We start from the raw sequence: 144,179 nt of genomic DNA on the forward strand, positions 1-144,179 counted from the left end.
ATGGCACATCTCTTTCCAATTATAATTTTGTATTCAGAATTGTTACCCTTTCTCTTTGAAAGTGGTCTTGTAACACCCATCCCTCCTAGTACTTATTTATATCCAAATTGGAAAAATATCAAGAATTCATGCAATCATCACTCTGGAGATTTTAGTCATTCTACAGAAAATTGCATAATGCTGAAATTAAAAGTCCAAGACCTTATGGCAGGAGGGTTGTTATGTTTTGAAGGTAGGAAATCAAAGTTGTTTGGAAAAGAGAAATTTTCAAGTCATCGTATCTCTCAAGATGATTGTCAAAAGTCAGGCATTCAAAGAAAACGTTTTCAAGAAGGCAATAGTAAAGAAACTGAGCTCAATTGCCAGTCAGGAAAGATAATGATAGGATTTGACCAAGAAATAGCTCAGGAAAAAACTAAAATTTTTGTACCTAAAAGCTCATCAAAAGAAGATACCCAAGAAATGATTAAGAAATGAGGGGCAAATATTGACAAAGATCATGGTCTGATTATACACCCGACATCCAAGGAATAATGAGGCAGTGGAAGTTGTTATCTACCACTATTGTACCTTTCATTTTGTAACATCATGTTTGAATATATTTTGTTTCTTTCTATGCCTTTTGTAATAAAAATGTGTTACTTTTAAGGTTATGAGCATTGAATCAATTTCATAATCTTGAAGTTTTTTTAGTATTATTAAATTAAAAAAAATCTCTTTACAATTAGAGTTATACATTCTTGACAAAGTATCAAGATTGAATACCAGAAAAAAAGGAACCTTGACCTTACCTCAGAAGAAATGTATCACAAATATTTCCACAAATATGAGAGAACCTTCTCCAATGCAAGGAATTAGACAAAAGGCTTAGTATTGATATTTAGAAGCATACAACATAAGACATCTTTCATGAAATTGTGAAGCTGACTAGATTACTCTTCTATTAATGAGATTCGATGATTAAACTTTTCTAATCTGAGTTAGTTGCTCTGAATTGAAATTTGGTAATGAGATTTTCTGAATTTCACCTGACACATAGACTATAATGTTACTTATAAAAAAGGGTAAGAGTCATATATACAATAAAGTTATCCCTCTAAAGCAATTAGTTAATATCTCTGGCTTTATGGATAAATGTTAATTAGCCCAATGAAGGTTAATTTCAATAAAGTTGAATTCAACTAGCCAAAATGGCAAAAGAAGTTATTGTAAAAAGTGAAAAATGCCAAGTTAAGAAAGTGAGGCATATGAAAATGTTCACAAGAGCGCAAGAGAGGAGTGATATCTTCACTAAGATTAAATAATAGAAAATAGGGAAAGCCAAACTGAAACTAACTTCTCAATCTTGATACTTGTCAAAGAACTATAACTCTGAAATAGTAAAAGTTATTAATTCTTGTGATATTCTTTGAAATCATGCTTATGATATGATTCTATTATGAACCTGTAAGGTGTAGCATTTTACAAAAAAATTCTTTCATTCTTTGATAAGAAAGGAAGAAGAACTTTTTCAAGCAGGATAGTCTAAAATAATAAAGGATCCTGAAGCAAATTGATGAGTAAGGCCAGAATGAGGAAGCATTTCACATTCTTGATAGGGAGTGGCCTGAGAAATCAAAAGTATGAGGAATTGAACTTAAAACATTCCTTTGTGACAACCTGTCAAGAAAAAATGATTACCTCATTTGGAAGAGGAATGAGAGCATTCAAGATCAAGAGATTTGACACCAAGAGAGCTACGAGTACCCATGATAGGGAAGTATTAAAGTTGGACCTTGTGAATAGCATGATATTCAGATCAAATAAACTTTGAGAGTGAACCTTACGACTCAGCAAAGGCTGGGGCATACTGAAGGCCCATTTCAGTCAGAAATAAAATGTGGGGCATGATAATGGCCTATTTCAGAAAAAAATTATTCAAACGGGTATTTTGAACAATCACATCTGTAGCATTAGTATTAGTAAAATGCTAGGGCATGCTGGACCCTTATCATCCTATGGAAAGGTCATCGAGTGGAGCAAATATTTCCCTAAGATAAAAAGTAGCTATAAGAAAGGATGGATGTGTTGTTAAACATTCCTTGATATGATATGGAATATCATTGTGACATCATACAAAAGCTTTGAACATCATACAAAGAGTTCCCTGGTTGAGAAATCTAGACAAAAACCACATGAAATGATGAATGTGTTGTCAAATGTTTTACGAACCAGTAATTATGGTGTTAAACTAATGATGCGATCATGTGATTGACATAAGATAAATTTTGTCTTCACACTCCAAGAATCGGAAATAAGAAATGGTGAAGATTTCTTTCCACAAATAAACGTTGGAACTTTAACAACAAGAAACTAGTGGAGCTAACTAAGATTGAACAATGGATTGTTGTTAAACATCTTGACATGATATGGTTTAAACAACCTTATTCGAGATCTGATTAAATATGGAGACATGAAAGGAATTAGGATAAATCCTTCTTGTAATGTGTTTCCAAAGTCAAATTAGAACAAACATGGCTAATATCCTGATTGATCTCTGTTGAGTTTTATATATATATCTCTTTTCAAATATGACAGATTCTATTTTCAAAGATGAAAGCTTTATCAGATTTCTAAACAAGTTCAGATAAAGACAACTGGTGTTATCAAGAAAAGTGGGGCAACAAGGTCATAGTTCTGAGTATGGAAAGAATCTCATAAATGAAACAGTTATTCTAAAGATAAAAGAAGACACCAAAGTACAATTTGATTAGATGATTCTTCAGAAATGTCAGTTTTATAGCATAAGTTGCTATGTTGTTTAAAGAAAACCCTGAAAAAAGAAGAAGATCAATACTTCAGAGTTAAACGAAGATAGATACATTCATTCATATGAACATCATTTGCATTCATTATGCATTACATTGATACATTTGATTGCATTTACATGAAGATGCAGGAACAAAACACCTTATAAATGTAAGGTAGAATCTGAAACCCAAATACAGGAAGCACGTTTGAAGAAGCAAACATTTAAAGAATAGATAGATGCAGTTCACATAGGAAGCATTAATTTTGGGGCATGCCTAACCAATAATTTATTTTGAAAAATGAGAACACGATTTTCAACGTTTCTCATTTAATATTTACTAAAAATAAAATTTTTGAAAAGTGAGAAAGTTTCTTACCTAGTAAATTATTTTCCACAAATTTGTAAAACATGTGGTTTATTTGTAAAACCTTTGGTTCATTTATAAAGCCTTCGGGTCATTTGTAAAGCCTTCGAGTAATTTGTAAATCTTTTGGGTCATCTGTCAGTCTCTTATGCAAGATGGTTCTTTTCAAAACAAATCGAACTCCACAGAAGAGTAGTGGAACGGATTTTTCAGCAAAGTATCAAACTCCACGGGAGAGTAGTGGATGGAAATTCAATCATAAATATGAACTCCACGAAAGAGTAGTGGAATGGATTTTTCAGCAATATATCAAACTCCATGGAAAAGTTATGAAATCAAATTCAATCATAAATCTGAACTCCACGGAAGAGTAGTGGAATGAATTTTTCAGCAAAGTATCAAACTTCACGGAAGAGTAGTGAAGCAAAAGCAATAACCGGAACAAAATTCGAACTCCACATAAGAGTAGTGGAATGGTTTTTTCAGCAAAGTATGAAGCCTTAATGAAAGAGTAATGAAGCCATGCAAATTCAGCCTTCATGGAAGAGTAGTAAAGCAAATCATTTGCAAGTCACAATTATTATATATATACGATAATATATAATAATATTATATTATAAATATTATTATAAAGCCCAAAGGCCCGGTTACAAAGTAAGGCACACAAGCCCATTTACAAGAGGGTAGACCGATTACAAGGCACACAGGCCCGATTACAACCAAGCTCGAGCCTGAGTCAATGCAATCCCAAACTCATCCAGGCCCAGATCCAATAAGCCCACGTGAGAAGCCCCACCAGCAGTCAGGGTTTCCATCAACTGTTCCAGCGCCGTACAACTCTCCACCTCAAGATCAGATGGAGATCCAATGGTCTAAAATCCATCTAGTAGAAACCCTAGGGTATCATTGCAACCCTAGGGTCTATTCCGGCCATCGCCTCCAGCATAACCAACCGAAGATTGCCACGATAGTTGTCGCCTCTCCAGATCTCACCAGAGCACTCCAGAAGGCTCCAGAAAACGAACACATACCGCACCACCGTAGGTCTGGTGACTCACGGGATCTTGTTATCATTACACTAAATCTTTGAGGACTATATAAGGCGTTCCTGCAAATAACACAATAACAACAGCAAGAGAAACAAAGAGTAAGAACCCATAAATCGGAGAGACGACGAGACCAAACAACATCAACAACGTCGAAAGTAAGAAAAAGAAAGGAGAGTGAAACTTACCCAACCGTCGAAGTCCAAACGACATCGAAGATGATATTTTTCCGAAGGTAAAAAATTTAGATCTAGGATGATTCGGGGGTTTTTAGGAAAAAGTAAGCCCGAATTTAGAACGAGGGGTTCAAATCTTTAATTTGGGTTTGTTTGGTGTATTCCAGCCACCGTGGGTGGTGGCCGATGGTGATGGTTGATGGCAGCATTCAAAAGTCGGCCGGTGATCAATCTCGTTGGAAAATTGGCAAATATTCTAGAAGTCTCTAATCAATAAATAAAACCCAATAGAACACACTAGGGTTTCAAACCCTTATCATCTTCAGTGGCTGCTCAAAGTCCCCATCTTTCTCAAAGGTATGTTCTTTCCTTCTCTTGAAAGTAAACCCTTTATTTATTATTTTACTTACAAAAAAATGGTTTTGAGTTGAAAGTCGTTTGTTTCCTGGGAAAATTTCAATGCAGCAATGGCTACATCTTAGCTGACGCATCATCAATGACAATATCAGCGAGGAGCTTCTTCTTTGAAGGGCTAAGGCCTTCAATTGAGTTATCTTCTTTTGGAACTTTAAAGCCTAGGTCTTTGTCTCAAAGGTCCTTTAAGGGTCTTTTTGTAAAAGCAGCCTCCATTATTGCACCTAAGGTAGTTCTTGTCACAGTTTCATTTTTGTTGTTGTTTTGTTGTTGATGGTTAGATTTGGCTTCTTTGAACTTGAAAAGAATTGGATTTGAGTGGAATTTTTGTTAGATTGAGTGAAAAGAAATGAGAAGAGTGAAGAGTGAAGGCCTAGGGCTAGTTATTATGCATTATACCCTTCCTCGATTTATATTTTGTATTTATATGGGTAAATTATATATCCCTATCTTTGTAATATATAGGTTAATTATGTTTTATGTTTAATATTTATATTTTATTATTATATTATAATTATAAATTATAATATAATATAATTATAATAGTATTTTGAATCAGTAATTAATTTATATATTTAATTACTATTTATTAATTATAGGATTAATTATTATTTTTTAAATTAATATAATTTATAATTGTAATATGTTATATTGTAAGATAGTAATATTTATGTTAAATATTATTTAGTAGTCAGCTATATTAATCTATTGTAAATTAAATTAAATATAAGTTTTTCATTTACTGCAAATACATTTAATTAATAAATAACGGTACTAATTTGGGCGTTATGGGAATGCTAATCCTTTCCCATGCGTAACCGACTCCTGAATTCATTTTCTGGTAAGTTAACCCGAGTTGTATTATTTTAATATTATTCTTAGGAATTTTTATTAAAAATATGACATTTTGGTGACCAATCTCACCAAACAAAAAGATTGGTGGTGACTCTATAATTTGGTGTTAATCTGATTCAAGGAAGATAAACACTTACTTTTCGAGACTAGTTACACCGTTTGAGGTGTACTATTTGCACTCTCCTTTGCCAGGACAGAGAAACGTCTTGACAGATAACTAACGAAATCGTAGTTAGATACCAAATGATATGATTCCAGTTGTGATGTTACCGAATCATATGTAATGTTTTCTCGATCGTGATTTTAGTAAATGTTTGGTACTGCACGCTTTGAATCCAAAAAATATACTTAAGATGATAAAGAAAGATAAGAATGTAAATGGTGTTGAAGGATTGATAATGAGATAGTTATTGTGATTATGATAAAGTATGGATGGTGATAGAAGTTGTAATTTTATGGAAAGGAAAGATTATGAAGCTAATGGGTCTTATTAGAGTGGAAAGTGTATAAATGGAAGAGTATATATTATGAGACACTAGTTATATAAAACTAGGAACCAACAATATAATAAGATGGAATCGATAGAACTGGTTGGGATGGAACGTGACGCTCTAGATAACAAGAACTAGGGACTAATGTTTAATATTATGGAATGGATTGAACAAACACAAGAACAAACTTGAAACTGATAAAGTTCTTAGAGAACTACAAAGAAAGCACTCTACAATGAAAGTATGATGCCTATTTATAGTGTTCATAGACTGAAAATTAAGAGTAACAAAAGATAAATGAATTCTTTATCTTAATGGTGACAAATACTCATTAAGGACTTATCTTTTTCTTCTCCTTAGTGGCCAAATAGTTCATGAAGCCTATGATTAATGTGGACATTTTCTAGGCTGAATTTAGACTCTTATGCATCCAAGGGAAAACTCTTGCACTTTCATGGCTTGCTTTCTTATGAGGGAGTCGATGATGAATCCAAGGGATAGTGACCATTGATATTTCATGCCAATCTTCATGCCCTTTGTCCTTCTCGAAAGCCTTCATGGTATGAATAAATAAGTCCTTCAATGTTTGTCTCCTTTTACAATTATAATAGTCTCTTCTTGATTCAAACACTTCTTTGCATACTTGTTCAGTAATGAAATTCTAGAATGCACTTCTTTAGTAAAATGATAATATCTCAAGCTCCCGATATCAAATTGATGTGATTTAAAAGGCATTAGAAAGATAAGATATAGAAGAATAATATCCAATTGACTTAAAGACCCAAACACATATGTATCGTATCCTAAAATGGAAAAAATTGACTTGTAATTTTGCATTTAATTTGGTTGTTCATCTCCCTTCATGCACCTAGAAAAAATAAAAGCAAATCTTAATGCTTGAATAAAATTAAGAAATAAATATGATGTGTATAATTTAAAAGATATAGTTTAAGTAATGAACCAATTTAAATGAATGAACTAGTTTAGTTAACGAACTAGCCTTGTTTAAGGATCAAGCATACTTAAATGAAGTATATTTCTTAATGAACTGCATGCTTTAATGAACTAAATGTTAATGATGTACATAATTTAAAAGACATAGCATGCTTATTTATTCATGAAAATTTATGATATGTAAACTATTAATACTCGTCAAAATTCATACATAAGTAAAGGATGGTAATCCTCCCTCAAACTTCTGGTTTGTTCTTCACGTCCCAACCTTGAAAAAATAAGCATTCCAAGTATTATTAGAATTTGCATTCCCTAGCGCGTGTAATGGGTCCACTAGGGAATTCCTCTAATTCATTGTCATTGGGGAATATATCAATAACATTGTAAAGCCTTAACTTATCCAATCTGTTACATTCAAATATGAACGTTTAATTATTTTTGTAATGTATTAACTTATGCAGGTTATTACATTCAAAAATAGAAGTTTGGATAACGTTGTAATGTTTAACTTATCGAAGTTGTTACGTTCAAAGATGAATGCTTAAATAGTGTTGTAGAGTTAACTTGTGCAATTTGTTTATTCAAAGATGGAAGTTGAAACTTTGTAATGATTAAATTATCCAAGTGTTACATTGAAAAATGAAAAATTTTAAAAAGTTATAATGTCTTAACAAAATAGTTTATTTTTATAAACTAAAGAGTTGAACTAATCCAAGTGTTGTATTGAAAGACATAAATTTGAATAGATTTGTATGTTTAACATATACAGGTTGTTACATTCAAGGATAGAAGTTTGAATAGCTTTTTATGCTTACAAACTATAGAGTTTAACTTATCCAAGTTGTACATTCGAAGATGGGAGTTGAAAAATGTTGTAATGTTTACCTTTCAAAGTTGTTACTTCCGAAGATGTAAGTTTGAATAACGATGTAGTGTTAAACTTATGAGTTTTTACATTCAAAGATGAAAGTTTGAATAGTGTAGTATTTACACTGTCCAAGTTGTTACACTCAAAGATATAATTTGAATAGTGTGTGATGTTTAACATATTCAAGTTGCTATATTCAAAGATGAAAGCTTGAAAAACATTGTAATGTCTAACTAGTCAGTGTTACATTCAAATATAGAAGTTTGATACATTGTAATGTTAACAGTCCAAGTTGTTACATTCAAATATAGAAGTTTTAATAGCGTTGTAGAGTTTAACTTATCCAAGTTGTTTCATTAAAAAATGGAAGTTGGAATAATGTTGTAATGTCTTAACTTAGCGAACTTGTTACATTTAAAGATGGAAGTTTGAAATAGCATTTAATATCTTGACTTATCCAAGTTTTACATTCAAAGATGAAAGTTTGAATAGCATTGTAAAATTTAACTTGTCCAGGTTATTAATTCAAAGGTAGAAGTTTGAATAAAGTTATAATGTTTACCTTATCCAAGTTGTTACACTGAAATATGGAAGTTCGAAAATGATAAAGTTTATAAAACATTGTAAAATTTAACTTATCCAGGTTGTTACATTCAAATAGAAGTTTGAATAACTATAATGTTTACTTATCCAAGTTGTTATATAAAGGATGAATATGAATAGTCTATCCTTAACAAAACACTTTGGTTTATAAATACAAAGTTTGAATAATGTAGTGTTAACTTATCCAAGTTGTTACATCATGATGAAATTGAATAACATTAATGTTAAATTTATGTTTATAAAAGATGCAAGTTTGAATAGTTACTAATATTTATTCTCCAAGTTGTTAGAGTCATATGAAGTTTTAATAGTTAATGTTAAATTTTATGTTTTACATTAAAGATGGGAAGTTAATAGCATGCTAACTTATTCAAGTTGTTACATCAAAGATGGAAGTTTGAATAACTTTGTAATGTTTAAATCATGTTTACATTCAATGATGAAGTTAATAGCATGTTAACTTATCAAGTTGTTACATTAAAGATGGAATTTTTAATAACTGTAATTTTAACAGTAAAGTTGTACATTCAATATGGTTTTAATAGCGTTGTAAATTTAACTTATCCAAGTTGTTACATTAAAGATGAATTTTATAGTGTAATTCTTAAGTTATAAGTTGTTACATCAAAATAGGTAATAGCGTGATATTTAATTATCTAAGTTTTACATTCAAAGATAAAAGTCTAAAAACATTGTAATGATAACTATCAAGTTATTTATTCAATTATGAAGTTAAAGCGTTGTAAGTTACTTATCCAAGTTGTTAATTCAATATGGAAGTTTGATTAACTTTGTAATGTCTTAACTTATCCAATATATTACATTCAAAGATGGAAGTTCGAATAATGTCATAATATCTTAACAAAATATATTGACACTTACAAACAAAAGAGTTTAACTCATCCAAGTTTTTACATTCAATGATGAGATTTTGAATAGCATTTAAACTTCTTAACAAAATACTTTGATGTTTATAAAAAAAGGTTTTAACTTATCCAAGTTGTTACATTCAATGATAGAAGTTTTAATAGCTTTGTAATGTCCTAGCAAAACACTTTTGTGTTTACAAACTAAAGAGTTTAACTTGTCTAAGTTCTTACATTCAAATATGGATGTTTGAATATTGTTGTAATGTTTAACTTATCCATTTGTTAAGTTCAAAGATGGAGGTTTGAATAATGTTGTAATGTTTAACTTATCCAAGTTGTTACATTTAAAGTTGAAAATTTGAATAGCGTTGTAATGTCTTAACAAAGCACTTTGATGTATAATGATTAGCTTATCCAAGTTGTTACATTCAAAGATTGAATTTTGAATAATTTTGTAATGTTTAACTTAACATTTTGATGTTTACGAACTAAGGAGTAAAACTTATCAGTGTTGTTACATTCAAAGATGGAAGTTTGAATAACATTGTAATGTCTTAACAAAACACTTTTATGTTTATAAACTAAGGATTTTAACTTATCCAAGTTTCTAAATTCAAAGATGAAAGTTTTAATAATGTTTTAATGTTTAACTTATCCAAGTTGTTACAATCAAAGATGGAAATTTGAATAGCATTGTAATGTCTTAACATAACAATTTGAATTACGTTGTTATATTAAAAGATAAAACTTTGAATAACATGTAATGTGTTAGCAAAACATTTTGATGTTTATAAAGAAAAGTTTTTAACTTATCTGAGCTGTTACATTCAATGATTGAAGTTTTAATAGTGTTGTATTGTTAACTTATCTAAGTTGTTACATTAAGAGATGGAAGTTTAAATAGTATTGTAATGTCTTAACTTATCTAATTTGTTGCATTCAATTATGGATGTTTGGATAGATTGTAATGTCTAAACAAAAAACTTTGATGTTTATAAACTAAAGAGTTTAACTTATCGAAGTTGTTACATTCAAAGATAGAAACTTGAGTAGCATTGTAATGTCTTAAAGTTTCCAAGTTGTTATATTTAAATATGGATGTTTCAAGAGCATTGTAAAGTCTTAACTTATCTAAGTTGTTACATCCAAAGATGGATGGTTGATTAGCATTATAATATCTTAACCAAGCTCTTTGGTGATAAAATCAAATATGGAAGTTTCAATAGCATTGTAATGTCTTCACAAAACTCATTAATGTTTACAAACTAAGGATTTACACTTATCAAAGTTGTTACATTCAAAGATGATAGTTTGTATAGCGTTGTAAAGTTTAACATATCCAGGTTGTTACATTCAAAGATGGAAGTTTGAATAACAATGTAATGTTTTAACAAAACACTTTGATGTTTCCAAACTAAAGTGTTTAAGTTATTCAAGTTGTTACAATAGAAGATGAAAATTTGAATAACGTTGTAATGTCATAACTTATCTTAGTTGTTACATTAAAAGATGGAAGTTTGAATAGAATTGTAAAGTTTAACTTATTTGAGTTGTTACAATCAAAGATGGAAGTTTGAATAATATCAGAATGTTTAACTTATCCTAGTTGTTACATTCAAAGATGTAATTTTGAATAACGTTGTGATGTTTAACTTATACAAGTTGTTACATTAAAAGGTGCTAGTTTTAACAATTTTGTAATGTTTAACTTATCCAAATTTTTACATTCAAAGATGGAAGTTTGAATAACGTTGTAATGTGTTAACAAAACAGTTTGAATGTAACAACTTGGATAAGTTAAACGCTTTAGCTCGTAAACATCATTTTATTTTCTTAAGTCATTACAAAGTTATTTAAACATCGATCTTTGAATGTAACAACTTGCATATATCAAACTGTAATGCCCTAAATATTGAATTAAGGACTATATTGAAAGGAATTAAAAATTTAGAGGACTAATTAAGTAATTGGTAAAGTATAAGAAATGACTTAAGTAAGACCAATTTGTAAGAGATAGTTTATTGAAAGGGCATTTTGGTCTTTTAGGTGAAATGAATTTAAAACCCATTTAAATTAGAGATTTAAGAAAAAGAGGAAAGTGAACAACTTATTTCTCTTCTTCTTTTCGTGGGTGAGAGTGTCGTTCCACAACTTAATGTAAGCTTCATCTAGCTCATGTTTTCGGTTGATTTTGGTTGGTTATTGTAACCTTAAGTATTAGGTAAGTTAAAGGAAAGGTTTTATGAGATTAAAACTATGAAATAGAGGAAATATTCAAAATTTCAGAAAATGGGTTTTAGAATGATATGTTCATATATTTGTGTTTATTGGTAGAATTGAATTGTCAAAGAGGTAAATAAAAGATTAGAAGCATTGGATGAGTTTAAAAACAAGTTAGAAATTTTGGTGTGATTCTTATAATCAATTGCTCTTGAGGGATACTAGATGTTTTAAGTATCTAAATGAAGGAAAGTTAGTATGGATAAGTAGAGAAGTGTTACATAGTATTGTTAGGGGTAAACATGTGGAAAAGTGACCAATTTTGGGTATGTATCGGGTTACAAATAAGAAAATCTGGGCATGGGTATCAGTACGCATAGAACATACCGATACTATAGGCTAAAATGGGATGAATCTGAGTAGATCGATACTTATTCAATCATTATCGATACCGAAGGGGGAGTATCGATACCAGAGGGAAGGTATCGATATCATTCAAAACAGAATGCAAAAATGGTATCAATACCATAGTAGGGTATTTGTACCATAGTATGTTAGTATAGATACCATGGTAGGGGTAGCGATACCGAGGAGTCAAAAATTGTAAGATATGTTGATATTGATGTAGAAAAGTTATTAATAGGTACGCTTGATAAATGTTTAAGTATAATTGTTATGAAATGTACTAATAATTGATATTATACATGTATTTAATGAATATGGAATATATCAAAACCAAGCTCCCGATTCGAGCAGAGCAAAAGCCAAAGGCCATGTTCCGGAGTAGTCAGTTTAACCTTTGGATACCAAAGCGAGGCAAGTCAGGTGAGTTCATTTAATTATGTACGTATATGCTATTATAGTTATAGTTTTATGAATTATTGATGTATGTATGGTGATTACCAAATGGTATTAAGTGTGCAAAAAGTTATGAATTCATACTAAGTGTATGATTTTCCGTATTGGGCACTTTGTGTGTAAAAAGTTAAGAAATTCATACTAAGTTCATGAGTTTCCGTACTTGGCACTTTGTGTGCAAAAAGTTAAGAAATTCATACTAAATCTATGAATTTTCTTACTAGGCACTTTGAGTGCAAAAAGTTAAGAAATTCATACAAAGTGTATGAATTTCCGTATTGGGAACTTTGTGTACAAAAAGTTAAGAAATTCATACTAAGTGTATGAATTTCCGTATTGGACACTTTGTGTACAAAAAATTAAGAAATTCATACTAAGTGTATGAATTTACGTATTGGGCACTTTGTGTGCAAAAAGTCAAGAAATTCATACTGAGTGTATGAATTTTCGTATTGAGCACTTTGTGTACAAATAGTTAAGAGATTCATACTAAGTGTATGAATTTCCCTATAGGAAATATGTGTCTAGACACAAGAAATTTATAATAAGGAGGTGGATTTTTATATTGGTAATGGGTATGCAAACCATATATATTATAGTATAGTAATGGTTGAGAAATGACGGTGTTAGCACTACCGATGTAAACCATAGAGTGTGTAATGATTTGAAACAATCCCTTGAATAGTAAAATAAATTGTGTTTAGAAGTTTACTTATGATTGTTTATGGCTCACTAAGAAATCTCTTATCGTATGTTAATTTCACGCGTAGGTTTTACTAGTACTGGAGTAAGGAGATCTTTGGACATCATCAAGCAAGTGTAACCTCATCAGTAACAGTATGACATTCATGTCTACTTTTGATGTATTTAGCTGGCATGTATTAGATTCAGTAAACATGCTCTGAAAAGCCTTTTATTTAAACTAATGCATAATGATGAACTGTGAACATTTCTTTTTATTATGTAATTAAATTTAATGCATGTTTTGTATTAGTTTTAACTAAAATGTTTTATAAAAGGAAACAAATTTTTACGGATTTTCAAAGAAAATTTGTTTTAAAGGTGATGTGACATCTATATCTCATGTACATAAAGGTATAAGGGAGATAGGTGTTACATTTATTTGTATTAGAGCTATAGGTTTAGCCAATTCTCGACCGAAATCGAGTGTAATTTGATGTAAAAAGAGTTTACATACCGCTAAGATGTCAAGTTACTGATAGAGTATAGATAGAAATATGATAGATATTTCTCCTTGCTAACTTAAGTACTATTTTATGAATGTTGTACTAGATGTCAGATTCTACGAATTCGAGAAGAGCGATTGGGTGAGATAGTAGAGATGGATCGTGAAGTGAAAGTTACGAGGAAAATAACGAACATTTGATTCCATCAAATAATTCAAGTGCAGCAGCGCCTCGGAGTATGCCTGTTCAAGAGTTCGCAGCTTTTATGTGAGCTCTAGATGCTATCTTGACAAGGTTTCAATCTCCTCCGCCTCCCTCTGCTCCTTCAGTACCGCGAATGTTAATCCCAAAGGAGTTAAGAAGTTTGGGAGCTCCTGAGTTCAGGGGAGAAGAAAGTGAAGATCCGATGGACGTGGATTTATGGTTGAATGATGTTAAGGAAATGTTGGAAAGTTTGCAGTGTTCGGATCATGAAAAGTTTAACGGAGAGGTATCATTGCTCCGAGGATCATCTCGAGCGTGGTGGACAAATACGATAATGTATACATCACCGAAAGTTTGCAAATTTTCGAAGATGAGTTCAAGAACAAGTATATTGGGGAACAGTTTATGAGATCCATGATGTTGAAATTTCTGGACTTGAAGCAAGGTGATCAAGTAGTGCATGAGTATGAGGCTGAATACAAAAAACTTAGTCGTTATGCTACCGACGTAGTTCTTAATGAAAAAAGCTCATTGGGATTGGTTTATTGAGGGTTTGAGGCCTAAGTTGCAAGAAATGATGTTAGCCTTAAACTTTTATATTCTACAAGAAGTTATAAACATAGCGAAGGCAATTGAAAGAAATCAAGAGGATACGTTAGCAGTGGAACAGAGTATTCAGACGGGAAAAAGGATTGAAACGTCTTTATCTACACATTATACAAAAAGGAGCAAGGGCTCATGTACTCGATTCACTATCAGAGCTGATTATTCTTCTATTTCACAAAAACTAAGCAGTCTTCTTCCTATGCTGCTAGCTCTGGTAGAGCTCCTCGAGAGAAACCTCTATGTCAGACATGGGGCAAGTCACACGGGGGAGTATGTAGGTTACTTTCTGGTGCTTATCTCCATTGAGGTGAATCTAGTTACTTTGTTCGAAGTTGCCTAAGGAAATCAGGAGACAGATCAGCATAATCAGAGAGATCAGTTGCAGCACCAAGTAGAAGTATAGAAAGAGGAAGATCAAGTGGTCAATATGAGCTAGCCAGAGACAAGAGACTCGGGGTGTGGGTTTAGTTTATAATATAAAGACCAGTGGAAATAGGGATAATCTAAATATCATAACAGGTACATTTCACCTTTTTGATGAGATTATTTTTTGATATAGTTGACCCAGGTTCTACACATTTGTATATTAGTACCAAGTTGATTAGAACTAGAGGAATTCATTTAGAACCAATTTCTAGTGAAATGATAGCGATAAATCCTATGGGTCAAAATGCAAGGGTGGCTTGGTGTGTAGAAAATTTCCAATTAAGATTCAAGAGGTTGAATTCTTGGCAAACTCGATGGAGTTGCCCTTTGATGAGTTTGGAATCATTTTTGGCATAGATTGATTGTCTCCACGTTATGGATAGGTAGATTATTGACGAAAACGATTATTATTAAAGTATGTGGAAGACTCTCAAATTGTGGTGATAGGTGAAAAGGCGAAATCCCTATCCATTTTGATATCGACCATGACTCCAAAGAAAATGATGTCAAACAAATGTGTAGCTTTTATAGCTAATGTGATAGACATCGAGTGCTGGAAGTGCGATTACATGATATCCCCACAATTAGGGAGTTTCCAAAAGTTTTTATTGGAGAGTTACCGGGTTTACCTCCATATCGAGAAGTATAATTTATAATTAAGGTTTATCCTGGTACCGAACTTATTTTTATGGCTCCGTATCAGATGGATTCAACGGACTTAAGGGAATTAAAGGCTCAGATGCAAGAACTACTCGGCGAAGGATTTATTAGACCAAGTGTTTCTCCTTGGGAAGTGTTGTACTATTTGTGAAAAAGAGGGACGTGTCTATGCGGTTATGTATTGACTATCGTCAACTAAATAAGGTAACAAATGAACAGAGTATTCCAACCGTATTTGGATCAGTTCGTGGTAGTGTTTATAGATGATATCCTGGTATATTCCAAGTCAAAGGAGGATCATGATGCTCATCTTTGAGTGGTCCTTGAGATACTATGCGATAAGAAGTTGTACGTGAAATTGTCCAAATGCGAACTTTGGTTATCTGAGATTTCTTTCCTTTGTCAAATAGTTTTGGCAGAAGGCAATAGAGTGGATCCCAAGAAGATTCAAGCCATAGTAGATTGGCAATCCCCAAAGAATATTATATAAGTTCGGAGTTTCTTGGGGCTTGTTGATTATTATAGGCGATTTGTGAAGAACTTTTCAATTTTAGCTTTACCGCTAATTAAGGTATTGTGAAAGGATGTGCCTTTTTTGGACAGAAAAGTGGCAAGAAAGTTTCGAAATACTAAAGATAATTGTAACTGAGGCTACAGTGCTCGTGCAACTGAGTCTGGTAAAGAATATGTCATTTACAGTGATGCATCCCATAATGGGTTTGGATGTGTGTTGATGCAAGAAGAGAAAGTTGTGGCTTATACCTCAAGACAATTGAAGAATCATGAAAGAAATTACCCGATGCATGATTTAGAATTGTTCGCAGTGGTGTTTCCTTTAAAAATCTGGCGCCATTATTTGTACGGTGAGCGTTGCCATGTTTATACTGATCATAAAAGTCTAAAGTATTTGTTGACTCAAAAAAGATGGACTTAAGGAAAAGGAGATAGATTGAGCTTTTGAAAGATTATGATTTGGTTATTGACTATCATCTGGGAAGGGCTAATGTGGTAGCAGATGCACTCAGTTGAAAGATTTTACAGCTTTAAGGGCTTTAGATGTACGTATGTGTTTGAATGAAGATGGTGCTTTGATTGCTAAATTAAAGTTGAAACCGATACTTTTGGATCGTATAAAAGAGCTGCAAGGTCGAGATAAGAAATGTTTGATGAGATTTGCACAGGTTGAAAAAATAGATCAAAGATTTTTAAATAAGGGATAATGGATGTTTATATTACCGTGGAAGGCTTTGCATTCCCGATGAGGATGATTTGAGGAAGGATTCTTTACAAAATCCATTATAACCCTTTGACTATGCACCCAGGTGAGAATAAGATGTATCAAGACTTGAAAAGTCTTGATTGGTGGCCTGACATGAAAAGAGTTGTAACAGAGTTTGTTGTTAAATGTTTGACATGTCAGCAAGTGAAAGGTGAACATCAAGTGTCATCCAGGTTGCTGCAGCCAATATCAATTCTTGAGTGGAAGTGGGAGTAAGTCATAATGGATTTTGTTTAGGGTTTACCGTTGTCACTGGGTAAAAAGGACTCGATTTGGATAATAGTAGATAGATTGACTAAGATGGCTCATTTTATCTCGGTTCTAGTAGACTACTCGATGAATAAGTTTGCGGAGTTGTATATAAAAGAAATAGTGAGACTGCATGGAGTATCGATATCGATAGTGTCCGATCGAGACCCAATGTTTACTTCAAGATTCTGGAAGTCTTTGCTTGAGTTATTCGGTACTCGATTGAACTTCAGTACAACTTTTCATCAGCAAACATATGGGCAATCAGAACGAACTATTCAGATATTGAAAGATTTGTTAAGGGCATGTGTGATGGAATTTAAAGGATCATGGGATAAGTATTTTCCTTTAGCAAAATTCACGTATAATAATAGTTATCAATCCAGTATTAAGATGACCCCGTATGAAGCTTTGTATGGGAGGAATTGCAGGACCCCATTAAATTGGTTTGAACTAAAAGATCGAGACCTGGTCGGCCCGGATTTGGTGAAAGATATGGAGGATAAAGTGAAAATTATCCAGAGCAATCTAAAGATAGCCTCAGATCGCCAGAAGTCATATACAGATTTGAAAAGAAAAGAAATAGAATATCAAGAGAGAGACAAAATATTTTTGAAAGTATCATCTTGGAAGAAGGTATTACGTTTTGGGTGAAAAAAAAATTGAGCCTGAGATTTATTGGACCCTATAATATATTAAAAAAGGTTATACCAGTATCTTATCAGTTAGCTTTGCCTCAGGACAAGGACAAGATCCACAATGTTTTCACATATCGATGCTTAGGAGGTATAGATCAGATCCATCTCATATTATTACTCAGGAATAAATAAAGATCTGATCAGATTTAACTTATGAGGAGGAACTAGTGTGGATCTTGGCTAAAGAAACCAAGGAATTACGTAACAAAAGGGTTCTATTGGTTAAAGTGCTTTGGCAGAATCATAAGGATGTGGAAGCTACTTGGGAACGAGAGGAGGATATGAGAAAGCAGTTTCCACACCTCTTTGTTTTAGGTACTTCTTTTAAATTCGAGGATGTATTTTCTAAACGGGGAGAATTATTATACCCCAAATATTGAATTAAGGACTATATTAAAAGGAATTAAAAATTTGGAGGACTAAATTGAGTAATTTGTAAAAGTATAAGAAATGACTTAAGTAGGAACAAGTTGTAAGAGATAGTTTATTAAAAGGGCAATTTGGTTTTTTATGTGAAATGAATTTAAAGCCCATTTAAATTAGGGATTTAAGAAAAAGAGGAAAGTGAAAAACTTATTTCTCTTATTATTCTTCTTCTTTCTGTGGATGAGAGTGTCCCTCCATAACTTAAGGTAAGCTTCATCTAGCTCATGTTCTCGGTTGATTTTGGTCGGTTATTGTAACCTTAAGTAATAGGTAAGCTTAAGGAGATGTTATATGAGATTAAAACTATAAAATAGAGGAAATATTAGAAATACTAGAAAATGGGTTTTAGAATGATATGTTAATATATGAGTGTTTATTGATGTTTATTGGTAGAATTGAATAAAATATTAGAAGCATTGGATGAGTTTAAAAACAAGTTAGAAATTTTGGTGTGATTCTTAGAATTAAATGCTCTTGAGGAATATTAGATGTTTTAAGTATCTAAATGAAGGAAAGTTAGCATGTATAAGTAGAGAAGAGATACATAGTATTATTAGGGGTAAACATGAGGAAAATTGACCAAATTTAGGTATGTCTTGGGTTAAAATATAGAAAATATTGGCACATGTATCGGTATTGATAGAACAGTACCGATACTATAGGCTAAAATGGGATGAATCAGCTGAGTAGTATCAATACTTATTCTATAAGTATCGATACCAAAGGGGGAGTATCGATACCAGATGGAAGGTATCGATACCATTCAAAACAGAATGCAAAAATAGTATTAATACCATAGTAGGGTTTCAGTACCATAGTATGGTAGTATTGATACCATGGTAGGGTATCGATACTGAGGAGCCATAAATTGTAAAATATATTGATATTGATGTAGAAACGTTAATAATAGGTACATTTGATAAATGTTAGTTTAATTGTTAGGAAATATACTAACAATTGATATTACACCTGTATTTAATGAATATGGAATAGATCGAAATCAAGCTCCCAAGTTGATCAAAACAAAAGGCAAAGGCCAAGTTCCGGAGTAGTTAGCTTTACCTTTGGATACCAAAGAAAGGCAAGTTAGGTGAGTGCATTTAATTATCTATGTATATGCTATGACAGACATAGTTGTAGGAATTAGTGATGTATGTATGGTGATTACCAAATGGCACTAAGGGTGCAAAAAGTTTATAAATTCATACTAAGTGTATGAATTTTCGTATTGGGTACTTTGTGTGTAAAAAGTTAAGAAATTCATACTAAGTGTATGAATTTCCGTATTAGGCACTTTGTGTGCAAAAAGTTAATAAATTCTTACTAAGTGTATGAATTTTCGTATTAGGCTTTTTGTGTGAAAAAAGTTAAGAAATACATAATAAGTGTATGAATTTCTGTATTGGGCATTTTGTGTTCAAAAAGTTAAGAAATGCATACTAAGTGTATGAATTTCCGTATTGGGCACTTTGTGTGCAAAAAGTTAAGAGATTCATACTAAGTGTATGAATTTCCGTATAGGAAATATGTGTATAGACATAAGAAATTTATAAATTTTTATATTGGTATTAGTATGCAAACCATATATATTATAGTAATGGTTGAGAAATGACGGTGTTAGCACTACCGATGTAAACCATAGAGTGTGTAATGATTTGAAACAATCCCTTGAAATAGGAATTGTAGTAAAATAAATTGTGTTTAGAAGTTTACTTATGATTGTTTATGGTTCACTAAGAAATATCTTAACGTATGTTAATTTCACTCGTAGGTTTTACTAGTACTGGAGTAAGGAGATCTTTAGACATCATCAAACAAGTGTCGCCTCATCAGTAACAATATGACATTCTTGTCTATTTTTGGTTTATTTAGCTGGCATGTATTAGATTCAGTAAACACGCTCTGAAAAGCCTTTTATTTAAACTAATGCACAATGATGAAGTAAAAACATTTCTTTTTATTATGTAATTAAATTTAATGCATGTTTTATATTAGTTTATATTAAAATGTTTTATAAAAAGAAACATTTTTTACTGATATTCAAAGGAATAATTGTTTTAAAGGTGATGTGACATCTATATATTGTGTACATAAAGGTATAAGGGAGATGGGTGTTTTACAAACATTACGAGCCTATCTAAACAACTTGTATAAGTTAAACACTACAACACTATTCAAACTTCCATCTTTGAATGAAGTAAATTGGATATGTTAAACATTACAACGTTATTCAATTCTTTATTTGAATGTAACAACTTGGATAAGTTAAAACATTACAACGCTATTCAAACTTTTTTATTTGAATGTAACAATTTGGATAAATTAAACATTAAAACATTATTCAAACTTCCATCTCTGAATGTAACAACTGAATAAGTTAAATATTACAACACTATTCAAACATCCATCTTTGAATGTAACAACTTGGATAAGTTAAACTATTTTGTTCGTAATCATCAAAGTGTTCTGTTAACAAATTACAATGTTATTTGAATTTCCATCTTTGAATATAAACATCAAAACTGTTTTGTTAAGAAATTACAACGCTATTCAATCTTCCATATTTGAATGTAACAAATTAGATAACTTAGACTCTTTAGTTTGTAAACATAAAATTGTTTTGTTGAGACATGAAATGTTATTTAACCTTCCATTTTTGAATGTAACATCTTTGATAGGTTAAAAAATTATAACTTTATGCAAACTTTCATCTTTTAATGTAACAACATGGATAAGTTAAGCATCACATCATTATTAAAACTTCTATCTTTAAATGTAACAACCTGGAGAAGTTAAACTCTACAATGCTATTCAAACTTGTTAAAGTTTGAGATAAGTAATTCTTCTTTTAACAAGTAAATGATTCTCGAACTTGTTAGTGTCAAAGTGAACTTATAACACTATACTAATCTCATTAATCCTCTAAAGTCCTCGATAAATCAAAAAATATTATATATATAACATATAAAGGGACAAATACCTCAGGATTTTGGTAATTTCTTTAACAGGATGAGCCGACATCTTTCATAGAAGATTGTTATTCTTTCTAACTTATGTAGGTGATTTCATCTGGTTTATCAATTGAACAGAGCTATGAAATCATTAAGAAGTTTTGTTTAAGCTCAACCTCAAAATAGAATTAGGTGAATTTTTAAAGTTCATTTAATAATGAATCAACCAACTTTGGGATAAGAATTCATTAAGAATAAAAACTCAACCTCTTTCTAGGTAAAGTTAATAAATTCTTCTCAAATAGGATCACCCAAACTCTTGGGATTGAATTCATTAAGAGTTAAGAAACTCATCCTTTCAAGCAGTAAGTCCATTCATTCATTCTCAATAGGCTATAGACTCACAGACAATATTTATTCAACCATAGTGGTAAATTCCTCAAGTCTTTCTCACTAAGACCACAAAAAAATTGGTTTGTGAATTTATTAAGAGCAAAATAGCTCAATATTCTGCATGTACATATTCGTCATAGAGATAAGAATTTATGAACACTATAAGTCTTTCCATGATTTTGTTTGGCCACGCTGAACTTTGTTAAATTAATTTGGGTATCCACCATGATTTCCTCATCCAATGAGCTTTAGGACTATTTCCCTCGATGAATCTTGAAAGAACTTCTTCTACTCTAAAGAGATACTCTACTCTTTATTAAATGTTTCACTGGTTCACGCCTTTTGTGAATGTCTTTTCTTACGATTGCAATTTTGATTACGAGCGACATATATCATTTCTTGAGAGTCACATAATAAATATACTTAAGGAGTTAGTCTACTACATAGACTACATGAGATTGCATCTTCACCGAATGTAAAAATATACCCACTTATGAAGCTTAATTCATTATTATTGGCCACCCAATTTGTATCACAAAATCCTTTCTTAGTTGTAAAATAGCTAGCAATATTAATTTTCTAATCCATTATACATCTAAGGAACTTAAGTAAGAAATTTAGTGCAATCTAGTGTTTACTACTAGGATTATGGGTAAATCTACCTGGTCTGCTAAAAACATAGGCAATATCTTATCAAGTATAGTTCATTAAGAACATTAGGCTTCTAATTATTTTAGCATACTCTGTTTGAGAAACATTGTTTTCTTTAATTTTAAAAAGAGTTATGCTAGAGTCATAAGGAGTTCTCACAAGGACGACATCAAAATTATAAATTTTTTTAACACTTTCTTTATATAGTTTGATTGGTTTAAAGAAAATCTTTTTTATTAATTTTTTTGGAAACTTTGACTCCTATGATAACATATACCTCTCCTAAATAAGTTATTTCAAATTTGGTAGACAATAAGTTTCTAGTATTGTTAATGGTTTCAATGTTGGTGATCAATATTAACATGTCATCCACATATAAACTAATAATAACATAATCAAGACCAAACATTTTAGAGTATACACACACATATACACCATTACATACAAAAACAAAAATAAGAATAGTTTTATGAAACTTCTCACACCATTGTTTTGGAGCTTTCTTAATGCCATAGAGATACTTCTTGAGTCTGCACACTTTGCCTTCTATATCGGGAGACAAATCATGCTGGTTGCTCCATGTAGATCTCTTCATCTAGATCTCCATTAAAGAATGCAATCTTTACGTCGATTTGATGAACATATAATATGTGAATTGATGCCAACGTAAACAAAACATAAATTATTGAGATCTTAGTCTAAAGATAATATGCATTAAAGAAACCAATTCCAAATTTGTATGTAAATCCTTTTACTACTAGTCTGAACTTATACCTCTAGATTGATCTATCTGGTTTAAGTTTCTTCTTAAAGATCAACTTTTTACTGATGGGCCTAGATCCTACAGGCAAGTCTACTAGCACCCAAGTGTAATTAGAATTGTTTATTCTAGTTAACTGTTAATGCCATTTCTCCAAAAACTAGCATCCATTGATCTTATAGCTTCCTTACATGATTTAAGATCTTTAACTGTCAAAAAAGTGTGAGCTATAGGATACATTATTAACTCTAATTCACTTATTTCAGTGATAAATGAAGTTTAGAAGTCTAGTCTAAAAGTAGTAATTGTCCTTTGTCTTTTGCTTTTTCTAGGCTTTATTTTCGTATCTATAGTATCCATAGTAGGTATGCTAGAAGAAGGTGAGACATGATCTCTAAGTGAGTTTCAACATTCTAGTTAGGTTTCTTAAGAGGAAAGATATTTTCAAAGAAAACAACATCTCTGGATGCACAAATAGAATACTGATGAAAAGATAAGAATCTATATGAAACATTGTTATTAGCATATCCAATAAACATAAAGTCAAATGTTTTAGAACCAACGATAATTTTCTTAAATGTGGATAAGGCTACTTTAGCAAGACTCCCCACTACGCTTTCAAATATTTGAGGTTAGAAGCATAACCTTTCCATATTTCAAAAGGGGTACATTCTAATTTCTTATGAGGTGCTCAACTCAACATGTGATTAGTAGAAAGAATGGCTTCCCTCACATATTATCAGACAACCCCAAATTTAATAAAATAAAATTCATCATATCTTTTACAGTTCTATTTTCCTTTCAATTATGCCATTTTGTTATGGGAAATAAGGAGTAGAGTATTCATGGATTATGACATTCTTTTTACATAAATTCTTAAGAAAGTTATAACCATATTCACCATCGTATCAGACTTAACATTTTTTATTCTCCTATCAAAGTGATTCTTACTTATATAAGACAAGAAAGTAATTTTTAAGTTCATCTTTTTATATTAGGAGATGAACCTTGTATATCTAGAGAAATCTGTTAGAGTATGCCCAAATATCAGTCATATGATGATTGTATTGACATATTTCTTTGTTGTATTTATTATGGGAAATAAGGAGTAGAGTATTCATGGATTATGACATTCTTTTTACATAAATTCTTAAGAAAGTTATAACCATATTCACCATCGTATCAGACTTAACATTTTTTATTCTCCTATCAAAGTGATTCTCTACTTTATTTATATAGACAAGAAAGTAATTTTTAAGTTCATCTTTTTATATTAGGAGATGAACCCTTGTATATCTAGAGAAATCTGTTAGAGTATGCCCAAATATCAGTCATATGATGATTGTATTGACATATTTTCTTTGTTGTATTTATTGAATAAAGGCATTACCGTTATTTACTTTTGTTATGTTTTTATGCATTAAATAAACTAAAAGATAATATTGTTCATATAATAATATGATTATTATTAAAAGACTTTTAGTCGTGCATTATTATGAGAATGTATAATAATAATAATATGACTAAGATTAACATGTTATTAATTAATGACAATGAGTTGTCATTGACATAGAAATGTCATATTTGATACATGAATATGTTGTTAGAGAATAATGTATTGGATTGACACGCTATGAGAATATGTCTTGAATTATTATGTAACGATCACCATATTGCTCATGGTAACAACTACATGTATGATCCTTATACTTGAGATCATTACTATCTCAACATATATTATTGTATGTTTTGATACAGTTAAACATACTACGTAAATGGTTGCATTATAAAGACTGAAATTGAACATTTTATGATATATGTAGTGGGGTAGGGAATGATCGAGATAGGATTTGTTCGTCCTGTATAATAGGGAATATACCACAGGCCACTTGATTGAGTAAGACTAGAAATCCATGGCCATGCTCGAATACGTTGATATGATATATCACAAATTATTCATTTATTATAGTCTACTCTAGATATCAATAAATATACAAGTGTGACTATTACAAGATTTGTGGCTAATCTATATATAAAGGACAAAATGATAAAATAAATTAAAAGAGTTAGTCTATAACATGTTATGTTGAATCATGACTTCCTGTAACTTAGGTAACAATAATTTATTGTTAGATGACACACATTTTTTGTAATATTAGGATGGTTCTAATTATTATTACTAACTTTGCAGGAACCTACAGGGTCGCACCTAATGGTTGAAAAAAATAATTTATAAATGTGTTACATATGTACAATTTTATTGTACATGAATAAAATGTGTAGATAATATTAATATATATATATGTGTGTGTGTGATATATATACATGTGTAATTTTAATTACACATTAAATATCAAATTTAATTAAAAGAATATAATTAGGGTAATTATATTCTTTATTAAATTCAGATTGAAATCCTAATAGCTAGGGAACCACATATAAAAGGGGTGCATTGGTCTAGCAGTCGTTGACATTTCTAAAAAAGTTTGAAATTCCTTAAAATTGTTTTGAGAAAGAAATTGCTTTCAACTACTTTTCAACCAGGTGAACTAAGTAGAGGTCGAGACAATTTTTTTGTGGAGTCTAAAATTTGAATCATTCTTGAGATCGTGAACCGTTGTTGTATTGTTGCTATTCAAGGAACCCAATGTTAGAAACTGTATCTATTTCTTCTAATTTCATTTTTATCGTACATAGATTGCAGGTGAGACCATCGAGTTTGATTCCGCTGCACCATAGGGCGCTAACGGTCCCAACATAGATTTAAGGCCCATATTAGTAATTATTACCAAATTTGTAATTAAATATATATGATATATTTTATTTGCATGATATTTGACAAGCATGGTTATAGGCCTTTTATTTGTAGTGGTTGTATATTTTAAATACAGCCTTCATGTGGTACCTTTCTACACTTCTATTGTATTTCTCTTCTCATTTTACTCCCTCATATGTAAAATAAGTTTCTAAAAATGTAATCCTATTAAGATTTAAAGGAGCGGGAGAATGGATTGACCTTAAATGTGATAAGATGTTTGAGAAGCAGTCTTAAGTTTTAGCATTCTTGGTTATCCCTTTGGCTTGGGATGGCCCACCTTAGTTTTTTTTTTTGCACTATAATCATTGCATCTTATTTACTGCTTATATTTATCACGTATGTGACGTGATAAACGATATGTTAGCATGCTAATGTTATAATCAACATTGATGAGATCAATAAGGGTCTAATATTAAAATGAACATTGATGAGATAATTATGAAATCCCTCTAAATAATCTAAGTTAATTTTAATCATCCAATATTTACCCTCGTTAAGCCTTCGATCGATATTATATGGGTTTTGCCAAAGCAATCGAACATGAGTCTATCTTAGTTTAACACGAAGAATAAGAAAATGATATTCACCTATTCAAATATTGGTAGTAACTTAGTTAGGTTATTCTAATAGGATTAGAAACCTAGAGGTTAATTATTTGGATGAATCATGAGATGATTTAAACAAGAGTTGTTAACCAAATGGAGTAGTTACATGAGATGTAATTAGTAAGATGTTACTTACCTAAATAACCATTCCCCTAAATGAAAAGTCAAAGTTGATTTAAGAAGAGGGTGAAATATGGATCCTCACTTACTGGAAAAAGTTTCGAGATGTTTTTCCAAAATTAAAACAAAAGGGTTTTTAATTTTGAATTAAATAATGGGAGTATTTTGTAAATAAGGATATATTTATAAAATTTAAATTCGGTAAATTTACTTACATTAATATTTCCATTTTTGTATATTTAATGGAAAACAACTCTTTATCATTACGATCACTCTTTGATAAGGAGAAGCTTAATCGCATAAACTTCTTTGACTGATTCCGTAATTTGATTTTGTTATCAAACAGAAAAGGAAATAATATGTCATTGAAGAACTTGTTCTTGATGAATTGGTATCTAATGCTTCTATAACTGACAAAGACATATTTAAGAAACATATGGATGATATGTTAGACCTAGGATGTTTGATGCTTGCCACCATGACTCCTAAGCTTCAGAAGCAATATGAGGACATGGTTTCTTATGAGATGATCCAAAACCTCAAGGAATTATATGAGGTACAAGCACATCAAGAGAGTTATGAGACCTCTAAATCTCTATTTCAATGCAAAATGAGCAAGGGATATCATGTAGGAGCTCATGTCATCAAGATGATGGACTATATCCAATCGTTGGAGAAACTAGGAATTCCACTCAAGGATGAACTGGTTGCTGATGTCATCCTACAATCGTTGTTGGATACCTTCAATTAGTGTTTCCTTAATTTCAATATGAATGAAATTAAAAAGGCTTTGCCACAGTTACTTGGCATGTTACGAACTAATGAGAGTAACATGAAAAAGGTTGGACCTAAGCCCATTCTGATGGTATGTAAGGACAAATGAAAGGGAAATAACAAAACAATGGCAAAGCCTAAAGGTAATGGCAAGCCAATCCCCAAAGGAAATGATGTATTAAAACCAAAAGGGGGAGTTAGAAAGGAAAAAAAATGTTTCCGTTACGGAAAGACTCGACACTGGAAAAAAAACTACCCTATTTACCTTGAAGTGGTCAAAAAGGAGAAAACAAATGGAATGTTTGTTTGCGGTATTTATGTTATTGATGTTAATTTGTCAACATCTACTTCTTGGGTATTAGATACCAGTTTTGGTTCATATATTTATACTTCTGTACAAGGGTTGAAAAATATAATGAATTTGGCTAAAGGAGGCGTGGATCTGCGAGTAGGAAATGGAGAAAGAATTGTTTCATTAGCTATAGAAACATATGTTTTATCTTTTCCTAATGAATGATGAGTGTTACGATTAGATAATATTTGCTCGTTAATTCTTCGATCTTATGGATTTATAGTTTATTTTTGTGCAGGGTTTTACTCTTCAGAAGTAGTAGTAAAACTGGCGCATTCTGCAATTTTTATTATTGGGTCACAACTGAAGACATGGGCACGACTCTGGCCATGGCACGGCTTGACGTGACAGTTTCTAGAAGGTCTAGTCAGCGCTTCTAGAAGAACGAATAGATCAGCCGCACGTTTCTACAATTCGAATTTGAATTAAACTCAAGTTTTATGATATTATTTTAATTTTATCTTTAGGAATTTAGTTTAAATAGGTTTAAGTATTTTAATTAGGATTTAGGATATTATTTTTATTATATTTTATCTTATCTTTGTTTTAGGATTTTTAGTTTAAATAGTTTTAACTGTTTCAATTATGATTTAAGATATTATTTTAGGAATTATCATTAGCTTGTTTTTAGGATTTTAAAGGCTATAAATACCCTCTCAGGGTAAGCCTAGAAACACATCTCTCACATCTGAGAATTAAATCTTCTTTTTCTATATGTCTTTCTCTATTTTTTCCTTCAAGCTCTGTGCATACTTCTTCTATTTTCTTTTAAAATTTTGTTTTCAAATATGCTAAGTATGACTTTGGTCATGCTTAGCTAATTTTTTTAGCCGAAGGCTAAAGTGAAGGCTCAAATCCAAACGTGAGAATTGTAAGGCACTTAAATTGCTTTAGATTTTTCTCCCTGTTTTTTGGGCTTACTTTTCAAATCAAAATGATTTTCAAAACCAAAAGTCGACATTGGTCTGGATGTTGTTATGGTTAATGTGGGAAGAAATATTGACTTATTGAAGCATATTCGAGTTCCTGTGAACACACTTATCAAAGTTGTTTGCTAAGAGGAAACTGAGATCAGAATCAATTATTGTTGAAACAACATAATCCGAGTCGGAAGCTTTTCAATCTTCAACGTTTTAAAGATCTACAACATTGTTGTTGCTTAGATCATCCCACAAACCGAAATTTAAGAGTGCACTTGGATATTTGGTGTATAAAGCATAGTCACAAGGATTTGTCCTTGTAGACAGGTAGCCGACATGAATCTTGAAGTAAAAATCTTTTTCGATGATCCAAGGAATTCAAGGCTTATATGAAGTCTGAGACTGTTTTTACCACAAGTTTTCTTTATCTCGATATATTTTATTTATTTAATTATTTATTTAATCTTTATCTTTTTTATTTCTTTAAATAATTTGAAAACCCCTTTTATCTTTAGCATTATCTTTATTTATTATTTTATTCTTATTTCCCCCTTTTTATAATTATTTATTTTATTTTATTCTATCTACTCATCTTTATCTGGAATTCTATCTTCTTCAAAATCAAGAAAGAGTTTCACTAAATCAGAAACACCACAGTCCCTATGGATCGACCCTACTTCTCTATATTATTTTCCCATTCTATTTATTGAAGAAGTCGAAATTATTTTGACAGCAAAATGACAGTTATCAAATTGGTGCCGTTGTCGGGGACTAACTACAACTACTTATTTATTTTGCTTGTTTTTTATTTATGACTAGAAGAAACACTTGTGAATTAGCATATCTAGAACCAGAGATCGAATCACGAGCACGAAGAATCCATGCACAAATGCTTCAAGAAAAAAGAAAACGACAAGAAGAACAAGAGCATAGTTCAGAAATATAATCAAACCTGGAGACAAACTCTAAAGAATGCACATACAATGAAGATCAAATTCCAATGGTAGAAAAAGAACAAACGATCCAAGAGCTAGCCACAACTCATGTCACTCATATGCCATTGTGAATCAATTTTCCTAATGGCGGGACTCGATTTCAATTAAAGACGTGACTTATTCATATTCTTCCCACTTTCCACGGCCTTCCCACAGAAGATTTGCACAAACACTTGTTTGAGTTCTACGTGGATTGCACTATCATGAAACCATAGGAGTTACCGATGATCAAATTAAATTAAGAGTTTTCCCTTTAGCCGACTTGGCTAAAGTTTGGTTATTTTATTTACCTCTGAATTCAGTTAATTCATGGGTTGACATGAGTTGAATTATTCTTGACAGGTTCTTCTAAACGGCTAAATTAAGCAAGATATGAAGGAGAATTCTTTCCATTCAGCAAATGAGTGAAGAAAGTCTTTATAACTATTGGGAACGATTTAAAAAGCTTTGTGCACGTTGTTCGCAACACGGATTAAGTGAGCAAACGTTAATTCAATACTTTTATAAAGGCCTTTTACCAATGGAAATGAAAATGGTAGATGCCTCCACTGGAAGAGCATTAGTCAACATTACCCAACAACAACAAGGGAATTGATTTCAACGATGGCAGCCAACTCTCAAAAGTTTTCAAGTGAACCCAACTGACGGGATCACGAGATAAGTACCTTTTTCCCTTGAAAATAAGTTAGAAAAATTAACTAAAGTAGTTAATTCACTTGTTGCATGAAAATCTAGAGCAACAAGAGCATATGGGATATGCACGAAGCTACACCATCCGACAGACTGCTACCCGATGATACAAAATGAAGGCAATGAAAAATTAATGTCGTATGAAACTTTCAAGGTTATCAACAAAGACAATACAACCCATACAACAATACTTATAAATAGGATGACAAGACCACCCAAACTTCAGCTATGCAGAAAATCAAAGGCCAACTTATCAAACAAGACCTCATCTTCAAGAGTAAACGTAAAAGCCATCATTGGGAAAAATCATAGGAAATTTAGCAATTTCATAAGAAAAGCTGATTATGTCCTAAGAAAATCTAGTTACGTCCCAGGAAAAGCTAATTGCATCACAGGAAAAATTCCAAAGCCGAACCGAGATACATCTTCAAGAGTTGGTTAACCAAGTGAGCCGACCAGCACAAATTATTGGGAAATTGGAATCACAAGGAAGACTATATTCTCAAACGGAGTTAAATCTGAGAGAAAATGTTAGTGCCAGCACGCTCTGATGTGGAACAGTCATCTCACCCAAAGTTTCAGTAGAAAAAGCCGCACATCAGGAAGAACAAGAAGAAATGCCACCTCCAAAAATACAAGGTACATCTAACACACATCATTCTCCTTCTTCTTATGAAATCATGCCCCACCCTTTCCATCAAGGTTGGTAAAACATGATAAAAGAGCTGAAGAAAGGGATATCTTAGAGGTGTTCCAAAAAATTTCAAGTTAACATACCTCTTCTTGAAGTAATTCGACAAGTACCAAGGTATGCTAGATTTTTAAAAGAACTTTGTACTACTAAAAGGAAATTAATGGGGCATGAAAAGGTAAACTTTGGAGAACATGTTTCTGTAATTTTTCAACAAAGCTCCCACCAAAGATGAAGGATAAAATTATGTTCGTTATACCTTGTAAAATATGTAATTTTAAAATTAAAAGTGCAATGTGTGACTTAGGGGCTTCAATCAACGTTATGTCATTTTTTATTTATAAAATGATTACTAACAAGCCTTTGAATGATATAGGAATAACCAAACAGTTGATTGATCGATATGTGATCTATCCAGTAGGAATAATGAAAAATGTCTTAGTAAAGGTCGATGTATTATTTTTTCCTACAGATTTCTATGTCATTGACATGAAACATGACAAGTCGGATACTTATTCCGAAGTACTCTTAGGTCGACCCTTCCTAAGCACCATACATACAAAGATCGATGTTAGAAGTGGTATACTGACAATGGAATTTGATAGTGAGATCGTTGAATTTGATGTTTACAAAGCAATGAAATACTCAGATTGTGTTGAAAGAATTAATTATGTCGATGTTATAGATCCTTTAATTGAAGAATATATTGAATCTAATTTTTCTTATAATATTTTTAAGATCCTTAACTTTGCCACGAAGAGAAAGAAAGGGAGTTTGAAAATATTAATTCAATCAATTATGATTCATCTCTACATTCCTATAAAACTAAAATTTTAGCTTCTGCTTTACAGGCACCTGAGATAGAATTGAAGTAAATATTGGAATATTTAAAATATGTCTTTTTAGGATAAAATGGAACATTATCGGTGATAATCTCAAGTAAATTATCCGAAGGAGAAAAGGAAGCTTTGGTAACAGTGTTGCGCTCCCACAAAGAAGCCATAGAATGGACCATTTCCAAGATTAAAGGATTAAGTCCTCGACTTGCATGTACAAGATTAAAGTCGAAGAAGGAGCAAAGCCATCACGAGAAAGACAACACCAATTAAATCCGCATATGATGGAAGTAGTAAAAAAGGAAATTCAGAAACTCCTTAATGCTAACGTAATCTATCCGATATCGGATAGTAATTGGGTAAGTTCGATTCATGTGGTTCCTAAAAAAAGGGAATCACAATGGTCGAAAATCAAGAAGGGTAGTTAGTGCCAACAAGAGTTCAAAATGGATGGCGAGTTTGTATTGATTACAAGAAGTTGAACTCTCTTACTCAAAACTATCATTTTCCTCTTCCCTTTATAGACCAAATGATTGAAAGATTAGTTGGGAAAACTCATTACTATTGCCTTGATGGTTTTTCAGGTTTTTTCCAAATCCAATAGTGCTAGAGGATCAAGAAAAAATGACTTTTACTTGTCCCTTGGTACATTGACTTCACGATTTATAGTAATTCTTTTAATGAATGTCTTGATAATTTAACTAATATACTTAAAAGATGCCTATAATATAACCTTGTTTTAAACTATAAAAATTTCATTTTATGGTTGATAAAGGGATAATTTTAGGTCATATTATTTCCTCTAAAGGGAATGCGGTTGATAAAGCTGAAACAGATATTATACGATTTCTTACCCCACAACTGTGAGGGAAATTCATTCTTTCTTGGCCATGCAGGATTTTACCGCAAGTTTATTAAATACCTTTTGAAGATAACAAAACCTTTATGCAATCTTCTCCTAAAGGATCAAGATTTTAATTTTGATTCAAAATGCTAGGAGTCTTTCGATTCATTAAAGGAAAAGTATATTTCAGCTCCAATTGTTTAGTCGCTAGATTGGAATTACCCCTTTAAACTTATGTGTGACTTATTAGATACTAGATTTGGAGCCATTATCAGGCAAAAAATAGGGAAAGAGCCACATGTCATAGTCTATGCATCCTGAACTTTGGACTCGGCTCAAAAAATTATTTAACTAAGAAAAAAGAATTTTTGCCTATAATTTTTGCTTTGGAAAATTTAGATCTTATTTGCTAAAATTACTGTTTTTCTGATCATGCATTTTTAAGGTATTTGATGAGCAAAAAGAAAGCAAAACCGAGGCTTATCCAATGTATCTTGCTTTTACAAGAATTTAACTTGGAAATCAAAGACAAAAAGGGATGCGAAAATATGGTACTGGATCACTTGAGCATAATTCCCCTTTCCACATCTGACCCTCCACTTAGAGAAGAAATTCTTGAAGAAAAATTGATGGTGGCGCAAAGCATAACTCCATGGTTTGCGAATATGGTCAATTATTTGGCCACAGGTAAGTTACCATTATATTTATCGAGAGCTGAAATCAATCGAATAAAGTGTGAATCTCGATACTATATATGGGACGGTCCTTATTTATGGAATCACTGCTGAGATCAGGTAATTCGACGAAGTATTGCCGAAAGTGAGATAAATTCAATTTTACAAATTTGTCATTCTTACTCTTGCGGTGGTCATTTTGGGCCAAAACGTACAGCTCAAAAAACTCTTGAATGTGGTTCCTTTTGTTTTAATATCTTTTGAGACTCATATCTATTTTGTAAAACTTATGAAAGATGTCAACGTATAGGTAATTTAAGCCGTAGGAATGAAATGTCGCTTAATTCTATACAAGTTTGTGAAATTTTTTATGTTTGGGAAATTGATTATATGGGTCCTTTTATTTCGTCATTTAGAAATACCTATATTACTTTAGCTTTAGATTATATTTCTAAATGGGTGGAAGCTAAGGCCACTCGGAATAATGATTCTAAAACTACAGTTAATTTTTTAAAAAATACTATTTTTTTTCAGGTTTGGTACGCCACGAGCTATAATAAACGATATAGGAACTCATTTCATCAATCGAGTAATCGAATCGCTAATGAAGAAATTTGGAGTAAGTCAAAGAATTTCTACCACTTACCATCCACAAAAAAATGGACAAGCTGAAATATCAAATAGAGAAATTAAAACAATTCTTGAAAAAATGTTAAACGAGACCAAAAAGATTGGAGTTTAAAATTAATTTATGAACTTTGGGCATATCGAACAGCTTATAAAGGTCTCATTGGGATGCCACCAAACTTACTTCTTTTCGGTAAACCATGCCATTTACCGGTTGAGTTAGAACATCGGGCTTATTAGGCTGTTAAACAATGTAACATGGACAAGGATATGATTGGTGAAGCTCAGAAATTACACATTCAAGAACTTGATGAAATCTGGAAAAAATGCCTATGACAATGCTTGGATATTTAAAGAAAAAACAAAATAATTTCAAGATCGTAGAATTTATTTTAAAACTTTTTCTGTTGGTCAAAAGGTTTTGTTATTTTACTCAAAATTTAATCTTCTTGCAGGAAAACTCATATCAAAATGGCTTGGACCGTTTACAGTAACTCAAGTATTTCCTCATGGTGCTATTGAAGTTGAAGATAACTATGGAGTTCGATTTAAAGTTAACTGTAAAAGGTTGAAGCCGTATTATGAAAATCCTCTGGTTGGTCTAATTGAAGAAATCAATTTAGAGGAACCCACAGTTTGAAAAAATCATGTCGTCGAGATAACGACATTAAACAAAGGTGCATGATGGGAGGCAACCCATTTCGTTTTATTTTCATTTTAATTTCGCTTTCTTTTAGTAAAATTTATTTCATTCCTTTTATTTTATTTTATCATATGCTTAATTTTATTTTATTTTTCTTTGAATAGATTTGAATTCCGATCGAATATTTCTTACCATCTCTTGGGCTCGTCTCAATATGACCTTGATCGCGGTCACCACTAGATTGGAGAGTATTCCTTTTCCCTTTTTTTTTAAATTCGATATATGTTTTAGGACAAAACGTATTAAGTGAGGGGGGGAAGGATAAGCATGTCGTCAAATTTTTCCTTGACTTGTTTGATTGTTTGAAATTGAGTTATTCTGATATTGATGTGTTGGGATCATTGGTTACTAGTCTTGAATTTCACTTTATACTATTGCTTCCTTATGGATTGTGATCATGTTTTGATCGAATTTAATTTGCATGGTTGGTGATTGGTATAGTTGGTGAATTTTTTGTTGAGTATTGATATTTCATATTTTTGTCGATAGAGATGAACTTTACTCAGTGCATATAAACTTTTCTTGTGAGATTTGAGCCTAACGAGCATTCATTTTCTTTATTTCTCATTATTTGACTTGTGTGAGCTAGATTAATTAGGATGTTTTAGAACTTGTAATCACAATGCATATCCAGACTACTTGTTGAATTTAATATTTTAATGTGATAGGGGCACCTAGGTTAAACCCACTTTTCCCAAAAAGCCTACTCGTTTATATATCCACTAGTGAACCATATTTGAGACTGTTTCCCTTTCTTTGTTTTACAACTCATAATTAAACCCGAAGCCTTTTTTTATTTTTCCCCTCTTTTCACACCCTTATCGAGACTTGAGATCTTGTATCACTCTTGTTCCACACAAAAATCAATATTGCGAAAAAAATTGAATAAAAAAGATGTTCACTGTTTTGAACAACAGAAAAAAAGAGAAAACCAGACCCTTCGTTTGATAAAAATGAAGGAAAAATTTATCGTTTCAATTGCCTTTCATCTATCTTTTTTCTTGTTTTGTTTTTCATTGTGCTTCATGTTAATTCGTTGATTGTTCATAATTATTTTGATCTCTTGTTTTGGTATTTTAAACCTTTCTTTTTGGCCTTTTCCATACCCTAACCTAAGCCAGTTATTATTACATTATGTTAATTTTTCGTAATGGAGAATTGATTGGTTTCCAAGCCTATGGTAATATTTTGGTTAGTTTTGGTTTGAGCGATTTCACTTACCCTAAACACTTTGAACGGAAATGTGTGAATCCTTGTGAGGTATTGAGTCATGTTTCATTGAAGTTGGCAATTAATTATGATATCTTGCTTCCTTTAAATTTTCTTAGTTATGTCTTTGCTTGTTTGTAACTTAAATTCGGTAAATGTCATGGACTTAGTTCGATTAGAAGTTTGGGAAATAAATTGAAATTGGAGATTGCAACTTCTGATTTTGATATGTTAGTTTATGAATGCTTGAGGACAAGAATTAAATAAGTGAGGGGGAATTTGATGAGTGTTCTGAATCGGTAATATTTTCTCGTTAATTCTTTGATCTTATGGATTTATTGCTGCTTATTTGGTTGTGTTATGCTTATTTTCGTTCAGGGTCTTACTCTCCAGAATTAGCAGTAAAACGAGGCGCATTCTGTAATTTTTATTATTTGGTCACAGTTGGAGGCATGGGCATTACTTTGGGCATGACACGGTTTAACGTGACAGATTCTAGAAGGTCCAATCAACACTTCTAGAAGAACGAATAGATCAGCCGCACATTTCTGCAATTTGGATTTGAATTAAACTCATGTTTTAGGATATTATTTTAATTTTATCTTTAGTAATTTTTTTTTAAATAGTTTTAAGTATTTTAATTAGGATTTAGGATATTATTTTTATTATATTTTATCTTATCTTTGTTTTATGAATTTTAGTTTAAATAGTTTTAAGTGTTTTAATTAGGATTTAAGATATTATTTTAGGATTTATCTATAGCTTGTTTTCAGGAATTTGAAGGCTATAAATACATTCTCAGGATAAGCCTAGAAACACATCTCTTGCATCTGAGAATTAAATCTTCTTTTTTTTTCTATGGCTTTCTCTCTATTTTCCTTCAAGCTTTGCGCATACTTCTTCTATTTTCTTTTAAAATTTTGTTTTCAAATATGCTAAGTATGACTTTGGTCATGCATAGCTAATTTTCTTTTAAGGCGAAGGCTCAATTCCAAACGTGAGAATTGTAAGGCACTTAAATCACTTCGGATTTTCTCTTTGTTTTATGGGCTTACTTTTCAAATCAAAATGAGTTTCAAAAGAAAGTCGACGTTGGTCTGGATGTTGTTATGGTTAACGTGGGTGTAGACACATAATTTTGTCCAACTCGGTTTATATTATTTTCATATATTTATATTATATATTTATATTATACAGTATTGTACATATATTTATACTATATATTTATTATATGTATCAGGTCCAATTACAAACAGTGTCAGGCCCAAAGACCAACACTCAAACCCAGCAGTACACCCAAGCCCAACAGTAGCAGACAAGGACCTTAGAGTCACCCGAACCAGCCCAAGCTGTAACTTTCAGTTAGGGTTTCAAAACCCTAACCTATCACCCTTGTTTCATCAACTCCGAGAAGCCAAAAATGCGAGGGAGTACCCTCCGGTCAAACCGAGAACTCTTGGAGAGCCCTCATGCCAACGGCAACAAGGCCACCATCTCTGAGATTCTCGGTGTACGACCAAGCTAAAAATAGAAAAACATATTAGTATTTGAGTCCTAAAAAGAGTCTAAATCAAATGAAAAACAGATACTATAAATACATGTAAATTGTTCTAAGAATGATCACCAGAAAAACAAGAAAATAAAAAAGAGAAATACGAGAAAATATGAGCACTTGTAATTTTCGAAAGGAAATACGAAAACTGTATCTTTTTTACCTTTCTCGGTTCTTGATGTGTGGTTAGCCTCGGTTTTTTGGGCTTCTTGTTTCATTTTTATTCTTTTTTGTTCGAAAGGTCGATGAACAAGGGGGAGGTTTTTCGAAAGATCTTTCTTAGATCTAGTCCTCACCGAGGTGATTTTGTAAAACCAAGTTGATTTTTTAAAAGGAGTAAATAGCTTTTGAAAAAACTAATTTTTTTGGGAGCACCGCCGATGAATGACGATCGGTGTCGATCTACTGACACCAGCGAGGTGGTGGTTAGCCGAAAACTGGGTTTGAGGCTCGTGTTCTTCATTTGTTGAAAAACATGATAAACAAGGGAGAAAATTTGATGATTGTAGTTTTAATCGGTTTTGGCAAAGGAAGTAAAAATGAAATGTGTTTATGAATTATTAGTTTTTATACTAAACACTATTGACCCGATAACCCGACTGGATCCCCTAGTTTTTCCAAAAAATGGGTAAATTACAATGGCAATCCCTGAACTGTTTTACAAGCTTGTTTTGCAGCTCGAATTATATTTTACTCCTGATTTTCTTCTTCAATTTGTCACCTATTTTATATTTCCTTTAATTTAGTCCTTTCTTAATTTAATTTATGTTTTAATTATTTTTTAATTTAATTTTATTTATTTTTCTTGTTTAAATTGTTTTTTAATATTTTATTTTATTTTTTTCTTCTTTAAATTATTTTTAATTTTTTAATTTTATTTCTCCTTTTTAATTTTTTAATTTAATTTCATTTATTATAATTTTTTAATAGCTCTTTATTTAATTTAATTTCTTTTTATTTTTAATTTTTCTTATTTTTGAATTGTTTCTTCTTTTTATTTATTTTTTTTATTTTTAGATAACTTTTTCAGTCTATTTTTTATTATTTCATTTATTTCTTTTTTTTAATTTAGCATTTTTTTATTATTTTATTTTCAATTTAATTAATATTTTTACCTTTAATTCAATATACCTTTTTATTTGATGTGTATTATTAATAGGCAATTTGTTTTTCTTTTTATTTCTTTTAATTCCTTAGCATGCATTTTTTTTATTTAAAGCATCATAATTTAACCTTTATGTTTTCCTTTTGATTTTTCATTTTACTTTATCTAACATTGTTTTTGACTTTTTAAGGGTATGCTTTTAAATTCATTAAAGGTAAGTAATTTGGATCAAATTTTTACTTTTTAATTTAACTTGCAATTTTCTCAATTAAGACAACTGGAAATTAGATTAGTATCGAAAGGCTAGTTCAAGAGTGCTAATCCTTCCTTGACTGTAACCGACTCCCGAATCTGACATATATTTGGTAAAATGCAGATCAGGTAAGAAACCAAGGTATCAGATCAACCCGTTTTTGTTCTTAAAATAAATTATCGGTAGCGACTCTAACCCACTTATTTAAGTCGATCCCAATTTTGGGCTCACCCGAAAGACGAATACGATAGCTTGGTAACTTTGCTGGGAAAAAGTAAGTGAGTCAGGCTAAGGTTAATTTCCAGTTGTCTTCTTATGTGATAAGTGTAAGTTTAAAATTTAAGTTAATTTTTCGATCCTTATTAATTACCTTTGATTATCCTTTCAAATAAATAGTTGTGCTAACGTTTTCTTTCAATGGTTTCAACTTATTAAACTTTTTTCCATCTAAGGCTCTATACTCGAGCTTCGAACCCTTTTTTAAGTGGGGGTGAAAACGACGCTTTTGTGAGAATTTATTCTCCGTATGGGCCTAGAAAATAACCTTCGGGATTTATATATCTTATGTCTTCATGTGAATTTATTCTTCGTATAGGCAAAAAGAAATGTATCCTATCGATAACTTAGTCCACATAAGCTTTTAATGGGATTAGGACTAAGGGTCTGGCAAGCCCGAGGGGGTATCGATAATGAGAACTAAGGTACCTTCTTTAGAATCTAAATCGGGAGACTAGAGAGAATTAGAGCCTACCCCAAAACTCCATTTAAAAGCCTAGGATGTTCTTACCTTAATCATGCAGTTTGTTACTTTTGTTTTTACTTTCATCATTATTATTTTTATCTTACTAACTAATTTTTCCTTCATGTTTGTCTCTTTATCATTTGCATCATAAAAAGAGGTCATTGATCCATAAAAAGATGTTCGTTACACACAAATAATCTGCATTAATGGATAAAGGGGTTGTAATGCAATAGGTGAAAAATGTCGAGTTATGACTATAGTCCGAAAAGACTCAGAAAGAAAAGGGAGACAGTCTACAAGGAAGCTATGTGTCAGAACTGGTTAGTTATGCTTCTGTCAGCCTAAAGCAGAATGATGTTCAAGAGCTATGGAGTATTTTGGACAGTTGAAAAAGTGACCAGAAGTAGAAGTTCAGCCAGCGGTATGGAGATATCGCACTCCTACTCTATGTCAAGACATATGAGCCCTTAATCAGAGCCTTGGTACAATTATGGAATCCGGGGTACAGTTGTTTCACCTTTAACCAGGAGGACATGGTGCCCACAATCAAAGAGTATACCACATTGATGCATTGCAAGGGAATCAGAATGGATCGAGTCTACATCAAGAACATCAAAAGTCCTCCTTTTAAGAATGGGTTGGCAGAAGTTGTGGGAGTAGATGTGAAATGGGTAATTGTTCGGATTCAACACAAAGGTAACGGGGAAGGAATTCCTTGGACCGATATCAAGCAACTGATAAAGAATCACCCAGATAAATGGAAGGCAGTAGACCTTTTCGCACTGGGCATTTATTGTTTGGTTATCTTCCTGAAAACTTTAGGGTACAATGAGGCAGTTGTGGTAGAATTTTTCGAACAACTGCCTAAACGAGTAAATCCAACACCAACAATGTCAGCTGAAACCTTTCACTCTCTCAACCACTGTAAATAAACTGGCAGAGAAAGATTCGTAGGGTGTGTCTAGCTTCTCCAAATTTGGATCTATAGTCATTTCTGGAAGACCAATGGGATTGCATACCGCCGATTCAGCACCACTTATTCTCTTTTAGGGGAGTTTCTTACAATGAAAAAGAAAGAAGGTGCATCAAATTAAAAGTGGATGAAAGTATTCACACATATTCAGGATAGGGATATTGCTTGGAGAGCTCCTTGGTTAACCCACAGTGACATTCTCTTTCGATGTGGGGATTCATATACTATGACATTACTTGGATTATGGGGAGGAGTTGGATATTCTCACTTTTGGTACTTTGATAGTATGGGGCATTCCAATTTGTCCCAGTAACACACGGAATATCTAGATCAGAATTTGCATACAATTGGGACAACTACAAGAAAAGGTCAAGGAAGTAGTTGAGTCATGGAAGAAAGTGTTCCGAATAGAGGTCGTGGCTGCCAAGGACATGCTTACTTCAGACTATTTGGAATGGCGGAGGTTAAGGAAAAATGACAACATCCCCGTGCCGGATCATGAGGACACCCGGACCATGGAAGAACATCTTAGGCCTGTTCCTTCTGAGCTAGAGATAGCAAGGAAAAAATTTGAATCTCTAAAGAACGAGCTGAAACAGAGTTTAAGGGAACTTAATCTAAAAGGTTCCAGTGGAAATTAGATGTCGATACTCAGAAGGATCAGGCAGACAAGATAGAGAAGGAATAAAAGAAAATTTGCTTTGAGCTCGAAGACTTGAGAAATAGATATCAAGAACAAGTTCAAAGTAATTCCAACATGAAAAGGTATTCTAAGTACTAGAAAGGCAAAGCTAGCAGCTTGAAAATGAAGTTTAAAGGGCATGATGAAAGAGAGAGTTTGAAAGACCAACTAAAGACTTCTCAGAGGCATTTGATAGACCCCCAACACCAGAACAATCATTTGAGAATCCAGGTAGCTGATTTAGAGAAGTCTTTTTAGAAACAACAAGAACAAGATGGCAAAACCATAGTTGAGTTAGAAGCCATTGTTGACGGATTCAAGAAACAAGCAAGCGAGCTTCAGATAGTACCCTTTGATGAAGGGTTACAATGGCGCTTTCGTTGGGAACAGGCTCAACAAAGGGTAAAAGCTAGAGATGCAGTCATCCGAGATTTCTTGGAGCAAGTACAAAAGGCAGCTCGTCATTTGCATGGTTTAGAAAGAGAAGCCGGAGTGGTTCGACAATGTATTCAACCAGTGACAGTTGAAGGAAAAAGACTTGTCAACCAGTTAGAAGTTGTTCGGGGTCTAGAGGATTTAATCTGGATATACCTTTAAAATATTTTTTGTTTCTTGAAAGATAAAACACTTTTGTCTCAATAAGGATTGTTTATAATAACAAACATATTTCTAGATCAATGCTTCTAATTCTCATACATAATGCATTTCATACTTTGCATTTTCATTTTCCAAGTTTATTTTCTATTTTTCATTTTTTTACATTCACATTAACTAACATAAAATGTCTTATCAGAAGAAAGAACAAACATCGAGTTTACCTCCACAAGCTCTGGACACGCATCATCCTCACAACACTCATACAAAGAAAAGACAAATATAAGTCAAAATTGTTCACCTTGAGGAGAACATGTTGAAGTTACAGAGGGAGTTAAAAGAGAAGATAAACCATAACAATCAAAGTACTATGGATACAATCACTAAGAGTCTTTGGTCGATTAGATTATATCCAAGTTATCTGGCTTACATCAAGCAATGTGTAGCTATGCCACCCACCCCGCATGTGGTTATATCACCTCGAATCTTACCATGACTGCAAGGGGACTGATCCACTGTAAAGACAAAAACCTCATCTTCTGTAAAGATACAAACTTCTGTATCTAACCCTTAAAATAATCCGAATGATTACCACATGCCGAATTTTAATGAGAAAGACAAGGCGAAAACGATGGAAGAGAAAACCAAGCTGGTGGAAGACCAAATGAATGTGGTCAAAGGGGATCATGATTACTATAGAGTTGATGTATTGGAACTAAGCCTGGTCTTAGATTTGGTGCTTCCACCAAAATTCAAAGTCCCTGAGTTCGAGAAATTCGATGGAAATAGTTACCCCTCAGCTCATATCACCATGTTCTGTCAGAAATGACAGGATATGTAGGAAATGACCAACTCCTAATTCATTTCTTCCAGAGAGCTTGTCTAGTTCAGCCATCCGATGGTACAATCAGCTAAATCGATCTTATATCAAGACCTGAAAAGATCTAGCCAAGTCTTTCTTCGAATAGTACAAGCACATAAATGACATGAGACCCGATCGAGTTATACTTCAAAGAATGGAGAAAAATCATAATGAAAGTTTCAGACAGTATGCATAGAGATGGAGGGATTTAGTTGTACAAGTTCATCCACCCTTGGATGAAAAGGAAACTAGGAAGCTCTTTGTGCAGACTCTAAAGGCTCCTTACTTCGGGAACCTGGTTGTAATCATCTCAGGAAATTTCTCAGATTTAATTATGGCTGGAGAGATGATTGAAATGGTCATAAATCATGGCAAGATCAAGAGAAGGGAATCAAGCAAAAAACCTCCTATGAAGAATAAAGATAGAGAGATTAACAACATTAACACCTATAATTCCAATAAGGGTGTTACAATCTCAAACACAAAAACAACTACAGTTGTACCGTCAGGTACTTCTAGACAAAGTCCGAGGGAACCTAGGAAAGAAAGAAAGAATGAGTAATTCGATCATATTCTCATATCATACAAGGAATTATATCAACAAATTTTTGACACTCATGTAATGTCACCATACCCTATGGAACCGATGAAGCCCCCATACCCCATATGGTATGACGAAGCCCCCATACCCCATATGGTAGGATGAGAACGCTCACTGTTAATACTATAGTGGTGTGTCCGGGTAAACAATTGAAAATTATCTCGCATTCATAAGGATCGTACAAAGAATGCACAACAAGAATTGGATCCACTTTAACTCAGAAGCACCAAATGTTGTACAAAATCCTTTTCCTAATCATCAGGAGACTGGGATTAATGAAATCACTACAGAGAAAGGCGGGAAAATTAAAACTGGTGTTTCTAAAATAAAGTCTCCTTTGGCTTAGGTATGGTGAAAGAAGGGTTTCTCGTACCACAATCAGATACATCAAGAAGTGGAGATGGTAATCATTGTTGATACCACAATGAAGAGGGGCATGAGGTACAAGATTGCCCAGAATTTAAATCTTTGATTCAGCTCATGATGGATAGAAGGGAGTTGGAATTCTATGAAGAAGTCTGAGATTCTTCTGAAGCATATGTTTGCGCTACCGGAGAGTCATTTAAAGGAAGATACAATAGGGGTAATCCTTTGATAATTGCCCATAAGGTAAAAATGGCGGAAAAGACACAAGAAAGAGTGGTGATCACAACACCCCGACCTTTTTCCTACAAGGACAACCGACAAGTGCCATGGAAATATGAATGTCAATTGAGCACCCTGAAGGAAGATGACAATGAATTGGGGTATCCTGTGGGGAAACGCTACTACTTCCAAGAGGCTAAGTCCCCTAGAGACCAGTTGAACCCTTCAAGGAAGATGTCCTGGTAATCAACGAGCCCATAAAGGAGGAATAAGCCAGAGAGTTTCTAAAATTTTTAAAACACAGAGAACACAGCATCGTAGAATAACTACATAGCTTGTCTACACGCCTTTCAATGTTGGCACTGCTGCTAAGCTCGGAGGTACTTTTGAAGATCCTAAATCATACGTTTGTGCCACATGACATACCAGTCAGCAAGATGGATCGACTGGTAAACAACATTCAAGCTGATAATCTCATCTTATTTTCAGATGATGAGATTCCATCTGGAGGAAGAGGTCGAGCTAAGGCATTACACATCACCACTCACTGTAAGGGGCACGCCTTACCGAGTGTGTTAATCGATAACGGTTCAGCCCTTAATGTGATTCCTTTAGTTACGTTGAAAAGGCTTCCAATGGACACCTCTCACATGAGAACCTGCTAGAGCATGGTCTGAGAATTTGATGGGACCAAGAGGGAGGTAATCGACAAGATTGAGGTGCCTTTAAGCATCAGACTGACCACTTACAACATTGAATTTTTAATTATGAACATCATGTCTTTCTACAACTGCCTTTTGGGATGGCCTTTGATTCATCAAGCTGGTGCAATACCATCCACGTTGCACCAAAAAATCAAGTTTATCATGGATGGAGCTCTGGCAATTATTATTGTCGAAGAAGACATTGTGGCGAGTATGACCACAAATGCTCCATACATTGAAGTAGATGAGGAGACGGTAGAATGTTCATTACACTCTTTAGAATTTGTCACCGTCATATTTTTGGCTGAAGGAAGAAAGATTTCCAACCCCCACTTTTGAGTGCACTAAGATGGAGATCAAGCAGACCTTCGTAATAGGTGCTAAGATGGGAAGATGATTTGGGAATTTGCTATAAGGAATGATTGATCCCGTCCTTATTATAAAAAAGTTAGATTAATTTGGGTTTGGTTTTCAGCACAGTCGGTAGTAAAAAGATGAGGGAAATTCAAAAGAGCCGGACAAAAGATTAGCCAAATTAAGTGGAAATGAATTTCAATGGGAACCCATGATATTCCCACCACTTTAAGATACATTTAAGTTAGGTGGTTATGTATTTGAAACCACCTTACCAAATTTGGAAACGGCTCTAAAAGACTTTAGTATCAATGTCGTAATCATAGAGAATGTTAAAGATACGGATAGATCTAGAATCTACCCACTACCACCTGGGTCTATGCTTAGCAATTGGTCGGCGGAAGAACTGCCTGTGATTTTCAAATTTCTTTCAGAGTAATATTCAAACTATCCATATTTGCCTATACCAGGGGAAATAGGTGATATTTTGTAAGGGTGAATAAACATTTTGTTTTAAATTCAATAAATATGCAATTTTTTCCTGACAAACATTTTTATTATTTCTTTTCTTTTGAATTCAATTTTCTTTCATACAGTACTTCGTTTCTTTCTCTTTTTTTTGAACTAAAGTTTTTATCATTCCGTGTGGGATATTTTACTCTCACGCATACACATTTCTTTATCCTTCAGGTCCCAAGATAAGGATAATGTAGGCACTGATGACCCTGACTCGGAGGTGGATTTCAAATCATCCAAGTGTCTCGGGGAAATTGATGAATGTGACATTGAAGATGAGTGCAAAAGAAAATCAAAGTCTTTAATCTGGGCACCGAAGAGGAGAAAAAGGAGGTCAAAATTGGTATAACTCTTTCGGCTGAAGCAAGACAAAACTTGATAGTCTTACTTCAAGAATATAGAGATGTGTTTTCATGGTCGTAACAAGACATGTCGGGGCTAGACACATACATGATAGTCCAAAAACTGCCTATCAAACTAAAATGCAAACCCGTACATCAAAAACTAAGGAGAATGCGACCTAAAATACTCCTTAAGATCAAAGAAAAGGTCAAGAAGCAATTCGATGTTGGTTTCCTTCATGTGGCCAAGTATCCGGAATGGTTGGCCAACATAGTGTCGGTTCCAAAGAAAGATGGGAAAGTGCGCATGTGTGTTGATTACCAGGACCTTAACAAGGCAAGCCCCAAAGACAATTTTTCTCTACCGCACATATACACTTTGGTGGATAATACAACATGTGACATTTTCTTCTCGTTCATGGATGGATTTTCAGGATATAATCAGATTGAGATGCATCCTGAAGACATGGAAAAAAACACATTCATCACAATGTGGGGAACGTTCTGCTACAAGGTGATGCTCTTCGGATTGAATAATGCTGGGGCAACATATCAACGAGCTATGGTAACCTTGTTTCATGATATGATGCACAAAGAAATCAAAGTTTATGTCGAAGACATGATTGTCAAGGCATAAACCAAGAATGAACATGTCGAGAATTTGAGAAAGCTCTTTTAGAGATTAAGAAAGTTCCACTCAAGACTTAACTCTAGCAAGTGCTCCTTCGAAGTAACCTCTGGAAGTTGTTAGGCTTCGTGGTCAGCAGGAAAGGTATCGAAGTCGATCCCGATAAAGTTAAGGCCATCCAGAATTTACCTCCCCCATAAATATAAAAAGAGGTTTGAGGTTTTCTGGGAAGACTAAATTACATAGCACTTTTCATATCTCAGCTAACCGATAAGTGCGACCCAATCTTTCACCTTCTTCGAAAGAACAACTCTGGAACATGGGATGAGAATTGCCAAACTGCAATCGAGAAAAATAAAGGAGTACTTATCTCACACTCCAATCTTAATGTCCCCCATCCCGGGAAAGCCTCTATTCTTGTATTTATCCATATTTGAGAATTCAATGGGGTGTGTCCTGGGTCAACGTGATGAATCCGGGAGGAAGGAAAGGGCCATCTACTACTTGAACAAGAAGTTCACTGATTTCGAGGTCAGATATCCTCCCATCAAAAAGGTTTGTTGTGCTTTAGTATGGGCTACGCAAAGGCTCAAACAACACATGTTATCTCTAAATTGTTTTACAAGCTTGTTTTACGCCTCGAGTTCTATTTTACTCCTGAGTTTCTTCTTAACCTATTTTATTTTTCTTTTAATTTAGTCATTTCTTAATTTAATTTACGTTTTAATTATTTTTTAATTTAATTTTATTTCTTTTTCTTCTTTATATTTCTTTTTAATTTTATATTTTTTTATATTATTTCTTTTCCTTCTTTTAATTATTTTTTATTTTATTTTATTTTTATTTCTTTTTCTTCTTTTAGTTATTTTTAATTTTATTTTTTAATTGCTTTTTTATGTAATTTTATTTTTCTTTATTTTTATTTCTTTTTCTTCTTTTTGAATTGTTTCTTCTTTTTTTCTTTTTATTTATTTTTTATTTTTAGGTAACTTTTTGGTCTGTTTTTATTATTTCATTTATTTCTTTTTTCTAATTTAGCTTTTTATTTATTATTTATTTTCTTTTTAATTTAATTAATATTTTTTTACCTTTAAGTCAATACACATTTTTATTTGTTGTGTATTATTAATAGGTAATTTGTTTTGTTTTTATTTCTTTTAATTCATCAGCATGCATATATTTTTTACTTAAAGCATTATAATTTAACCTTTATGTTTTCCTTTTGATTCTGCATTTTACTTTATCTAACATTTTTTGACTTTTTAAGGGTATGTTTTTAAATCCATTAAAGGTAAGTAATTTGGATCAAATTTTTACTTTTTAATTTAACTTGCAATTTCTCAATTAAGATAACTGGAAATTAGATCAGTACCAAATGAGCAGTTCAAGGGTGCTACTCCTTCCTTGACAGTAACCGACTCCCGAATCTGACATATCTTTGGTGAGATGCATACCAGGTAAGAAATCAAGGCATCCGATCAACCCGTTTTTGTTCTTAAAATAAATGATCGATGGCGACTCTAACCCACTTATTTAAGTCAATCCCAATTTCAGGCCCACCCGAAAGATGGCTACGACAGTGGGAAGAAGGATTTACTTATTGAACCATATTCGACTTCTTGTGAACACACTTAGCAAAGTTGATTGCTAAGAGAAACTAAGATTGAATCAGTTATTGTTGAAACAACATAATCCGAGTCAGCAGGTTTTCAATCTTAAACATTTTAAAAATCTACAACATTGTTGTTGCTTAGATCGTCTCACAAACCGAAATTTAAGACTGCACTTGGATATTCAGTGTACAAAGTATAGTCACAAGGATTTGTCCTTGTAGACAAGTAGCCGACGTGAATCTTGAAGTAAAAATCTGTTTTGATGATCCAAGGAATTTGAGGCAAAGCTGAAATCTGAGGTTTCTTTTACCATAAGTTTTCTTTAGCTCGATTTATTTTATTTACATAATTATTTATTTAATCTTTATTTTTTATTTCTTTAAACAATTTGAAACCCCCTTTTTATCTTTAGCATTATCCTTATTTATTATTTTATTATCATTTTTCCTTTTTATAATTATTTATTTTATTTTATTCTATCTTCTCAACTTTATTTGGAATTTTATCTTCTTCTAAATCAAGAAAGAGTTTCACTAAATCAGAAACGCCACAGTCTCTGTGGATCGACCCTGCTTCTCTATACTACTTTCCCTTTATATTTATTAAATAAGCCGAAATTATTTTGATAGCAAAACGACAGTTATCAGTGGACTTGATTTACATTTAGGGGATTATTATTTTATACCTAATTTGACTATGAACTTTATTTATATTTCTTGTTTGGACAAGATTGGTTTTGAGATTATTATTAATAATAATGGTTGTTCTTTTAATCTCAATAATGTTTTTATAGTTCCTCACAACTGGTTAATGGTCTCTATATCTTAGATCAATAAAATATCATTTATAACATAAATACTAAATGATCAAAAACAAATGACTCAAATAAAATATATCTTTGGCACTATCGTTTAGGCCATATAAATGAGAAACATGTATCAAAGCTCTATAAATATGGATTCTTAGATTCATTTGTTTTCAAACAATTTGATGTATGTGAATCTTTCTTATTGGGAAAAATTACTAAGGTTCCCTTTAATAGTGAAGGTGAATGAACAAGTGATTTATTAGAATTAATACATAGTGATGTATGTAGGCCAATGAATACTTAAGCCAGAGATAGATTCAAATACTTCACTACATTCACTGATGATTTCAGTCGGTATGGGTACAATTAACTCATGTACCATAAATATGAAGCCTTTAACAACTTCGAGGAATTTAAAAATGAAGTACAAAACCAATTACGTAAGAGTATTAAGGCACATCGATCAGATCGATGTGGAGAATACTTGAGCACAGAGTTTGATGAACTCTTGAAAGAGTGTGTGATTGTCTCATAGCTTAGACCACCTGGTACACAACAGTGGAATGGAGTTTTTAAGAGAAGAAATAGAACAATAATAGACATGGTTCGATCGATGATGAGTTATAGTGATCTTGTAACTTTTTTGGGGGGACATGCACTTGCAACAACCCTTTTCAAACTAAATCGTGTTCCATGTAAATTGGTTCAAAAGGAACCATATGAGATATGGACTAGGAAGCGTCCTAGTATGTCTTTTATGAAGATTTGGGATTGTGAAGCTTATGCCAAACAATAAATTTCTACAAAGCTCGAACCTAAATCTCATACATGTATATTTGTTGGATATACTAAAGAAACTAAAGGATATTATTTCTTCAACCATAACGAGAACAAAGTGTTAATTGCCCGAATACGAGTCTTTATCGAAAGAGAATTTCTCTCAAAGAAATGTAAAGGTAGAAATATTGAACTTGGAGAAGTTCAAGAACAACAGATCAATGAACTAGAGGTTGAGCATGTTTCATAAGTTATTGAGGAACAATTAACAAATTTAGAAACACAACCATTGTGAAGATCCATAAGAGAATTACACATACCTAAAAGATATGGATTTCTCGTTACCACACATGGAGACATTCTTCTTATGGATAAATATGAGGCCAGAACTTATCTAGAGGTAGTATCAAGCCTAGACTCTGAGAAATGGCTTCAAGCCATAAGATTTAAGATTGATTCCATGTCAATAAATCAAGTGTGAACTTTAGTTAAACCACATGAAATGGTAAAACCTATAGGGTGTAAATGGGTTTCCAAGAAGAAAACTGACATGGATGGTAATGTGTAAACATACAAGGGGTGATTAGTCGCTAAAGATTTCCAAAAAGTTCATGGTATAGACTATGACAAAACCTTCTCCCCTATTGCTATGTTTAAATCCATCTAAATTTTGCTTGCAATAGTTGCATTCCTTGATTATGAAATCTAGAAAATAGACATCAAAATCTCTTTGCTTAATGGAAAACTCAAAGATGATGTATATATGACACAACCAGAAGGTTTCATCGCGCCAGAAAATGTTAGAAAGATTTGTAAGATACATAGGTCTATTTATTAACTAAAGCAAGCTTCTCGATGTTAGATTCTTCATTTTAATGATGCAATCAAAGAGTTTGGTTTTATCAGAAATGAAGATGAGCCTTGTGTTCAAAAGGCTAGTGGGAGCATTATTTCTTTCTTAATTTTGTATGTAAACGACATACTCATCATAGGAAATGATGTACTTACTTTAATTTCTATAAATACTTAGTTAGGTAGTTATTTTTCTATGGAAGATTTGGGTGAAGCAACGTATATCTTAGGAGTTAATATCTATAGATATAGGCCAAGACGAATCATAGGTTTGAGTCAAAGTACATATATAGACAAAGTACTGAAAAAGTTCAGTATAGAATAATCCAAGAAAGGATTTTTGTCTATGAGACATGGTATTTCTGTTTTAAAGGAAATGTGTTCTTCAACTCCACAAGAAAGAGAACGAATAAATAAGATTCTATATGCTTTGGTTATTAGTTCAATCATTTATGCAATGATATTTAGTCTATTAGACGTATTGTATGCTTTAAGCAAGACTAGTTAGTATCATGTAAATCCTGGTGAAGATCACTAGGTTATAGTTAAAAATATCCTTAAGCACTTAATAAGAATTAAGGATACATTTCTTATCTATGGAGGAAAAGAAGAGCTTAGTTTAAAAGGCTATACTGATGCTAGCTTTCAAACTGATAAGGATGACTCACAATCGTAATCGATTTTTATGTTTTATCTTAATGGAGGTGCTGTGAGTTGGAAGATTTCAAAGCAAGACACGGTAGATGATTGTAGAATAGAGGTTGAATACATTACAGCTAGTGAAGTAGCAAAAGTGGTTGTTTGGATCAAGAAGATCATATATAAACTAGGGATTATTCCATGTATATTGGATGTTATAGAACTCCATTGTGACAATAATGGAGCCAATACACAAGAAAACAAAACCAGATCTCGCCAACGGTCCAAATATATTCTTAGACGCTTCTATCTCATTCGAGACATCATAGATCGAGGAAACCAGATCTTACCAACAGTCTAAACACATGGATGACAACATTGTTGATCCCTTGATGAAGCCTCTGGCACAGTAAAAGCATGATCGTCACACAGAGTCACTCGATATTAGATATGTGAGTGATCATTCTTATTGATAGTGGGAAATTGTTAGAATATTTTCAAAGACCAATCATATGATGATTGTATTAACATATTTTCTTTATCTAATTTATTGAATAGATGCATTACCGTTATTTACTTTTGTTATATTTATGTGCATTAAATAAAATAAAAGATAATAATGTCCATAAAATAATATATAATATGATTATTATTGAAAGATTCTTAGTCAAGTATTATTATGTGCATGGACAATAATAATAACAAGCTTAAGACTAACATGTTATTTATTGATGACAATGACTTTTTATTCACATAGAGATGTCAAAATTGATACATGAATATATTGTTAGAGAACAACGTATTGGATTTACCCGCTATGAGCATATGTCTTGGATTATTATGTGACAGTCATGATATTGCTCATGGTGACAACTATATGATTGATCCTTAAACTTGATATCCTTACTATCTCAACATATATTGTTGTATGTTTTGATACAATTAAACCTACTCCATAACTGGTTGCACTATAAACATGAAATTCAACATATCACGATATATGTAGTGGGGTGTGAATGATCAAGATAGGATTTGTCTTTACTACATAATATGAAATATATCACATGTCACTTGATTGAGTGAGAATAGAAATGCATTGCCATGCTCAAATAAGTTGATATGAGATCAAAAATTATTCATTTATTATAGTGTACTCTAGATATCATATGTAGTGGGGTGTGAATGATCAAGATAGGATTTGTCTTTACTACATAATATGAAATATATCACATGTCACTTGATTGAGTGAGAATAGAAATGCATTGCCATGCTCAAATAAGTTGATATGAGATATCAAAAATTATTCATTTATTATAGTGTACTCTAGATATCAAGAAATAATAGATGGGTTGTACAAGTGTGACTAATCCAAGACTTGTGCCTATTATAGATATAAACAAGAAAAGGATATAATACATTAAAAGATTTTGTCACGAACATGTTATTTCGAATCATGAGTTCATGTAACTTAGGTAACAATGATATATTTCTAGATGCCACTCATTGTTTGTAATATTAGAATGGTTTTAATTATTACTACTAACATTACAGGAACCTACAGGGTCACACCCAATTATTGAAAAGAGTAATTTAAAAATGTGTTACATATGTACAATTTTATTATACATGAATAAAAAATATGTATATAATATTAATATATATATATATATGATATATGTATATATGCGTGTAATTTTAATTACACATTAAATATCGAATTTAATTAAAATAATATAATTAGGATAATGATTTTCCTTATTAAATTCAAATTAAAACTCTAATAGCTAGGGTGTCACATATAAAAGGGATATGTTGGTCTAGCAGTCGTTAACCCTTCTAAAACAATTTCTTAAATTCTTCAAAACTATTTTGAGAAAGAAATTGTTCTCAACTACTTTTCAACCAGGTGAAATGAGTAGAGGCTAAGACGATTTTTTTCATGGAGACTAAGATTTGAATCGTTCGTGAGATCGTGGACTCTTGTTGTATTGTTGCTATTTAATGAACCCAGTGAGAGAATTTGTATCTCTCCTACTTGATTTTGGTTTTATCGTACATGGATCACTAGTGAGACCGTCGAGTTTGTTTTCGCTGCGCCATGGGGTGTACCAACGGTCCCAACAAAATTATCTACAAAGGTAATGTAATAATGTTTACCCCTTACTCTCGCAGTTTCTAAAGTCTGCTAAATCAGTGTGAACTAATTCTAAAAGATTATTTTTACTATTAATCGCAGATTTAAAGAGAGGCCTAGAATGATTGGCTTATACACAAAAATTTTGACCTTACTAAAGCTTTTTCATCTATATTAGGGAGAAAGTTCATTTTAATGAGTCTTTTTGGTGAATTAATGTTCATATTACCTATTCTTGCATGCCACATATCAATGGAATCAACAAAATAATTAGAAGAAGTAGTATTATTAATCTCATTAAGAATGATATCCAATAAAAATAAGCCCTCATTCAAATGCCCTTTTCCAACATAGTCCCCATTTGCGAGAAAGGAAAAAAAAAGCTTTGAAAAATAATTTAATACTCTCCTTATTAAGAAATCCACCACTTATCATATTTCTACGTAAGTCTATAAAATAGAGAACATTATTTTAGGTAAGAGTTTTACCAGAAGTTAGTTTAAGTAAAACTTTCCAATTACCAAGTATTCTTGAGCTACTTGAGTTATCCATGAAGAATTGTTCACCTTTAGCCATGTTTTCGAGCTCAATGAACATTTATCAATTGGTGAAGAAGCGTTTGGTAGCACCAATGTCCATGACCCATTTGAGAATGTTCTCCATTCACTTCAGAAATTACTACAACTATGACTTTTTTAGTGTTTTTAGAAACATTGGATTGTGGTTTGTTCTCATTCTGACGATTTGAGTGTTTCTAATATTGGTAGGCTTTGTGACTGGTGCATCCACACACATAGTAGTTGACAGTTCCTTTAGGATTTGCTTAGCCTTCTCCATTCTTGGCCTCTTAAAATTGACTGCCTTTTGTTGGTTGGACTTTCCTTTTGGAATGCTTCGATTTTTGAACTTATTATTCCTAGGAATTGAGGCATTATTAGACTCCTTAATAATATCCTTAAAAGAAAAGTGATTTGTGAAATTTGAAACCTTATCTTAAAACCTATTGTTTTCCTGAATTTTATGTTCCCCATTAACTCCTCTAAAAGAATGACTTTCTTCTTGTGTTTCAGTTGATTGTTTTATTCAGTACAAGATTGTAATAACTTCTCAACGAGGATGTTGGCTTGAAAGATCTCGCATATTTTCATTCCTTTGGAAAGAATATCAATTACCAACGTCTCATAGACATGGACTAAGTCCATGATGTGCTTGGTATCCGTCATCTAAAACTTGAGAAGTTCACCAACAACATATTTCTTCTTGCATGCATTTTCAGCTTCATACTTCTACTCTAGAATATCCGAGATAGATTTGGTGTTTTTCTCCAGAAGAAACATGCCAAACAATTTATTAGACATGTGAATCAGAAGATGGCCTTTAATTGTCTTATTGTCATTCTCAAACTTTTTTAGGGGACCATAGAGGTGGAATTAATGACGTGATGTACCGATTCAATAATATTTGAAATGACTGGCGTGGGCAGTTATGATACCCTAAATACCAGACTAGTAGTTTTGAGTAACTTGTTGAGGCTTAAAGTGGCTATAACATGCCTTTATAAACAACTTGGGTTAACTGTTGTATGGGTTGGCTTGAGTTGAGCCCAAAATATATTTAAAATAATATTTTTGAATAGAGACCAAATGAAGGAGGAATAAAGTGGTAATTAACTCTTAAGGTTTTGAAAGGTTGAAAAAAATTTAAAATGGGTGATTTCAACAAGGGAAAATGATGAAAACTTTCTTCCTTATTTTCTCCACTATTTGTTATTGGTACTTTGGCACTATCGACACCCCACAAAGAGGAAGTATCAATATTGAATTAATTTTTCCAAAAACTGAATCCAAATTTGGTATCATATCGAGGATGGTAACGGTTCTCTAATAGAGAAATCTTGATACACCATATTAGAGTACCAATACCTTAAGGTTTCTTTAAAACATCAAATGCATATTTGGTACTGATAATCGAGGCAATATCAATACTATAAGAGAGCAATATTGATACTGCAGGGTGAGCATCGGTACCATCATTCTAACACCTTAAATCATGGGTTAAGAGTTTCAAGTTAACTCGAGTGGGTATTAGAATGAATTCATTAGCCTTATAGGTAAGCTTGGACCTAGTTAACTTGGGTTTGGGCTTGGTTTGGCCCAAGTTGTGTTAAAAGGGACATTTTGGAGATGAGGCTAAAACTAGAGTGACCAAAAGTGTGATTTTACCCTTTTAAATTTCTAAAGCTGAAAACCATTAAGTTTTGATGATATCGTGTATAATTTATTCTCTTTTTCTCAACCGTCCTTTGTTAATTTTCTTTTTCTAAACTCAAGCTTTCCTCTTCATCTTCTTCATCAAGCTCAAGTAGAAATGTAGGAGCATCATATACTTGCAAATATAGCAAGTGAAGGCCAAGGTAAGAATCATATTTCTCACATCCTAAGCTTCAATTCAAGCTTCCATTTATAATTTTTCGGTGGAGGAAAATCAAAGTGGGTTTAGTGGTGGTTTTAGAAAACCTTAGCAAACCAGTGTGTATATGAAGGATTAAAGCCATTAAAAAACATTTTAAACAATTCCTAAACTCCCCAACTATGTTAGTAACCATTTCTTTGAATTATTGCTTAGTGAGAGAGTTAGGGGAACCTCAAAGCTAAAGGGAATAAGAAACTCACTCTTGGAACTCCATAACCATAACCAATCATTACTTCATCCGAACCAGTGTAGGGATTATGAGTGGAGAGATTTCAAAGATCAGTTGTGATGTGGTGAGTTACACCACTTTCCAACAGCCAAGAGTTATAGAATGAGAAACTTGAGGTGGCACATGAGCTTGAGGTTTTTAGGTTGGAGGCGTACGAGATGTCGATGAATTGACCTGGTGTGAAGGTGTAGAAGCAATTGGGAACTACCGACGAAAGAGAATGCACTAAATTACAACATGCCCCTGAGTTCGGCACCATTGACACTTACCCAAAAATAGTCGCATAGGTCTATTGTTTTGTTGAGAAGCAGGTGTCGTAGGAGATTGGTGAAAATATTGATTAGAGCATTGTACGTGAGCTAAATAGGCAGTGACAGGTACGCTTGAGGAGGAGTTGCGTAAGGTTAGCTCTTTGTTATCAGTTTCTCATGCAACTCATCAAAGGTAATGACAGTATTTCAACTATTGACAGTATCAATAACTAGTTGGAAGGTATCATTAAGGCCTTCTAGACATTTTGCAATAAGATCTTCTACATCTAAAGATACATCTAAAGATTTACCAAGTGTTGCATACTCATCGGCTTTGATTTTAATAGCTTGCACATAATCGGTAATACTTTGTGAACCTTTGGAAATGGTTTGAAGAGTGTCTTTGATTTGTTTAATATTACCATGAGATAGGCGAGCATAAGTGTTGGCGAGGAATGTCCAAGTTTCAGCTGAGGTTGTGCACCATAAGATGAACGGTATAAGGTTTTGTGAGAAGGTGCCAACTAATGCACCAAACAAGTGTTTGTCTTGCCATATCCATGTTTGATACGTCGGATTAGAGGAGGTTATGGTATTGGCAGTGATAGTTTCTGGTGGACAAGGATGTGAGTCATCAATGAATTTAAAGAGGTCATAACCGATGAGGATGTATTCAATTTGGGTTTTCTAGGAAAGATAATTGGTGGAATTGAGTTCGATAGAATTATGGATTTTGACTATGGTGAGGGGGTTGTTAGGGTCAAGAGGGTTGGAAAGGGAGTTGTCAATAGCCATTGGAATCGAAGCCTAAGCTTGTATGAGATATGCAACTGATATCATGTAGAATGAGAGGAACAAGAACAAATTTAAAGAATAATGTTTTTATTCATATCATACATGGCACACAACACCAATATATATATATATATATATATATATATATATATATATATATATATACACGCATAGAATTAACAAACTACTTAACAAGAATATATAATAAGTTTAAATAATAGATAATAAAGTTGATAATGTTGCTAAAAGAATGGAAAAATCTCAACAACAAAATCACGATGGTTGAATAGTCTTATCATATTTTTGTAACACAATAATAATATTTGTTTTGGTGTACAAAAGTTGATTGGGTTCATCAGAGGAAAAAGAGACTCCCCACTGAGTACACAAACTTAGAAGTTACTGATAACAAAAATGGATCTTTGTAACAAGGAGACAAAGAGGATTGAGTGATAGATTTTAGGATGGTGGGGATGCTTAATAATCGCATGGATTTTATTTTATTTTTTAAATACCAAGTCATACTTTTATTATTGGAGTAAAACGAGTTAACGATTGAGGAACCAAAATGTGTCAAATCAATAATGCAAACTATCAAAATCAAACTTTTTTGATCTAGTGACCAAAATCAAAGACCAAAAACATAATGACCACTAGTGTAATTCACCAAAGATTTATTAAAAGTCTCCATTCCATTTATAATTTGAAGTATATGAAAAACTCTAAGTATTTCATTATTTTAAATTAATGAAAACCTCCTCTGTTAAAAGTAAGTATAATGGAAAATTTTACTCTCAACGTTTGTACAAATGATCACTTTGTGCTATATTGTTTTTTTGGGAACATTTTGGTTCCAAATATATCAATTTTTGGTCAAAATAGTCTATGTTGGATTGAAATTGTTAATTGACTAATGGTCAACATATGTTGTTGGCATGATATTTTCACATTTGTTTAAATTATAACATTTCTTGTGTTATGTCATCACTTTGGTGACATGGTATATGACATGACACCACTTTAGGTAATATGTCATATGACATGTCATTACTTTTGATGACATGGTGCATAACACAACATCACTTTAAATGATGTGGCACATGACACATAATCAGTTTGGATTATATGACACATGACACATCATTACTTTGGATAACATGACACATGAAACATCATCATTTGGATGATATGACACGTGATACATCATCACTTTAGATGATAAGACACATGTCACATTATCATTTTGGGTAATATGGCACATACCACATCATCACTTAGGGTGATATTACACATGTCATGTCATTACATTGGTAACATGACACATGTCATGTCATTCATTAAACACGTGAAAATACCACGTTAACAACATGTGTTAATTGTTAGCCAATTAACGATTTTCATCCAACATAGGTTATTTTGACAAAAAATTAAATATTGGGCCAAACTATTCTAAAAATGACAAAAAAATATTTTTTAAAATGTTAGGTATACTTTGATCATTATATCATTAAAAGTATGACGTTTGTCTTTTGAATTGTATTTAAATAATAATAATAATAATAATAATAATAATAAATAATTAAAATGTGTAAAAGTTTTAAGTCTATTTGTAAATTTTACTTTTTCATTAATGATGTATTTGATCATACTTATATTTTTAATCATCAAAATAATTACTTATTTTTCATACATTGATAACATCATTTACATATTTTTATTTTTTTCAACCGAAATTGACATCTCAATTTATAGTATTCTACTATATGTAGTATACTTTTTTATTATTGTGTATTAAATTTGTTGTAACGTCCTGAATTTCGAGTTAGTAGTTTTGGATTGATCTGAATATATTTTAGATTAACTCATTAGTCCATTAAGAAGCATTGGGTCAAGTTGGGCTTGTTTTAGTCTAGGATTGAGCCTAAATGGTTATAAGAAAAATGTATTTTTTGTTTGGGATCAAAGTATGAGGGACCAAAAGCATAATTATCTCATTTTTAAAACAAAGCTAATAATTTCGTGTTTTTGGAGTGTTTGGGAATGAGATTAAAGGATAAAAGCTACAAAGCTTTCATATTTCCTCTTTATCTTCTTCCCTCTCAATTTCTTCTCCATTCTTTCTCTTCAAGTGTCATAGCTCAAAGGTAAGTTCTTGAGCATCTTTTATGCTTATTTTAGACTTTAAATTTGTCTCTTAACCTTTCAACAACATCATTTTTTAGAAATTCATAATTTCTCTTGTTGGTTAGAGAAAGTGGGTAAAGAGATTTTTAATCCAAGAAAAGAATAAAGAATATAATATAGCTAAAAAATGGGCTTCATTTCAAGAATATATAACTTTAAGGTAGTGTATTTCTAATCCTTTTTAGTGTTATAGCTTCCATAATCATGATGCTTTGTTGAGATTTTTGTGTTTAAACATATTAGAGTTTTTGCTTGATTAATACCATAGATGAAGTTTTTGTTGAAAAACACTAGCTTTTAACAAAAGCAATGTTTTATAGTGCAAGATAACCCTAAATAACTTTCTTAAAGTTTTAGGAGTTAATTTATGGTTTTTGAGAAGATTCTAGAATGTTTCCTAAACTTAAATGAGACATTTTCTGGTTTGAGTATTGATATTTGATGATCATGATCGATATTAGATGACAAGGAATATTTATGGGTATTTTATAAAGGCATTATCGATATTGTAAGGGGGTATCGATACAACTCCTTTGGTATCGATACTGAGGGGATTTTTAACAACTTTGAAGATATTTTTGGTACCGATACTAAAGAGAGTATCGATACTTGACTAGGGAGTATTGTAGCGCCCTAAATTTTGGATTTGTAATTTGAGAAAGCCCAAGTGGACTTTCGATAACCCAAGTGAAAATTTAGAAGTGTTGAGCTTAGGTGATATTTTCTTTTACTTGTGCTTAAGCCCATATAAACTTAAAAAGGGCATTTTATAATAGGAAGAATAGGGGAAGGGCCAAATGACTAGTTTACCAATTAGTTGAATCCAAATCTTATTTTCAATCAATTTTAGTTATTTCACTGGGTAAGAGAAACGGAAAAAGATTGAACCTTTCTTATATCTCATTTTCCTTATCAACCTTGTCTTCTTACTCATTCCAAAACTCCATCTTCTCTCTTTTAGTTGAGCAAAAGTGAAAGCTTTGTTAGTTTTCATTCATATTCTGGATTTGTAATGGTAGGAACAAGACTCCTTACCTCTCCAGCTTCCATCCAAGCACCTTCTTTTAAGTTTTGGCCATGAAAACCTTAGGTGGGGATTTAAGATGGATTTTGGATTTTAAGGTTCAAAGGTTCTCCCAATTCATTTATAGAGCTTAGGAATCGTGTTTGTACTCTTTTTAAGTTCTCAAATGAGTTAATAACTCATTTACTTGTCTTTTGATTAATGAAAGAAATGGGAGAAAGCTCTAAAGGAAAGAGTAAGGAGAAGTTTGTTCTTCGGTGAGCTTGGAGTGTTTTTACAGCTTAGGTGAAAGGTAACACACCTCTAACTCCTCTGTACCACTTGTAGATTATTACATGTAAATTCTAGGTTGTATGAGAGTATGAAGCATATAGAAGTATTTTGGTTTGGACATGGTTTTGGGTGAAATTGTTATTATTAAAACATATAAATGACATATTACATACCACTTATATAAGCTTCACATAATATTTAAGGGCCTTAGAGGGGAAAATGGGAGAGTTAGGTGTCATTTTTGTGCTAAAAAATGAGCATTTTTGGGTTTGGGTATCAGTATTAGATGAACATTTAGTCAAGAACAAGATGTTTTTGGCTGGTGGTATCGATACCCAAAGGTGAGGTATTAGTACCATCTTTAAGTTTCAAATTTCAAAATACAATCTTGGTATTGGTACCAGGAGTGGGTACTAATATTGAGGGGTCAAAATTGATACCCCAATGAGGAGTATTGATATTATAGGACTTTATTAGTTTCCAATATAGTTTTGGTATCGATACCTAATGTGGTATCAATATCATAATAGAGAGGTATAAATACTCTACCTAAGGATATTGATACTGTAAGATTTCTCAGATTCCAGAATTCCAGTTATGTACAGGTACCCAAGTTGGGTACCAATACCGAGAGGTCGAACCGATACAAAAGGGCTTAGTATAGGTACCCTTATACTTAATTAGGCAAGAAACCTAGCTTGAGTGTAAGGGCTTAGAAAGAGGTCTAGGACTTTCGAACTACCCTAATGAACCTATAAGTGAGAATAATAAATATATACGACAAAAGCTTGAGAACTCTATGGACTAAGTGTCATAAAACTAGCCTTTGTGTGACGCTCGGGAAATAACAAGGACACTCGAGTTACTTATGTATGCATGAAAATCCCTAATCTGAAAGTAATATTTTGTATCTGCGTAAGTGAGTGCTTATGCACTTAAAATGCTAGTTGGACGTAGGCTCCAATTTTATGTGACCCTGGAAGCATTCTAAGTATTTATGAGAAGTATACTAGTTGTACATATGCTTTGATTTCATGTAACCCTAGAGGCGTTCTAGGTACTAGGAAAAGAGGGCCTCTCTAGATGAAGATTATAATTCTAAGTGACACGGGTCTTATCTAGGGTACCTTGGGTAAGATAGAAGGATGTGAGTCTTGAGATGCTAACTGACCGTCCGATTACACCATGGTGCCTACCATCATTTGTGTGTTAAAGAACATGTTTGTTCATCCTTATACTTGTTTGGATGCTTAAGTAAAGAATGCATATAGTATATTAGAGTTGTTGGTGTTGCACTGAGCTTTTGAGTTGAGCATTGGAAATGTGTTTCTATTCATATATTCTTAGGATGATGGGTTGAAGAGCTATTGCTAGTCCGTGATTCTAGCTTGGACCGGTTAATTATAGTACATCTTGAGTATATTTAGTAGCCATGTACTATACAATGACCTTATGTCATATTCAAGTTATAACTCTATATTTTGAAATACTTAATTGACTAAATTTTGGATGTATATATGGAGCTCTCCTCTTTTGTATAAATTTGGGATGGCTATATTTTACTACTAATTTAAATAAGGTTTAAAAGCTAATTTTTGGGTTAGTCACTTTAGTGCTTCCATGTAAAGCCTTAATCCTCCGCACTTTGAGTTGAAATAGATTTGGGTATTACGAGTATCAATACTAGATGTTTTGGATGGTTAAATTCAGCTTCGTAGGCCCTTAAAAGTGAAGGATGACCAATAATGGTGTATTTTTACCTAAGGGAGGCTTAAATGGTTAAAAGCAACTAGAAACACTCTTAGGAGTGATTTATGATCAAATTAACCTAAATGAGTATAATACTTATGAGTACCACTTAATCAAGGATGTATCGTGCAAGTGAAGGATCGTTATGAAAGATATGTCTACAATCGAAAATATGAATCTTGTGAATAGTGTGATAGAGGAAATTGAGTGCATAAGTTGCCCCTTCTGTTCAAGGGTGAATCGATGAGAAGTATAATGAGAGTGATTAGAGGGTCGTTATCGAGTAATAAACCCCTAATCAAGAGATGAACTAGTAATAACATAAAAAGTAGATAACGTGAGTAGCCTAGCTACCTTAGTTGACCTTGCGTGACATTGGTTGATACGTTTTGAGACGTTTAGCTCTATAGAAGATATTGATAATAAAGATGAAATAATAATGTTATATGTGTGATAATCACATGAACCTTATGAGGTAAGATTCTATAAAACTTATGCCATTATTTTACAGTCGGGAAACGATGAAGACACCTGAGTTACTTGTGTGTGTGTGACGATTTTCTAATTGATTAAGAAATATTTAGATATATCCAAATCAGTGTGAGAGATCTTTAAATGTTAGTTGGATCTTTCTCTAATGTTTCATGACCCAAACACGTCCTGATTACTCTAAAGGAGTATACTAGTCAAATGTTAGATGTTGATGCTTTATGACCCAGATCTCACCTTAGGTATTTAGCAATTATGGTCATTTGGATGTAAGATGCCGATGCTTCGTGACTTAGATTTTATCAAAGTACCTATTTCATAAGTTAGAGAGGTGTGAGTTTTGTGATGTTGAGGTGACCACGTACTACATCATGATGCCTACTTATGTGTGTATGTATGTCGTAAGCTACAAGGTGTGACTTTTGTGATGTTGTTGTTACCTCGAACTACACCATGATGCTTACCTTTTGTTGTATGATTAGTACCTAATGGTTTTGTGAGATCGAATACTATCATTGTGTTTGTGTGATGATTGATTATTGCAATTGATGATGCACGGTGATATAGTATTGTGATTATAGACTTAATATATGTATACTCATGACAAGGCCCTTAGCAGAAGACTAAGGGAAGCATGAGGCTCATACCTTAGTGATAGAACAATTGAACACAAGTCCTTAAATGAATCGAAAGAACACGAACGAGGGTATGTTTGTGTTCGTTCATTTAACTTTAATCGAACAAACGAACAAATAAGGTCCTTTGTTCATGTTTTTTATTTAATTAATTTAACAAAAAATCTTGTTCATGTTCGCTCGTTTAATAAATAAATGAACATAAATGAATTTCCCGCCGAACGGTTCGTTGAACGTTCGATTTGTTTAGTGGCCTATTTCAATCTTAAGTAGCTAACACTTGATTATGATCATGCTTATACATATTGTTTATTATTGTCTTCTAGCATGCTTATGTTTATGAGATTCATATATTATTCTAGATTAGTGTTTATACTATTGAGTTTTGTAAGCTCAACGTTCGAATATTTTTGTTCGTAAGTTAGTAAATTGAGTCGTTCAAGGAGCACCGTCGTATTAGGATTTTCATCATTCCTTGCAGAGTACAATATGGTTACTTGTAGTGGGTGTCATAACCATTTTTTTAAAAAAACAATTAAATATTATTTTAAAAAACAATTATGACTTTTCTTTTGAAAAATTGATGAATTTTGAATTGAATTGGATAAAATGGAAAAAAGTTGCCATCGACATTTGGGTTAGGTAGGTCGAATACTTAAAAATGTCTTTTAAAAGCAATTTTAAGAAAAATTGTTTTTTAGAAAAAAAATTGGTCTGCATTATTAGATAAAAATTTAAGGGTTCGAAAGTCAGTTACGCGTGGGAAAAGATAAGCATCCCGCAACGCCCAAAAATCGGTACTTTGTCGCTTATATATCGTCATAATGGTGGAACTTAAAATTCAAATCAAAAGTAAAATTATGATCTATTTATTGAATATTAACTAAAGTATATGAAAATCCTTTACGTGATAAAAATTTCTTAGATTTGCAATGCTCCGTTGGAAAAGCTATCTCGTCGATTTCTTTTCCATAAAGACTATTCTATCTTCGAATTACTACAAAATGATATAAAAAATAAGAAAATAAAATGTACTTTATTTATCTAAAACATATATCATTAATATTAATAAAAAACAGTTAAAACGTTAATCATTATAAAAATATAATAATAAATAAATAAACTAAACCAAAATAAAATAAAATAAAAATAGTATGATTTTAATAAGATAAAAAGATATTTTATATTTAAGTTCATATTCCACTAGAAGGTCGTAACGGATTGCACCACATCAATCAAATGGTACTTTCCACGTCCGTTCTATGAATAACGTTGTTGAAAATAATTTCAAATGCACATATTAAGAAGAGTGAATATCTAAAGCACAACTAAGTTTAACCACAATATCACAATATCACAAAGGATATAAACAAAAATAAAATGAAATAACAGTGACAAATCAACCAAATCACCCAAACTAAGCTTAAACAGTGACTACAAAGTACACCATCAACAACCTATGTACTAAAAGTATAAATTACCATTTTTGTACAGAAAATAAAGGACTAAAAAAAGAAATAAAAGAATACATGTCATATCTGATATTTAACCTAAAATACAGAAGCAATGACCAAAATATAAATTTTATAAATGTGAAGTACAATGTCTGAAATACACAAAATATATATATAATAACTTTCAAGTGACTTAAATACATCTATTACAACTACAGGGCATGAAATATAACGTAAATAAAATACATCAAGTGCGTAAAGCCAAACTTTACAAAACACGGAGACCCCCCCGGGCCTAATTTTCCCACGCTGAAATTATAAACCGACCCCTATCTAAACGGTGTCGTTTGAGACTTGGCATATATGTTCAAATCACAGGACTAAACTCGGTAAGTTTTTCATTTCTTGCATTTTCTTCTCTCTCAAAAATAGAGAGTCGAAAAGGCTCTCAACCTCTCTCTCTTCTAGGTCGTTTCCCCTTTTCCTCTACCTAAGACAGAAGCCTCAGCTCCTGGCCACTGTAGATCGTTGGCCACGGGGAGCAACATAGGCCCTAAAACCTTCTTTTCCTTTTAAGACTCTCTTTACCCCTTAAAACCAACCCTTTTTTAACTTAAACCCCAGATAACACCAACTAGCCTCGAACCCTAACAATTCCTAGAAAAGAAAGGGCATTTACCTTCGGTGAGGGACGTGGTTGGCTTCGATGAAAGCTATATGGTTGGATCTACAAGGTAAGGTAAGGTTCGTTTCATTTGGTTTCGTATTTCTTCTATTTGTTTTATTTTTCTCTCATTTCTTTTCCCTTCAAAAAAAAACCCCTTCTCTCTCCTTTCCCCTCTTTTTATGTTGCATCCGTGAGTGACTCCTTTCAGTTTCCCCGATGAAAAGATAAGATTACCTTGAAAATATCCATATTTGTTTTCATTTTATTTGGCTGCTAGAATGATTGATATGTCCACTTTATACTGTTGATGGTGATTTCTCTCTCTGTATGCTAAATTGAATGTGTTAGTGGGTGGTAGCGGCGGTGACAGTAGAAGGCAGCTATGTGTCGGTGGCAGTAGTGAATAGTAACTTAGGGTTTCAAACCCTATGCTTCCTGGGGACTATTAGATCTGGATAAGTCTAACGGCTAAAACAAGGCACCGAATGAAAATCTACCATAAACCCTAATATTCTTAGGGTTTCAAGTCGGGTCGGATCCGGGCTCCGGGTTGTAGTTAGGTTGGGTCGGATCTGGGCTCCAGGTTTTGTAAGTGGGTTGAGTCTGATGGGTTTTCTTGTAAAGGGTCTGAACTGGGTTTCAGTGTACTGGGTTTGTATTATTGTAGTTGGGCTCTGAGTGAGTATTGGGCTTGAACCGGACCTACAAAACAATGTAATTAGAATAATAATAATAATGATAATAAATAAAATGTTAATTAATTTAATTAAAAAAGACCCAGATAAAAATGGGTGTCTACAGCTACCCCTCTTTGTGCATTCTTGTGTTAACAAGAATAGGGCAAAGACGACAAGATAACACGTTTTTGTCTGGTTCTTCTTTTTGCTTAAAAATTGGATATGTTTGATGTTGAGGATAACACTACTCATATGAGATGAAGAGTTCTAGTCATTTTTAGGAAAATTTGTGTGATAGCACGGTTCATACGTGATGAGGAAGTCTGACTATCTAAGGATGACATGGCTCCTACGTGATGAGGAGGTCTGGTCGGGGGATGACACGGTTCCTATGTAATGAGGATGACATACCATATTTATTAATAAGGTATATAACATGGTTCCTACGTGACGAGGATGGCTGATTATCTAGGGGTTGACACTGCTCCTACGTGATGAGGAGATCTAGTCAGTGGATGAAACAGTTCCTACGTGATGAGGATGGCAAGATAGATAACACGGTTTCTACGTGATGAGAAAAACTGGTTATCTAAGGTTGACGTTGCTCCTACGTGCTGAAGAGATTTGGTCAGTTGTTGTTGACTGATTCATGACTTTAATAATGAAATAGGTCTTGAAAATCCTATAAAAAATGGTGATATGCCATGATTTTAATGTTGGAAATATGCCAAATAGGTGATCTAAATGCATGTTTAAAGGGTTATGCACAGTTTGATCATGGCGTTTGGAATCTCTCACGCTCTTTGATCAGAATATGTGAAATTTATGCGTTTGTCAATGTATGGGTTCTGATTGCGGTTAGTTTCTTAACCTCTCATTAAATATTCCTTGACTTGGTCTCTCTGATATACCCCAAGAAAGTTTTTCTTGCCTTGTTGATTCTTTGGTCACTAGTTGATTTTATTTTCGAGAAAATTCGACCAGAATGGCTTCTCCTTCTTGTGCCTCTTTAAATTGGGACCTCTTTGTTTGGGAAAGGTGATGTTATTTTGACATTGATTTATTCAATTCAAACCATCAATTTTCAATGATCTGCTTAATGTTTTATGGGAGCGTGTATTTGTATGCTCTCTGGTGAACACCTATTTTGAAATCCCCATACTCTGACAATTTTCATAGTAAGGCATAATAATTGATATTTTTAATGATCAAGAATTTGGTGAATATATGCAAGGACAATGAATCAAATTCGAAAAAAATCATTGAAAAGAGGCTATGAGAAAGTATAATCTTTTGGGGACAAAAAAACTAGTATTACAGGAAAAACAATGGATAAATACATTGAATATTAAATGTTGAGTCCTTCTATTTCTTCACCCCAAATCTTTATTGAAAGTTGACATGTGTCTCGAAGATTCATATCATACAAAAGATGTGTGAGTATGAGAGTGTTTCCCTTAACTATTAGGCTTCCAAGGGAATCCGCCATTTCAAATCCTGACTGTTCGAGCCGTCCATTACAGATTTTCAACTCGATTTCAAGACGCCCATTTTGGGTTTTCATCTTGAACCCTCCTTTATTTTTTTTTCTTTTTTTCTTTTTTTTCATTTTTTTTTCATTTTTCTCTTTTTCTTTTCATTTTTCTCTTTTTCTTCTTCTTCAAGTGTAATATCGTTTGACTGAATCAGAATTCACAGGATTAGGCAAATCTTCTCCATCCATTTCTGTTTACACCAAAGGTCCTCTTGAAAATGCCTTTTTTACCACAAAGGGACCTTCCCAGCTTGGCATCCACTTCCCTCGAAAGTCTTTTTGCATAAGGAGGATCTTTTTTAGCACTAAATCGCCTTCATAAAATTCTCGAGGTCTGGCCTTCTTGTCATAGTCCCGTATCATCCTTTTCTGGTACATCTGGCCATGACAAATAGCTCTCAGCCTTTTCTCCTCAATCAAATTCAATTGATCAAACCTACTTTATACCCAATAAGCCTCGTCAAGATTCAATTTCATAAATACTCACAGAGAAGGGATTTCCAATTTAATAGGTAAAACTGCTTCCATCCCATATACCAAAGAAAATGGCATTGCCCCAATAGATGTACGGACAGATGTGCGACAAGCAAGCAACGCAAAAGGCAACTTCTCATGCCAGTCTTTATATGTTTCGGTTGCTTTTGTGATGATTTTCTTGATATTTTTATTTACTGCCTCTACTGCCCCATTCATTTTTGGGTGATAAGGATCCGAGTTGTGATGTTTGATCTTCAACTTGGTATAAATTCCATTCATTAAATCATTGTTCAGATTCAACGCATTATCTGTAATGATCCTTACAGGTGTTCCATATCTACAAATGATTTCTCTTTTTATGAATATGCGAATTTCTCTTTTTGTGACATTAGCATATGAGGCAGCTTCGACCCATTTGGTGAAGTAGTCAATGGCCACTAAGATAAAACGATGCCCATTTGAAGCCTTTTGTGAAATTGCCCCAATGACATCGATGCCCCATATTGAAAATGGCCAAGGTGTGTTCATTACATTGAGTGGTGATGGGGGAACATGTATTTGGTTATCATGGATATGGCATTTATGACATCTTCGAGAAAATCTGATACAAACTCCTTCCATAGTGGACCAATAGTGTCCAAATCTCATGATTTGCTTAACCATTGTGAATCCATTAGCATGTGTTCCACAGACCCCTTCATGGACTTCTTCAAGTATTTTCTTGGCCTCAATTCTATCCAAACATCTCAAAAGCAAATGATCTTTTCTTTCTTTGTACAAAATTTCTCCGTCGAGGACATACCCCATTGTAAATCTTCTCAAAATTTATTTGTCATTCTCAATTGCCTCAACTGGGTAAGCATGATATTTCACATACTGGGGAATATCATAATACCATGAGAGACCATCCTCCTCTTCTTTCTCAATGTTGCAACAATGAACTGGCACCTCTCGTATACTTATTCGAATGGGCATCATTTGAGATTGATCATCGGCCTTAAACAAGGCTACCAACGTAGCCAAAGCATCTGCTATTTGATTTTCTTCGCGGGGAAGATAAATGAAAGAAATTTCTTCAAACTCTTTGATCAACTCCAACACCAAGTTCTTGTATTCTATCAATTTGGATTCTCGAGTCATCCATTCCCCACGAAGTTAATAAATAACTAGAGCAGAATCACCGAATACTTTCATGCTTTTAACTTTGTACTCAATTGCAACTTGAATACCCAGGATACATGCTTCATATTCTGCCATATTGTTAGTACATTCAAAGGCGAGCCTACTAGTAAAAGGATAATATCTTCTTCTGGCGAAACTAGTATTGCCCCAATTCCATGTCCCATAGCAATCGAGGCACCATCGAAGTTCATTTTCCAGGCTTATTTTTCATAGCATCTTCTTTAGCAGCAAATATACTCATTAAGTCCTCATTCAGAAAATAAAATTTTACTGGCTCATAGTCTTCTAATGCTCTGCTTACAGGAAGTCGGCAACAACACTTCCTTTCACTACTTTATGATTCATATAGACTATATCAAATTCGGTCAACAACATTTTCCATATTGCCATCCTTCTAGTAAGAGTCGTTGATTCCATCAGGTAGTCTTGATGTCAACCAGGTGGTGTGATACAAAAAATACTATCTCAGCCTCTTAGTGGTCCATACTAAAGCACAACACAACTTTTCAATAGAGGAATATCGAGTCTCACAGTCAGTGAATTTCTTACTGAGATAGTAAATGGCTTGTTCTCGTCTTCCAGTTTTGTCATGTTGTGCCAATACACATCCTATTGACTTCTCAAAGATAATTAAATATAAGATCAATGGTTTATTTGGGATTGGTGGCATCAGGACTGGAGCATTAGTCAAGTAACTCTTAATTTTATTAAAGCATTCTTAGCAACTATCATCCCACTCTCTTGGGTTTTGCTTTCTTGGTAAACGAAAGATTGGATCACATTTCTCAGTTAACCGAGATATGAATCTGGCAATATGATTTAACCTTCCCAGAAACCCTCATACATCTTTTTTGCATTCTATGGGGTGGTAGTTCCAAAATTGCTTTGACTTTATCAGGATCTATTTCTATCATATTATCACTGACTACAAATCCCAATAACTTCCCTGAAGTAGCTCCGAATGTGCACTTGGCTGGGTAAAGTTTGAGTTAGTATTTTTTCAATCTTAAAAATAGCCTCCTTAAGACTATCATATTTTATTCTTCGGTTTGTGATTTGGCAATCATATCATCCACGTATACTTCAATCTCTTTATGCATCATGTCATGGAACAAAGTAACCATGGCTCTTTGATATGTTGCCCCGACATTCTTAAGTCCAAAGGGCATCACCTTGTAACAAATGTGCCCCACATTGTCATAAACGTTGTCTTTTCCATGTCTTCAGGGTCCATCTTGATTTGATTGTACCTTGAGAAACCATCCATGAAGGAGAAAAGAGCATGGTCAACCGTATTGTCAACCAAAGTGTCGATGTGTGGGAGTGGAAAATTATCCTTTGGGCTCGATCGGTTGAGATCCCAGTAGTCAACACACATCCGAACTTTTCCATCTTTTTTTGGGATTGAAACTATGTTTGCTACCCATTCAAGGTACTTGGAAACTTGTAAGAAATCAACATCAAACTGTTTCTTTACGTCTTCTTTTATCTTTAATAGCATATCCGGCCTCATCCTTCAAAGTTTTTACTGAATAGGCTTGCATTCTGGTTTTATCGGTAACTTATGTACCACAATGTCAATTTCCAATCCTGGCATGTCCTGATAAGACCAAGCAAACACCTCTTTACATTCTCGTAAAAGGCTTATAAGATCTTCTCTTGTTTTTTGTGAGAGCGAAGTGCCAATTTTGACTTCCTTTTTGTCCTTCTCTGTTCCCAAATTTATTGTTTTAGTTTTCTCTTTATGGGGTAATATTTGTCTGTTCTCTTGCTCCATTATTCTAACAAGTTCAGAGTTTAATTCACATTCTTCATCATCTTTATAACCCTCGGATTCATTGAGACACATGTCATTTTCAAAATCAATTTGTTCTTCGAAAATATCATTATTCGAACAATTGATATGTGAAGACCTGCAAATAGAAAAGGAATATATTTGGTTGTGGACAAGAATTTTATTTAATATTTACCAAAAGAATAATTATCAATAAATAATAAAGAGATTAAAGAATTAAATGAGATATTTTCTAAGAAGAGAATGAAGAGAAAGCATTATTTCATTAAAACAGTGACAATTAACAATTTGTCATTTACAAAAGCCCCATTACCCGGGTCAAAAAGGAAATAGATATATTATTATGCATTACTTTGAGTCTTGTTTATAGAACACGGGAAGTTCTTCATTAGTGTAGTTGTTCAAAACATAACCAAGAGGATATGGGCAAATTGATGCCAATAAGCATTCTCCAGTAAAATAATCTATGATGGCATTGATACTCAGGCTTCCCATTAAATCTTCAACTATTTCTATTTCTTCACCATCACATGATTGCGTCAGTCACTAATCTTCCAGACACAAAATATTTGAATAGTGGTGGTATGACCATGGGCATCCCTGAATCTATCATGGTATATTGGTCTGTATCCGAGGCCAAAATAATTTCTTTTAGGAACTAGAGCTAACCCTTCAGTGATGCCTTGCAGTTTCTTACCTAGCCCTTTCCCTACCTTTCTTCCTCCAGCTAATGTCTCCTTTAACTACGTCTTTGTATTCTTCGAAAGCTGAAGAGTGGGAATTCTTTTGCCTTCTGGGATAAAAGTGGTATTAACAAATTCCAAGGACTATAATGAAGACTTTAGTGCATTCTCATCTACCCCAGCCATATGAATCCAGAGCCTCCCTAATAGGTAACTTTAACTCATATCGATATCCATGACAATAAAATCTACTTCAAACGTCATAGGGCCAACCTTGAGGGGGATTATCTTTTTCCCATTATTTTACGCTATGTTCCATCAAATTCCCTCATAGGATTGCCACAAACCCTCATTTGAGAGGCATATACAGGAAGTATATTCAGAGTGGCGAATGGCATGACATTTAAGGCTAACCCGTTGTCAATTAACTCCCCAGAGATAATGACCCCCTTACATTGGGCAGTAATGTGTAGTGCCTTGCATCTGCCTTTTCCTTCCTCATGTATCTCATCATCATAGATGTAAATGAAATTATTTCCATTAATATGATTTACCATCTTTTCCACGTGCTCCACTAGTATATCCTTCCCCAAAAAAGTTTCATTCAACACTTTGATCAGAGTATTTCGATGTACCTTAGAATACAACAGGAGATATAACATCGAAATCCGTGCTGGAATCTTATGAAGTTGTTCCACAATATTATACTCGCTATGTTTCAGAAACTTTAAAAACTCCTAAGCCTCCTCGATCTTGACAGGTTCATTTGCTTTATTCTCAGGATCTTTAATAACCACAGCTCTTACTTTATCGGCTTTTCCAGGAGCATAGCATCTTCCACTCCTGGTGGAAAATCCAATTTCATCAACGTCCTCCTCCTTGATTTCAGGAGTATTAATTTGGCATGTATAGTCCCAGGGAACACTCTTGTTACTCTTGTAGGCAAAAGGCATCGGGGTTTTGATCACCACCCTAGAGGTTGTACTTCCGCCACTTACCTTATAGTTTGGTTTGGATATGACAGGACAGGCTTCTTTAATTTATTTTCAGCTTCTCCTGAACTTTCTTTAGAAGGCTAGATATATCTTTCATTCTCAATCATCCCTTCTTAATAGAACTGTAACTCCTGCTTGTCCATCAATTCTTGGACCATCTGCTTGAATTCATGACAGTCCTAAATTTGATGACCATTTTCACCATGGTACTCACAGAAGTTCTCTGTCTTTTCTGTTGAACATTTTTTATAGTGCTCAATAACCCTCTCTTATTTATTTGAACATAAACCCACTTCAATGGGATTCTTACTTCTTCAAACCTCTTAGCATTCACTCCCTGGTTATGATGATTCGGAAGTGGGTTTGCAGCTACACAAGGCACATCTGAATCATTGAATGACACTACTTTTCTCTTAATAAAATTCTCAACCACTCTTTTGAAAGTGAGACATTTCTCAATATTATGTCCTCGGAGATTTGCATGATATTCGCATGTCTCATTTTCGTTGAACCATTTTTGATAAGGTGGTTTAATTGGATCAATGAATTTTGGTGACACTACGTGAGCTTGGACAATTTCATGGAAAAGTTCACTGTAAGTCATTGGTATAAGAGTGAATGTCATTCTTTCATTTTTATGCTCATGCTTAGTCTCTCCTTGTGATGAAGAACTTCCCTTCTTCATCTTATTCATGAAGAATTTTACATTATTCACCTTACCCTCCTTGTTTTTCACATAGGGTTTCTTTGTGGAACTTTGGTTACCGGCTATTTGCCCCTTCTTCAATGTTCTCTCAATCATCTCACCACGCATGACGATATCAGAGAAACTTTTAGTTGCCACTCTTAACATGTGGTCGATATAGGGAGATTTCAGCGTATCTATGAACATTGATATAAACTCCCTCTCAACAAGTGGTGGATGCACTTGAGCGGCGATATCTCTCCAGCACTGAGCGTATTGGTGAAATATCTCATTATGCTTCATCTCCATGTTTTGGAGAGTAACACGATCAGGAATCACGACGATAACGTGCTAGTACTGTTCTTTGAATGTGTTTGCCAAATCCCTCCATGATCCTATCTTAGCTCGAGTTAATTGATTATACCATTTGGCAGCTGAACCTATCATGATGGCTTAGAAATAGTGAATTAATAGTCTATCATCCTTCACAAATCTTATTATTCTCTAAAAAAAACATGGTCAAATGAGTAAAAGGGCATGTCTTCGCATCATACTTCTCAAATTTTGGCATTTTGAACTTAGGGTGTAGGATTAGATCTGGCACTAGACTTTGTTCCTCTGTATCCATTCCGTCTTGAGAACCCTACTTCCCCATCTCTTTAAAAAAAAAACCTTGCACCAGTCTTTTAAATGTTCTAGTACTTCAGTTTTAGATTTCTCTGTTTCATTGGGATCTACATCAATGTACTCATGAGGGTTGTTTTGAGGGCTAGTTGTGGCCTTTACTGCCGAAGACCCTGCAGGCTGCTCAACTAGCTTTTCAGGTGAGATAACTAGTCTCGGGGTATACTCCTGCCCAGAAGCTTCAACCGGACCGGTGCTTGGTTCTTTAGCTATTTTAGTATATAACCCATACATCTTGGTCATCATATCATTCATCATACTAGCCTGACTTTGCAAAATTTAGTCTATAATTGACTTATGTGACTGCTCCATTTTCGCCTGCCATTCTTGTTGTATTCTTATTAAATCTTCTTGCATTTCTTTCTTTAATTGCTCAAGCTTGGCATCCATGGTTTTACTTCGTGTGCGATAAGGATTGGAGTTTTTATTTGCCATAATCATCTGTCACATAACCCTTCAGAAATTAATTTCGTTTTTCTTTTAAATTTGAATGCATATTATTGGTAATGTATTATAAACGATGCATTTTATTGGTGATGCATTATAAATGATGAATTCATTTATGCATAATGAATGATGTAAGTGTAAAAATGCAAATAAAAGGCGTTGACCCAAGCAGTAACCATTCGGAAATAACTTTCAGTGGATAAAAAGTTTCACTCTTTACAAAGGAGTTCTTTTACATATAAGGCCTAGCCCTCAGACTCAGCTCTACAATTTCGTTTAGAATAGCAATGATCTCCCTTGCACACTCAGAAACCAGATTTGTTCGCAATTGGATAATCTCAGCTCTATTGGCTAATTCATTCATGTACCGAGCAACTTCACCCATTTGAGCTATAGCTTCACCCATCATGCGCTCACGTTCTTCTACCATAGATTGGTAATGCTTTTATGTATTTTTTCCATCCCTTATGAATGCATTTGATTTCTTTTTCTAGATTGGTGATATGAATTCAGCACTGCTGGAGTTCGCCTTTCAATTCTCTAATTTCTTTTTTGAAGGCCTTGTTTTCTTCGAGAGAAACTCTTAAGTCAATTGAAAGGGGAGGAACTTGCACTTGAATAAGAGATTGCTCAAGGTTCGATACCTGACTTTTGAGTTCATCATTCATAGCTCGAGATTGGTTTATCTCTTTCTCAAATCTTATCTGCAATTCTCCCATTTCTCCCGTGAGCTCATCTACTTGCCAAACTTTTGTAGAGAATCTTTGCATTAACGATCCAATCTCTGCCTATTTTCTATCAAGGATTCAATTCCATCCCTGTCTTTCAGACCACATCTCATACTTTTCTCTCTCTCTTTCTTCTTCGAGCATTGTAATTCTTTGATCTTTGTCCTCAAAATCCTCAATTATGTTGTTCATCTCAGTTTTCAACCCTTGAACTTGACTTTTCACCTCTTCTAATTCTTTCATGCTGATTTCCTTCTCCTCTTGGAGTTTTTGAACTCTACGAGCCTCAGCTTTATACTGCTTGATCAATTCCTTTTTATTAGCCTCTAGCTCACCTACTTTTGTTTTTCCAGCTTCTATCTTCTTGACCTGATACTTATTCTCGACCTCAAGAGTTAATTCGTCACTTTGTAGCAACTAATTCTCTGGCCTACTGCTGTGGCACTTTACTTGACCTAAATCCCCTTATCGCCTGCTGCATCCTTTGATAATCCTTTTTTAGGTCTTCTAGGTTTTCTTCCACCCCCTCTTTCCTTTTCCTCATCATTACAAATTGTATGGCATGAAATTCAGCCTCGAGAGTTAACATTAAATTTTCTCTCTCCATCTCTTCTATTTTCTTGGCATCTTTAGTCGTTTCTATCTCAAACTCAATTCTTTGGATTTCCAAGTTCGAAGGGATATTTCTGATTTGTTCTTCCATCGACCTTGATCCCTCTATAGATGCTAAAGGGATCTTTTCATTTACTCTTTGGATTCTCCAGGCTTTATAATAAGGTGTAAAGATAACATACGCTCTAACTACTTTAGTCCTGAAAGTCAACCTCCAAGAATCAGCCCCATATTTGATTTTCTTTCTATAATTGGCTTCTTTATAATCAAATTTAGCACCAGCTAGCCCATGAGTCACAAGAACAAATTGTCACGCATCGTACTGTCTTAATACCAATAAAGGAGCATATCCCACTCCTCCCCACATTCCCAGTAATATAATCCAATCCAAATCTCCATATTTGAACAATATTTGTGTATGCATCAGCCACGGAGTTTGCCATGCTATGTTTTGACTTTGTAGATTCCCGAAGAATTCGATCCACTGATCTTTCTGCGATACTTCAGACATTCTTTCGTAAAGTACTCAGCAACAGGAGAATAATCATTCAAGAAGTGATTATAGTTGACTTTTTCTTCCTTCCAAAAATGGCTTATGATCCATACAGTAAGTAACTGAGCACAACCCATAAGACGACCTCCCCCAACCTTCTATAGATATTCAAAGATAGGAAAGTTTTAGCAAGAATCACATGGACTAGATTCATTTCCCTTTTCAACTTCTCAACCAAGTCAACTACCGCTAACTCGATCAGCCCCAAGCACTTTGGAATGATTATCAAACCATATATACCCAAAGAAAACATATCTCTCCGTACATTTTCATCTACGTGTGCTTCGACTATCATTTGTAGGTGTACCCATGGCACTCCCTCGCTTTCTCCTTTTCGTTGCAAACGATCATTTACCCATTTATTGCTTGTGCCTGAGATCTTTACAAGCTTTGATTTAAAAGAATGCCTTTTTATCGATCGATAGTAGATTTTGTCTACTTTAACACTCGGCAAATTCAGCAGAAAGTGGCATTCCTCAAGGTTCAGAGTCATGTCCTCTCGGTTGAAGGTGAAATAACTATAGGCTGGATTCCAAAATTGTATCATGCTTCGTATAAGGATCGGGTCTACCTTGACATATATTAGATGAAATATATCCCTATAAGTCTGTTAAAAAGCTTGTCTCTCAATAATATTCCAACTTTCCCAAATCATCTTCAACCCTTAAAGCTCATTCTGCTTTAAGGAGGTTGGTGTGTAATCTGACAGCTCTAACACGTAGATCCCTGGGAGGCTATCTCCTTGCTCTTTATGTTTGGCTTTAATCCAATTCTTTACATCTGTCGGATTCACTTTTTTGTTTAGAAAACTCCTTTTCATCATAAAATTCTTTCCACTCTATCGATACTCACATATCAATCGCCTTTTCTAATGATATATGCATGCAGTATGAAGAAAAAATAACAAAACAGCTAGTCAAAATAAATGTGTAAATTCAACATAAAAAATGTATAACGATAAATAAATTGAATCTACTTACATGTTATCTACCCGAATAAAATGCATCAAAAAAAGTTCCTACCCAAACATACTCTCTATCTCCTAAATTTATTTAACTAAACACTAACTGCACATCAACTCTATTTCACATGCTTTTATTCGAAAAGAATGAATCTATTCTACATATTCAAAAATAAATAAGCAAATAAATAAAAGGTTAGAATATGTTTCTCCTTCGTGTATGCCTATGTCGGGTACCTACTGACGGACAGAGGTTCGACATTACTCTACTTAGGGTAACAGTTCTAAGGTTCTCTATATGCATGGTTACGGCTCTAACAGAAAGGGTACTCGAATTGTCCTTAATGTTAGTGCCCCTTGTGTTTCCAAACCCTCAATCTTAACCTATTACAGGCGTAAATGAATCGAGTTCAATTCGAGGGGATCCACTTCCTTATACCCATACGAGCAATAAATTCCTACGAAGATATAAGGCATGTGTATCCTGGAGGTTACTTGCTAAAACTCTTACAAAGAATAAATTCTTACAAGAGTAAAGCGTTCACCCCACCTACTTGGAACGAAGCTCGGGTCTAGAGCTTATGTTATACAAAAGTTCGTGATGTGTGTGAGGAGAAACATACAAACATTTGACTCAAAACACAGTAAATAACTAAAGACTTCAATAAGAACTTTGATAGAGCTGAAAAACAAAAACAATTAATATGTTAGTATATAAAAATTAATAATTTTAAAAAATATTCAATACATAGATCATAGGTTAACTAAAGATTTGAACTAATAATTTCCACCATAACGACTATATATAAGCGACCGACAGCCTGACTCTCTAAGTCCCCAGTGGAGTCGCCAAGCTGTCGTAACCATTTTTTTTTGAAAAAAAATAAATATTATTTTAAAAAACAATTATGACTTTTATTTTGAAAAGTTTATGAATTTTGAATTGGTTTGGATAAAATGGAAAAGAGTCACCATCGGCCTTTGGGTTAGTTAGGTCGAATACCTAAAAATGTCTTTCAAAAACAGTTTTAAGAAAAATCGTTTTTAGACAAAAAACTTGTCTGCATTATTAGATAAAATATTAAGGGTTCGGAAGTCGGTTACGCATGGGGAAGTATAAGCACCATACATTGCCCAAAAATCGATACTTAGTCGCTTATATATCGTCTTAATGGTTAAACGTAAAATTCAAATCAAAAGTAAAATTATGATATATTTATTGAATATTAACTAAAATAAAAGAAAATCCATTACGTGATAAAAAAATCATGAGATTTGCAATCCTCCATCGGGAAAACTATTTCGCCTATTTCTTATCCATAAAGACTATTCTATCTTCGACTTACTACAAAATGATATAAAAAATCAGAAAATAAAATGTAATTTATTTATCTAAAACATATATCATTAATATTAATAAAAAATAGTTAAAACATTAATCATTATAAAAATATAATAATAAATAAATAAATAAACAAAACCAAAATAAAATATTATGATTTTAATAAGATATAAAGATATTTTATATTTAAGTTCACATTCCACTAGAACGTCGTATTGGATTGCACAACTTCGATCAAATGGTACTTTCCACGCCCGTTCTATGAATAAAGTTGTTGAAAATAATTTCAAATGTACATGTTAAGAAGATTGAATATCTAAAGCACAACTAAGTTTAACCAAAATATCACAAACTAATTGAAATTTATTATAATAATATATGTACATTAAGTAATATATATATATATGTGTGTGTGTGAATATATCCTAATATTAACTCATACAAGACAAATACTAAATAAAATAGAAAAAAAATCAACCCAAATACTGAAATATTAAACATATACTTAACAAAGGATCTAAACAAAAATAAAATGAAATAACAGTGACCAATCAAGAAAATCACCCAAACTAAGCTTAAACAGTGACTACAAAGTACACCATGAACAACCTATGTACTAAAAGTATAAATTACCATTTTTGTACAACAAATAAAGGACTAAAAAAGAAATAAAAACATACAGGTCATATATGATATTTAACCTACAATACAGAAGCATTGACCAAAATATAAATTTTATAAATGTGAAGTACAATGTTTGGAATCCACAAATTATGTATAATAACTTTCAAGTGACTTAAATACAAGTATTACAACTGCAGGGCATGAAATACAACGTAAATAAAATACATCAAGTGCCCAAAGCCAAACTTTACAAAACACGGAGACCACCCAGGCATAATTTTCCCACGCTGAAATTACAAACCGACCCCTATCTAAACGTTGTTGTTTGAGACTTGGTATATATGTTCAAATCACATGCTTAAACTCGGTAAGTTTTTCATTTCTCTCATTTTCTTCTCTCTCAAAAACAGAGATTCGAAAAGGCTCTCAACCTCTCTCTCTTCTCGGTCGTTTCCCCTTTTCCTATGCCTAAGACAGAAGCCTCAGCTCTCCAACCACCGTAGATCGGTGGCCATGGAGAGTAACACAAACCCTAAAAACTCTCTTTCACTCCTAAGACTCTCTTTACCCCTTAAAATAAACCCCTTTTTCTAACTTAGACCCCAAATAACACCAATTAGCCTCGAACCCTAACAAACCCCAAAAAAAGAAAGGGCCTTTACCTTCGGTGAGGGATGTGGTTGGCTCCGATGAAAGCTCTATAGTTGGATCTACAAGGTAAGGTAAGGTTCGTTTCTTTTGGTTTCATATTTTTTCTGTTTGTTTTCTTTTTCTCTTGTTTCTTTTCCCTTCGAAAAAAAAACCCCTTTCTCTCTCCTTTTCCCCTCTTTTTATGTTGCATGAGTGAGTGACTCCTTTCGATTTCCCCGATGAAAAGATAAGATTGCCTTGAAAATATCCAAATTTGTTTTCGTTTTTTATTTGGTTGTTATATTGATTGATATATCCACTTTGTACTGTTGATGATGATTTCTCCCTCTGTAGGCTAAAACGACGGCGTCAGTGGGGGGCAGCGGCAGTGACAGTGGGGGGCAACTATGTGTCGGTGGTAGCAGTGAATAGAAACTTAGGTGAAACAAGGCGCCAAATGAAAATCTACAAGAAACCCTAATGTGCTTATGATTTTGGGTCAGGTCAGATCCGGGCTTCGGGTTGTATCTGGGTTGGGTTGTATCTGGGTTGGATCGGATCCGGGCTCCAGGTCTTGTAAGTGGGCTGAGTCTGATGGGTTTACTTGTAACGAGTCTGAACTGGGCTTGTATTATTGTAGTTGGGCTCTAAGTGAGTATTGGGCTTGAACCGGGCCAACAAAACAATGTAATAATAATAATAATAATAAATAAAATGTTAATTAATTTAATTAAAAAAAGACCCGGACAAATACGGTGTCTACAGTGGGCATGTTATTTTATAAGACTCTTATTATTATATTCAACTTTGTAAACTCTGGCATTGTGTTATTTTTATTTAAATTATCTCACGAAACTCCAATTCATGAAAATATTTGTTTTGAACTTTAGATTTTTAAATGAAGGTTATGAATGATGTTCGAACTTTAGATTTTTAGATGAAGGCTATGAATGATGTTCAAAAAGTAGCCTCTATGGTTTTGTGTTCGAATTTGGGTGCTACATTTATCATTCCAATTCCTCAAATACTTGTGAATTTTAGGGAAACAACCGTTTTATTTCTTATTTGGCCAATTATTTTAGTTTGTTTAAGCATATCATCTTTAAATAAAGATACAAATTTAAGAAAGTAGGGTACCACAGGTAGAGAGGGAACTTTAACTCGATATATAAATGACGAGAGGATATTATCATTAAAATGATTGTAATTCAAGGCCATTTTAACAGTGTAAAAAATTGTGAACAATAGAGAATTAGGAAAAAATTATAATCTAAAAAATATTCTGATAAAAAGAATTGTGTGGTATGGATAAGTTAAAACTGAGCTATTTTGAGTGAGAAGAGCCATATCCATATGGGTTTTTACTGGCCCAGTTCCATTGATCCCTGCATATCTCTTCAATGCCATACTTCGCTCTGTAAAGTCATAATTCAATAATATAAGACAACTATTTAAGGTTCCGAAAATTTATTATAACTGTGTAAGGGACCCTTACTTCCATTTCAGTTCAGTCTCGGCCTTTTTGGTTGAAGCATAAACTACTTCGGCATCACCAGGCCGACGTCCGACTATTTTAAGAGGGATTTTCTGAAAAAAAGTGACAAATTTGGGATGTTAAAACTAAAATAGCAAGACCAACTATGTTTAAAATTACAAAACACACACTAGCCAAGAAAACAATACCTTGCCGGATGCCTTTTCAAATGCAGAAACCATCTCCAAAACCGATGTTCCCTTTCCTGTTCCCAAGTTGTAAACCTCACAACCTGTAGCAACGTGGGTAATCAAGTACCAATTCTACTGAATTCTAGCTTCAATGTTAAGCTATATGCACGTTCGTGTATCAAATATATCAACAGAAAAAACAGTTGCACCTGTAAACAATATAAATAGAATGCACATATATACCTATTTTTGGATCAGATAGTTTTCTTAATGCCGCGATGTGACCATCTGCTAAGTCAACAACATGGATGTAATCACGAACCTGAAAAGATCCGAGAAATGGCCACTTTGTCACAAGTGATCAAAACACTGAACCCGGATTTACTAACAAATATAGATGTTTAAGTTACAAAAAGAACCTTATCAAAGCAACTGTGAAAAATAATCGAAAAGTCCGGAAGATTATTTAGCTAAATTAAAAAATTCCGTAAGGCACAAACTTTAAATACAAGGAAGAATGGGCTAAAGGAATGACGTGACAAATGACAAATGGAAATCTGTGAATATTTGGTAGCAAAGTGACACTGCACAGAACATGTACACAATCCTACACTGGGTATCCACATCTAGAATAGGTGCTAGGCTGAAGATGCATGCATTTCAAATGTTAAGGATAAAGATTAAGTATAGACAATTCATGGACATGTAGGTGTTAAACAATACCAAGCTTATTAACAAAGAAAGTTGTAAATTAAAGCTCAATAGAATTCAAAATCATATTACAGTTCATAGACATGTTCAAAACCAATTCTGAAATATGAAATAAGATTCATTGGAACCTAACACCCTGTCATCCAACAAAAACTTACCCCGGTACCATCCTTTGTTGAATAATCATTTCCAAACACTGTCAGTGCTGATCGCCTCCCAACAGCAACTTGTTGCACAAAAGGCATGAGATTATTTGGAGTACCCCGGGGATCCTCACCTATGTGGCCGCTGGGATGTGCGCCAACTGGATTAAAATATCTTAACAGTATAATCTTCCACTTAGAATCAGAATTATGAAGATCACGGCAGATCTCTTCAACGAAAAGCTGACCAACCATGTCAGATATGATTAGATGACACTACGGGAGAAAATGCCCAAGTATTATTAGAAAAAAAGGTAAAAGTATAACCACATTAATAGTTCCTTTATTCATACTGCTTCACCAAGCTGATAAAAAATATGCACTCAGGAAAAGTATTGAATACCTTGGTTCGTCCGTATGGATTCACTGCAGTCAGCGGGAACTCTTCTGTACATGGAACCTCCTTTGGCCAACCATAAACAGTGGCAGATGATGAAAAGATGAGCTGAAATATATCATATTAGATTGGTCAACTTCTAAGACTCAAGAAGACAATACAATTTATAACTCACCGAACTATTCATATTCATAAACAGACTCTAGATTTAACAGGATCTTACTTTTCTTAAATTACACTGAAGTTGCACAAACTATATTGGAATTGATCAAGAAGAAAACAAAATACATTTCTCTTTATCTCTACTGCTAATGATTTCCATAGCAGATGCAAAACAAAACAAAAAGGCAGAACAAGAAGGGAAAGAAATGTACATTTTTACATCCATGTGCAGACATCACTTCCAACAGGATAACTGTCCCTATGACATTGTTGTCATGATAGAGCAGCGGTTCACTTACACTTTCACCAACTGCTTTTAGTCCAGCAAAGTGAATCACAGCTTCAAACCTGATAATGTAATAACCTTAGAAATTGATCAAGTGGAGAAGCACAATAAAAACCAGCATATAAATTCCTGAGAGTACTTTGTCTGAGCAAAAATTTTTTCGATTGCTGGTCTATCCCGAAGGTCCACCTGCCGTTGAAAAGAAGTGGTCCAAACTTTAGTTCCATCATAAATTTATGTTCAAAATAAATCTTTGAAACACAAATAAATACTTCAATGAATTAAATGTTCCTTTTATGCAATAATTTTGGGACAATTTATACATCAGCAAATGATGGATTTGATTTGAATTATTGGCAAAATAAGACCAATTTCCATGTATAATAGAAGCAAGAGCATAATAATAGTGACCCTTCAACTACTAGTTTCCAAATGATCAGAAGTTAACAATTATTTACCAAAGAAAATTTTATGTTTAAAGCTTTTAAATATCATCAAGAGAAACAATTAACTAGATTCAAACATCCCAAATATAAGCAGTTATAAATCATTATCATAGTTTAATGGAAACAAAGCTAAAAACATTTTAATCGCTTCAGTTATCAAAATTAACCTTAAAAAAGAACACATCAAAACATAAAAGAAACTAAAAATGTGAAAATCAAATCTACTATTAGCAATTATTTCAACAGTTTTTCGTCCAAAAAAGAATCCAACATGATATCACCCAGTTTTTAAAACGCAACACGTTGCCATCTATAGCGATTCAATTAATCAAATTTAAACCAATCAGACTCCAAATTAGCAACGAAAACCCTAAGATTAAAGAAAAACTTTCGTTCCCTGGCAAACAACTAAGCAATCTCCTACTAAAATAATTACAAAACTTCACCTCCATACACCTATTTTAATTTTTAAAACAAAATGAAAAAAGAAAACCGGTGAATTGGAGCGTTAAACGAACCTGATGAAAAGAAAGGTTGTTGACGTATTCTCGGGCGAGTTCCTTGACTCTTTTGATAGAAACATCGGAGGAATTGTCGAGATTATCCACAACCACCGCTTTGTAACCGCCTAAGAGCAACTGCAACACCGTGTGGCTCCCAATATAACCGGCTCCGCCGGTCACCAGAATAATCTTGGACATATCCGATCCAATCAAACCAAAAATAATTTTAAAAAAATGAAACAGAGAAAAAGGAATTAAAAAATAAAAGAGAGAGAGAAGAAACTGTGAGAAAGGGGAGTAACAGGAGGGTTAATTCTTGGAGGGATTTAAATGAGATTTATGAACGGGAAGTTTGAATATGGAGAATTATTGCAATAAGAGGATAAAATATAAAAGACCAAAAAAAGAAAGAAAGAAAAGGCTTTGTTTCTGCAAGATCTGGAAAAAGAAGAGAGGTTTGAGTATATGAGAGGGACTGCTCACGTGGATTGAATTTTGTATATATATATTGACTCCACAATACGTGGCATTTTTGGAGTAAACTAATCTTCTTCGGCTGCTTTCCCAAGGGATATTCTTTCTCCTCTCCTTATTTATATGATTTTTATTTCCCAGAAAACACGATGAAACTTTTTTACTCCTTTATTTTCGGATTTCTTTGATTTTAATTTCCTTTCATTTAATTTTTGAACTTTGTTCTAAGTTTTCTATTGATTAAGTTTATCACTTACATTATACGTTATGGGTTCGAGTTAAAATTTTATCTATATAATAACAGATAAATGATCACACAATCTCAATTACTACATAATTTATTATTATCTTGAACTTTTAAATTCGAGTATGGTCTGTGTAGAATTATAAATGTTTATTATTAAATTATTGTGAGATTCTCAATAAAGTCTACTTTGAATAATATGACAAATATCATATCATTCATTATTTATTAAGCAGATATAAAAATATTATATTAATTGTATGTGTTGATTGTTAATTAATTAATATTTTTTAATAATAAAATATATTAATAAAAAATTAAAACATTAAAAAATATAAAATATTCTAAAAATTAACCGGAATTAAAATCACAGTTTATGTATTGGAGAATAAGTTTGATATTATACAAGTTTTATATATTAAAACTAGTATTTCTTTTACAAAATGATGATGATGATAATAAATATTTTATAATTTAAAAATTATAAATTTCATATATTTTTGAAAAATTTATTGACTTTTAAAATTAATTGTTTAAAAATATAAAAAATATTAAAATAAACTTTTAATTACAATTTAGGGATCAAATGAATTATTATTCAGTAATTATTATTTTTTAACAACAGTTAATAATATTTATTCATTTTTAATAAAATTAGAATTTAATATTTATTTAATATTTTTTAAAATTAATATTAGAAAGAATATTTAAATAAAATGTTAATATTTTTTAGCTTTACATTCTATTTTTATTGAATTTTATTCACTTTTAATTCTTTTTTATTGTATTTTTATTATTTTTTAAAAATAAGTGAATAATAATTCATTTGATTTTTAAATTGTAATTAAAAGTTTATTATAATATTTTTATATTTTAAAAAAATTAATTTTAAAAGTCAATAAATATTATTAATTGTGGTTAAAAATAATATCACATAATAAATAAATAAATAAATAAATAAAGTTAACGTTTTTACATAAATATCACTCTAACAAAAATTAATTATATATTAGACACTATTTTAAAAATATTTATAAAATTAGCAACTATTTTTTTACACGTTCCACAAGATGTGGTGCATGAGCAGCGCCTTCTGCCACATAGCTTAAGGCGTAGTGCATAAGTCACGCCTTCCTGCAAAAAAAATATTAGATCGATAAATAAGGATAAAAAAGATATCTGACAGGTAAATAAAGTGTGTCTGGATGATTTTTTTTAGTATATTGGCCTCAAATTTTTCATTAGAAAACTTGAGCTTCATAATTTTTCTTTTGTTAATTTTGATGTGGATTTATAATAATATCCAATTGATTGCACCTGTCATTGCAAATGATGATCCCAGGTTGGAAAAAGACTTTAACTGTCTACTATCCTGCAGCCTCCCAATGTAGGGATGTTTAACGAATTGAGTTGTTTTTTTGTTGTTCGGATTTAATTTAATCAAAATTTAGTTAATATCTAATTTAAATAGATTTTGATGACTTGAATCGAATAATATCTAATTTAATAAACTCACATATAGTTTATTAATTCTTTTATATATTTTTATTAATTACCTTAAAAATTTTCATTAAGAGAATCTAATTACTAATAGATAATAAAAATATTAAATTATTAATTAATAATAATTATTAATTTATTAAGTTTTTTAAATAAATAACAAATAAATATTAAATTATTAATTTATTAGATTTTACATATAATTAAAAGAATGAGGTAAAAATTATGACAAGCTTAATGAGCAACGAGTCGAACAATAATTTTTTAACGAACACAAGTGGATTAAAATTTGATCACTCTTAACGAGCAATGAGTTGAGTTAGACAACATATTTATTTAATGAGAACAAGTGAAGTAAAATTTTATCACTCTTAACGAGTAATGAGTCGAGTCAAACAACAGATTTATTTTACGAGCACAAGTCAAACACTATTCAAATCATGATCGACTTGCCCAATAAACACCTTATTATAATATTAGAACAATTATTGGCAAACAAATAAACACGGTCGAAAATAAAAATAAAGAACAACAAGATTTACGTGAAAAACCTAAAAGGAAAAAAACCACAGGCAGAGGAGAAGAAGTTCACTAATATGAAAGAAAAAAAATACAATAAGATTTTGGTTAAAGAAAAACTTAATATATAACACTTACCCTTAATGTGTATTTATAGCAATAGATACTTGATTACGAAGGAAAACTAAACAGAGTAAAAATCTATTTTAATAAAGTTTTCTACTTTTAATCAAACTATGATTCTTACTTTCTCAAATTTAATTATTAATTAATTTCTTCCACTTTGAATTCATGTCAAACTCTAACAAATCTCCACCTTCACGCAAATTTTAAAAATGTGAAGGTTTCGAGATAAAACACTCAAGTTCGATAAGACACCTAAACTCAATAGAAACAATTATTCACTTCAACGAACATGTTCTCCACCTCTTCCAAATCACCCATAAAAGGGGTTATCTTCAGAAATGAACATAGACCAAGTCCAAGCAATGCTCAAACTTGGTTGTAGGGAGCAGTTTCGTCATCATGTCTGTAAGATTGTCATGAGTGTTGACTTTTCTCAAAAAATGTCACATCGAGCAATTACATCACGCACAAATTGATAGTGTGTAAAACCCTAAAATTTGACTAGTGACTAAAATATTATTTTGTGAAAGTTTAGTGGCCAAAATATAAATTTGGAAGAAGTTTACTAACAAAAATGATGATTTTCCCAAAAATAGAATTTTATTCTACAAATGAATAGTTTACCCTTGAGAATTGTATTTAATTGTCTTTTCAATTTTGATATGGAAATTGTATTAAAATCTATTAAGTGATAAAGTTTGGTAAAATATTCAGATAATTTAATCGAATTAGGAATTTAGGAAAATTTTGAAGGATTAAAGAAAAAGTTTGGAAATATTATTTCTATATTTTAGAATGGTTAACTTTGACATGCATACATGGAATTTAGATTGATTTTCATGTTAAATCGATATTGTTGATTATGGTGACTAGTTTGTAATCTTTGAAAATTACAAGGGTAAATGAGAAAGTATGTAATACCTCAAATATTAGGTCAGGGACTAAATTGAAGAGAATTAAAATTTGATGATTTAATTGAATAATTGGTAAAAGATGAGAAAATGATTTGAATAGTATCTTGAATTAAATTGTAGCAATAAAGGAGTTAAGAGGACATTTTGGTCTTTTAAGAGGAAAATGAAATTAAAATAGTTAGGGTTTTTAAATAGGGAGGAAAGAGGAAAGTAAAGTGAATTTTCTACAATTTTTCTTCTTCTTTCCTTCTTCACGTGGGTGCCTCTTCTCCCTAATATGAGGTAAATTCTCTTTAGCTAATGTTTTCTTTAAATTATGGGTTGCTTTGGTTATGTTAAGTGATATATGTGCATAATAAAGGATTAATTGAGATTAAAGTCATGAAATGGAGAAAATATTGGTGATTTTAGAAAATGGGTTTTGAAATGAAATGTTAATATATGAAGGTTTAGTAATGTTTGTTGGTAAAATTGACTTGTCAAGAAGGTAAATGAAAGATTAGAAGCACTTGTTGAGTGAAATAACAAGTTAGAAATTATAGTGTGATTCTTAAAATCGAATGCTCTTGAGGAATATTAGATGTTTTAAGTGGTTAAATGAAGGAAATTTAGTAAGGTTAACTAGATAAGTGTTATATAGTATTGTTAGGGGCAAAGAAGATGAAAATTACCCAAAGTTGGGTAAATTTTGAGTGGAAAACTGGAAAATCTGGGTAGGGGTATCGTTACCCTATGGAATAGTATCGATACCCTAGGCAAGAATTAGGATAAATTATATAAGAGGTATCGATACTGATTCAACTACCCAAGTAATGTGGTATGGATACCATGGTAAGGGTATCGATACCTAGAGGGGTATCAATACCATATCATAGGGGTATCAATTCCATTGTGAGGGTATCGATACCAGGCTACATCGAAGCTAATTTTGGTATCGATACATGAAGGGGTATTGATACCCTAGTAAGGTAGTATCGATACCATAGCAGGGATATCGATACCGAAGGGCCAGAAATGTTAAGTTGGGACTGATATTGTTGTAGAAAGTTAATAATAAGTATTTTGATTAATGTTTAAGTTATAATTGTTAGGAAATACACTAACAATTGATATTATGCATGTATGTAATGAATGTGGGATAGATCGAAACCAAGCTCTCGAAACAAACAAAACCAAGGGTAAAGGCAAAATATCGGAGTAATCAACCTTACGTTTTGGATACATAGCAAGGAAAGTAAGGTGAGTATATTTACTTTATAAAATCAATAGAATTAAAATATTTAAATTGTAAAGTTATTTTTTAAGTTTTATTTAAGGTATGGAAAGAATTTTATTCATGAGTTTTTTAGTATGAAATACTGTAAAACTAATGAATAAAATAATAATGCATACGTGTGCATTAGTGGCATGAAAAGATGCCTTAGCTGATATGTATATGGATTCATTATCGGCATAACAGAATAATGCATATGGGTGCATTAGTGGCATGAAAGGATGCCTTAGCTAATATGTATATGGGTACATTATCGGCATAACATAATGATGCATGCGGGTGCATTAGTGGCATGAAAGGATGCCTTAGCTGATATATATATGGGTACATTATCAGCATTTTAGAATAATGCATATGGGTGTATTATTGGCATTAAATGATGCCAAAGTTGAAATGCATATGCATGCATTATCAACATAAAAGTATGCTATAATGAAAAAGGTATAATGGTATATGATAAAAAGGAATGTACATTATTAATTGAAATAACGATTACCGATTAATGGTTATGACAATTTGAATATATTAAGTGTATGAATTTTTGTATAATAAATATATGTGTATAAACATAAGAAATTCATAATAAGAAAAATGGATCTTTATATTGGTATTTGGTATGCCAACCATATAAATTATATAAATGGTTGAGGAATAATGGTAAAAGCACTATATGTGCATCTTAATAAATGAACATAAATACGAAGTTGGTAAATTATCAGGTGAGCACTAAGGGTGCGAATGTATAAGGTTTATAATAAATTAAAAGAGAGTTAATTGATATTAAAATAAGTATTAGAATAGAAACTATTCCAAAATAAAAGATGTAATGGCCTAGTTGTGCAATTGACAAAAAGATGTCAATTATGCCAGTTAGATGAACGGTTAAGTACCGTTGAGTAAAAGAATAATTTTCTAACTATGCAATTGGCAAAAAGGTGTGATTTATGCCAGTTAGATGAAGGGTTAAACACTGTTGAGTAAGAGAATAAAGAAATTTTAATGTATTGTGATATGAATGGGGCATAAGTGATAAGAATGGGTGATATATATATATATATATATATAACCACACATAATTGGTATATAAGAATGCCATAAATGAAATGTATAATAGTGTGTAATAGAACTGAAAGGATATCGGAATAGAAATGGTATAATGGTGTATTATAAGTATGATGGGATGTTATCAATGAAAATAAAGGTTTAGGTTAAAGAGATAAATGGAGAAGAAAATATAGAGGAAGATAGGTATGGTAGACATACTAAAATACTTAAGATAATTGTGAATGGAATACAATTTAAAATGAGGAGGATCATAGAATCCTTAAGGAATATACGATTTAGTACAAATTAAATAAAAAAGGACATACTTATGTATGCACAAAGGTTACTTTATAATATTATGTCTCACTAAGTAAATACTTAATTTGTGTTGTTTCCATGCGTATGTAAAAACAGAGATAAATTGAGTAAGGAGTGCAGCGGGTAGCAGTGGGTATCATTAGTTACGGTTGACTCTCATCAGTAACGATAGGATAATCTTATTCAATTTAAGAACTTTGTTGGCATGTAATTAAATTATAGTAAACATTTTGTAATGTAGTTAAATGAAAATTTTTGTATATTGTTTTAAAAAATATCATATTTTGTGGTTCATCAAATTGAAATAAAATTTTACAGGTTTTCAAATGACAGACATTATTTTATTAAAGTGATGTGACATCCATATCTCGTGTACGGAAGGGTATACGAGATATATGTTATATTTATTGGTATCAGAGCTACATGTTTAGCCAATTCTCGGTCAAAACCGGGCTTAATTGAACTAAGAAAAAGGATTACATGCCATTAAGATTGACAAAATTACTTATATGATGTGAATTAGAGTGTGATAGACGCCACTCCTTAATAACTCGAGTGTTTTATTATGTATGTTCTAATAGATATTGTAAACTAAGGACAAAAGTAAGAAAGTTGATAATATTGAAAAGAAGGTCGAGATCAAAATTGATTCAAGAGAATTCGACATGACTTCAATATAATGTCTTAGAAGGGTAAAAGTTGCTAGGGATTTTCCTTCATTCTTTGCAAGAAATGCCCCAGCATTTGACAACATTATTGATTTTTAGAAATACTTAAGTGAAGCGTTAAAATGTTTAAAGTATGATTAATGTAAGTATGATTAATGTGAGTAAGAAGAAATGAATAAGAGGTAAGTATATTGATCTCTAAAAGCTTATAGAAAGAAGAGTTGTTAGTGGATCAATTGATTATGGGTTGTTTAAGAATAAATGATTAAGTTTTATGAAACTAATAGAGTTATTTTAGAAAGAAATTTTTGAAACTAAATTTACTACCCGTTTAATGCTTCAATGGATTATTAATTAAAATCGAGATTAATTCTTGAGAATTTGGCAAAGTGTTAAGTTTGTGATGAAAGGAAGATTACTAGTGTGATTTTAGCATTTACTACTATGAAATTATTGCTACAAAGTTGTCAAGTCTTTTTATTAAATGATGTGGATAATTAGATTTTCATAGTTGAAATAAAAGATGTTTCAACTGTTTGAGAATATTTTAAAGGGACTTGGAAAAGTTATACGGATTTCCTCAGTAAGGAAATGAAAGATTTTAAAAGTAAAAGTATTCTATTCAACGTAATCTTGAGTGAGAAGATAGTAGTAAACCATAGTTGTAACCCCCTCAGACCGATGCGGATAGCCCGATCCGATCCGAGTGTCACATTAGGGCCACCAGAGCTACCCACCGTAAAAATAACGAAAAAGTTAAAAACTTTTATTAAACATGTAAAATCGTAAAATCATTTATAAATACAAAAGTAAAATTTTCCAATATTCAGAAATAAAACAGATTTTCAGACTCGTATATAAAACAAAAAATTACAATCTACATGCCCCCTAATCACATGTACCATACTCTGCAAGCAACGCTAGAAGAACTCCCTTATTGATATCGGTAGTTGCACTGATACAATTCTTTTAACCTGCAGTGTTGAGTAATAGAGTGAGCTTCGAAAAGCTCAGTAATACAAAACTACCAAATGATGCTATAGGACATGTAGATAAATGGAAAGCCATAATTTCCATATTGAATCGGACGTCTACAAATTTTCGGAATAATATGAGGTTCCACTAGTAGTTCATCGAATAGAAGCCATTAATATCTCAGTTCATAGGAAGCATTCATAGTATCATGTTTCCAGGAGATCGAATAGGATGTGTAGTGTGTTCCAACAGTACGATAAAATCATAATAGGTACACTAATCAAATGATAGTTCGGTAAATCTCATAAATCATACTGTAGTGGAGCTTTTTAAACTCGTATTTTAAAACCATCGTATAAAGAGTTAACCTAAGGGAACATATTAGGGCCTGAGAGCCTACCCAAGAAAGTTTTGGGGCCACGGGGCCTACCTAAGAACACATCTTAGGGCCGCAGGGCCTACCCGAGGATGATCTCAGGGCCGTAGAGCCTACCTATGAGTCACATTAGGTCCATAAAAATTTTCCAGCTTGATCAGAGCTGTACTTTACAAATCAGTATCTCCAAGATACAATACCATAAGCCATCACCATTAAGTTGGTACATCCATAAAACAATAACCATAGATTTTAGTGTACCATAGTTAAAACAATAAAAACAATTTATTAATAAATAAGGAACACACTAGAGAAATACAAATATTTTCAGAGGCATTTTATAGTTATCAGCATTGATAACATGAAACTTGCAATCTGATTGGATTCTAGGAACAAGGTCCTATTGAAGAGAATCGATTACTAACCGATCTAATCAGACATTTAAGGTTGATACTTTAGAATTTCACTATGATTCATGTGCCTCAGGAAAGTTTTCATGAACTTTTATACAGAATAATTCTAGATTCAAATTACTGAGAATGATTGCATTACCCAAACAATCATGGTATTCAGGAATATACTTTGAATTCATAGGATTTTAGCCCAATTGAACCAAATGGGGTATTCATAATCTTTTCCTTCTACGTTACTTGAGTTTCAGACATGATTGTAGTGATTTGAGCTAATAAGGGAGAAAACACAGATTCAGGGCATATACCCTTTATATTGATCGATTAGATTATCAAACAAGTCCCAGAACTGATGCCTGTTGACTGGTCAATTCCTTGCTCTACTAAGGTATTCACTCTTTATTAAACAATTATTGTCCATTAATCATCTTCATAATCATCACTGAATAAATCTTCCAATAGTCTTTATTTCATTTCCACGTTTAAACGATATCAGAAAATACTGACGTACTTGATTCGTGGCTCCTGACCCATAAGGACAATATATCATGTAAGTTCAACAGCGTTTCTAGACTCATCAAAATCACTTATTTAATCCTCAGTCATTGTGGTTACTTAGTTCATTTTTCAATTAAGTTTATCCCGATTACTTCAGAGTTTTCCTGAGTAATTCAGATGTTTCTAAATTTTGGATACATATTGTACTTCTGATCAGTTCAATTTATTCCAATAATAAAGTCATTCTAGTATTCGTGGTTGAATTATCTCACGAATATCTATTTCTTACTATCAAATGTGCTCTAGTGCTGAGATGAGCTGAGTACTTCCAGAATTATCATCGATCCAAACTTGAGAAGACGAACACGCATTCATATGATATCTATGCAATTCAGGTATTGACATAACATTAGGGTTGATCTACTCACTTAAGTTATGTTCCATAACTTTTAAAAGTAGTACAACACCTATGTTTATTTGAATTCCTTAATTAACCTAAAATGTTTACTTATTCTATGCCATAAGGGTATTTTTGTTAATTTGGTGATCAATGTTTTTCCATTCATTTCAAAACTTGAGGATATCCATTCATTCATGGGCTTGGTGATATTATTGAGTCATTTTCATTATAGGGTTATTTTGGTCAATTTACCGATCTAAGGTATTGTAATTCTTCCTTTCCGTCCGGTCTTAACATTTAATTTAATCTTATCATTTACGTTTGTCCTTTCAAACAATTCTGACAAAAGAGCACCATCGATAAATTATTTTTCAAGTATTTACTCATAACTCAAAGATTTTTGGGTCTCAGATTTTACAAACGGAATATCAGAAATTTTCTGTACCAAGACATGATCTTAACAATTAAATCTGTAATATATCGAGTTAGGAACGAAATCTCAAGGTACTTTCTCATCCAGGGTCAACTTAGACTATTTTTACTTCTCAACAACATTTTCGTAATTTTACCCTACCGGAGTATTCTCATAATTTCTCATCGAAGTACATTTAACATTTAACCTTTGATGAAATAAATTATATGTTACATATCCCGGCTAATTCCTTTATCACTAATCACAGAACTCGTAAATTTAATTCTAACAATCCCTCAATTTCTTATATCAGTCATTTGAGCCGTGTTCAGTTACCAAATTTTTACCGCATTCATATCGAGTGTATGAATTAATTAAATACCCAAATGAGACCAAACATATTCATTCATGTATTTACCAATACCAACATGTTCCATAAAGCATGAAAAGGTAGTAATGTATTACCTCGATTTTTGTGCCATACTGATCGACCATATAAATTCCATTCGAATTCCCTCGATCTTTAATTCATCTTCCAATAATTCCTCAAATACATATCAACATAAATTTCATTAAAAATGGAACTTAATTTCGAAAAACGGATTTAATCTGGTGATAAATTAGTGAAAACAACTTACTGGGTTCGAATTTGATGAAACTGACTTCGGAATCGGACTCAGGACGTCAAAAAAACCCAAAATATTACTCTTGAATTCCAGCTCGCCAATTTGATTTATAGCTTCCAATCTTTTTCTACCGAACACAGACAAACTTATAATTTAATCCTACAAAAGAAAGCCAAGGGTTAAACTAGGTGAAAATACATGTTTATACAATGGTCCAACATGATCATCGTTTACAGTAACTATACCATTTGACTTAAGGAATGGGAAATAATATTTGTACCCAGGGCAATTAATAATTACATCTACATCAATAATTGATCCATCTTGGAATACAACTTTACCATCTTCATGTGCGCATTCAATCATTGAATGTTGCCAAGCTTCATCATGTTTTTCCAGCTTTATCAACCGGAAATTAGGTCCTCTAATAGCCTGGTGAACTTGTTTTGCAAGTGGGGTGATCTCTCTTAGAATGTCGGTGGCACTTGGTCCGTTTCCGATGAGCACCACTATCTTATTTTTTTAGATAGAATTATCGCCCCGTTTTATTAACAATGTCTTTACAAACATCAACAACATATAGTCTGGTGGCCTAGTGTACTGACTCCTTGGTATATCTATGGGAATGTTCTTTCTTCCTCAAGCATGAGCTAATGGAGAGCATATATAAATGCGAAACACAATGAGAAACCTAAAGAGAAACACAACAACAAGTTAATACAAACTGGTTTCTCACCTTATCGACTGCAAAAGTGAAAACTTTAAGATATTTCCCAATGAAATTCTACTTCATTCAAAACCACTTCATGTTTAAATCGAATCAGCTCCATCAACCCAAAGTCCCATGAAAAATCCTCGATAAACTTGTGAACCTCCTCGTGACCTGGAAAATGTATTAGATCATCACCTTCTTTCTTCATAAATGGATAGTCCAAGAATCCCATGACCTGCCTAGGAAGGTTGACTCTAAGAGATATGTAAAGGCTTTTGTGATTATTTTTTTTGATTCAGGTAAATGCCCAACAGGTCGGTCTTCACCTGTGTATTATAGAGCCACATATCACCAACTTTATCGGCCTTTCCAAATACGACAACACGGTGACCTTCTCTTTGAAGCTCCCTCTGTCCATATTTCTTGCTCTTAGACTTGATGGGATTCATTAAAAGAAGAAAAATAAAGACTGTCTCTCTTTAGTAGAATACATCAGGTGAGATCAAAGGCGGTGACAGAGAGATATGGATAAGGATGGAGTGTTGGGGCAAACACTTGAGGAAAAGTTCAATGCAAGTGGATGAATAATCCTTATTTTATTCCCATCTCACCCAACAATTTGTCCACATTCTACCTAATTTTTAACAAACCACGTGAATGTTATAATTAACTAAAGATTGGGGTGTTACAATAGTGGGTCATAGTGCAAAGATGAATTGAACAGGTAGTAAATAATTGATAAGGATTCCATGGGCTATGCTTTCGATGAACATGATGAAATTATCATTTGATGAGTTAAAATCATATTGAATATAAGTTGTTTGTCTTTAGAGATGATTATTCCAGAAAAATGCAGAGGTTATGGAGATTATAGTTTTTAGTGAGAAAGTAAAATCATCCCTCAAGGTGATATCGATAATGATTGTGAAGGAATAATGTCATATATATATATATATATATATATATATGTGTGTGTGTGTGTGTGTGTGTATAGCTTTTATGGTTAATGTGATAGATACACAAATGATTAAAGAAGATGGTTTGATAATTTCACAACAATTTGGGAAATTATATATGTATTTTCAAGTAAATTTATTAAGATACCTCCATATTGAAAGGTGCAATTCAAGGTTAATAGTTATTAAGGAATTGAACTTGTTTCTATGATTTAGTAATAAAATGACTTAAGTGAGTCAAGTGAATCAAATATGTGTATTAATAGTGAAAAGAAAGATAAATCTATGTGGTTATACATAGATTTTGACAGTTAAATCATACTCTTCGAGAGAAGAACTTGTTTGCAAAATTAATCAAATATGTACTTTGGTTAGCAGAGATAGTTTTATTTGACAATGTTGTTTTGGCAGAAGGTATAAGAGTAAATTTTAAGAAAAATCATGTTGTAGTAAATTGGAAACTCTCAAAGTTTTACTATCGATGATTAGTGAAAAACTTTTTTACGTTAGCTTTGTTGCTAACCAAGATTTTAAGGAAGGAGATGTCTTTTAGAGAGCATGAAAAAAAAGGTCAAGAGAGTTTCGGAATACTAAAGAGGATTGTAACAGGAATACCAACATTTATACAACTTGAGTTGGGTAAAGATTATGTAGTTTTTACTAATTCATATATCAACGGTTTAGGAAGTGTGCTTATGCACAAAGATAAAATTATGACATATGCCTCAATAAAGTTAAAGACTCACAATAGGAATTATTTACACATGTTTTAGAGTAGACAGTAGTCGAGTACTTTTAAAGATTTGATGTCATTAATTATATAGTGAGCGACGTTATAGTGGTGCTAATTACAAAAGTCTTATACCGAGATTAAGAGAAAAGTAGTTGAGTGGCAAGAAAGTGATAAAGTTTTCCTAAAAGTATTGTTTGAAAGGAAATATTGTGGTTTGGACTAAGTTTGAAAATTAGTAAACCTTAATAGATTTTATCAGTTAGCTTTTGTCTCCCGAAATGGACAAGACCTATAGTGTTTTCATGTATCATTGCTTATTAATGAACAATCAAATCCATTTCATGTTCTTACTTTGGTAAAAGGGGAGTCCATTAAAGTTTAGTTTTGAAAAGAATCAATACAAATTTGGATTAGAGAAATCCAGAAAAACGAGTAACAAAATAATTTCTTTATTTGAAGTATTGTGGTAAGAGCATAAAGTTTTAAAATTCGAGGATGAATTTTTCTTAAGAGGGGGAGAATTGTAATACCCCAAATATTAGGTCAGTGACTAAATTGAAGAGAATTAAAATTTGATGATTTAATTGAATAATTGGTAAAATATGAGAAAAGGATTTGAAATAGTATATTGAACTAAATTATAGCAATAAAAGAATTAAGAGGGCATTTTGGTCATTTAAGAGTAAAATGAAATTTAAAAATAGTTAGGGTTTTTAAATAGGGAGGAAAGAGAAAAATAAATGTATTTTCTACATTTCTTCTTCTTCTTTTCCTTTTCTTTAAATTATGGGTTGCTATGGTTATGTTAAGTGATATATGTCCATAATAAAGGATTAATTGAGAATAAAGTCATGAAATGGAGAAAACATTGGTGATTTTAGAAAATGGGTTTTGAAATGAAATGTTAATATATAAAGGTTTAGTAATGTTTGTTGGTAAAATTGACTTGTCAAGAAGGTAAATGAAAGATTAGAAGCAATTATTGAGTGAAATAACAAGTTAGAAATTATGGTGTGATTCTTAAAATCGAATGCTCTTGAGGAATATTAGATGTTTTAAGTGGTTAAATGAAGGAAAGTTAGTAAGGTTAAGTAGAGAAGTGTTATATAGTATTGTTAGGGGTAAAGAAGATGAAAATTACCCAAAGTTGGGTAAATTTCGAGTGAAAAACTGGAAAATCTGGGTAGGGGTATCAGTACCCTATGGAACAGTTCTGATACCCTAGGTAAGAATTAGGCTAAATTATATAAGAGGTATTGATACTGATTCAACCACTATTGGTACCCAGGTAATGTGGTATCGATACCATGGTAAGGGTATCGACACTAGTAAACATCGAATCTAATTTGGGTATCGATACCTAGAGGGGTATCAGTACCATAGCATGGGGGTATCGGTACCATGGTGAGGGTATCGATACCAGGCTATATCGAAGCTAATTTTGGTATAGATACATGAAGGGGGTATCAATACGCTAATAAGGTAGTATCGATACCATAGCAGGGGTATCGATACAGAAGGGCCAGAAATGTTAAGTTGGGACTGATAATGTTGTAGAAAGTTAATAATAAGTATTTTGATTAATGTTTAAGTTATAATTGTTAGGAAATACACTAAAAATTGATATTATGCATGTATGTAATGAACGTGGGATAGATCAAAACCAAGCTCTCGAAAAAACAAAACCAAGGGTAAAGGCAAAATATCGGAGTAATCAAACTTACGTTTTGGATACATAGCAAGAAAAGTCAGGTGAGTACATTTACTTTATAAAATCAATAGAATTAAAATGTTTAAATTGTAAAGTATGTTTTACTAAGTTTTATTTAAGGTATGAAAAAAAATTTATTAATGAGTTTTAGAGTATGAAATGCTCTAAATCTAATAAATAAAAGAATAATGCATACGGTGCATTAGTGGCATGAAAGGATGCCTTTGCTGATATGTATATGGGTACATTATCAACATAACAGAATAATGCATATGGGTGCATTAGTGGCATGAAAGGATGCCTTAGCTGATATGTATATGGGTACATTATCGGCATAACAGAATAATGCATACGGGTGCATTAGTGGAATGAAATGATGCCTTAGCTGATATGTATATGGGTACATTATCGGCATATCAGAATAATGCATATGGATGTATTATTGGCATGAAAGGATGCAAAAGTTGAAATGCATATGCGTGCATTATCAACATAAAAGTATGCTACAATGAAAAAGGTATAATGGTATATGATAAAGTTGAATGTACATTATTAATTGAAATAACGATTAACAATTAATGGTTATGACAACTTGAATATATTAAGTGTATGAATTTTCGTATAAGAAATATATCTGTATAAACATAAGAAATTCATAATAAGAAAAATGGATCTTGATATTGGTATTTGGTATGCCAACCACATAGATTATAGAAATGGTTGAGGAATAATGTATAAGCACTATATGTGCATCTTAATAAATTAAAAGAGAGTTAATTGATATTAAAATAAGTATTAGAATAGAAACTATTCAAAAATAAAAGATGTAATGGTCTAGTTGTGCAATTGACAAAAGGATGTCAATTATGCAGTTAAGTACCGTTGAATAAAAGAATAATGGTCTAACTGTGTAATTGGTAGAAAGGTGACATTTATGCCACTTAGCTGAAGGGTTAAACACTGTTGAGTAAGAGAATAAAGGAATTTTAATATATTGTGATATGAATGGGGCATAAGTGATAAGAAAGGATGACACACACACACACACACACACACACACACACACACACACACACACACACACACACACACACACACACACACACACACACACACATATATATATATATATATATATATATAATGTATAACCACACATAATTGGTATAGAAAAATGCCATAAATAAAATGTATAATAGTGTGTAATAGCACTGAAAGGATACCAGAATGGAAATGGTATAATGGTGTATTATAAGCATGATGTGATGTTATCAATGAATATAAAGGTTTATGACTAAAGAGATAAATGGAGAAGAAAATATAGAGGAAGATAGGTATGCTAGGCATCCTAAAATACTCAAGATAATTGTGAATGGAATACAGTTTAAAATGAGGAGGATCATAGAATCCTTAAGGAATATACGATTTAGTACAAATTAAATAAAAAAAAGGACATACTCATGTATACACAAAGGTTACTTTATAATATTATATCTCACTAAGTAAATACTTAATTTGTGTTGCTTCCATACGTAGGTAAAAACAGAGATAAATTGAGTAAGGCGTGCAGCGGTAGCATTGGGTATCATTAGTTACGGTTGACTCTCATCAGTAACGGTAGGACAATCTTATTTAATTTAAGAATTTAGTTGGCATGTAATTAAACTATAGTAAACATTTTGTAATGTAATTAAGTGAAAATTTTAGTATGTTGTTTTTAAAAATATCCTATTTGTGGTTCATCAAATTGAAACAAAATTTTACAGGTTTTCAAATGACAAACATTATTTTATTAAAGTGATGTGACATCCATATTGTTGAAACATTTTAATATTTCGATATAACAAATTAAGTTAAATGGATTTTAAGATTTTCCAAATGATTTTCTAAGTATATTCGATATAACTATTCGAATATCAAAACATTACTCCAAATATTTCAAAAATCATTTTTAATCCTTAGTTAAGTGTAAAATTAAGTTTTAATCATAAAACAATTTCAAAATAATTTTACAAAGTATTTCGAACCAATTCAAAGTCAAAAATTCCAGATTGCTCAGAGGGAACTGATTCCCCCCATAGGAGGAACCGATTCCCCCCTGAATGGTTTGGCTCCAAGATTTCCAGAATGCTCGGAGGGAACCGATTCCCCCATAGGAGGAACCGATTCCCCCCTAAATAGTTTTGTTCCGAGAATTCCAGTATGCTCGGAGGGAACCGATCCCCCCCAAGGGGGTACCGATTCCCCCTTGTACAACGGTCGAAATATTTGAATTTTACACTTATGAATCGATTCCCTTCAAGGGGGAACCGATTCCCCCACACTCCAAGCTATTTTATTAAATGTTTTCACACTAAAACGGTTATAATATCTTATTTAATCATCCCCAACGTTCAGAAGTGATCCAAGGTGTATTTAAGCAAGCTTAGAAGCCATTGATCAATAACAAGAAACATCAAGCAACTAGAATCAAGAGAGAATCAAAGAGAAAGCATCAAACCTCAAGTTTGAGCATTTCAAGCCTATTTTCATTCAATATTCATTTTGCTTTCAAGAACACTTTTTGTGCTCAATTGTATTCATCTTTGAGTGTTCTTTTCTTTGTTCTAGAATTGTGCAAACATCTTACCTTGTGAGGTTTTCTTGTAAATTTGCAAATTTGTAATCTTCTCTTTGAGAAAAGAGTGTTCTCAAGAGTTGGGGTATACTCTTGAGGGAATTGTAAGGTTATCTCTTTGGCCTCAAAAGAAAGAACAAATTAGTGAATTTGTTGGAAAATCCTTAGTGTGGATAGCTAAGGTAGTGGACGTAGACTTTGTTTGAGAAAGTCGAACCACTGTAAATCGCTGTGCAATTACTTTCAATTTTCTGCAAAAACTTCCACAAAATTTTTTATTGCCAATTCACCCCCCTCTTGGCCAATTTCGTCATTCGATTAACTCAACAATTGGTATCAGAGCCTAACTCATTTGAAGGTTTAATCGCCTCTTGAGTCGATCCGGGAAGAGTTACATCGATTACCAAGTCATCAATGGCCTCCACTTCAAATTACGACTCCGGTCTCGATTCGATGCCCGTCAACAAGCCTCCTTTCTTCAATGGAGCTAACTACGCCTATTGGAAGAATAGAATGATGTAATTCTTTCAAGCAAGTGACATGGGAGCATGGAATGCCGTAGAAGAAGGATACATTAAGCCTATCACTCATCCAAGGTTGTGGAGTGAAGGAGATACAAAAATGTTCCAGCTCAACTCCAAAATCATCCATATTATCTTTTGTGCTCTTGGACCAGATGAATACGGAAGAGTTTCATCGTGTACAACCGCCAAAGAAATATGGGACAAGCTTCAAGTCACACATGAAGGTACCGATGAGGTAAAGAAATCAAAAATTAGTATTCTAACGCATAGCTATGAAAATTTCAGGATGAAACCAAATGAAGACATCAAAGCTATGACGGATAGATTTTCAACGATTTTCAATGGTCTCAAATCATATGGAGAGATCATCTCAAATGAAAAGCTTGTGAGGAAGTTAGTCTACTCCCTCCCAAAATCATGGCAATCAAAGAAGACGGCAATCATCGAGTCTAAGGACCTATCGTCCTTAACTCTTGAAGAACTTATCGGTTCACTCCTCACTCATGAGATGATGCTTGAAGATGAGGTGGACCTTGATAAAGTTCAAGAGACACCAAAGGAGAAGGAGAAGAAGAAAAACATTGGAGTTGCTCTCAAATCCACAAAAGATGAGAGTGATTCTAATGATGATGATGATGACGAGGAAATGGCATTGTTTTCCAAACGGTTCAGAAAAATGATGAGACCTTACCGAGGAAGAAAATTCAAACGAAATGAAGGCCTCAAAGATGAACCAAAAGAGAAGGACCCGATCATTTGCTATGAATGCAAAAAGCCAGGGCATGTCAAATATGATTGCCCACAATTGAAGAAGAAGGGTCAATCAAAGAATAAGCACAAGGCTCATGTGGCTACATGGAGCGATGAAGAAGGTTCCGATGAAGAAGAACAAGAAGTAGCAAACTTGTGCTTAATGGCATTTGGGGAAGATTCTAAGGTAACCTCTAACTCATCTGATTTTGATGATTTATCTTATGATGAGCTATTAGAGGAATATAATGGGTTGGCTTCGGATTATGAGAAATTATTTTAAAATATAAAAATGATGTTTCAAAGTTGAAAAATGAAAATAAACTCATATCCAAAACCAACAATGATCTTGAAAGTAAAATCAAAGATTTGCAAATCAAACTAGAAGAGTTTGAAAAGAAAAATTTAGATTTGCAAAATTTACTTTCAAAGGTCAATGATGATCATCAAAAGAAAATTGATGATCTTAAAACTTCTTTTGATAAAGTTGGAACAAAACGTTTTGAAAAAGGAGAAAATTCAAAATCCAACTTTGTTAGAAAAGATTTTAGAAACTACAATCATAGAAATCCTCAACGAACCTTAAATGGTAAAATCTTTAGAAGTATATGGGTTCCTAAAGGACTCATTACTACTAAAGATAAAGATATCCTACACAAATGGATACCTAAGGGAACTAGGATTTTGGAAACTAATGAATATGGACCCAAAAGAATTTGGGTACCAAAAATCAAAAATTAATCTATGTTTGTAGGGAAAGGAGCATTGCTACAAGGCACGGGAAACAAATTCAAATTCATGGTACCTTGATAGTGGATGCTCAAGACACATGACCGGAGACAAAAGCCGGTTCATAGAGCTTAACGTCAAAAATGGAGGAGAAGTGACTTTTGGTGATAATTCAAAAGGTCACATTGAAGGTATTGGTACAATAGGTAATACCTCTTCCATACAAATTAAAAATGTTTTATATGTGAATGGATTAAAGCATAATCTATTGAGTATTAGACAATTATGCGATAAGGGATTCAATGTCTTGTTTGAAATTAATGGTTGTAAAGTTATTGACATTGCATCTAATCGGATTATGCTTGTTGGTCATAGAATAGGAAACATTTACATGGTGCATTTAGATTCTATTGATATGACTAATTTGTGCCTAGTTGCTAAGGATGAACATGATAGTTGGTTATGGCATAGGAGACTAGGACATGCTAGTATGAGTGTTTTGCAACGGCTAATTCAAGGTGATTTAGTTCGAGGGTTGCCTAAGCTTAAATTGATAATGATAAAATCTGTGATGCTTGTACTAAAGGAAAACAAAAGCGCGTTTCTTTTAAATCCATTAATGGCGTATCAACTAGTAGAGTATTACAATTGATCCATGTAGATCTTTTTGGGCCAACTAGGACTACTAGCTTGGGTGGAAAATAATATGCATTTGTCTTGGTAGATGACTATTCTAGATATACTTGGGTTCTATTTTTAAGTACTAAAGATGAAGCATTAGAACAGTTCATCACATTTTCAAAAATAATCCAAAATGAAAAAGGTTACTCTATAACTAGTGTTAGGAGTGATCATGGCACTGAATTTGAAAATCTTGGATTTATTGATTTTTGTAATTCTAATGGTATTAGCCACAATTTTTCAGCACCTAGAACCCCTCAACAAAATGGAGTTGTTGAGAGGAAAAATCGAACTTTAGAAGAAATGGCTAGAACCATGCTTTGTGAAAATAATTTGCCAAAATATTTTTGGGCGGAAGCCACAAATACTGCTTGTTATGTTGTAAATCGAGTAATGATTAGGCCAATTTTAAAGAAAACTCCATATGAAATTATCAAAAATAAAAAGCCTAACATTAGCTATTTTCATCCTTTTGGATGTAAATGTTTTGTTTTAAACAACGGTAAAGAAAACCTTGGCAAATTTGATGCTAAAAGTGATGAAGGAATTTTTCTGGGTTATTCCTTAAATTCTAAAGCTTATCGAGTATTTAATAAAAGAACTTTAGTTGTAGAAGAGTCTATACATGTTGTTTTCGATGATAATCCCCTTCCGAGGAAGGATTCTTGTGTGAAAGATGATGTAGGTGTTATAAATTCAAATGACGCTAGACATAAAGTTGGAGAACCATCATCAAAGGAAGAAACGAAAAATGAGGAAACTCATGATCCTCTTGAGAATCCAACCATTGAAGAAAGGGAAGTATCTTATCCAAGAGAGTACAACTATGTCAAGGGTGGTGAGATTATAGGTGATCCATCAAAAGGGGTAACAACTCGATCTTCTCTTAGAAATATTTGTGATTGTGTTGCATTTATTTCATGCATAGAGCCTAAGAATATTAAAGAAGCATTAAATGATGAACATTGGATTATGGCTATTAAATCAATTTGAGAGAAGTAAAGTATGGACATTAGTTGAAAGGCCTTGTAATAAATCTACTGTAGGTACTAGATGGGTGTTTAGGAATAAGCTTGATGAAAGTGGTAATATAGTGAGAAACAAGGCTAGACTTGTTGCTCAAGGGTATACTCAAGAAGAGGGCATAGACTACGATGAAACATACGCTCCCGTAGCTAGGATGGAAGTAATTAGAATGTTATTAGCATTTGCATGTTTTCATGAATTTAAATTATATCAAATGGATGTTAAAAGTGCATTTTTAAATGGTTTTATAAAGGAAGAAGTGTATGTGGAACAACCTCCAGGTTTTGAAGATTCAAAATTTCTGGATCATGTTCTTAAATTGACAAAAGCTCTTTATGGTTTAAAACAAGCTCCTAGAGCTTGGTATGAAAGATTGTCAAATTTTTTAATTGAAAAAGGTTTTTCAAAAGGGAAGGTTGACACTACATTGTTTTTAAAGCATAAAGGTAAAGATTTATTAGTAGTTCAAATTTATGTTGATGATATAATATTTGGTTCTACTAATGATATTCTTTGCCAAGAATTTTCTAAGCTAATGCAAAGTGAGTTTGAGATGAGCATGATGGGGGAGCTCTCATTTTTCTTGGGACTCCAAATCAAGCAAAGAAAAGATGGCATCTTCATTAATCAAGCTAAGTACGTCAAAGATATGCTCAAGAAGTTTGGACTGGAAAATGGGAAACCTCATGACACTCCAATGAGCTCTTCAACAAAGCTTGACTTAGATGAAGGAGGTAAATGTGTAGATGTTAAATTATATAGGTCAATGATTGGCTCTTTGCTTTATCTAACTGCAAGTAGACCGGACATTATGTTTAGTGTTTTCTTATGTGCTAGATTTCAATCATGTCCTAAGGAATCACATTTACTAGCCGTTAAGAGAATCTTTAGATACCTTAAGGACACTCCTAGTTTAGGACTTTGGTATCCTAGAGACTCTAGTTTTAGCTTGCATGCTTTTTCTGATGCGGATTATAGAGGATGCAAATTAGATAGGAAAAGCACCTCCGGTACTTGCCAATTCCATGGAAATATGCTGATTTCTTGGTTTTCAAAGAAACAAAATTGTGTTGCATTATCTACCACTGAAGCGGAATACATTTCAGCCAGTAGTTGTTGTGCACAAGTTTTATGGATGAAACAACAACTTTTTGATTATGGAATTGAAGTAGGTACTATTCCTATCAAGTGTGACAATACTAGTGCTATTTGTCTCACTAAAAATCCCATCCAACACTCTAGAACTAAGCACATTGAAATAAGACATCACTTCATTAGAGACCATGTCACTAAAGAAGATGTAGTTCTAGAATTTGTTGATACTTTGCACCAATTAGCGGATATCTTTACAAAACCCTTAGACAAGGAAAGATTTTGGACACTTAGGAGAGAATTAGGTTTAACTGACCTATCTTCACTTAGTGTTTAAAATAATTTAGCACTTTTAATAAACACTGAAAAATGCTTATAATAATAATTTTTGATTGCATTCTTGCTATTAGTTATGGGGAGTTTATGATTCTTGATGAAAAATTAATTTTATGTTCAAATATCGATTAAAGACAAATTTAATTGTTTGAACATAATTAATTTTTGATATATGAGTTGCCAATACCACTAGAAAAGATTAATTTAGCATTTTGTGTGCTTAAAAATCGGATTTTAGCATTTTGATGCAGAGGGAATCGATCCCCCCTTGAGGGAACCGATTCCCCATTTGAAGGGGAACCGATTCCCCCCACAGGGGAATCGATACCCCCCTGGGGTTTTGTTAAAATCGGGCAGAACACCCAAAACCCCAAAATTTTCAAAACCCTCTCTTCCGCCGTTCCCTCTCAACTCCTCTCAAATCTCCTTTCTTGCCTCAAATCAACGATATTAATCGGAATTCGAATCAAATATCATCTTCTAAACCTGTTGGAATCATTAAAATCGTGCAAACAACATCTAAATCCCCTCAATCTTCATCTTTCAAGGTAATTTTTCTAAACTCTCTATTTCATTGTTTTTGAACATAGGATTAGTTTTAATTAGTTCTAGGTTGAAATAGTGATCGGGCATTGATTTTTTAGTGAATAGAAACTAGATGTTACAACTAATTTCATCAAAAACACAAGAATTTTCAAAAAACTTTTAAATTTTCGAAATTAACAAAAACAAATGTTTTTCAAATTATTGTGTTTTGATTAAATTATGTTGTTATTATGAAAACTATAAATATATTGTTTATCAAAACCATATTTTTCAAAAGTTTCTCAAAAACTTTGCCCATTAGGATTGATTTAGAGAACCTTGAAATATTGAGGACTCAATTGAGTTTTGGGATTAATTGAATTGCATACATTTGTTTTAAAATTGCAGGTTATTCTATCTATTTCGATTTCCTTCACCATGTCAAATCCTAAACGTCCTAGGTCTTCATCTAGTCGTTCTAGTCGTCAACCAAATCCTCCTCCTATTCCTCAAAATCCTATTCCAAATCTTGATCCTAACTTGACTATCCAAAATTCGTGTTTCAATCATCTTGGGTCTAGAAATCACCGATTTTGGTATTATCAATATTTCGATTCTTACAAAATCCGGGAAGAACGTATTCCTTCTCGTCAAGCTATGTTAGCTATCGATTTTAAATATCTTCCTATTTTACAAGAATGGAAATTTGATAAACTATTTGATCTTGAACCCATCGTTTACCATCAACTTGTTCGTATATTCTACTCTAATGCCGTTTGTGTTAAAAATCAAGATGAAACCGAAACCATAGGAATTCGTTCCTACCTTCTAGGACAATTCTTATATATTTGACCCGGCATATATAGCCAATACATTTGGATTAGATAATGATGGTATTTCGAATGAAAAACAAATTTTAGGTTCTCGTTATAAAAGAAGAGATAGTGCGAGTGTCTTAGACCTACATGAGCGTTTTCTTCATCTAATGATTTCTTGGTGGTTTCGACCATCCGGAGGTCGTTATTCTACTCTTAGAGCTTTGGATCTTTGGTGGTTACATTGTTTCGAAAACCGTATTAAAATTAACCTACCTCAGATTATTTTTGCTGAAATTGTTGAAACCGTAAATCTTGTTCCTAACAAGAAACTCTGTTCATCTCTAGTTTACGGTTGCTTTTTGAGTAATCTGTTTTCCAAAGCTGGGCTTAGAGTTGGTCTAGATGCCGTTTTTTCCTCTTAAGAAACAAATCAATCTTCTTTCCTTAACGAGAGCGGGATGGGTAAAGAACAAAGAAACCGGTGAATGGGTTCGATCTTCTACACATACTCCGGGAGCTAGTTCTTCACAAGCTCCACCTGAAACTGACAAAGATCCCGAGCTTGAGAAATTAATGTAAGATATCGATGAAGCCGAAGATGAGCCTGATCAGCCCGAAGAGCAGCCCGAGGAGCAAGCACAACAAACGCATCAAATGCCTCCATATTTTCAATCCTTTATGGAGACATTCGATTTCCGATACGCTACCATGGACTCGCGCTTTTCCTCTATAGAGTCTCATTTATCCACAATGGGAGCTCAACAATTAGAGATTCTTCAGGAGATGCGTGCAAACAATGAATCAACCAATGCTCGTATCAATGAACTTACTCACGAAATGGCCGCTATGCGAGCCCGTTTTCCTCCTCCCGATGCGGATGTTTGATTATGTGTTTAGTTTAAAACTTTATTGTTTCAACATTATATTTTGGATTGTTTGATTTTGTGGATTGTTGGATTTTGGATTTATGGATGTTGTGAACTTATATGTGTAGTGTGTTTTATTCGTTATTGCATCATCATTAGCAATATGACCAATTTTGCCATATCACATTATTTATGAATATTGATTTATGAAACTAATGGCTAACCTCTCTTTTGATTGTGATCTTAGCAGCTTAAGCTTATAATTAATAAATCAATTGGCTAAATGATTTCAAAACCTTGTTTTACAATGTCTTTTTGATTTAACAAAAAGGGGGAGAAGAATAGGTGTTAAATGTTTTACATGATAAATTGAAGAAGTGTTAAAGTAAGGGGGAGTAATTTCAAAACTTGATTTCAAAAATCTTAAAATTACTAAAATGTTTTGTTATATCAAAAAGGGGGAGATTGTTGAAACATTTTAATATTTCGATATAACAAATTAAGTTAAATGGATTTTAAGATTTTCCAAATGATTTTCTAAGTATATTCGATATAACTATTCGAATATCAAAACATTACTCCAAATATTTCAAAAATCATTTTTAATCCTTACTTAAGTGTAAAATTAAGTTTTAATCATAAAACAATTTCAAAATAATTTTACAAAGTATTTCGAACCAATTCAAAGTCAAAAATTCCAGATTGCTCAGAGGGAACCGATTCCCCCCATAGGAGGAACCGATTCCCCCCTGAATGGTTTGGCTCCGAGATTTCCAGAATGCTCAGAGGGAACCGATTCCCCTATAGGAGGAACCGATTCCCCCTAAACAGTTTTGTTCCGAGAATTCCAGTATGCTCGGAGGGAACCGATCCCCCCCAAGGGGGTACCGATTCCCCCTTGTAAAACGGTCGAAATATTTGAATTTTACACTTAGGAACCGATTCCCTTCAAGGGGGAACCGATTCCCCCCACACTCCAAGCTGTTTTATTAAATGTTTTCACACTAAAACGGCTATAATATCTTCTCTAATCATCCCCAACGTTCAGAAGTGATCCAAGGTGTATTTAAGCAAGCTTAGAAGCCATTGATCAATAACAAGAAACATCAAGCAACTAGAATCAAGAGAGAATCAAAGAGAAAGCATCAAACCTCAAGTTTGAGCATTTCAAGCCTATTTTCATTCAATATTCATTTTGCTTTCAAGAACACTTTTTGTGCTCAATTGTATTCATCTTTGAGTGTTCTTTTCTTTGTTCTAGAATTGTGCAAACATCTTACCTTGTGAGGTTTTCTTGTAAGTTTGCAAATTTGTAATCTTCTCTTTGAGAAAAGAGTGTTCTCAAGAGTTGGGGTATACTCTTGAGGGAATTGTAAGGTTATCTCTTTGGCCTCAAAAGAAAGAACAAATTAGTGAATTTGTTGGAAAATCCTTAGTGTGGATAGCTAAGGTAGTGGACGTAGACTTTGTTTGAGAAAGTCGAACCACTGTAAATCGCTGTGCAATTACTTTCAATTTTCTGCAAAAGCTTCCACAAAATTTTTTATTGCCAATTCACCCCCTCTTGGCGAATTTCGTCATTCGATTAACTCAACACATATCTCATGTACGAAAGGGTATACGGGAGATGGGTGTTACAAAGTATGAAATAGTTTGCTCATATTTAACTTTGAAAATGATGTAAGGAAGATGATGTTATGGATGATGTCATAGAAATGGCACAGTTGAAATTATCATGATTTATAAAGAATAAAGTTGTAATTTTACAATAAATGAATTTTATATTCATTTAGCTAAATGTTTAACAAGTATACATGAGATATTTTTTTCATGAATTATCTATAAAATGGTCTTATTTTCCTATATAATTCCATGAACCGCAATGAAGAATAATAAGGTAAGTTTTCTTCATTTTCTTTATTTTTATCCATTTTTGATTAAGTAATGAAATAGAAAAATGATCTATATCAAATTCTCTATCATTTGGTGTTAATATTTCATTGTTTATTTGCTTGAATTTTTGAATTGATGAATATGGTGAATGAAAAAGAGGTTGTAATCCAATAAAAAATGTTGAATTATGATGCTAGAAGTGTTGTAGAATTGTTTTCAAGGTTATGTGATTATTAAAATCATCTAAAGATACTTATGTTGGATTCAGTCATAGCTAGGTTTTATGAAGAATTATTGAAATTAGATTGATTTCAATATGAGAATGATTGGAATTACATAAAATTAAAATGTTAGGAGTTTGGATTCATGCTTGAATCAAGTTGACAAACTTTAAATCCTAACCCTAAAGTATTCGATCTTGATGAAAAAATAAAGGAAAAATTATGGAAAATTTTCCTAAGGTTTAGAATTGATATTAGAATGATTCTACATGCTGTAAAAGGTTATTTGGACCAATTTGGAACTTTTTAAAAGTATAAGGACCATTTTATATATTATGGAAAATTTAGGGATTAAGATGCAATTATTTGAAAGTTGACATACTAGGCTGAAATTAAACATTAGAATGTTGATTTTGATACTAGAATGTTGAATTGGATCATTTTGAGAATTTGATAAGTTTGGGGGACCAAAGCTTAAATGATGGAAAGTTTGGGTTTGAAATGAGAATTGTGTTAAGGTTGATACATTAAGCTTAAATGCATTATTTAGATACTTGATTTTTTTATTTGATATGTAAATTTAAAGTTAATGGCAATGAACCATTTTGAATAAGATAGAAAAGTTGAGATAAATTCTAAAAGAATTCATAATTAATGGTTAAAACATGAAGTTGAAAATGTTATGTAAATAAGTGAGAAAAGTGGAGATAATTCTAAACGAATTTATAATTAACGTTTAAAACATGAAGTTGAAAATGTTATGTAAATTAGCGATGAATATGAATATTAAAGAGACTATAATGATCAATATGAAGTGTTGATGTCAACATTGATGTTGTGACATGAAATTAGTATCGAATGAGCATTGAAAGTTTTTTAGGAATTTATTTTCTAATGTGTGTCTATGTTAATAAGATTATAACATGTGGTCTGAAATGTATATGTTTTGTAAATGATGTTGATTTGGTAAGCTATTAGAATTAATAAACAAGGTAAATATGCAAAATAATAAAATGTTATGCGATTAAATATTTTTGTAGTAAATGTTAAATTAGGAATTTAATAAGAACAAAATTTTTACTGATTTTCAAACAGGAAATGTTATACAGAAACAGTGTGACATCCTTAACTTGTATTTGGTTACGAATGTGGGTTAAGATTGTTACATTTAATGATATCAGAGCTGTATATTTAGCTAATTCTCGGACTAAATTGAAGTTGATGGAGTAAAAAATGTACTTGGGAAAGTAATGATAAGATGAAAAAGAAACATCCTTATCCTTTTAATCAAGTACGTTCCAAAAATTCGAGGATAAATTTTCTTAAGGGGAAAGAATTGTAATACCAACATTTAATTGGTGACTAAAATGCAAATTTTGAAAACTTAATGGCCAAAATATAAATTTGGGAAAAGTCTAGTGACCAAAATGATTACTTTCCTAAAATAAAATTTTATTCCATAATTGAATAGTTTACCCTTGAGAATGGTGTTTATGTGTTTTTTTCAATTTTGATCGGGAAATTGTATTAAAAGCTATTAAACGATAAAGTTTGATAAAAATATTCAGGTAATCGAATCGAATTAGGAATTTAAGAAAATTTGAAGGATTATGGAAAAAGTTTAGAAATATTATTTCTATATTTTAGAATGGTGAAATTTGACAAGTTACCTTGGAATTTAGATTGATTTTTCATGTTAAATCAAAATTATTGATAATGGTGACTAATTTGTAAAATTTGAAAATTCAAGGTAAAATGGGAAAGTTTGAAATAGTTTGCTCATATTTGACTTTGAAAATGATGTAAAGAAGATGATGTTATGGATGATGTCATAGAAATGGCATAGTTGAAATTATCATGATTTTTAAAGAGTAAAGTTATAATTTTGCAATAAATGAATTTTATATTCATTTAACTCTATCTTTAACAAGTTTACATGAGATATTTTTCATGAATTATCTAGAAAATGGTCTTCTTCTCCTATATATTTCCATTAGCCACCGTGAAGAAGAATAAGGTATGTTTTCTTCAATTTCTTTATTTTTATCCATTTTCCTTTGGCTTTTGGATTAAGTCACATAATAGAAAAATGATTTATATACAATTCTCTAACATTTGGCGTTAATATTTCATTGTTTCCTTGAATTGTTGAATTGATGAATATGGTGAATGAAGAAGAGATTGTAATCCAATGAAAAAAAAGGTTGAATTAGGATGCTAAAAGTGTTGTAGAATTATTTTAAAGCATATGTGATGATTAAAATCATCTAAAAATACTTATGTTGGATTCGATCATATCTAGGGTTTATGAAGGATTACTGAAGTTGCATTGATTTTATATGAGAATGATTGGAATTGCATGAAATTGATGTTAGGAGCTTGAATTCATGCTTGAATCAAGTTGACAAACCTTGAATCCTAACCCTAAAGTATTTAACCTTGGTGAAGAATTAAGGGAAAATTATGGAAAAATTTCCTAAGCTGTAGAATTAATATTAGAATGATTCTACATGTTTTAAAAGGTTGTTTGGACCAATTTGGAACTTGTAAAAGTATAAGAACCATTTTGTATATTATGGAAAATTTAGGGATTGATATGCAATTATTTGAAAGTTGATATACTAGGCTAAAATTAAACATTAGGATGATGATTTTGATACTATAATGTTGTATTGAATCATTTTGGGAATTTGACAAAGTTTGTTGACAAAGCCTTAAATGATGGAAAGTTTGGGTTTGAAATGAGAATTGTGTTAAGGTTGATATATTTAGCTTAAATGCATTATTTAGATACTTTATGTTTTTATCTGATATGTGAATTTAAAGTTAAAGATGAGATACCATTTTGAATAAAATGGAAAAGTTGAGATAATTTCTAAAAGAATTCATAATTAATGGATAAAATGTGAAGTTGAAAATTATGTAAATTAGTTAAGAATATGAATATTAAAAGGACTAGAATTGTTAATATGAAGTGTTAATGTTAAAATTGATGTTGTGAAATGAAATTAGTATCGAATGAGCATAAAAAGGTTTTAAGAATTTATTTTCTAATGTGTGCCCATGTTAGTAAGATTCTAACATGTGGTCTTAAATATATATGTTTCATAAATGATGCTGATTTGGTAAGCTAAAGTAATTAATAAACAAGGTAAAGATGAAAAATAATGAATTCTAACTAGAATTATGATTTGGATAGTAGATTTAGAAATTCACTTTAAATTCTGTAAAATTGATTAGAAAGTGATTTTTATACCATGGGACATGTCTGTCAATCTAGTTTTGTATAAAACAAACAGATACTAATTTCAAAGTGTATACTGAAAGATATAAATTTTTAACCTATGATAGGTCAGAAAATGGGACAACATATTTTGCTCAAAATAGATTATGTAACTGAATTAGAAAATTCACTATAAATTGTACAAATGGAATTGGTAAAAGTTCCATATGGTTAGATTCATATTCTACTCTAGTTTCTAATGGTACAAACAAAATAATTTTTAAGTGCATAGATTAATAAAAATAATATTTCTTTGAGGGTAGTGCAAACTGCCAAAATATGAAATTGTGGTAAATCATGCATTTTATGATGCTCTTATGTTATACGTTACTTCAAATGTTTGAAATGAGCCAACTTCATTACATTGGCATGACAGTTATTATATTTATTGGGTAACTGACAACTATCGTTTCGATGTCAAAATAAATCCCTCCTTCTCAATTGATAAATAAAGGAAAGTTTGTAGTGTAGAGAAGTAAGGTTCGATTCCACATGGACTTAGAAAATTATAAATTTATGTTTGAATGATTTTACCAGGAGATAAGTAGTAAAAATGAGGGGTTTGGTAAAAATATATTAAATAGTAAAAAGTGCTTTAAAATAAGATTAAAAAAATCAAGAATTAAACGTTGAAAATGAATGTGGTAAAAACAGCCTCAAGCTTCGCTTTGACTCAATTTCCTTTAGATCATCGAATTAGATTTTCCCTTCGGGATTCACGTCGGTTACTTTGTCTACAAGAGCTATCCCCGTGACTCTATTTTGTATACCGAATACCCAAGGCAATCTTTGATTCCGGCTTTGGAAATTGATCTAATCAACATCAATTGTCGTAGATCAATTATCGTTTAAGTTCATGGCGACTGACTCGGATTGTTGCTTCTATAACCGTCAATTCCGATCTCAATTCCCTCTTCGTGAAGCTATATCACCAAGTGTGTTTTCAGGAAGTCGAATGTGCTTTCTATAAGACAAATCTTCCTCCCACACGTTAATCGCAACAACAATCTAGACCAAAGTCTATCTTTGATATTGAAAAACTATTTTGATTTTGAAAAATAAGCGTTGAGATTGAGAGAGTTATTCCGAAGATATTAAGGGCATGTTTCAATTCTCCTGTTGGAATTGAGTCATCGCTTCAACTCTCAGCTTATGAAAAATTTAGCTAAGCATGACAAAAGTCATACTTAGCATATTTAAAAATAAGTTGAAAATAAAAGTAAAAACAAAAAACTTGAAAAGTAAAATAAAAGAGAAAGCTTGAGTAAAACTAGAAAGAAAAAGAGAATAGTAATTTGAGATGTGTTGTTTAGGCTTACCCCAAGAGGGTATTTATAACCTCTCAAAGCCTAAGGATAAACATAGAAATTAAAATAAAATAATCCTAAAGATAATTTTTTTTTCTAAATTCAAACTCTAAACAAGTCTCCTAATGCAACTCTGCTTGTCCATCTTCCAGAAGGAGCGCTGAGTAGATCTTCTAGAAACCATCACTGACTGGACCTTCTAGAAACTTCCACGTCAGACCGTGTCGTGTCCAGAGTCGAGCCCATGTCTCTAGCTGTGACCAAATAATAAAAAAATGTAGAATGCACCAGTTTTATCACTAATTCTAGAAAGTAAAGACCTGCACGAAAATAAGCATAACACAACCAAATCAACAATAATAAATCCATAAGATCGAAGAATTAACGAGCAAATACTACCGATTCTGAACACTCATCAAATTCCCCCTCACTTCTCTCATGCTTTTCCTCAAGTATAATATAATCAAATTTTCCAAAAATTTTGTTTACCATTCTTTGTCAAGCTTCACATTCGAGGAAGCAAGGTAAAGATCACAATAACTATTCAAGTCAAGAAATCAATCAATTGAACAACACCAATTGGAACAAGTCAAATGCAATTGTAACATCCATTAATTCATTAATCTTAATGCCCATAAATCAACACCTTACTGGGATTCACTCAAATCACTCAATGTGTTTGGGGTATAGAAATGCTCAATGTCAGAACCGTCATGATATTACCATAGGCCTGCAAGTAAATCAAATCTCCACTACTAATAAGAAAAAGATGCATAAATCAAAAGGTCTTTTATTGGTTGTAACGAGGCTTAGGTAAAGGTGGGGAAAAGGGTGGGGAAAAGGCTAATTAATATGGCTATAATTCAAGGCAAGGAACTAACAAATAACAAGTTCAACTCCATCAAAATATTAAGCACAACAAGATAAAAAGACAAACTATCAAAAAAAAAATTTCTTTTCGAAATGCATTTGATTTTTTTCTTTTTCACATTTTTGTTGTTTTGTTTTCCATATTTTTTTCATGTCTTTTTTCTTTTCCCTTTTTTCAAACAGGTTCTCTTTTTTTTTTCGAAATGCTACCAGTTTTTTTTCTTTTTTTTCATGGAGCATACATCGGATTGATTGTTCAATTGCCCTGAAAAGGGTAGAAAAGAGGGATAAAATAAAAAGGCTCGGGTTTATATATGTGGTGAAATCAAAGAAGCGGGAATAGGCTTAAAAGTGCTTAACTAGGGGGAAATGCATGGGTAGGCAATTTATTAGGGGAAAATGGAATGGTTAATCCTAAGGTGCCCAAATAATTTTTAAGCATCATGTTCATGTGTAATCTCGACAGTATTTAAAATGCAGGTTCTAGAATACCAATGCCCAATTCGACACACTCAATCCAATAAAATGAGAGCGAAAATGATATGCTCGTAAAAGCTCAAATCTCACCAAATTTTTTCATGCATTGGGCTAATCACATTTCAACCAACAAAATCATGGAATATCACAAAAATACCAACTTGATCACAATTCATGTTATTCGCTATCAAGAATATCCTAACCTAAATAATCGTGTTCCCAAACAAGATAACATTCAAAAAAAATTCGACAAGATAGAAATTCAATGAAATTACCGTAAATATAACCAACACATACTAGCATCAAAACATAAAGATAAGCAAAAGGGAAATTCAACCTACACTCTACTCCCCCTCACTTAAAGCGTTTTGACTCAAAATGTAAAATTAAAGTGCAAGAGAAGGAATAGAGTACTCACCAGATTCAATGTCGACCAAGACCACGACCTCGACCTCGGTGGGAGGCATTGGGACGAGAAAGTGGGTTGTTTAGGTTGATGCCGCGAACTGAAAACATTATCAAGTGGTGTCGTTGGTGGAAAACCAGCATCAAAATTCTCTGTAAAACAAAAAATGAGATAATACATTAGTAATAGTTGAACGAAAATAGGATTTGAGTTTACCTTAGGAGTATTATCCGATGTCGTTGAATGATTGGAACATAACAGGAAATCTAATAGGCATGGTCGAGAGGAAGAGGTAGTTATAGTTAGCACGGTGATGGAAAGTGTGGCAGAGACGGACGACGAACAGTGCTTGGTCTGGGGTGGAGAGAGGCGATGGCTTTACCCGATTGTGCGTAGCATTATGAGTGGAGAGATTGAAAACACGTTAGTAAGGGCATAGGGGTTTGGTAAGGTTGGTGATGGTAAGAAGAAGAAGGAATGATGGTGTATTTGGGGAAGGAAGGAAGTGTTTTAAAGAATATGAAGAGGTTGGGGGATTATTGTTTACTACCGTGGGGGTGTTAGAGTTGGAAGTAAATTGGGGTTTTGTTTTTGTTTTTTTGTAAATAAATGTGAGTTTGAAAGTAAAAAGATGAAGTGATTGGGAAATGGGTGGGTCTACAGTCAAAGTAAAGGAAATAGAATAAAGAATTAAGGAGTGGGGGCAGCAAAAAGATAACAAAAAAGGGGATTTTTTGGGTTTTTTTAACGTGCGTCGGTTTCCTTAAAAGTATGCTAACGTTCGCCGTAGGGAGTCAACGATATTGATACTGTCAGAGGGGTATCGATACCACTATATATAGTAGTATCAGTACCATTTGAGGGTATTGTACCCTATTTCAATTTTGTTTCCACAGTACCGATACCATCAGAGGGGTATCAATACCTCACTACTTGCACGCCATTACATGGTCCTATAGTCCAAATTTGGCACTGTTCAGATGATAATTTCATAAATCTTTGTTGTTTAAGTTTGAAAAACATTTGGTTCCTACAAAATAATAATAAAAATCAAATGAAACATGTTTAATCAAAATAAAATTAAAAATTAAAAATGTAATGGAATTAAAAACAATGGGTTACCTCCCATGAAGCGCTTTTGTTTAACGTTGTTAGCTCGACGACCTGATTCAGACTACAGGTTCTTAAGGAAATACTTCTTCCACTTCATACGTTTTTTCCAACTAAGAATATCCTTGTGAGATGTTCTACGATGGTATAATTCTTTTATCTTCTCCTTGTAGAATTTGGCATTCTCATAGATTTTTCTTCAGATTTTCTTTAGCTTTGAAAGCTTATCTGAAATAATCGGTGAAGTAGCATTTTCTCTCAAAAAGGAACTCTGCGGCATTTGTTTCAGTTCTATCTCGTGTGCCTGCAAAATAGAAGGCATAACATTAGACTTAACAAGAATAAAACATAATTCAGAATGATCAGAAAATAAATTTTCCAACTCCTTGATTTCCTTATTGTGGTCTTCTAACTCCCTGCATAGATCAAAAGATACATTTGTTTCTAAAAACTCATTTTCCAAAGGATCAATAATATCAACATAATTTATGCTTGCCACTTTATATGGGTGTTTCATTTTCTTATACACATCAAACTTAATGACCTCACTGTCAAATTCCATGATTAAAATCCCACTTCTTACGTCAATCTTCGTGTGTGCTGTACTTAGCAAAGGATGCCCCAATAGGATATCAGAAGATGTTCTTGTGCGATCATTCTCCATGCCAATTACATAAAAATCAGCAGGAAATATTAAGTTGTTTACCTCAACTAGCACATTTTCAAGTTGAATTGATATTTTTGTATCATTCTAGGGTGCATTAGTAATCATATTGTAAAAAGAGAGAGGCATTACATTAATGGATGCGCCAATATCACATATGGCTCGTTTTATCCCAACTTTACCAATTTTATAGGGTATTGCGAACATACCTTGGTCTTTTAGTTTCAGTGGTAACTTTTATTAGAATACAGCTGAGACATGTTCTCCTAAATTTACCTTCTCATTCCCGGTAAGTTTTCTCTTCGTTGTGCAAAGGTCTCTCAAAAATCGGCAATACCTTGGAAATCTTCGGATAACCTCAAGAAGAGGTATATTGATTTCCACCTTCCAAAATACGTCTATTATTTCCTTTTCCTCAGCTTGTTTATCCCTTTTCACTAACCTAGATAGAAAAGGTGGTGGCACATCATAGGGAGATGGTGTTGGATTCCTTTATTCTTCGTTACTCTTATTCTGAGATCTTAAATCATCAATATTCTTCTCTTTTTGGATTGCTTTATCTGATGGAACAGGTGGTGCCACTACTGTACCACTCTAAAGAGTGATGGCACTGGCATTCTCCCTCGGGTTTACCTCAATTTGGGATGGAAGTTTACCTCGTGACTCCAAGCGGCCTACGGTTTGAGCCAGTTGGCTTATCTATTTGTCCATCTATTGGAAGTGGGCTTCAGTACAAGTCTGGAATTTTTCCTAGGAAAGTTCTAACCTCTTGACAATCGACTCTAATGATGTCTTCTATGGATGTTGTGGTGGTGGAGGTGGTCTTGCTTGATAACCTTGATTCGGTCTTGAGTTGTGAGCATAACTGAAGTTCAGATGATCCCTCCATCCTGGGTTGTATGTATTGCCGTATGGATTGTAAGCTCTTTGGTGAGGTCCTGGAAAGTTTCCGACTGCATTGACTTGAGCTGCTGAGTCATCTTGAATTAGTGGACAACCGTCTGTTGAATGATCAGATAATGCACATATTCCACATAATCTGTTTGGTCCTGTCATTCCTGCAACAAGAGAGTTGACGACTTCAGTTAACTTATCTATCTTATTTTCTAAGGAAGATGAACTTATAACATGAACCATTCGAGGAGGTTCATTATTTGTGCGGAATTATTGGGAATTTACGGCCATTGTGGAAATGAAGTCCCTAGCCTCATTAGGAGTCATGTTCACCAAGGCTCCACCACTGGCAGTATTAATCATCTTTATTTCCAGGGGAGATAATCCTTCATAAAAGTATTGAAGGAGTGTTTGTTCAGTTAACCCATGTTGTGGGCAACTAGAACATAACTTTTTAAAACGCTCCCAGTAGTCATATAACAACTCTCCTTCAAGCTACATGATTCCAAGTATTCTCCTTCATAGTTCACTTACTTTCGCCGCAGGGAAAACCCTGTCAAGAAAAAAATGAGTCATTTGAGCCCACATTGTAATAGAAATAGGGGGTAGATAAAATAACCACTCCTTAGCCAAATCGGCTAAGGAAAAAGGAAAAGCTCTAAGTTTGATTTGGTCATCGGTTACTCCTTGTGGTCTCATGCTAGAGCAGACCATTGGAAATTCCATGAGATGTTTGTGTGGATTCTCGTTTGGCAATCAGCGGAATATAAGAAGGAGATGAATAAGGCCAGTTTTCAAATGGTACGGAGTTTCACCTTGGGGGAAATCAATGCATAAAGGCTCTTGTTCAGTGCGTGCCGCAGCTAACTCCCGGATAGTCAGATCTGCCATCGAAAATGTGTTAATGGATTCACCTGAATTTGATTATTCTTCTGGTTTTGATTGTTGTCTCCTTCTTTCCCGAAGCATCTGTGCGTGGAGTCTCCTAGCTTTGGCTTCACAAAAATTATTAACTTTGGCGAAGTCCCTGGCAATGGCGCCAATTTGACAACAACCTCAAGCTTCGCTTTGACTCAATTTCCTTTAGATCATCAAATTAGATTTTCCCTTCGGGATTCACGTCGGTTACTTTTTCTATAAGGGCTATCCCTGTGACTCTATTTTATATACCGAATACCCAAGACAATCTTTGATTCTAGATTCAGAAATTGATCTAATCAACATCAATTGTCGTAGATCAATTACCGTTTAAGTTCATGGTGATCGACTAGGATTGTTGCTTCTATAACCGTCAATTCCGATCTCAATTCCCTCTTGGCGAAGCTATCTCACCAAGTATGTTCCCAGGAAGTCGAATGTGCATTCTATAAGCTGAATCTTCCTCCCACAAATTAATCGCAACAATAATCTAGACCAAAGTCTATCTTTGATTTTGAAAAACTGTTTTGATTTCAAAAAATAAGCTCAGAGATTGAGAGAGTTATTCCGAAGATATTAAGGGCCTATTTCAATTCTCATATTGGAATTGAGTCATCACTTCAGCTTCCGTCTTATGAAAAATTTTAATAACAAAGGCAATACTTAGCATATTTAAAAACAAGTTGAAAATAAAAGTAAAAATAAAAAACTTGAAAAGTAAAATAAAAGAGAAAACTTTAATAAAACTAGAAAAAAATAAGAGAATTGTAATATGAGATGTGTTGTTTAAGCTTACCCCAAGAGGGTATTTATAGCCTCTCAAAACCTAAGGATAAACAAAGAAATTAAAATAAAATAATCCTAATGATAATTCTTTTTCTAAATTCAAACTCTAAACAAGTCTCCTAATGCAACTCTGCTCTCCCATCTTCCATAAGATGCACTAAGTAGATCTTCTAGAAACCATCGTTGACTGGACCTTCTAGAAACTGCCACGTCTGACCGTTTCGTGCCCAGAGTCATGCACATGTCCCCAGCTGTGACCAAATAATAAAAAAATCAGAATGCTCCCGTTTTATCACTAATTCTGAAAAGTAAAGACCTGTACGAAAACAAGCATAACACAACCAAATCAGCAACAATAAATCCATAAGATCGAAGAATTAACGAGCAAATACTACCAATTTTGAACACTCATCAGTAATGAATATGATGTGTATATGTTAAAAGGAAAGTGATAAATGATGTTTCCATGATATACTTATGTTATGTGGAAATGAAATGTTTAGGGTATGAACTGCCCAATGCACTTTTCTATAAATTTGGATATGTTAGTATGTGTGGATACTTTGATGAATAAATGATGTATGATTTTAACATGAAAGCACATTGTATATGTATTGAGAATTGAGGGTACAATTGACATGCCATGAGGTGGATTGTTTATAGATCGTTCTTGATCATTGCATTCGTGCACTCATTCTTTAGTGATTTGCACACTCCAGTATCAATGCTTTATGCACTCCTGTATTAGTGCAATTTTGCACTCCTGAATTAGAGCATTCGGGCACTCCTAATTCTATTACATTCTTGTACTCTTGTATTAGTGCTTTGTGTACTCCTGTATTAGGACCATTGGGTACTCTTGTAATTAGTGCATTCGTATACTCCTGTCAATATGTGTGCAATTTTGGGATTTATGGTGTTTTGACGTCATGAACTACCATCCTGATACCTAGTATAGTGATAACTGTGTTCTACAATACATATGCTCCTGTTTAGCACTCCTCGAGACTCACACATTTGATATTATTAGTTAAAATAAATTTGGATACAAAATGAACTAAAAAGGAATAGTACAATGAAATAAATAGTACAAAAAGGAATAGTAGGGGAAAAGGAATAATACATGAAGAAGGGACAGTACAAGTATTTTTATTATGTGTTACAGTAAAGTTTGAATTACACTGAATGAAATATAGACAAAGAGTTATATTGGTTTAAATCAGAAGTGAAATAATATGTATATCTGTGTAATGTGGTCATTATAATAATAGTTGTTGTCAGTAGATGGTCGTGTGGCGGTAGACAATGGCTACTAAAAAAGTGTTTTAAATAAATTTAGTTATATGTATATGTTACAAATGTTATATGGTTTTATAAAAAGGATATCACAAGAGTTGTGCTAAAATGTGAAATAGTATAGTATGATAAAATATAATAAAGAAGTGAAAATATGACAAGTTACTAAGTGGTTATGTATGAATGTAGTAATAATTTATGTTGTGAAGATAAAAAGATTGATTTTTGAATTAGATAGTTATAATTGTAATATGAAATAATATTAAAATACCTAGTTACTGCGTGAAATATGATGAAAATTGGAATTTAAAATATTATATCATGATTTTATGTGATTAAATAGTTTTGTATTAAATGTTAAATTAGGAATTGAATAAGAACAAATTTTTTACCAGCTTTCGAATAGGAAATGTTATACAGAAACAGTGTGACATCCTTATCTTGTATTTGGATACAAATGCGAGTTAAGGGTGTTATGTAGGGAATATCAATATGTTTTGTTAGCTCATGAAACATTTGATCTTTTGTTAAGAATATGACATTTTGACTATCACAAAACACAATACTGATATTAAGGTCTTTATTAAGTTCACCAAAAAGACTTCCAACCAAATTGTTTCCTTATAGGGTTCAGTGATCGCCATGTACTCCGCTTCTGTAGTTGACAAGGCGACCATACTTTGGAGAGTGGCTTTCCAAATAATGGCACATCCTCTAATTGTGAAGACATACCCCATAAGTGATCTCCTTTTATCAAGATCTCCCACAAAATCAAAATCAACATACCCCTTAACACTATTTCTAATTTTCCCTAACTGCAGGCAAACATCACTAGTATTGTGAAGATACCTAAAAATCCATTGGAAAGATTTCTAATGTTCTTTATCGAGATTGACCATGTATTTACTTACTAAACTCACAACATATGCTAAATCTGGACACGTACAAAACATAGCATACATTAGAGATCATATTGCACTAGGATAAGGAACACATGTACATGTACTCTAACTCCTCTTCTAGTTTTGGTGAACAATCCGATAAAAGTCTGAAGTGAGCTGCCTGTAGAGTTCTCACAGACTTTGCACTCTGCATATTAAAATTTTGAAAATTTTCCAATGTACCCCTATTGAATTAGGTACAATTTACCTACTTTTCTGTCTCTTTTAATTTCCATTCTGAGTATCTTCTTTGCAGGAACTAGATTTTTCATCTCAAACACCTTATTGAGTCGGATCTTTCACTGTTTAATCTCTTCTTTGTATTTGTCGCTATCAATATATTATCAACATAAAGAAGTAGATATATAGGTGAACAATTGCGACCCTTTTTGAAATAAACACAATTATCAAAGTTACTTCGCTTAAACTCAAGAGAAATCATAAAATAATTAAAGCTCTTATACTATTGTCTAGGTGATTGCCTAAGTCCATAAAGAGATTTCTTCAGTGAACATACATGGTCGTCCTTTCCTGAGACCAAAAATGCTCTAGCTACTTCATGTAAATGTCTTTTTCAAGTTTTTCGTGTAAAAACGTCATTTTCACATCTGGTTGTTCAAGCTCAAAGTCTCACATAGCAACTATTGCAAGTAAAGCTCTAATAGAACTATGTTTGACCACTAGAGAAAACAAATCATTAAAGTCAATTCCTAGGATATGGCTAAATCATTTCATAATTATTCTTGCATTGTATCTAGGTTCTTCAACACCCAGAATTTCTTCCTTCTTTTTGTACACCCATTTACATTGAACGAACCGCTTTCCGTTGGGAAATTTCACTAAATTCCAAGTTTTATTCTTATGAAGATCTCTATTTCCTCATGCATTGTAATCATCCATTTGTCTGAGTCTTTTCTTCTAACATCCTCTAAATAAGATGATGGCTCTTTGTTTACATCAATGTCTTCCACAATACTTAGAGCGTATGCAACTAGATCACCCTCGACATACCTTTGTAGTCGTTTGATTTTTCTTCTAAGTCTATTTAATGTAATACACGGTGATGGATCAGACTGTTGTAGAGGAGTTATATTCTTTGTGAGTGTATTAGACGTGGACCCTATTTCAAACTGAATCTCCATCTTCTCCTGTGTGATCTCTAATTCCTATGAATTATTCGTAGTTTCATTAAGGAATGATACTCACAACATAGAAGATTAATCAATTATCACATCTCTGCTAATAACTATATTTCTAGTTTTAGGACACCATAATCTATAGCCTTTTACTCCCAATTTATACCCTATAAAGATACACTTATTGGATCTAGGCTCCAATTTATCATTGTTTACATAAGCATACATAAGACAATAAAAAATCTTCAAATTAGAATAATCCACATGCTTACCAAACCAAACTTCTTATGGAGTATTTTTGTAAATTTCCATAGATTGAGACATGTTAATCAGAAAACATGCTAGCAAAGCCTCTTTAGCCCAGAATGACTTTAGCATACAAGCATTGAAGATCATCTTTCTATTCATCCGTTCAATAACACCATTTTGTTGTGGCATATGATGGACTGTCAAATGTCTCAATCTCTTCTTTCTTGTATAGCTCATTAAATTCTTCAAAACAAAACTCTAAACCATTATCAGTACGCATATGTTTAACTTACCATCCAATTTATTTCTCAATCATTATCTTCTAGTTCTTGAATGTGGTCGTCGCATCATTTTTATACTTCTGGAAGAATGACCAATCCTTTCTATAATAGTCATCAATGATTATCAACATTTAGTTTGCACCTCTATGAGAGGATACTCTAGATGGTCCCCATAGATCAGCATGAACATAGTCTCCTTTGTTTTCCAAACACACAGTGTTTACTAAACTTTATCTTGCAAATTTCTTGACCATCAAGGAGACCTCTTTTGCTCAACTCTAACATGCCAAGTTCTCTCATATGCTTCAGGCGCATATGCTAAAGCTTAGTTACATCTCCCTCTGACAGTGTAGATGATGCAACAACAAATTCACCTAAACCCCTAGAGAACATACAACCTTCCAATATTTTTCCGTACCTTCTCATTAAATCTTTTTATTGAATCGTCTAGACTTAATTGTGTAAGAATATCCCAATTCTTCACATGCCACAATGAGAACATGGTGTTTCGATTTAATAGTGTAATATCATACTTCATTGTTGCCATAATCATGAACTTTAGGCGTATAGGAGAGTTGTTTTTCTTAGTAGTTCACTCCCGTTTAGATCACCCCCTAAAAAACCCTCTTGAAGAACCCTAGATCTTCATGTTGGGGTAAAATTACATATTGATAACGATTGGCTTTGAAAAAGCTGCATGTTTAGAACGTTTTCCTTTCTTTTAGCTTAAAATAGATACACTTACCACTTACACTTACTGAAACATTTAGCCAAACCGAAAAGCGCACGTGTGATATTTCTCGCTTGAAGTTTTTCTTCCTTAACTTCTTTCGCTGGATTCTTTCCACTAGATGCAACCAACGGAAAAAAGAGTAGATCGACCAACCATTGGGTTTCCTCACGAGCGGAGGGAGATTAAATGAGGAGTGTGATACCAATTTGCTATAATATCAAAATAATTATCAACAAACAAATAAACATAATCGAAAAAGAAAAACAAAGAACACCAAGATTTACGCGGAAAACTTAAAAGGGAAAACCACGAGCGGAGGAGAAGAATATCACTAATATGAAGGAAGAAAATACAAAAGGATTTTGGTGCAAGAAAAGCTTAATATCTAACCCCCTACCCTTGGTATCCATTTATAAGGATAAATACTTGATTACTTTTAATCAAACTAGGATTCTAACTTTTTCAAATTCAAATATTAATTAATTTGTGTTACTTTGAATTCGAATCAAGCTCTAACACACCTCTATAGTTCAACTTTCAAAGGACGACTATTCTTTTAATTCTTTTATCAAGCAAGTTTTTTCATATCTTGATTAGATCTGAACATATAGAGATGAATCAAAAGCGAACAAAATTGAGGTATTCATCCCAAAAAAATTAAATTTTTATATATTTTAAATATTTTTATATAATTTTTTTCACGTCTAAAAATTTATAAGTTTATCTTTTAAATAGAGTAAACCGACCAACCAACGGGTTTCCTCACAGGCGGAGGGGGCTTAAATGAGGTGTGTGATACCAATTTGTTATAGTATCAAAATAATTATCAACAAACAAATAAACACAATCGAAAAGAAAAACAAAGAACACCAAGATTTACGTGGAAAACTCAAAAAAGAAAAACCACGAGCAGAGGAGAAGAATTTTACTAATATGAAAGAAGAAAATACAAAAGGATTTTGATGAAAGAAAAACTTAATATCTAACTCCTACCCTTAGTATCCATTTATAGGGATAAATACTTGATTAGTTTTAATCAAACTAGGATTCTAACTTTTTCAACTTTAAATGTTAATTAATTTGTGTCACTTTGAATTTGGATCAAACTCTAACACGCCTCTACAATTAAGCTTTCAAAGGACTACTATTCTTTTAATTCTTTTATCAAGCAAGTTTATTCATTTCTTGATTAGATCTAAACATACAGAGATGAATCAAAAGCGAACAAAAATGAAGTATTCATCCCCAAAAATTTTAAATTTTTTTATATTTTAAATATTTTCACATAATCTTTTTTCACGCCTAAAAATTAAAAAGTTTATCTTTTAAAATGTAATATTTTTGACGTAAAATTTTAAACGGCTTCTTACACGTATGTGCATTAGTTATGCTCAATGTGGTAAGACAGGTAAGTAAAATCTGAAATACTTGCACTGGGCACGTGTGATTCTCGTTAATGTGTGCCGGACTATAATTTGGTTACCTCGAGTTTCGACCACAATTGCTGCGCTTTCCGAACAGTGATGTTTATCGATTACTGAAGAGATGTAGAATCAATTTCCAAGTTTTCTTTGTCGTTAACCTGGATAGGGATACTATGCACTAGTTGTGCACCTCGAGTAAATCTGAAATTAATTTTATTTGCTTGCTACATAGATTTGTAACCTATTTCTAAATGACATTTAATTCTATAGTATCTATTATATAATGATAGTGGTGTCGTCTAAAATTATTATCGTATGATGTTGGTTAATGTTCAAATTTGTAACCTATTTCTAAATGACATTTAATTCTATGTTTAATAGAATTAAATTATACTTTAGAAATAGCGATTTTGTCCTCACTATTTAACCTATAAATAGTGGGCAATTTCATTCATTTTGAAATATTTTGATCAAATATTTGCTTTGAAACACTCCTCTCATTTGAGTGTTGTTTGAGTTGAGACAAGAACAATGCCACCAAGTTGACTCCATCTTTCGGGTGTTCGAAATTTGGAGAGTCGTATTAACCTCAGGGGGCATTCATCCATTGTAGCAATTATACACATTGGGGCGAATTCGCTTCTAAGGCAGTGGATTACCATGACACGGTTGTACGGAATTTGGAGAGCCATGTTAACCTCGGGGGTCATTCGTCCATTGTAGTGATTGTACACATCAGGGCGAATTCGCTTCTAAGGTAGTGGATTACCAAGACACATTTATCGTTTTGATTGATTATTTTATTTAATATTTTTCAGTCAGTGCTAACACCTCGTTTTCCAGTAGTCAAATTTTCAATAATTTAGAAGCGAATTCATTATACTGATGTTAACACATGATTCTTAAAAAGGTAGGATAAATTTTCCAAATCGAATATAGATGGCACTGCATGAGATCGTGTCTTTACTTTGAAAATTTGGAATTCATTCCGCTTCTCGGAATGATAAGAATCAAAAGGTTAGTACGAACATTATATCTAAACCATTTCAAAATAATTTTTTGATTTACCAATAAAAATGGGAGAAAGAAATGGTTGCTGATTTTGAAACGTTTACATTCTCATTGAGAATGATTAAAACGATGTTTATTAGAATAATAGTTTCAAACTTTTTTAAACGTTTTTAATGCTATTTATAGTGTCTAGAAGCTTTAAATCTTTGCAAATAGCTTTTGCAAAAATTATTAGAATGTTTCTAAACGTTTGTGAGGAATGAAATGTATGAATAATGCATGATTGGAAACAGCTGTTAAATATTATTTAATAGCTATACAAGTTTTTGGGTATTAAAATATTGTCAAGATGACTGAACGTTTACTGTAAAGCAAACGTATGTATGGGTAAGAGAATATCGTTCGAATGCATGCTTTATGATAAATTTTACTGATTGGTAAACGTCAAATATGTTTTAAACCATGCGTTTGAAACTTAAGAGCTTTTGGTGCATAATTGTGCTAAGATCAAGAATTGCATGACATTAGCGTTAAAGGAATTAAAAATAGGTGCTTAAAGGCATTGGAAACTTATGGTAATTTAAGTTAATGCATTTAAAAGAGTGGTGGAAACTTTTGGTGCATAAATATTTTATGATAGAACCGTTTTATTTATAGCTTTTAAAGATTTTCAAAATGACCAAGAAAACATTGGTTTTAATATGTTTTATTGAATTAAAGAACAATTTTAATAGTTAGATTAGTGAAAGATTAATAACCATTTAAAATTGTTAAAGGCCCAATAGTTATGGAAAAGATTTATTAAAAGCTCATAAATATTTTGGGTTTTGTTATTCAAAACATTGGAACGGTCGAATGGCAAAAGTTTTAATTTGCATGTATGATAGTTGATATGCGGAGAAGAGTAACTATTTATTTTCATATGGGGTAAGATTATACAGTTTTTGAAAACTAAGGTGAAAATAATTGTAAAAGTTTTTTATCGAACTAATAATTTCCTTTGAGAAATTTGTAAAGACACATGACATGTGTAATTTTTAGAGAAGCGTGGAGCTAGTGAAGCTGAACTGAGAAGATTCTCTAAATCAATGAGTTGACAAATCCTAAAGTTGAATTTAGAAGATTCAAAAGACGTGCTAGTTCACAAGTAACTGTCGCGATAGATTTTGGGGTTCGAATGCAAAGGTTGAAGTTGCATGCATGGTGAATATGAACAAATCTATTTGAAAATTATGATTCTACCTGTGAGGTCAAATTATTTTGACTTATTGCATCTTATAATTCATGCTTCATAAATAGATGAATTATAATAAATGAGCCTTTTAAGTTAGTCTTTACAAAACTTAGTGGAAATATTATGAAATGAGATAAACCACTAGTTAAGACTAAGATAGTGAAAAACTTCCTAAGGCTAAGGTAGAAATGAGCCCCAAAATGCATATGCTTAATAAGATACTATTGTGAGTAAAAGTATAAAACATAATTCATTAACAAGCCTTAAGATAGAGAAAACACATAAATTATTTATTGGAAATTAGTGTGATAAGTATGAAAGTGCATGTCTAGGATTAGTTTATAAAGACCTGGTGCACTGTTCATTACTATGCTCAGTATTCCAATATTATAAAATACTATGACGTTAAACTCTCTTTAAACTAAGTGTAGAAGTTAAAAGAGTAGAAATTAATTTGGTTGAGTGGAATATCAAACTTAATCATAGTAAATAAATATGTGATGGTCTCTTTATGGCTAACATGTTGAATAATATGAATAAGAATATGATAGACATTAGTGTTACTAAAACATTCATTTTAGCTATTAAATCTCTTTGAGTTCATTTTCTAAGTAGAGGAAAGAAAAAATATGATTTATTTCAGGAGTGTCCTAAAATCTCTTATTTTAAACTTGAGATAATTTTTCTTGTTGTTAGGAAAAGTTGAAAACTCCTCATGATATTCATAATTTTCTAAACACTTCTTATGAAGAGTTAAAAAAAATTATTTTTGAACGAGAAAAAAGTTTTGGATGACTAAAATGAGATATAAGAAATTTCATAATTATTTGAGAATATAATCATGTGTAAACAAGATTTGAGTTTGTTAAAGCATAGTTTTATAGTGAAAACTAATAACAAACTTTACTCAAGTATGAATGAGTAAATTTGTAATAGAATTTGTTTACACATTATCCAAGAAACTTATGGATTTATTTATGTCTTAAGATGTTAGAAATGTGGAGGTGTCTTAAAAGATGATTAAAGTCAGAAAGGAACCTAATTGATCCACTTACTAAAGGTTAAAGTCGGAAACTGGTTCTTGATTCATCGAGAGGGATGGGTTTAAAGTCCATTGGTTGAGGAATTCATGGTGGATACCCAACTTAGTTATCTAAGTTCAATGTGGTCAAACAAAACATTGAAAGAATCATAGTGTACATTTCTATTTTCATATCCCTATGACGAATAATGTACATGCACATGATGAGCTTAATTGCTCTTAATAAATTCATAATCCAGGTTTTAGGTGATCTTAATGAGGAAGACTTGATGAATTTACCAATTTTTATTGAATATATATTCTTAATAAGCTCATGACCCAGAGTTGAGTGGGTAGTCCTAATTGTGAAAGACTAGATGAACTTACCGCTAAAGAGGATGAGTTTTTATTAAACTCTTAATGAATTAAAACCCAAGAGTTTGGGAGTTCCTAGTGAGAAGGACATATTGAATTCACCGATTAATGAGGTTGAATATTTATTATTAATGATTTCTTATCCCAGAGTTTGGGTGATTCATTTAATATGAACATGAAGAAACTCACCTTACCTATTGTGAGGATGCGCTATTATGAAAACTCTTAATTATTTCATAGCCCAGTTTGGGTGGTTTATGTTGAGATAAACCTGATGAAATAACCTACATAAGTGAGAATGATTAGCCACCTTCTATGAAAAACGTTGGGCCATTTTTCTAGAACACTTATTAGAATTTTGAGGAAAGAGGGCTAAACATATATACACCCTTGTATATACTTTTTGTAAACATATCAAGGATTTCGGTGGATGAAGGGATTAGTTGTGTATTATGTGAGTTTACCCCTATCTTAGAAAGTTCAAGACTAGTTTACTTATCTAAGAGAAGAATCGTTCATCATCACTATGTACTAGTTCAAGATGCGTTCACCAGTGCTTAAGCAATTAATCTCGATATTACTCTTCTCGTGTTTTAACTTCAATGCTCTCATTTTTACGAAACAATATTTCGTATTAGTGGGGGATTGTTGGTTAATGCTCAAATTTTTAACCTATTTCTAAATAAAATTTATTTCTATGTTTAATAGAATTAAATTGTGCTTTGGAAATGACAATTTTTCCCTAACTATTTAGCCATAAATAGTGCGCAATTTCATTCATTTTGAAATATTTCAATCAAACATTTGCTTTGAAACACTCCTCTCTTTTGAGTGTTGTTTGAGTTGAGAGAAGAGCAATACCACGAAGTTCACTCCATCTTTCGAGTGTATGGAATTTGGAGAGCCGTGTTAACCTCGGGTGACCAATCATCCATTGTAGCGATTACACACATCGGGGCAAATTCGCTTCTAAGGCAATGGATTACCATGACATTGTTATCGTACTGATTGATTATTTTATTTAATATTATCCAGTCAGTGCTAACGTCTCGTTTTGCCGCAGTCAATTTTTCCAACATATGATTGCGTAGTATTTACTATGTCTGCAATTACAATAAATACAATGCAACTGAAAATGTAATTGTAATTATAATTTAAATCCCTAACCTAGGGACCTAGTTATGTGTAAGGTTGGGATCACTATCCCCTAATTTTTTATTATTAAAAATATATAGGGATAAACATAAATTTAGACCTTCAAATTTTGGTTTATTTTGATTTTTCCGTTCATTTTCAATTGTTAGTTATACGTAGTTCTCCTTGACTTGTAACCATGTCTTTGCCCCTGCCTTGGCCTAGTGTTCAAACGTAGTTTAGATGTTTTGCAATGTTTTTAATTTTTTATGTCAAAATTTAATCGATGATAACGTTAAATTAAAAAAAAAATTCAAACCACAAGTCTCACATTAATTAGTTTATTATATTAGATCAATCTTAAATTCATATCGATTTAATTTAAAGTCCTAAATGTATAATTATCCCTGAACTAAAGAAGTGGGATCTGATGATTCGATCCACTTATCTTTATTTTGACCCATAGAAAAGGTTTTAAAATAAAGAACATAACAAATAATTTTTTAATAGTATTTAGGATTTTAAATCTTCTTTTAATTTGTTGATTTTTTTATTTGGTTGCAAAGTCAATGTCAGTATTTTAAATCTAAGTTATATTCGTACTCATTAAGACCTTTGTTTTGTTTTGTTTTGTTTTGAATATTTATTTTTTTAGAAATTCTTCATTTTGAAAAATCCTGAAGCATTATATAGAGATTGTATATTAAAGTATTTCTCAATTATATCAACATTGATATCTATTGTGAGGGGGAGAAATAAGCATTTACGATGGGTAAAATCGAGGCAACGTATGCATTGAGAAATAAGCATTATATAGAGATTGGTTGCAAAATGGTCGTGGGTTGTTGCTGGGGCAAGGAGTCTTCGGATGAGGGGATGTAGCTGGAACAACGTTGAGGGAACAAAGTGGAAAGTTAGGGTTTTGGAAACCCTAACTATTCGATTTTAGTTGAGCTTCAATGGACCCGGGTCTCGGGTCAGGTTCCAGATCCGGGCCGCTGCTTGTTGAATCGTAGTTGGGTTTATTTGTATTTGGGATTTGGGTCTGGTTCTTTAAATTATTGTTGGACCAATAACCCAATAATTAAAAAAAGTTAAATAATATATGCTACATAATTAAAGTATATAACATAATATGTATATATTATATAATATAATACACATACACTATATACCCTCAATCATAACACATTAACTATATAACATAAATTAACTTATAAATACCATAAAGTCAGATGAAAATGTGTATCGACAGCTGCCCCTCTTTGCCCATTATCATGTAACGAGAATATGACAAAGATTACAAGACACAATTTTCGTCTATCACAAATGCATCACTATTTAACATCCTTTATTATGGGTATTGATACCCATATTATCGAATATCCTCCGTCGTAGAGTTGAGATCCGATGATTGGTTTGTTAATTTGGACTAAATCACGAAATGACTCCCTTGCCGTGAGGTTGGGTTGAACTGAAAAATTCTAAGCATGATATCTTTAGTCATGAAGTTGAAACCGAACTCAAAGCTTTGGAAAGTAGCTACTGGATCGTCTTCTAGCCCAAGACACTTCGTAGTGAAGATGAAATTTGACCTGAAGACTTCGGTGTTGCTGGGTTACAGACGACTCCTTCGTCATGAAGTTGGGTCAGTCTTTTGGGTACAATATCCTTCGTTGTGAAGTTGAAATCGTGGGAAAATCAAAAAGTGGATTCTTGTTGCCAATCTTGACCTTGGTCCTCTTCTCGACTTAAAGACCTTGGTGTGAAAATTTGATAAGAAAGTAGTTCCTTGCTAATATCTTGCGGCAAATATGCTCTCGAGCTAAATAAAATCGATCTCGAAAGTTCTTGTTGACATATAACTCTTCTCGCCTTTGAGTTACGCTGTACTTGGGTGGGGAATAAACCCCTGTTGTTGCAGTGACTCATTTGCTGTGAAATCAAGTCGATCCATTGGGTACGATATCATTCTTTATGAAGTTGAAATCCTGGAGGGCTCTTTCATTGTGAAGTTGAGCTTTGAATTGGATATCCTTCTTTGTGAAGTTGAAGTCCCCTCTTATAAATTGATCACTTCGAGTTCAATATCCTTCGCTGTGAAGTTGAAATTGACTCTAGCTAGAATATGCAAAATTATGCATATATGTGATGTTATGAATACAATGCTCTTAGGTGTGCCTAAAATGCATATGTAAAATATGTTATTTTGGGTCCTGGAGAGAGACCTTAATCTCCAATTGTCAGTCTTGATGGCTCTTGATTCTCGAATCTGACTTTTTGATTCTTGATCATGAATTCTTCAACACGTTTAAACCCGATGTACATAATTTTTTGATCCTTGATTTGGGAAATGCTTCTAAACCACTTCTAGTATAGTGCATGACCCTCGATCAGCTTTCGAGCACCTGTATTTTTCAAAAAAACTTTGTACAGTAATATACAATTATCTTTTTCTGAAATGAATAAATCATTAGGTTTAAATTCAACCCAAGATGCTTAAAAAGAATTGATATAGAGAAATTGTCGTTTTTATTCATAAGGGAAAAAGAACAAACAATGCATGAAAAACATTTTGAAAGGTAAATACACAAGTGAAGTATGAATGGATGTCTTAGATTTCAATAATACATAGTGTAAGGTGACTTCATTGAATTCTTCGAGCATATCCACTATAAGTTTCCGGTACTCCACCAGCTTTACATCCTTGGTTTCCCATTCTCCATAGAGCTGATAGATTACTAAGGCTGAATCTTCATATACTCACAAGGTCTTTATAATTTACCCCATTGCAGCTCGAATCCCCAAAACAAAAGCCTCATATTCTACCATGTTGTTGATATAATCGAAATTCAGCCTACTAGTTAATGGGTAATGATTCCCTTCTGGGGAGACCAATATGGCCCCGATGCCATGTCTTAATGCATTTGATGCACCATCAAAATGCATTCTCCAGGAACTGTCTGCAGAAGTATTTGGTTCTTCTAAGGATATGGCCATCAAGTCTTCGTTTGGGAAGTCAAAGTCCAGCGGCTCATAATTTTCATCATTTCTGCTTTCCAAGAAATATGATATGACACTTCCCTTTATGGCTTTCTGGCTCATATACTTGATGTCAAATTAAGATAACAACATCTGCCATCGGGCTAAGCTTCCAGAGAGGGCAGGCACACCCATCATGTACTTTAGTGGATCTAACTTGGAAATCATCCAAGTGGTGTGATACATCATGTATTTTCTAAGTCTTCATGTAGCCCAAACTAAACACAGCAAACCTTTTCGATAGGAGGATATATGACCTCGCAATCGGTGAACTTCTTTGTAACATCCTCAATACCAGGTTAGTGACCAAATTGTAAAGTTTCAGAAATTGGTGATTAAAATAGAAGAATGAAATAGTTTAATGATTTATTTGGGAATATTTCCAGAAAGTTGTTAGTAATTATTAAAGGAATTAAGGGCAAAGTGGTTATTTTTCATAAAATATATTTTTTTTATCTCTTTAAGAAGAGATAAACACGTGGGAGGGGAAGGAGTATCTGGAAAACTCTTCTTCTTCTTGCTTTCTTCTTCTCCAACGTACTTAGCAAAGGTGAGTTTAATTTCAGCTGTTTAATTCTTGGATTTATAAGTTGATTTTGATTCTTTGAGTATTATATAAGCTTAAGGAAAGCTTATATAAGCTTTAAACATCAAGAATAGAGAATTAAAAAGGAAATTATATGAAGGGTGTAGAAATGGAATTTTGTTATAGAAAGGTTTTTTAAGTTCTAAAGCTGGATTTGACTTGTCAAGGGTCTAATTAAGAAGTTAGAAGCAATTGAATGGAATTTAGAACATGTTAGAAATTAAGTATGATTCTTGAATTTCATAAGGAAGATAGGATTTTGAGGTTAAAGATGATTTACATGGATATAAGTTGGTTTAAGTAATGGTAGTTGAGTTTAATGACATATTAGAGGCTTAAAATAGAAGAATTAAGGGAAGAGTTGATGATTTTCATGCTAAAATGCAAATTCTGGGCAAGGTGTATCGATGCATATTCAATGTGCATTGATGCACTCTTTAAAGAAGAAACATCGAATGCAATTGGTGCATCGATGCATAAGGAGTGCATCGATGCATCCCCTTAAAATGAAAACATCGAAGGTAATTTGTGTATCGATGCATGGGTAGTGAATCGATGCACATGTTAAAGAATGCATCGAGGCACTGTAGAATGCATCGATGCACTTCAAGGGGAAATTGAAATAGACATTTCTTTTAGTCTAAGAAATGATAGATTAGAGTATATCAATTGGATACTGATATGTATCAATATGTGATTATGTAGATATCGAACACGAACAAGTACTGAAACGATCATCAAGTTAAGATTCGATCGAAAGAAATGAAAAATCATAAAAGTGGATTGAAACTTAGTGAGGCTCAGGTGAGTGCATATTAATTCGTTTATGGTGCTAAATAGAAACAAGACTTGTGACAAGTCTATTTCCTATGTTGAATGCATGAATATATGATTGTACGTATATGCATGACATAAATTGTATGTATGCATGATTATATGTGTTCACATGCTTTTGAATGTAATGATATGAGAAGTATGTGCTATGTGATGTATATATATGAGCCATATGAAAGGATATATGTGAACATGAGAAAACAAAGTATAAGATATAAGCTATGTAATCTTATGAGAATATGAAAAGAAGCTATGTGACTACATGTATATGTGAAAGATGCTATGAGCTTATATGACGTGATATGAAAGTGTACATGTGAATATGTGACATGATAGATTGCTAATGCCCATGTTATGTGTAAAGAGAGCTAGAGGAATAGTTGGCATGCCAAGAGTCGAGGATTCTACGTGGTCCTTCGGGACATATATGTATTTTTTGGAACATTTACAGGGTCTTATGAGACACATATATGATCCATTGAAATATGTATATGGTTCTTAAGGAGTAGTCCTTCGGGACAAATACAGTACATAGGTCCTTCGGAACAAATCTCATAGCCCCTAGTGGGACCCCATACGAGCTATGGTGACAGCATAGTGCACAACCTCAATAGACTCACATATCTATAGTTCTCACAGATGTACATAGGCTAACAAAGAGATAATAATAAACATATATATTACATGTAAAGTATATGCTTTTGTGATATGAATTGTATTATATGATTGATATAATGACGTGTATATGTGTACATTTGATTACATGAAATGCTATATTGTTTTTTATGATAGCATGATATGATATGTTCATGCATGATTAAGTAGTTAAAGTTACTTTAATGTGTTTAATGCCTCACTAAGTCATAGACTTAGCGTGTGAGTGTTTCACACGTAGGTTCTGGAAAGCAAGAAGAGAAGTTTAGAGGAGCAAGACAGGTCAGTATTTTCCTTACAAAGTTTCAGATCAAAAAATAAATGATTTAAATGTGTTTGGTTAATCTGAACATAGTTGGCATGCACCAATTGACTGAGTTGAATATGCTCTGATCGATTTTGGTTATTTTGGTCAATTTATGTAAATAAACAGTTTTTATTTTAAAGAAAGTTTTAAATTTTCTTTGAATTTTGTCAAGAGTAAAAGTTTGAAAAGTCAATGTGACACCCCTGACTCGTATTCGGGTCGGATACGGGTTGAGGGTGTTACATTCTTGCTCAAGTAGTAGATGACCCTCTCATTCCTTCCAGATTCATCATGTTGACCATGACACACCCCATTGAATTCTGGAATATGGATAGATATAAGAACAGAGGTTTGCCCGGGATGAGAGACATCAGGATAGGAGTGTGAGATAAATACTCCTTTATCTTCTCGAATGTAGTTTGGCAATTCTCATCCCATATTCCAGAGTTGTTCTTTCGGATAAGGCAAAAGATTAGGTCACATTTGTCGGTTAACTGAGATATGAACCGTGCTATGTAATTCAATCTACCTAGAAAACCTTGAACTTTTTTTTGTGTTTGTGGGGGAGGTAGATTCTGAATAGCCTTAACTTTATCAAGATCGACTACGATGTCTTTCCTGCTGATCGCGAAGCCTAAGAGTTTCCCAGATGTTACTCTGAAGGTGCACTTGTTGGGGTTCATTCTCAGCTGGAACTTTCTTAGTCTCTGGATGAGCTTTCTCAGATTCTTAACATGTTCATTCTCAGTTTGTGCCTCGACAATCATGTCGTCGACATAAACTTTGATTTCTTTGTGCATCATGTCATGGAACAAGGTCACCATAGCTCTATGATTCATTTTGAAATATTCCAATCAAACATTTTCTTTGAAATACTCCTCTCTTTTGAGTGTTGTTTAAGTTTAGAGAAGAGCAATACCACTAAGTTCACTCCATCTTTCGGGTGTATGGAATTTGGAGAGTCATGTTAACCTCGGGGGACCATTCGTCCATTGAAGAGATTACACACATCGAGGTGAATTCACTTATAAGGCAGTGGATTACCATGACATGGTTATCGTACTGATTGATTACTTTATTTAATATTATCCAGTCAGTGCTAACGCCTCGTTTTGCAGCAGTCAATTTTTCCAACATATGCTTGTGTAGTATTTATTTACTATGTCTGCAATTACAATAAACACAATGCAACTGAAAATGTAATTGTAATTATAATTTAAATCCCTAACCTAGGGACCTAGTTATGTGTAAGGTTGGGGTCATTATCCCCTAATTTTTTATTATTAAAAATATATAGGGATAAACATAAATTTAGACCTTCAAATTTTGGTTTATTTTGATTTTTCCATTCATTTTCATTTGTTAGTTATACCTAGTTCTCCTTGACTTGCAACCATGTCTTCGCCCCTGCCCTGGCCTAGTGTTCAAAGGCAGTTTAGATGTTTTGCAATATTTTAATTTTTATGTCAAAATTTAATCGATGACAACGTTAAATTAAAAAAAAATCAAACCACAAGTCTCACATTAATTAGTTTATTATATTAGATCAATCTTAAATTCATATCGATTTAATTAAAAGTCCTAAATGAATATTATCCCTGAACTAAGGAAGTGGGATCAGATGATTCGATCCACTTATCTTTATTTTGACCCATAGAAAAGGTTTTAAAATAAAGAACATAACAAAGAATTTTTTAATAGTATTTAGGATTTTAAATCTTCTTTTAATTTGTTGAGATTTTTATTTGGTTGCAAAGTCAATGTCATTATTTTAAATCTAAGTTATATTCGTACTCATGAAGACCTTTGTTTTGTTTTGTTTTGAATTTTTATTTTTGTAGAAATTTTTCATTTTGAAAATTTCTGAAGCATTATATAGAGATTGTATATTAAAGTATTTCTCAAAATATTATATCAACGTTGATATTTAGTGTGAGACATTGAATGAAGCATTTACGATGGGTAAAATCGAGGCAACGTATGCATTGAGAATATTATTATTGCATTTAGAGGGAATGTTTCAAAATGGATATAAAATATTAGAGAATCTTCCACAAATGCGTGATATACAAAACCAAGGATAATTTAAATATCATAAAAAAAATCACTATGACAACGATATCTAAAATTCTCTTCATTGCAGTCATCGTTGAGATTGAGAGACGTATATGCATATGTAGTGAAAATGCCAAGGTTGTTTTTTTTTTTTTTTTTTGAAAAATAAAAGCAATGTGATTATTGATTTTGTTAATTGTAGGAGTTAAAAGATTGCAATGTGTAGTGTAATGTAATGCAAGTATTCAAAAATCTAAATGATTATAAGCAATTTTTGTTCTGTAACTCGTTATTTGCTTCTTGGGAGTTTATACTCATTATACCTATATATAGTCACGCCTATATGAGTTATACAAAATATCTGAAATCACATCTTCACCAAATATTCAATTGTTCAAGTTCCTATTTTTAACTTCATCTTGACAACAATTTTAGCAATAATTTATTGGAAGGCATCTTGATAACAAAAATTTCAAACAAGATTGAAGATTATCAAAATTCAACACTATCTTCCCTATTCTTCACTACTTTAGATTTCCTCCTCTTTAGTTCAACAACATTCATCAACGGATTATATTAACAATGATGTCGCAGTTCGAACAATGATTGACACATACATTATCAATTCGATGAGTAACATTAACCTATCTTTTAGGTATCATAAGCAAGCTACATCTCATTCCACTTTGTCGTCGCCGACTTTCGAGTGGGCCCGGAATTGAGCTTCGACTTGAATAGAATGGTTAGAGTCATCACCGATCAATTTAAAAAAACCTTAGGCTGATCGGACACCATCTTACTTGATCTGCATCTTACCAAAGATATGTCGGATTCAGGAGTCGATTACAGTCAAGGAAGGATGAACACCCTTGAATAGCCCTTTTGGTACTAATTAATTTCCAGTTGTCTTAATTAAGAAAATTGAAAGTTAAATTAAAAGGTAAAAATTGATCCAAACTACGTACCTTCAATAGATTTAAAAACGTACCCTTAAAAAAGTCAAGAAAAGTGTTAGACAAAGCAAAATGCAAATATCAAAAGGAAAAAAATATATGTTAAATTATGATGCAAAATATTATTTGCAAGATTAAATGTATACAATTACTCAAATAAAGAAGTGAAATAAAAACATAAAAAACCTAAAAAAAAAAGCTATATAATTAAAAGAAATAAAATAAAAATAATAAAAGACTAATCTCAAAAAAAGGAAAAATAACAAAATAAATAAAATAAAATAAAGTGAAATGAAATGAAATGAAATGAAATGGAAATAAAACAAAATAAAAAGTAAAAGTAAGGAAGGAAACAAATAATGGAATTAAAAAAAACAAAAAAAACAAAAAAATAATATATATATATATATATATAATAAAATGTAGTATTAAGTAAATAAAATAAATAAATAAAATAGAAAAGAAAAAAATAATAATGATAATATATATGTATATATATATATATAAATGTTGGGTAAAAACAAAAATTAATAAATTAATAAATAATATATATATATATAAATCAAACGTTAGGAGGAAAAGTAATAAAAAAAGACCGTAAAGAAAAGAAAAAATAGTAATATATATATAAAATAATAAAGGCTTAATTAAAAAAAAGCAAAATGTAGAGTCAATTTTAAGAGGAATTTAGGATTAAAATTGATTTTGAGGTTCAAAATGATTGATTTAAAAACATGGGGACCGAATATGTAATTTACCCTTTTCCTCGACAAAACACGCGGATCCCTAAGGGATCCGGTTAGGTATTCAGGTCAAATGGGCTTGGTATAAGTACCAAAATCTAAAAAACACAATTCATTTTTTCTCATTCTTTCAAACCGATCAAACACCCCAAAAACATTGTCTCTCAAATGTTCTTGCCAGGCGGCTTCATCGGCGGTGGCCAAATTTTTTTGGCATTTTCTCAAAGCTTCTGTTGCCCTCGTCTCAAAAACTGAAATGGTTTTTAAAAAATAGCCTTGGGGAGGGCTAGATATGAGAAAGTAGTTCTCGGAACCCTCCCCCGTTCATCGGCTTAAACCTTTTTTTATTTTTTTCGAACCAAAATGAAGAGAAAGCAAACAAAACGCCTATATGAAAGCATTAAGCCAAAAAAAAGGTGAGAGTTTTACCTTTATTTCCTTTTCGAATTTTTTACAAAGTTCTTTGATTTCTATCGTATTTTCACTCGTAGCTTTTAAGTATTTCCCGTATGATTTCTGTTGTGTTTTTCTTGGTAGGGTTTACATCTATTTATAATCACAAAACATTCTATTTTTATTTCGGCCTTAGTGTTTGATCTTGACTGAAATGCTTGTTTCCTTGTTTGTTGGTGAGTCATTTGAATCCACGTTGTTGTGTTTGTTGTGCTGAGAAAAATGATCGTGGGTTGCTGCTGGGGCGAGGAGTCTTCAGATGAGGGGGTGCGGCTGGAACGACATTGAGGGAAAAAAGTGGAAAGTTAGGGTTTTAGAAACCCTAACTATTTGATTCAGGCTAAGCTTCAATGGACTCATGTCTAGGGTCAGGTTCCAGATTCGAGACGTTGCTTGTTGGATTTATTTGTATTTGGGATTTGGGTCTGGTTTTGTAAATTATTGTTAAACCTATAACCGAATAATAATAAAAAGTTAAATAATATATGCTACATAATTAAAGTATATAACATAATATGTATATATTATATAATATAATACACATACACATACACTATATACCCTCAATCATAACACATTAACTATATAACATAAATTAACATATAAATGCCATAAAGCCAGATGAAAATGCGTGTCGACAGCTGCCCCTCTTTGCCCATTATCATTTAAAGAGAATAAGGCAAAGATTACAAGACACAATTTTTGTCTATCACAAATGCATCACTATTTAACATCCTTTATTATGGGTATTAATCCCCATATTATTGAATATCCTCCGTCGTAGAGTTGAGATCCGATTATTGATTTGTTAATTTGGACTGAATCACGAAATGAATCCCTCGTGGTGAGTTTGGGTTGAACTGGAAAATTTTAACCATGATATCCTTCGTCGTGGTTGAAACCAAACTCAAAGCTTTGGAAAGTAGCTCCTGGACCGTCTTCTAGCCCAAGACACTTCATCGTGAAGCTGAAACTTGACCTAAAGACTTCGGTGTTGCGGTCAAACTTTTGCGTAGAATATCCTTCGTTGTGAAGTTGAAATCGTGGGAAAATCAGAAAGTGGCTTCTTATTGCCAATCTTGACCTTGGTCCTCTTCTCGACTTAAAGACCTTGGTGTGAAAATTTGATAAGAAAGTAGTTCCTTGCTACTACCTTTAGGTAAATATTTTCTCGAGCTGAATGCAATCAATCTCAAAAGTTCTTGTTGATAGATAACTCTAATCGCCTTTGAGTTACGCTGTATTTGGCTGGGGAATAAGCCCGTGTTGTTGCAGATGACTCATTTTTTGTGGAATCAAGTCGATCCGTTGGGTAAAATATCCTTCTTTGTAAATTTGAAATCGTTGAGGGCTCCTTCATTGTGAAGCTGAGCTTTGAATTGAATATCCTTCGTTGTGAAGTTGAAATCCCCTCTTATAAATTGATCACTTCGAGTTCAATATCCTTCGTTGTGAAGTTGAAATTGACTCTAGCTAGAATATGCAAAATTATGCATATATGTGATGATATGAATACAATGCTCTTAGGTGTGCCTAAAATGCATATGTAAAATATGTTATTTTGGGTTCTGGAGAGAAATCTCAATCTCCGATTGTCAGTCTTGATGACTCTTGATTTTGGAATCTGGCTTTCTGATTCTTGATCTTGAATTCTTCAACATGTTTAAACCCGGTGTATAGAATTTTTTGATCCTTGATTTGGGAAATGCTTTTCAACCA

At 32.6% G+C, this 144,179-nt stretch overlaps 2 protein-coding genes across 5 annotated transcripts; both read right to left on the bottom strand.

Annotated features, from left to right (window-relative positions):
* Positions 1–56,391: 56,391 nt before the first annotated feature.
* Positions 56,392–88,305, bottom strand: LOC120158596 (UDP-glucose 4-epimerase GEPI48-like). 4 transcript variants are annotated; one of them, XM_039169423.1, is made up of 10 exons: positions 84,332–84,640; positions 83,507–83,556; positions 83,294–83,429; positions 82,926–83,027; positions 82,538–82,798; positions 81,912–81,990; positions 81,687–81,769; positions 81,481–81,590; positions 66,552–66,555; positions 56,392–56,402 (listed from the first exon to the last, which is right to left on the bottom strand). In XM_039169423.1, the coding sequence occupies exons 1-8, from the start codon at positions 84,512–84,514 to the stop codon at positions 81,495–81,497; spliced, it is 990 nt and encodes a 329-aa protein (XP_039025354.1). In that variant the 5' UTR covers positions 84,515–84,640; the 3' UTR covers positions 56,392–56,402; positions 66,552–66,555; positions 81,481–81,494. The 4 variants fall into 4 exon arrangements, with proteins under 4 accessions (XP_039025354.1, XP_039025352.1, XP_039025353.1 ...); XM_039169421.1 differs by lacking the exons at positions 56,392–56,402; positions 66,552–66,555 and adding exons at positions 81,165–81,418; positions 88,293–88,305 and having other exon boundaries at positions 81,499–81,590; positions 84,332–84,576; XM_039169422.1 differs by lacking the exons at positions 56,392–56,402; positions 66,552–66,555 and adding an exon at positions 81,165–81,418 and having other exon boundaries at positions 81,499–81,590; positions 82,538–82,765; positions 84,332–84,639.
* Positions 88,306–95,252: 6,947 nt separating this feature from the next.
* LOC120158691 (flavin-containing monooxygenase FMO GS-OX-like 3) lies at positions 95,253–96,254 on the bottom strand. Its single transcript, XM_039169488.1, has 4 exons — positions 96,132–96,254; positions 95,894–96,040; positions 95,695–95,784; positions 95,253–95,606 (listed from the first exon to the last, which is right to left on the bottom strand). Exons 1-4 carry the CDS (start codon positions 96,252–96,254, stop codon positions 95,253–95,255), a joined length of 714 nt encoding a protein of 237 aa, XP_039025419.1.
* Between the last annotated feature and the right edge of the window lie 47,925 nt (positions 96,255–144,179).

This window comes from Hibiscus syriacus, unplaced genomic scaffold (assembly GCF_006381635.1).
Source record: "Hibiscus syriacus cultivar Baekdansim isolate YM2019G1 unplaced genomic scaffold, ASM638163v2 tig00111330_pilon, whole genome shotgun sequence".
Lineage (NCBI taxonomy): Eukaryota > Viridiplantae > Streptophyta > Magnoliopsida > Malvales > Malvaceae > Hibiscus > Hibiscus syriacus.

Excerpts from the sequence above, each read along its gene's own strand:
- LOC120158596 (XM_039169421.1), bottom strand. The coding sequence starts at position 84,514 with ATGTCCAAGATTATTCTGGTGACCGGCGGAGCCGGTTATATTGGGAGC. Across the intron at positions 83,028-83,293 it reads CTGCACATGGATGTAAAAAT|CTCATCTTTTCATCATCTGC; the intron begins GTACATTTCTTT and ends GATATATTTCAG. Across the intron at positions 81,770-81,911 it reads ACTATCTGATCCAAAAATAG|GTTGTGAGGTTTACAACTTG; the intron begins GTATATATGTGC and ends ACGTTGCTACAG.
- LOC120158691 (XM_039169488.1), bottom strand. The coding sequence starts at position 96,254 with ATGAATCCCATCAAGTCTAAGAGCAAGAAATATGGACAGAGGGAGCTT. Across the intron at positions 96,041-96,131 it reads TGTGGCTCTATAATACACAG|GTCATGGGATTCTTGGACTA; the intron begins GTGAAGACCGAC and ends CTTCCTAGGCAG. Across the intron at positions 95,785-95,893 it reads TTCGATTTAAACATGAAGTG|GTTTCTCATTGTGTTTCGCA; the intron begins GTTTTGAATGAA and ends GTTTCTCTTTAG.